The sequence below is a fragment of the Eubalaena glacialis genome, chromosome 19, assembly GCF_028564815.1.
Source record: "Eubalaena glacialis isolate mEubGla1 chromosome 19, mEubGla1.1.hap2.+ XY, whole genome shotgun sequence".
Classification (NCBI taxonomy): domain Eukaryota; kingdom Metazoa; phylum Chordata; class Mammalia; order Artiodactyla; family Balaenidae; genus Eubalaena; species Eubalaena glacialis.
In genome coordinates this window covers 41116863-41258206 of record NC_083734.1, presented here as the reverse complement: position 1 = coordinate 41258206, position 141344 = coordinate 41116863, and the positions used below count along the sequence as shown (strand labels likewise).

The 141344-nt window shown below is 46.7% G+C and overlaps 5 protein-coding genes and 1 non-coding gene across 8 annotated transcripts; 5 read left to right on the top strand and 1 right to left on the bottom strand.

Moving 5' to 3' along the window:
- The first annotated feature begins 39444 nt into the window (after positions 1 to 39444).
- On the top strand, positions 39445 to 54055 carry MEIOC (meiosis specific with coiled-coil domain). Its single transcript, XM_061175289.1, has 8 exons — positions 39445 to 39510; positions 40078 to 40212; positions 43236 to 43393; positions 45410 to 45514; positions 47992 to 49861; positions 50352 to 50486; positions 53210 to 53390; positions 53826 to 54055. The coding sequence occupies exons 1-8, from the start codon at positions 39445 to 39447 to the stop codon at positions 54053 to 54055; spliced, it is 2880 nt and encodes a 959-aa protein (XP_061031272.1).
- LOC133081005 (small nucleolar RNA SNORA11) lies at positions 45727 to 45856 on the top strand. Its single transcript, XR_009698682.1, has one exon. It is a non-coding gene; the product is annotated as a small nucleolar RNA SNORA11 (small nucleolar RNA).
- Positions 54056 to 57138: 3083 nt separating the features above from the next.
- Positions 57139 to 67576, bottom strand: CCDC43 (coiled-coil domain containing 43). The gene is made up of 5 exons (XM_061175290.1): positions 67320 to 67576; positions 63323 to 63410; positions 61678 to 61813; positions 59892 to 59950; positions 57139 to 58737 (listed from the first exon to the last, which is right to left on the bottom strand). The coding sequence occupies exons 1-5, from the start codon at positions 67521 to 67523 to the stop codon at positions 58550 to 58552; spliced, it is 675 nt and encodes a 224-aa protein (XP_061031273.1). The 5' UTR covers positions 67524 to 67576; the 3' UTR covers positions 57139 to 58549.
- An 11052-nt stretch (positions 67577 to 78628) lies between these two features.
- LOC133079971 (protein tyrosine phosphatase type IVA 1-like) lies at positions 78629 to 79479 on the top strand. Of its 3 annotated transcripts, XM_061175740.1 has the most exons (3): positions 78629 to 78748; positions 79063 to 79293; positions 79351 to 79479. In XM_061175740.1, exons 1-3 carry the CDS (start codon positions 78629 to 78631, stop codon positions 79477 to 79479), a joined length of 480 nt encoding a protein of 159 aa, XP_061031723.1. The 3 variants fall into 3 exon arrangements, with proteins under 3 accessions (XP_061031723.1, XP_061031722.1, XP_061031724.1); XM_061175739.1 differs by having other exon boundaries at positions 79063 to 79479; XM_061175741.1 differs by having other exon boundaries at positions 78638 to 78733; positions 79156 to 79479.
- A 3818-nt stretch (positions 79480 to 83297) lies between these two features.
- DBF4B (DBF4B-CDC7 kinase regulatory subunit) lies at positions 83298 to 113481 on the top strand. The gene is made up of 13 exons (XM_061176918.1): positions 83298 to 83340; positions 83431 to 83493; positions 95527 to 95669; positions 98823 to 99008; positions 99631 to 99681; positions 100467 to 100554; positions 101733 to 101806; positions 103808 to 103841; positions 105328 to 105373; positions 107684 to 107800; positions 111050 to 111158; positions 111317 to 111441; positions 112275 to 113481. The coding sequence occupies exons 1-13, from the start codon at positions 83298 to 83300 to the stop codon at positions 113224 to 113226; spliced, it is 2031 nt and encodes a 676-aa protein (XP_061032901.1). The 3' UTR covers positions 113227 to 113481.
- A 7020-nt stretch (positions 113482 to 120501) lies between these two features.
- Positions 120502 to 137530, top strand: ADAM11 (ADAM metallopeptidase domain 11). Its single transcript, XM_061177104.1, has 26 exons — positions 120502 to 120568; positions 121029 to 121204; positions 129269 to 129345; positions 129514 to 129580; positions 130574 to 130659; positions 130741 to 130816; positions 131203 to 131269; positions 131339 to 131406; positions 131748 to 131822; positions 131903 to 131974; positions 132180 to 132346; positions 132885 to 132969; positions 133093 to 133183; positions 133300 to 133351; positions 133860 to 133959; positions 134042 to 134113; positions 134224 to 134316; positions 134689 to 134769; positions 135314 to 135364; positions 135468 to 135531; positions 135758 to 135857; positions 136066 to 136185; positions 136277 to 136445; positions 136535 to 136649; positions 136737 to 136827; positions 137482 to 137530. The coding sequence occupies exons 1-26, from the start codon at positions 120502 to 120504 to the stop codon at positions 137528 to 137530; spliced, it is 2331 nt and encodes a 776-aa protein (XP_061033087.1).
- The last annotated feature ends 3814 nt before the right edge of the window (positions 137531 to 141344 follow it).

Genomic DNA, 141344 nt, shown 5'->3' with positions numbered 1-141344 from the left:
ACACATGAAAAGTGTCTCAGACTGCCATCTGACCCTTCCTGCAGAGCCCCAGCTCCAGGGAGTTTGTCTGACATGCAGTCACACACGTGGACACATGCACATATCCTGGCACATGGCACCCACATACACCCAGGGAGCCCAGGGTAAGTCTGGAAGTTGTGTGACCACAAATGTGTATGCACAAAGGCACCCCCTCGCATATAAGATGCAATGCACATAAACCCAAATCGTATCCCCCGCATGGGTGCCTGGTACCTGTGTTTGCATGCTCAGCACATCCTCTCGCTTGTTCACACCTAAAACGTTATTCCAGACACCCTGAGTGTGCCCATTTCCACTCTTTGCTGTACTACTGGGGCAAGAAGGGTCAGAGTGATGGACACGTGGTGTGGCTGGTGGTGGGAGTGGCTGGTGTGGCACAGAGCCAGCTGCAGCTTCTCCCTTAATCAGAGGAGGAGCTGGCCCAGGAGACCACCCACGGCGCTGCAGTGGGTCCTCCCCCTGCCTGTGGGTGGGAAGTGGGATGTCTGTGTCCTCAGGGCTCCCTGACTTCAGGCTCTTTTAGAGTCCTCACGCCATCTGTACTTCCACAGAGGGTCCCTGGGAATTGGAAGGGAGTTCTCTCCGACACACACACACACACACACACACACACACACACTGCACACACACACACACACACACACACTGGCTTGCTGACTCCGCCTAGCCTCATTGTCCCCACTAGCCCACTCCACTGGGCCAAGGGCTCCGGCCCTCTTGAGAAGAGCCTTGTCGGGAAGTGGAAAGCTCAGGGATTGCTCTGCCCCCTACCAGTTATGGGACTGTTCAAAAATAATATTCTCAGCATCTACTACATACCTCTTCCCACGTATTTCATGCACCATATCTTACTTAATACTTCCAACAAGCCTGTGAAGAGCCTTATACCCTTCCTTTAGGGATGGGGAAACTGAGTCTTTGGGGGATAAAAATCTTGCCCCATTCATAGAGCTCATGAAGCCGAGAGCTGGGATTTGGTCCCAGGTCTGTCTGCTGCCTAAGTCCATGGTCTTGAACCCTGTGCCATACTACGTCCAACTTTGCTCGCCTCACCTTGTCTTCGGCTGTAAAAATACCTATTTCAAAAGCTTTCCAGGAAGGAATTGAGATGACTTTTGTAAAATGGCCTAGCACAATGCCTGGCACATAGGGTGCATTTGAAGACTTTCAGTTTTCTTTCTCCTTTGGGTTCCTGTATGGAGAAAACGCTCCCCTGACCTGTGGGGGGGCTTTAGCAGCAAGGAGTGAAGTGGGCAGGGTAAGCAAAGAGACAAATTAGAAGCAAAGCCCTCCCACCCACCCTCTGACCTCCAGAACCGGGCCCTTGTGGGAAACCAAAGAAACCAGTGGTCATCATTCCGTGCCCGCCCACCCGCCATGGAAGGGACATGGCTGGAGAGGACAGGGAACCTCCCAACCCACAGCTTGTCCACCTTCTCTCTGACACCCCCAGGGAAAAGGAGGCACTCCCAGACTCCCAGACAGAAGGATGAAGGGGAAGGACTGCGGGGGAGGGGAGGAGGGGCCACCACACACTGAAGCCTTTGTGGGATTCCCAAGCATAGAGGTGGAAACACTTCATATATCAAGTGTGTTTGTCCCTCCCTGGGGAAGGTGGAGGCAAGAGGGAGGGAGGAGGGGTTGGAGGCCAGGCGATCCGGCTGGGGCTTAGGGCCTGAAATAGGAAACACCAGTGTGTAACCCGAGTCGGGGGAAAGGGGTCCGCCCAGAACATTTCTTGAGGAAAGGACCTGTTCTTGGCTCCTGGGATCCCCATTCGAGGCTTTCACTCCCTTTCTCCAGGCCTCTAATCACTGTGCAGAAACACACACACCCGTCACTCCTTCCAGATCCTGTCCTCTCCCCACCAGGCTCCGTAGCTCCCTTCCCTGCATCTCACTCTGGCTAACTCCCTGGCCTGCCCATTGGTCCTCCCAGAACTAGCTCTTTCCTCCCCTCCCCATCCGCCACCCTAAGCCTGGGTCCCCTCCCTCTTCCTCCATCGTCCAAACCCAGCTCTGGTTGAGCCTCTGAGACCCCTGGTCTCCATCTCACCTGGATCTCCTCCTGGACCTCACACTCTCTTCAACCACAGCCTCGCCTCCTTCTGTCCCCCAACCGGTCCAGGATCCTCGCTCAGTCTCCTCTCTAAGTCTTGACACATTCCCTGCCTCTGTCCTCTGACTGATGGCCTTGACCCAGGTGACAACCACGTGCTGATAACAGGGGTGCCGGGGCTGCACTGTGAGTCACTGTCCCAGGAACCTTGTAATGGACATGACTGTGATTGATTTTGGAAGTCAGTGCTATCCATTTGCTTACTCAAGAAGTATTTATTGAGCACCTACTATATGCCAGATCCTCTGCTAGATGTTGGATGCCTCGTGGAGCTCACAGATAGTATGCATCACCCTTAGGCTCTAAAAAAGAGGGTCCTCTGTTCTGGGAGCCTCCCATTGCTCTCTACCCCATAGAACAAAGAGTCCATGGGATGCGTCTACCCAGAGCCTGCAGGGCCCCCTCTACGCTCCCTTCTAGATCATGCTCTGGGTTCCTGGCCAAGCCCTGTGTGGAACTATATTGAAGTCTGAATCAAAAAAAAAAAAAAAAAATCAGTAATACCGATCCCATCTTTATTAAAAATTTTGATATTTTGTTTATTATGGGTCTTTTACATTAATTTTGATTTTTAAAATATCGCATTCACGTATTATTTATCGTTATTACTGAGTTTCTTGGCATCCCTTAAATTTTGTACCTGAGCTGAGGGCCTCACTGATCCCCAGAATTTCCTATCTAAGTGACCCCAGACTGTTTCCAAGGCCTGCAGAGCTCCTTCCCCATCCATCCTTCCCACCAAGGGCAGACCAAATACAAGTGTGGATACCCTCAGGGTTGATGGTGGTCAAGGGCAGGCTGGCTATGGGGGTGGGTGGGGCTTGCACACGTGGGCTGGGGAGGTGTCCTCACCTGAGCAGAGCAGAAAGGAACTGCTGGTGGGAAGAGAAAGTAGGTAGGTGGGGCAGCGCCGCCACATTCCAGCACTAAACTCCAAAGTGATTTTGAAAGTAGATTTGTCAAGGTAAGAGATAGGTCTTACTTAACATTTGATTTATAACTTGTATTTTTAAAAATTTTTATTTTATATTGGATTAGAGTTGATTAACAATGTTGTATTAGTTTTAGGTGTACAGCAAAGTGATTCAGTTATACATATACATATATCTATTCTTTTTCAAATTCTTTTCCCATTTAGGTTATTACAGAATATTGAGCAGAGTTCCCTGTGTTATGCAGCAGGTCCTTGTTATAACTTTTATTTTGTTTTCTTTTTATTTATTTATTTATTTTTTGGCTGTGTTGGGTCTTCGTTGCTGCGCACGGGCTTTCTCTCTAGTTGCGGCGAGTAGGGACTACTCTTCGTTGCGGTGCGCTGGCTTCTCATTGCAGTGGCTTCTCTTGTTGCGGAGAACGGGCTCTAGACGCACAACTACTGAGCCCGCGTGCTGCGCAGTAGTTGAAGCATGCAGGCTCAGTAGTTGCGGCACGCGGGCCCTAGAGTGTGCCGGCTTTAGTAGTTTTGGCACGCGGACTCAGTAGTTGTGGCACACGGGCTTAGTTGCTCCGCGGCATGTGGGATCTTCCCAGACCAGGGATCGAACCCAGGTCCCCCGCACTGGCAGGAGGATTCTTAACCACTGTGCCATCAGGGAAGTCCCATAACTTTTAAATATTTAGAAATGTTGTTTGCAGCTTTTTATTGGTACTCTTGCCCCAAGATCCGCAGATGTTAAGGGCAGGCCTGCTTACAGGGATGGTGAGTGGGTGGACAGAAGTTATCAGGATGGAGTAGACAAGTCTGATCTCCTCACTGCCACTGAATTCCCACCTGTGTACCTTTGCTCCTGTCCTTCCCACCACAGCTCTTACCCACCTGTTAAATCCCTCTCCTCCCTCTGCAAAGTCTTCAGCCATCCCTGCTGTCCTTGGTGGCTTCTCCCTCCTCCAAACTGTGACATTTACTGCCAGTACCACACCCTGAGCACTCCTTGCATGTAGTGCCTGGCATCAGCCCTCCAAAAGCTATTTTGTGCTGTCACCTAACTTTTAGTGTGTATGTGTGTGTGTGTGTGTGTGGTATCCGGGGTTATCAGTGTTTTAATGGCGTTGACGCTATATTATTTTATTCTTTTTTTTTTTAAATTTTATTATTTATTTATTTATTTTTGGCTGTGTTGGGTCGTTTCTTTTTTTCTTTTTTTTTTTTAATTTTATTTATTTATTTATCTATTTTTGGCTGTGTTGGGTCTTCGTTTCTGTGCGAGGGCTTTCTCTAGTTGCAGCAAGCGGGGGCCACTCTTCATCGCGGTGTGTGGGCCTCTCACTATCGTGGCCTCTCTTGTTGCGGAGCACAGGCTCCAGACGCGCAGGCTCAGTAGTTGTGGCTCACGGGCCTAGTCGCTCCGCGGCATGTGGGATCTTCCCAGACCAGGGCTCGAACCCGTGTCCCCTGCATCAGCAGGCAGATTCTCAACCACTGAGCCACCAGGGAAGCCCCTATTTTATTCTTTAAGTTCCCTACAGTGTTAGACTTTGGGAAGAATGGGTTTGAAGTTAACCAGAGACCTAGGGTTGATGCTGGTCCTACCCCTTATTAGCTCTATAACCTTGAGCAAGTTAACCTCCCTAAGTCTCAGATTTCTCCATATAAAACAGGATAATAAGGCTTGCTTGGCAGGGTGTTATGAACACAAGAGGTAATCTATATAAAGAGCCTGACAAAGTAGGCAGTCAATAAAATGTTAACCATAATGATTATATTATTACACGTAATATATTACTATATAGTTTATATTTATTATGTGCCTGCTATTATACTGTTCATAGGACAATTATAATTGTGTACTATTAAAGGCATTACATAAACTAGATGATTGAATGGGACGATCGGCAGGCCCAAGAAACCTAAGGGAATGGAAATAGGGCCCTTTTGACTTGAGGCTTTCCTGACTGGGAGAGACTGAGGACATCTCCTGAACTGGGCTGCTTTGGTAAGGGGATCCTTGGAACCCATGGTTCCTCTCTGGGCATCAGGCATAGGAGTGAGCAATACAGGGCTCAGAATTAATCCTTCCACGTGGCTAAGGCCTCTTGACCCCGGGGCACTTCATTCAGCTACACCAGCCACACCCTTGGCACAATCCTGTCCCTGCCCTGTTAGCAGAGGCAGCTGTGTACCAGGCACCACCTCCATCTGCTGCGGAGTTGGCCAGTCTTCCCAAGTGAGTCCCCTGCCCCAATGCACCCCAGAGTGCCTGCCTAGGAGAAACCATGGGAACCGAGGGCTGGGGGAGCAGGAGACATTGGATCCCAGCTCCCAGGACCACCCACCCTGACCTCCTCCCCTATGATTATTAAAAACATATTTCCAAAGGATTAGCAACTATGCCAGGGATGTTGATCGCTAACCCTCAGTCCAACCAACGGTTTTAATCACTAGCTGCAGCCACATTAACATTACTAACTAATGAGAGTCTGCAAGGCGGGGGGGGGGCATAGAGTGGGGTGGGGAGGGAGGCACCTGCTATACGATGGAGCCAAGGGGCCACACTTGGAGAGAGTGGCTCAAAACTGCATCCCCCCAAATCAGAAGACCAGCTCCTTAGAGCATTGAAGACACTGGTTTAGGGATGGGGAGCCTGTGTCTAGGCATTCTGAATTACCACATCTTGGGGGAACCACCAGTTAGGCTCCCTGTGGGACAGTCCACAAAGCAAGGAGGTCACCTGTGCTCAGCCAAGTTCTTAGACTGGAGCCCCTGTAAAGACCTAGCTCTTGGCTCACAAGCGTGTGCAAAATGCAGAGATTCAGACTCAGAGACTTTGCCGTTGTCCCATGGCAGGGATGATGGCTAAGTCCACTCCTAGTCTTACCTCCACCCGTCCCAGCTGGGATCCCATTTTTAGCATGTGATTGAGATGGTAAAGAATTTGTCCAATGGGGGTGGGGGCACTAAAGATGGCCATTGGTGCACTCAAGTTATTTCCCTTTGAGGGGGCAGATGGGAAGTTAAGAAGGCAGGAAAGGCATAGCCCGGGATGATGATAGGAGAAAAAAACAGAGGTAGATGAGGCGGTGGAGGGAGAATAGATAGGTTAAGGAGGGTCTGGAGACCCCTCTGGCTCTTAGGAACACCCTAGGAAGAAGGTAGTTGACCCAGAGAGGACTTTGTCCTTGTAGCTCATGGTTGGAATTTTCTTTTTAATAGTGATAGTTTCTTTTAATTACATTTTTGGCTATGAAAACATCTTACTTCTCTCTCTCTTTTTTTTTCCCGCACTGCACGGCTTGAGGGATGTGGGATATTAGTTCCCCGACCAGGGATTGAACCCGGGCCCTCGGCAATGAGAGCGCGGAGCCCAAACCACTGGGATGCCAGGGAATTCCCCTGGTTGGAAACTTTTCTGTTCAACAACTGGTTACCAAAGACCTGGCCCTGTTACGTCCTCTTCTCTCTCTCTCCCTCTCTCTCTCTCTCACCTTTTGTTCGTGCTCTGGCGAATGGCTAAGGCCTGGAGTTGGCTTCCTCTTCACTCAGTGCAGAGTTTTTCCCAGGGCCAGTCCTAGGAGCTTACCTCCACCCGGGCCACCAACCCTGCATCCTTTGCTATCAGCTTCCCTGAAAGCAGCGCCTCCGGGCTTCCCTGGTGGCACAGTGGTTAAGAATCCGCCTGCCAATGCAGGGGACATGGGTTGGAACCCTGGTCGGGGAAGATCCCACATGCCGCGGAGCAACTATGCCCGTGCGTCACAACTACTGAGACTGTGCTGTAGAGCCCACAAGCCACAACTACTGAGCCGCGCGCCTAGAGCCCGTGCTCTGCAGCAAGAGAAGCACTGCCATGAGAAGCCTACGCGCCGCAAAGAAGAGTAGCCCCCTCTCGCAGCAACTAGAGAAAGCCCGCGCACAGCAAGTAACACACAACACAGGCAAAAATAAAATAAATTAATTTAAAAAAAAAAGAAGAAGCAGCGCCTCCATCCGCTGTCTGGTCGGAGCATCCCTCCTCTCCGTGTGCACACACCATGCCAGGTGCTGGAGAACGGGCCATAGGAGGGAGGGGTCCTGCTCGAACCTACCTGCAGGAACTCAGAAGTAAGAAAGGTGCAGATTCCAGAGCCTAACGGAGCCAAGCCTTTGTCAAATAGCTGAGTACACATTCGGCCAATCAGATTAAAAGAAAAGCCGTAGAGACTTAAAGAAGAAGAGGAGGTGTCGAAGGAGCTGGGGTCCAGGCCCAGGTGCGGAGGGGCTGAGATGGTGGGTGTAGAGTGGAGCGCTGTTTGCTTGGAGTGAGTCCGTGGATTCTGAGGTGAGGGTTGGTATGGGGGTTGTGCGGAGGTGGTGTAGACTTGACCCCTGGAAGCCCAGACTGAAATGTCTGGCATAAATTTGAACAGAATGGAGGCTCCTCTGCGGGGCCCTGGGCAGGTGAGAAGGCAGCTACCCTTTGTGCTCTCCCCAGGCAGAGGCAGGCGTGGGGGAGACAGTGTCCTGGGGACAGGTGCCCTGGACAATGTCTGGTAGCCCTCCACCCAGGCCAACCCGATGTCTCTGAAATCAAGGGCCCCAGCAGCCCCTCCTGTCCCACCCCGCACAGCCAGCGACAGCAGAACCATCTCTGAAATAAACACCATATAAGAACAACAACCCCCAGAAACTCCAAAGGGGCTTTGATGTTGGGGCCAAAGGTTTTGACTAAACAAACTGGAAGCGATTTAAGCCAGAGAATGCTGGCGGCGGCTCTGAAGCGGCTGCACTAGAGAATTGAGTCAGGTCGCCAGGAGCTAGTAGGGGACTCTAGCCTCCCCACCCCCAATTAGCCACCCTGGGACCTCAGAGACGAGTCCAGAGAGGCGAGAGTGTGTGCATTTCCCCTGCTTCCCTCCTTCCTCCTTCCAGAGGGGCTGGACCATCTAAGGACAACATATCCACCCAGCGAATGCTGGGCTGTGAAGCGGACCAGTTGGAAGTCTCCCCCTCCTCCCCCTCCAGCCCCAGCGCACACAGCCACTGCCCTCCACTTCCCCCACGTCTTCTCTTCCCCAGCCAGTCCTTATCTCAAATGTCCTTATAAGGAACAACTAATTCTAGGAGCAAATCTTGCCCCAGTCCAAAAAATCCCTGACTCTGTAACAGCCACGTTGCTCTGGCGCAGAGCGGGATCAGTCCCAAATAGAGAGTGAGGAGTTCAATCCTTGGAGCGTCACTGACTCCCTCCCTAGAGGGTGGTCTCCAGGAGGGCAGAAACTGCATCTGGTTCATCTGTGTCCCCCTCATGATACCTAGCATCATAGTTAAGGGAGACAGGTGTTCAGTACCTGTTTGTTGAATGAACAAATGGATTATCACTTGGGGGGAATCATGGAAGGTTAAAGTCCTGGTTCTGGGAATTCCCTGGGGGTCCAGTGGTTAGGACTCTGAGCCTCCAATGCCGGGGGCCAGGTTCGATCCCTGGTTGGGGAACTAAGATCCCACAAGCTGCGCGGCGCGTTTGGAAAAAGAAAAAAGTCCTGGTTCTATCATAAGCCTCAGTTTCCTCTGCCAAGAGGTATTACCCAGCTCATAAGTGGTTTTATGAAATCATACATGCATACACAGACATACATATACATACATACGTATATATACATACTGTTGATACAAAAAGTATGTCAAGTGTGCAGCCCAGGGTCCAACATGTAGCAGGTACACAATGACTGGGTGTAAGTGTTATGATTTAGGCTACTTCCCAACTGGTCCGTATCTCATCTGTAGCCAAAAGAAGCTACATTGGTGAATGTGCACAGACGGGCTTAGAAGAAAGTGGCTGATAATCCTTCCAGGGTGGCGATTCGGGCAGGAAGGCACTAGCAGCTCCCTCCCCTGCCCAACCATGGAAGTGTGGAGAAAGCTGAACCTCTCTGGAAGTGCGTGGTGCCTTTCTCTATTAGAGAGGTTGGGGGAGGGGCTGGGGTTTTATCTGTACCCCTTAAAAGAGACCCTCTGCTCTCCCTTCTGACTCTACTCTGGCTGTTTCTATCCCTCATACCCTCTCCCTGAAGGCCATCTGCCTTCCTGCCTTTTATTTTTTTATCTTAATTATTGTTTTACATTTAATCACCAAGTCTTGAGTAATAGGATCCTAAAGAGCTAGTGAGATCTCCCCAGGCTGAACTGACTCTCACAAAGGAACAAAACAAAACAAGGGAGCCACTCACAGAGAGCCAGACACGTGCTTACACACTTTCTTCCACACACACACACACACACACGCACAGAGTCCTATACACGAACAAAGAAGTACAAGGAACATGGGTGTGCCACACAAACACTCAGGCACATGCACTTAGACGCATACACATGCTGTCTCAAACACAGATGTCTACACACACACATACATTCACTACTAACAAAGAAACTCCAACAAAGCAGCGCGCGCGCACACACACACGGACTTACAGGAGGCCGGATGACTGTACTTCAAGCTTCACCTCCCCAACCCAAGCCCAAAAATCTGTCTCCAATTATCTGGCCCGTGTTGGGAGCAGCAGGAAATCCAGAGCTGCCTCTGTCTTCTGGGGCAGATGCCGGGATTTCAGCCATTTCTCCATCTTTGGAAAACAAAAGCCTTCTGGTCTTGCCTCCTTCTCCCTGCTTCCAAGGCAGCTGGGGCTAGCAGGGTGTGGGGTGGAGGGGAGTGTAAAACCGAGCCTAAGAACCTCTTGGGAAAGAACAGCCTGGGAAAGCGGCCAGGGGTCTCTGAGCCCTGAATATGAGCCATTCCAGCTTCCTCCCAAACACTGAACAGGGCAGTTGTTTGGGTCAAGGATAGGGGCCTACAGTGGAGACCTCGGAATCAGCAATGACCCTAGGCACCAGCCTCGTGGGGTGACAAGGCACAATAATGCCACAACCACCAGACTTCCTATCAGAAGACCTGGGCTCGTGTCCCAAATCTGCAGTGAGGCAGCTGACAGTGACTTCACTTCTCAGAACCTCACTTAGAAAATGGGGGTAAGAACACGCCTTACGGGGTGGTTGTGAGCAGGCAGTGAGCTGGTCCAAGTGCTTGTGTAGCTCTTGGCTATGAGATGGTGTCCCAACATGTGTTAAGTGGCCGATCTCCTCCCCAAATAGGAAGCTCTTCTTTGTCTCCCCCAGATACACTTGGCTATTCCCATAGAAGAGAAAATACTGTTTCAAGAAACCTGAATCGGCTTCTTCCTCCCTCTCCCCTTATTAGGTGGAGCAAGTCTTCCCATCTTGCAGCTTTCCTAGTTGACCGCACAGCCCATCTCCCACCACGTCCACTCCCAGGTTTCCTCACATGATCTGAAGACAACGGAAGTGGCTTGGGGCCGGGGAAAGACCACTGGATTTGGGGATCTTGTTCTTAAAGACACCTAACCCAGGGACAGCTTCCCCAGTGCAGCCCAGAGTTAATTTCCCTGGATAATGGACACTCTACCTGGCTTTGCTTAGGGAGGGTTAGAAATTGTGACCGCATACATGGGATGGTTCCCACGAGGGCTTTAAGGAAGGAACTTTTGAAGGACTCTTGCCACCATCCCAACCACTCTCTGGAGCTTCAGTGCTTTGTAAGCTTTGCAGCTGGGAACATACTGCTCTGGGAAATAGTATTTCACTGTTTTCATCTAAGTTCCTCCACCGGACAGGGACTTCTGGGTCACCCTTTCAACACTCCAGTCCGCTCCTGGCCCAAGCACGCAGGGAGAGTGGACTTGTGATGTGCTAGAATTGCAGAGGGAAATGATTCAGCAGCCCGTCCCCAGGCCCCTGAGGTGGGACCATCTTTTTGGAGATCCAGACTTCAATGGATGCTCAAAACAGAGGGAATCCTAAACCAATAGAGTAAGATAGACACGGAAGGCATTCCCCCCCCATTATTATTTTTTTGTCCATTAAATGCAACTGCAAACACATTAGAATTATGATTTATTGTTTTCCACTTTTTTTATTGGGGTATAGTTGTTTTCCCCCTCTCTTCTTTATATTGTGAAAGATCTGATGGGCTGATGTAGTGGTTGGGAAACAGTAGGATGATGGGGAGGAGGAGAGAGAAGAAGAAAGGCATGTGAGTGCCACAGGTCAAGGAATAATCTTGAACATGGGGAAGAAAATAGTGAAAGAGTGCCTTGTGAGGGCGCAGGAGGCGGTCTGCTTGATTCTCACTAACTCCAGAGCTGGAGTTTGGGTCCCCACAGCCAGTCAGCAGAGCCCAAATCTTTTGGGGAGGAAGGTCAGGAGCTCAGATAGGTCCCCCTCCTCTATTGAAAAGCACAAAGAGGACACCTTTCCTTGCCCCTTTCAGCCTCCCAACACATGACCTTTGAACATGTGGGGTCAAGGGCCGTGAAATAGTCCAGCTCGGGAATGAAGAGATCCCAACTCTGCCAGCGCAACCTGGCCCTCAAAGGCTGACTCAGGGGGTCCACCCACAGTCCAAGCGGCCCTCCATTGAAGGCCAGGCTGAGAGGTTCAGCTTTCCAGACTGCACTGCGGCCGGCAGCGGCGGTGGGAGTGAGTCACGGTCTAACAATGTGATCTGTCAAGTGCTGCAGCTCTCTGGGCTGCTCGTACCCACAGCCTCCCACCGCCTGGATCCTCACTGGGCGTTTCTCAGTCTCACAAAACTCCGAGATCATGCCTTGGCTTTTCTGTGCCCTCCGCACCATCCCCAGGTCCAGTTATTACTTTCGGGAGAGCCCATCTAACATGGACACCCAGCCAAAGAGATGGGTCAGAGGTAGAAAATCCTGGAAATATGGGGCAACTTTTCCGAATTTGAGTCCAGACTCTTATGACTGGTTCCTTCAGAAGTTTTTTTTTTTTTTTTAATTTATTTATTTAATTTTTGGCTGTGTTGGGTCTTCGTTTCTGTGCGAGGGCTTTCTCTAGTTGTGGCGTGCGGGGGCCACTCTTCATCGCGGTGCGCGGGCCTCTCACTGTCGCGGCCTCTCTTGTTGCGGAGCACAGGCTCCAGACGCGCAGGCTCAGTAGTTGTGGCTCACGGGCCTAGTCGCTCCGCGGCATGTGGGATCTTCCTGGACCAGGGCTTGAACCCGTGTCCCCTGCATTGGCAGGCAGGTTCTCAACCACTGCGCCACCAGGGAAGCCCCCCTTCAGAAGTATTAGGGTCAGGGGAGAGCAAAGGAAAAGGAAGCGAGTTGGTCTGGGTGGCAAAGACGTCCTGATTAGTCTGTTGCTCGTTACAAGAGGTTAAGAGGGTCTGTATACGAAAGCCCACTGAATGGTACACTTGAAAAGGGTGAACTTAAGGTATGTATATTACACATGTCAATAGAGCTGGTTTATTGTTGTTGTTTTAAATGAGTGTCTAAGTGGGAGGCAGGTGGGTCTGTCCCCAGAGGGGGGTAATGCTGGTTGCGCAGGGTGGTGGGGGTGGATAAGATTGTTAGAAGGACCTGGCTGCCTCCAGGTTCAGGTGGATCTGGGCTGGACTAAAGCAGTAGCATCTATGCAGAGGGTGAAGTTGGGACCAGTCCTTGCCCATGGAGATCCGGGGCCCATCCAGAATGTGTCAGCCCTGTTGTGAGCTTTCAGTCTCCATGCTGGACACCCTGAAACACCACCACCCAAGTAACCCCTTCCACAAGATTCAGCAACCTTGAGATCCACCTGTAGCAAACAAGGGATGCATTTAACCTCATTTTGGGCTCATTATGTTCTCACTCTTTTTTACCTCTGCTAATCACACTTTTAATTTATGCTAGTTTATGTCTTCTGTATCTTTCAAGCCTCTTGGAAATCCATTGCCCCAAATAAGGCAGGGCATAAATAACATTTTAAAAAATACAACTTGCAAAACACTCCTGGGTACATTTCCTCTTTTGGTGCTGAGAATAGCCTATGTGGAAGGTAGAGAAGGTGAAGCTCTTTCTATTTTTAGGCTAAGAGAGATGAAGGCACTTGGTCAAGGTTATCTGGCTATTGGATGTGGAGTAAGAATTAAAACTGGGGTCTTGGAACTCCAAGGTACCACTCTTTCCTCTGTGGAAAGCACCAGAAGAAAACCCTGGGGAAGGCCCAGGTTGTCTTCCTCCAGCCTGGCCAGGGCACACACCACCTCCCAAGGATGCAGATGGGACTTTTAACAGACAAGTGCCCCAGCCCATCTGCTTAGTGGGGGAGACCAGGGCCGCAGGGGAAGGGGAGATGACTTTCCATTTCCTTTTCCTGGCCTCGTCCCTTCCACGGACTGGAAGCGAAAAAACGCTCCTCCTTCCAGTCAGTTAGACATGTAACCACGATAACTTCCCTCAGGAAGAGGGCAGACAGGACAGTTTTCTCCCAAGCCCCAGGCACAGGTGCCCAGTGTCCTCTGTAGGGCTTGTGTCAGGAGATAATGGGGTGACATTATCTCATGACACTAGTGGGGCAGCTCTGAGCCAAGAGGAAACCCCTCTTAGAGGAGGGTCTGAAGGGATGGTTGCGAAGGTCATGGTGACAGGTCCCAAACTCTTCCCATTTCTCATACTCAAAGTGGGAAAGAGGGAATTCCCTGGCGGTCCAGTGGTTAGGACTCTGTGATTCCACTGTGGGGCGTGTGTGTGGGGGTTCGATCCCTGGTCGGGGAACTAAGATCCCACATGCCACGCAGCTCGGCCAAAAAAAAAAAAAAAAGGAACAAATGTACACAGCTGCACACAGATGGGGCAAGATAGAGCTTCATGAGAGACGCATAGACAGCAGTCTGACTGGGGAGCTAAGGGGTGGGGGTAGATGATATCCTGCTGGTGGATCGATCTGAACGGGAGTCTTTGGGGGCAATTACATTTGAGAAAGACCTGGAGAACTCCCTGGAGGTCCAGTGGTTTGGACTCCATGAGTCCACTGCAGGGGGCAGGGGTTCGATCCCTGGTTGGGGAAATAAGATCCCGCATGCCACACAGAGTGGCCAAAAAAATTAAAAGAAAAAATTAAAAAGAGGACCTGGATGGTTATGTAAAATTTATTTTCTTTCATCTTTTTAAAAACCGATGACTCTTACTTTTTGTTTGTTTGTTCATTTAAGTTTTAAAATATTCTTCCTTTTTCTTTTATTGAGGTAAACTTGATATATAACATTACATAAGTTTCATATGTACCACATTATAATTTGACATCTGCATACACTAGAAAGCAATCAACACTAAAGGTCTAGTTACCCTCTATTGACATACAGTTGATCCCCTTCACCCATTTCGCCCATCCCCAACTCCTTTTCCCTCTGGAAACCACCAATCTATTTTCCATATCTACAAGTTTGTTTTTTTGTTTTTTGTTCACTTGTGGGGTTTCTTTGTTTTTTGTTTTTTTTTGTTTTGGCCACACCGAAGCATGTGGGATCTTAGTTCCCCGACCAGTGGGCTCTTAGTTCCCCGAACCTGTGCCCCCTGCAGTGGAATCTTGGAGTCTTAACCACTGGACCACCAGGGAACTCCCTGTTCATTTGTTTTGTTTTGTTTTCTCAGATTCCACATGGGAGTGAAATCATACAGTGTTTGTCTTTCTTGGTCTGACTTACCTCACTTAACATAATACCCTCAAGGTCCATCCATGTTGTCACAAGTGGCAAGATTTCATTCTTTTTTATGGCTGAGTAGTATTCCATTGTGTGTATGTCACAACTTCTTTATCTATTCATCCATCCATGGACACTTAGGTTGTTTCCATATTTTGGCTGTTGTAAATAGTGCTGTAATGAACATAGGAGTGCACATGTCTTTTCGAATTGGTGGTTTTTTGCTCTTTGGATAAATACCCAGAAGTGGAATACTGGATCATTCAGTAGTTCTATTCTTTTTTTTTTTTAATTAATGAATTTATTTATCTATTTTGGCTGCATTGGGTCTTCATTGCTGCGCGCAGGCTTTCTCTAGTTGAGGCAAGCAGGGGCTACTCTTCATTGTGGTGCGCTGGCTTCTCATTGCAGTGGCTTCTCTTGTTGTGGAGCATGGGCTCTAGGTGTGCGGGGTTCAGTAGTTGTGGCTCATGGGCTCTAGAGCTCAGGCTCAGTAGTTGTGGCTCACGGGCTTAGTTGCTCCGCGTCATGTGGGATCTTCCCTGACCAGGGCTCAAACCCGCGTCCCCTGCATTAACAGGCGGATTCTTAACCACTGCGCCACCAGGGAAGTCCCCACTTATGTTTTCTTCTAGGAATTTTATGGTTTCAGGTCTTACATTCAAGTCTTTAATCCATTTTGAGTTGATTTTTGTGTATGGTGTAAGACAGTGGTCTAGTTTCATTTTTTTGCATATGTCTGTCCAGTTTTCCCAACATCATTTATTGAAGAGGCTGTCCTTTCTCCATTGTATTTTCTTGGCTGCTTTGTTATAAATTCATTGATCATATATGCATGGGTTTCTTTTGGGGCTCTCTATTCTTTTCCATTGATCTGTGTGTCTGTTTTTAATGCCAGCACCATACCATTTTGATGACTGTAGCTTTGTAGTATAGTTTGAAATAAGGAAGTGTGATACCTCCCGTTTTGTTCTTCTTTCTCAAGATTGCTTTGGCTATTTTGGATCCTTCATGGTTCCATACAAATTTGAGAATTATTTGTTCTAGTTCTGTGAAAAATGCCATTGGAATTTTGATAGTGATTACTCTTACTTTTTAAACAAAGGGTGGGGTGGGGAGAGAGACAGAAGAGGGCATCAGTGATGGAAGGCAAACAAAGAGGAAAGCGTTCCAGGCAGAGGAGGGCTGGCAAGGGCACAGGCATGGGGGTGGAATGTGGGCACACTTAAGAAGCATTGAGTAATTCCTCTTGATTGGAGCATGAGGTAGTGGAAAAAAGGACTGGAAAGGTAGACTGGAGCCATATCACCACAGAGGCCCTTAAATTCCAGGCTAAGGAATATGTGTTTCATTTAGTAGGCCACAGGGAACCCCCACAAGTGACTGGCTTAGCGTGTGCTTTGGGAAGAAAACTCTGGCAGCAAACATGGGATGAACTGGAGGTCCCTCTAGTTAAGCTATTAGAGAATGGTGCAGGCCTTCGCGAGGATGCTATCCTTCAGAACCGGAAGGCAGGAAGATATTCATTCAAAATTCCCATGTGTTGATTCTGCCTTTATTCTGAGGAGAGATACAAAGATGAACAAAGACACAGACTCTAGTTGATTTCTAGCCTTGCGGAGAAGGCCGGCAAAGGAACAGTTACCCTACGATGAGGTCAAGTGTGCTGGGACCCCAACAAAAGGAGCATTTGGGAAACAGTTCAGAGGTTTCTCTCCAAGAAGAGAACAATGATCCTAACATCTTGTCTTCCTCGCTTTAATCTAAATAGTCCTGCTCTTAACCATATTTTACATTTAGGAGGCGCCTAATCTGAGGATTTCAACCAGCCAGTCATGAAGCAAATAATATCCACTGAATACAGGCAAGTGTCCAGGTACCTGCTCTTTGTTTTCCTTTCTAACACCCCAGAGTGTTAGGCATTGACTGACCCATTGGACTGGGTGCGTCTGAGAAGCCCAAGGACTCAGGGCTAACTCTGACCTCAAGACACATGTCCCCCACCTCTCAGCTTTGCTTAATTGGGTTACAGGAATTAGTCTCTAGAAACAGAGAAACTACATTCTCCTCACTCCTAAGCCTCTAAAGAAGAGGTCAAGCGAGGTCGCCCCTGCTTGACCTGCTGAGGATAGCCAAGCAAGGAAAATAGCTTCTTGGAGGATATGATAGGGCAGGCCAGTGCAGGGCAGACAGGAAAAGACAATAGAAGTCAGATCTGGGACAGCTGGAGGAGGATGCCCCCAAACGGTGCCTGGCACATAGGAGGCACCTGCTAATTATTTACGGATTGCATCAATGAATCTCAGAGGTTGGGGGCGGGGACTCATTTTCAGAGAAATGCAATTAAAACTGCAGTCAGAAACCATCTCTCACCTACGGGATAGGCAAAGATCAGAAAGCTTGAGAAGATTTTGTGTTAGTGAGGGTGTAGGAAATAAACCTTTGCATGCCCTGCTGAGGCAGCAATAAATGGGTAGCTTCTGTGCAAGGCAATCTAGCAACATCGATCAACATTATAAATGTGTGTAATTTGCAGGCAAGCAATTTCACTTCTGGGGATTTATCCTGCAGGTACACATGTGTGCAAAGTGGCCTGTGTACAGTTGCTTATAATTGTAGAAGATAAAAAATAACAAGGAACTGGCAAAATTGATGATGGTTTATCCATCCAATTAAATATCATGAATTATAGTATGGACTGATCTGCAAGATAAATTACTTCAAAAAACTAGAGAAAGAATAGCTGGTGTAGTATGGTACCATTTGTGTGAACAATAAAAAACAGTGTGTGCATGTTTGTATGCTATCATTTGTGTGGGAAGAAAAATACATATTTGCTTATATAACATAGAATATCTGGAGAAGGAAACAGGAGAAAACTTCCTCGGTTTGCCTCCAGGAGGGCGATCTGGGTAGTTGCGGAGCAGGTACATTGTATGCATGCTCATTTGTTCCTTTAAAATTTTACACTATGTACAAGTAGTACTTACGAAAACATTTTTAATATAAACAAATTTAAAAGAAGAGAGAGAGACTCATGGCTGTTTCCTCCAACAGGGGTTCCCGGGGCAGCACGGTCCCTGCGAACTGGTCTACAGCGCCCCCTGCTGCTGTTTGTGAGTAAGTACTGACAAGTGGGTGTAGGGGGGTGACCCGCAGGGGATTCAAGGGAACCGTGAGGCCTCTTGGGGGAAAAACAAAGAAAGAATAGTGTACGCTGTTGGAGCTGCGGGAGGTGAGAAAGGAAGGACAGGGTGTGCCCTTTGGCATCTGAGGTATAGCAGGAGGGGCACCGGAAATGAGCAGTCCTAGGTTCAAGTCCTGATTCTGCCCTCGCTGGCTGTGTGCCCTCGGACACACGACCCTCTTAATAAGTCTCAGCTCTTGCCCCGTAAATAAGGCTAATAATTTCTACCCCTAGGGTTGTTGTGAAGATCAAATAGGGTACAGAATGTGAACAGTGGTTTAGAATTGGAAAAGTGCTATAAAAATGCTAAGGGATTATTTTAAATTAGCCCCCCTCATTTTATGAGAAAATAAGAGGTAGTATAGGGCAGTGGTTAAGACGAGGACTCTGGAGCCAGAACTGCCTGAGTTGTAAGCCCAGCTCCACCGCCCACTGGCTGGAACCATCTAGGGTAAATTACTTGCTTTGAAGACCTCCGTTTTTCCATCTGTGAAATTGGGTTAACAACATTTCCAAAGGATTGTTGTGAGGATTGAGTGAATACGAATATGTAAAGCGTTTGGAATCGTGTCTGGCGCACATTAAGTGCTAGGTAAGCATCTGCTATTACTGATTTCTTATAATGTATGCAGTGCTTATGTGCTTTATGTAGGTACTTGATAAATGTTAGCTAATCTTACCATTTTATATGTGAAGAAATTGAGGCTTGGAGAGGGGATGTGACTTGCCCAAGCCACCCAACTAATGAATAGTAATAATTCCAGAACCTTCTGGACATGAGTGCTCTAGTTTAGAGGGCATTTCCAGGTGGGGCTGTGTTTAATCCTGGCAACCTGAATTAGAACTGGAGTGGATGGGGGATGGAGGAAGGGGGGACCATGAGGAAGATGGTCTGGGAGGAAGATGTGGAGAGGAAGAGGGCTTGTGGGGAGACCCAGGGGCACGCTGTGGCAGGGTCTGTGAGAATTTAGCAAAGAGATGTAACACTAATAGGAAGCTGAGTGGGAATTAGGAGTCCAGGACACTGGAAGGACTTTAGGGGAGAGGATCAAGGAAGGGGGATTTTCAGCCAATTTCCTGGTGGGGTGTGGGTAGGAATGGACAACATGATGATAATTATCATCCTCACTATGAATAAATATTTCCTGAGAAAGGCAATATGGCGTAGTGGAAAAAACACTAACAAGTATTTTGTTCATCATCTACTCTGTGCCAGGCTGTCAACCAGAGAGTTAAGAGACTGCTATTTGCTAACTGGGTGCCCTGAGGCAGATTACTAAACCTTCTGAGCCTCTGTTTTCACAACAGGCATCGTGATACTTACCTGGCAGGATTCTCATGAAAAATGAAATTAGGCGGTAATGAACGTGAAAGCCACGCACAGTGCCTGGTAGGCTGTGGAGCTCACAGGTGTTAGCTGAATTTGAGTTGAGCATCTATATGTAGGGGACTGAGCCAGGTGCCATGAGGGATACAGAAAGGGCTTAGAGTCCAGTTGGAGAAACAGGACAGATGCATAAAATATTTAAACACAAAAAGTAAAAACAGTCACTGTCGTACATTTCAAGGACTGGAAATGAGCAGCATCTACCAAGGGCGGGGCCACTGAAGGGGGCTCCCCGAAGACGTGTAAGGGAGACCTTGAGGGACCTAGTCAAGTGGAGAAGGCGGTACAGCCCAGGTGGAGGAGAGCAGAGGGAAGGTGCAGAACGGTCGAGCAGGGAGCAGGAACAAGTGTTTCCTGAGCATCGGCTCTGTGTCAGTCACCACACCAGGGGCTTTCCCAGATCTAATCTTGCTGGATCCTCACAGCAACTTGTGAGGTACTCATCTCTCTCCTCATTTCATAAACGAGAAATGCTGAGACTCAACAATAACAACACTTGCTAATGGTCACCTTTAGTAAATGAAGAACCAAAACTCAAAGCCAGAACTCTGACCACACAATCCACATACAGAGATAAAAGTTAGAAATATCAGGCTAAGGGAATCTGTGTTGTACTCACACTCATTCGTTCATCAATTAATATTTATTGAGTGTTTACTATGCTCTAGGCATCGTGCTGTGTGCTGGCTGGGCTACCGTGAACAAAACAGATCCCCGCCTTAATGGGGCTTTATGGCTTGGAAGATCGGGCAGATTTTAAATAAATCCACAGCCAAATAAATGCTAGTTTTCTGTGTCCTGGGCCTTGGAATGGTTTAAATGGAAATGGAATATCTTTCCTGAATGGCTCCTTTGAAATTTCGATGTCAGGGAATGATATGAAAGGTAGGCATTTACATTCTTTTAACAAGTGTACGTGGAATGTTCTCCTTATGTCCTACTAGTGCTGGGGCTATGGCCATGAATAACATAGATCAAGCCTTGGCCTCATGAACCGTGAGTTGTAAAGGACACAGACAACAAACAAATGAATAAGTATATAAGATAATAACAGATTGTAATTTTTGTTATCTTCCATTCATGGCTAGTGACATAAGTTTTCCTCTTTAAAGAACTATGTTAACATTTAAAAAGTGAATTAATTTCAAATAAAATAGATTAAGTAAATAATTTTTTTAAAAAAAAGAGAGAGAGAGGGTGCTATGCAAGAGAATAACGCAAGACCTAAGGAAGAAACTAAAGATCACGTGAGGGAGCCTTGGGAAGGCAAGAGGGTGCCAAGGTGAGGCTGGAGAAGCGGCACAGCCCTGCCATGCACACCCTCGTACACCACACACACGTTCAGAACTTTGGGCTTGATCCTAACTCAAGGAGAAACCAATGAAGGGTTTTAAGCAGGGGAGTGACGTGATCCAGCTGATGTCTGAGAAAGCTCATTCTGGGATGCTATAGGCAATAGGGTTGAAGTGGCCGAGGATGGAGGTGGCAGCAAATTGCAGTTGTCTTAGAAGGCTGGTGACTTGGACTGGGGTGGAAGTATAGCTTAGGAGTAGCAGTGTGAGGTAGGTCTTGATGACGAATTGGCTATGAGAAGGGTAAGGAGAGTGTGTTGTCAAGGTTGACAGGAAATGCCATTTCTGGGATGGGAAAGACTGGAAGGAGAGCAGATTAGGGGCAACAGGGGGTAGATCAGGGGTTTACAGCAATGTGGGCCAAGAGAAAATTTACTTTGAGAATATTCAATCCTGTTACAAAAGATAAGTAAGTGTGTAGTTTGTAAAACATGAGTGAAATATTTTAAGATGTTTTAAGTAGAGATAAGTAGCTAGTAAGCAAAATGTTAGATGTATGCAGAAGTCATTGTTAGCACATAGTTAAATAGTTAGCAAGTAGAGCGTGTGTATGTGTGTGTGTGTGTGTGTCTGTGTTATATGTAGATAGGAATCAGTTCATGTTGGTTTATTCTTTTTTTTTTTTTTAATTTATTTTTGGCTGCGTTGGGTCTTTGTTGTTGTGCACAGGCTTTCTGCAGTTGTGGTGAGCGGGGGCTCCTCTTTGTTGCGGTGAGCGGGCTTCTCATTGCGGTGGCTTCTCTTGTTGCGGAACACGGGGTCTAGGTGCGCAGGCTCAGTAGTTGTGGCGCGCAGGCTTAGCTGCTCCTCAGCATGTGGGATCTTCCCGGACCAGGGATCGAACCCGTGTCCCCTGAATTGGCAGGTGGATTCTTAACCACTGCGCCACCAAGGAAGTCCCCGTGTTCAGTTATTCTTTTACTGAATCACTAGACTATAAGAATCTGAGGGCAGAATCAATGTCCCTCTAGAGTAGCAGTTTTTAGACTTTAAAAAATCATAACCCATAGCAAGAAATATATTTTACATATGTCCCAGATCACATATACTTATAAAAATATATAAGTGAAACAAAAGTTTCTCAAGACAGTACTTACAGGCTTCCCTGGTGGCGCAGCGGTTAAGAATCCGCCTGCCAATGCAGGGGACACGGGTTCGACCCCTGGTCCAGGAAGATCCCACATGTCGCGAAGCAGCTAAGCCCATGCGCCACAGCTACTGAGCCTGCACTCTAGAGCCAGCGAGCCACAACTACTGAAGCCTGCATGCCTAGAGCCTGTGCTCCACAACAAGAGAAGCCACCGCAATGAGAAGCCCGCGCACTGCAACGAAGACCCAATGCAGCCAAAAATAAATTAAAAAAAAAAAAAAGAAGACAATACTTACTCTTCCTACCAGCCATGCACTCTGATCTTTCCTATTTGATTCTCTATTTTCTTTTTAAATGCCGGTTACATCTCACTAATTGATTTTACAACTCACTAATGTATTGTAACTTGCACTTTGAGAAACTGTTAACAAGCGTGTGGAAAGGTATAAGAACAAAAAGCTGGGTTTGAGCCCCACTTCAGCCATTAGCTGTGTGGCCGCAGGCAAATTACTTTGTCTCTCTGGGCTTCATTTTTCTTATCTGGAAAATGAGGAAATTAGACCTAATGATTCCTTAACTTCCTTCCAGCATTAAGGTCTTTTAGCTCATCAATACCCCCAGTGCTCCACATACGCCCTCACCCCCCAAATACACTCAAACATAGCCCCCAAGATTGGGTTCCTGTTATCATTGATGGAATGAATATGTCACCTAGGAGGCCAGTCCGATAAAGTGTCATCTAATAAAAATAGTTATTGAAGTTAGTGCTTATCTAACATCCGCTTGGAGGAAAAGTCTTATAGCCATTTTACAAATTGTCAGTGCATTTGACCAAATTTGGTCATTATCATTACTTATTACCTCTCCGAAGTCTTTATCATGCAGTTAAATGATGATAATGGCTTGATAATTTACAGCAAACTGTAACCATGATGTTACAAAAAACTTACAAGCAGGTAAGAAAGATGCTATCATTATAACCCCCCCTTTTTTTAACAGATGAGGAAACGTACTAGGACCAAGTGTCTTGTCTGGTCACAAAGGTCACACGAGCTGCTAAGTGGCATTGCTGCATTATGAGCCCATGCTTTCTGCTTCCACATCTGGGGCCTCTGTCCCTGAGAACACAGATCCAGGACCACACCATCCCAGAGGTGGCCTGTCTTTCTGCACCTGTGAGGGGGAGGCGAGGCTGTGTGATTAGGATTTGCTGATGTACCCCAACCCTGCCATGCCGTACTCTGAAGCCCGTCTGATCTGTGTCCCATTTATTTTCCTTTCCACTTTAAAATGTGAGTCTCTTCTGAGGGAAAGCCAATCCACGTGTTTCTGAATTGTTTACACTTAATTTCTTCAAATAGCATTCTCTGACATCCCTGAGCTTCACACAGTTTCTAGAAGACAGGACATTGGGAGATGCTGTGTGAGCAGATCGAGAAGAGATGGCACTCCCAAACACCCCCTTAGGAGAATTATGTCTCCCTTTCTTACAGTGGAGGCTGCACCTGGCTTCAACTCCAGACACCAGCTCCAGCTCTAGCCAAGGAGACAGTTAAAACAGCTGGGCCAGCCAGCATGGAACTCCATCCAGAATATAGATTATAATGGAGCAAGGAATGACGTTGGTCCTTGATAGCTTGGTCAGGGCATGAAATAAGGTCCTGTGTGAGAGAAGAGGTGATTCTTTGGTGCTTATTGGCTATCCTAATCATATACTTCAGCAGGAGGGCTTAGATGTTTCCTCTAAGCAAACCTGACTATAACAATAGAAGTGAACTGGGATAACATGATGGGTAGCCCTTGATGGAGGGAATATATGGAGACAACACAGCACTCTAGAAAGTGCTGTGTAGTCAGGCAGACTTGACTTCAAAGCTTGTATCTGACATTAAGCCCAGGCACTTTAGGTAAGTTGCTTAACCTCTGTGAATATATAGCATCAGTAAACCACCACTCCAGACTGTTGTAAGAATTAAATGGTATGACAAGACAGTTAATAGACACTTAATAAATGACAGCTAATGGTTTCATATTATCTGAAAGTAAAAGACTGTGTGTTGAATTCCCTCTTAATTCTCATTTAAATCATGCTACAGGCAGTCTCTGAGACACCCTGCTGAGTCCAATATGGAAATTTTGATAACCATCAATCAACAATAATTTAATGAGAACGTGACAGTGTAAATCCAGAGCCAGATGCTCTGAGGGGGGACTGGAGAAGAGAAAAAAAAGTAGCAGGTCTACAAGGCTGTTGAGGAGACGTAACACAAGTCGCAGATGCTTGAGAAAAATCACAAAGCAATTTAGCAGATTAACAGAATGCAAGTTGAGTTTGGGCTACTGGGGATACGGAAGCAAGCTTGGAGGATGCAGAAGCTAGCTTGGGGGATGCAGAGGCATGCTGGAGTAAGGCCTTAATCAGGAAAGTCTTCTCTATGATTCTGAACTTGGGCTTGAATTTTAAGCTTCCTTAATACACGGTAGACATGAAACCTGAGGTTTTATAATAAAAGCTCAATTTTTTGTGTTAAAAATTTATGGATGGGGAAAGGAGGAAAAACTGTTTAGTGGGATAGGGTTTCCTTTTAAGGTGATGAAAATGTTTGGGAACCAGATAGAAGTGGTGGTTACTCAACAACGTGAATGTAGTAAGTGCCACTGATTTTTCACTTTAAATTGGTTAACTTTAAGTTACATGAATTTCACTTCAATTTAAAAACTTGTGGAGTAATAACCTAAATGAGAAAATAATTTGAAAGAGAACAGATATATGTATATGTATAATTGAATCACTCTACTGTACACAAAATTGTTAATCAACTATACTCCAATATAAAATAAAAAATTTTTTTAAAACTTGTGGAAATAAAAACTAATATTTTTAAAGGAGTAGCCCTACCAGATATTAGAATTTTATTTATTTATTTATTGGCCACACCACACGGCTTGCAGGATCTTAGTTCTCCTACCAGGGATCCAACCTAGGCCCCCGGCAGTGGAAGTGCAGAGTCCTAATCATTGGACCGCCAGAGAATTCCCTAGAAAATATTTTTAAGCTACAGAAATTAAAACAATGTGTTATTGACACAGGAATAGAAATAGATAGATCAAGGGAACAGAGTAGAGTCCAAAAGTAGACTCAAATGTATTTGGGAAATTAGTATTCACTAAATTAGACAGTTAAAATTAGTGCAGAAAAGACGGACTGTTCAATTGTTCAATAAATGCTGTTGGAACAATTGTTAACTATTTGGGAAAAAATGAAAGCTAGACCCATACCTCACAGTTTATACCAAAATGAATTCCAGATGGATTAAAGGATTAAATGCAGGAGAAGGGAAGCATGAGAGTTCTAGAAGGAAAATATGGTAGCACTTTGTATAATCCTGGGGTGAGGGGTTTTTTTTGTTGTTTTTTTAATAGGCTTGACATGAAGCCCTGGAACCAAAAAAAAAAAAAAAAAAATTGATCAATTTGACCACACACAAAAAACACAGAAATGAAAGCACATTCTGTATGGCAAAAATTAATATAAATAAGTTTGAAAGACAAATGACAAATTGGGAGAACATTTGCAACTCTTATGATAGATAACTAATTTCTCCAATATACAAAGACTTTTATGAGTTAATAAGAGAAAGCCAATCGTTTCTATTGAAATGAGCAAAAGAATGGATAATTTTTAAAAGAAAACCTGAAAGGTCACTAGATATTGAGAATATGTTTAACCTTATTAGTAATCAAAGAATTATAAATAAAATCAAAAAGGAAAGTGTATTTATTCCTTACCAAATTGATGAAGAAAAAAAATTTATTCCCAGACAATAGATCCTCTCTGCACTTTTGGTAAACGTATGAAATAGTACATAGAACTTTCCTGGAGGGCATTTTGGCTTGTGTATCAACATATTAAACGAACTTACTCTTCAACTCAGAAATTCCACTATTATGACTTTATCATTAAGAGTTAATAAGACAAGTGAACAAAAATAAAAGGTGAAAATTGGGGGGGAAAAAACCTAAATGTTAAATCAGGGCTTCCCTGGTGGCGCAGTGGTTAAGAATCTGCCTGCCAATGCACGGGACACCAGTTCGAGCCCTGGTCCATGAAGATCCCACATGCCGCGGAGCAACTAAGCCCGTGCCCCACAACTACTGAGCCCGCGCTCTAGAGCCTGCGAGCCACAACTACTGAGCCCGTGTGCCACAGTTACTGAAGCCCACGTGCCTAGAGCCCATGCTCCGCAACAAGAGAAGCCACCGCAATGAGAAGCCTGCGCACCACAAGGAATAGTAGCCCTGCTCATCGCAACTAGAGAAAGCCCGCACCCAGCAATGAAGACCCAACCCAGCCAAAAATAAATAAAATTTATTTTAAAAAATCAATCAATCAATCGAGGGCTGACCCATATTACTGGGATACTATGCAGTCATTAAAAAAACTATATACTGTGATATAAGTACCATGATATTGGTTGAAAAAAGTAAGTTGCAGAATCATCTTACACCATACTGTGACCTCATTTTTGTAAAAAAAAAATTTAAAAACTGTATATTGCTTACTTTTGTTTTGTATCAAAAGTAAAAATGTCTGGCAAGATACATACCAAATTATTAACAGTAGATACTCTTAGAAGGGAGTGGGGAAGATGGGCGGAAGAAACTTATATTTTACCTTGTGTATTTCTGTAGTGTCTCAAAATGTTTTAAGGAAAGCATGTATTACTATTATGATCAAATAATACAACTGTGAGGATTAATTATAAATTATAGAACATTTGTATAAGGGAATATTTCAAAGGACTATAGACAGATAGATAAATAGATAGATAGATAGACAGATAGATAGACAGATAGGTATCCTTCTAAGTCTATAGATAGAAAGATCTCCATAAAATATTGTCTGGTGAAAATGGGGTACACATCACAATGTGTCCCCATCGCTTTATAACATTTTCCAAAGAAACAATGTAGTAACTAAAAGCCCCAAAGGGAGGGGGATTTTTTTTTTTAATTCTAAATCTAATGAAACACACATACACAAAGATGTACATGAGTGTGATAGCATATGAACTCACCTACATAAATTGTGAATTGTAATTTCACAATTGTCAGAACAGAAACTAAAAATAAAAATAATCTTTGAGTACCATCTCATGGAGATATTTACCACTACCATGTTCAATTATGCCCAGTATTTCTGTTTGTGATATGTGGAGGAAAATTAGTATGACATGATATGTACTTTCTATTATGGGTGTGTGTGTCTGTGTTTGTGGGTGTGTGTGTACACATATACATGGAAGAGAGGGATTGAAGGCTTTGACAGTATGGTGGGATTTCTGGGCATATTTTTCTTTTTTCTTTAACCTATTTGTCTAACCTCTCTACAACAAGCAGTGTTACCTTTGTAAACTGAAAATAAACATTTTTAAGAAAGAAGTGAAAATTAAGGTAAAATGTATATATATCTTTCAGTTTTTTAGTAACTGCTCCCAGCGTGGGCAATTCCTGAAAATGTTTTCTAATAGAGCACTGGTCAAAGAATACATCAAGGTCATGATCCATGCAACCCCCTCTTCCCCGCCCAATGTTTGACATTTTCCTAGAGCCAAAAAGAAAGCTCAAACAACAAAAATAAATAATCAAGATGGGGGGTGTGTGAGACTGGGAGTACTGGGTAAACAAAAGCAGTTGAACTCTCCAGGCGAGGTTTGATCTTAATACCCAGTGGGGTGACCTGCAAACAACATCACCACAATCCCCTTAACTCCCTTTGAAGATCATTTAGCAGCTCTCACTAGTACAGAAAATAGCTTCCCACCAGGGCTAATCACATGGAGTCCTTCTTTCTCCTAAATTAGAACCGATAACCAGACAAAACCACATCGCACGTGGGCAAGTCCCATCCAAGTACTGCTTATTTGAGGATTTTATCTGTACAACACCAAAACTGCTCCATAATTGGTGGAATTTACTCCACTCACAAAAATGAAGTTAGTTAGGTACATCAATAAAATATCAACATGGGCTTCCCTGGTGGCGCAATGGTTAAGAATCCGCCTGCCAATGCAGGGGACACGGGTTCATTCCCTGGTCCGGGAAGATCCCACATGCTGCAGAGCAACTAAGCCCGTGCGCCACAACTACTAAGCTTGTGCTCCAGAGCCTGAGAGCCACAACTACTGAGCCCGTGTGCCACAGTTACTGAAGCCCACGTGCCTAGAGCCCGTGCTCCGCAACAAGAGAAGCCACCGCAATGAGAAGCCCGCGCACCGCAGTGAAGAGTGGCCCCCACTTGCCGCAACTAGAGAAAGCCCGTGCGCAGCAACAAAGACCCAATACAGCCAAAAATAAATAAATAAATCAACATGACCCATTAAAAAGTGGGAAAATTTCAGGGACAATGGAGAGGGAAAGAGAGAATGTTCTTGGTTTTTTGGTTTTTTTTTTTAAAGGTGGAAATTTTTTATACCAGTGTCTTGAGTTACTCTACATAATACTAAATAACTGACTTTGATTTTCAGTTCAAGAGATCATTATTTTGGGGGAATTCCCTGGCGGTCCAGTGGTTAAGACTCTGTGCTTTCACTGTCGAGGGCTCAGGTTCAATCCCTGGTCAGGGAACTGAGATCCCGCAAGCCATGTGGTGTGGCCAAAACAAAAAAAAGAGAGATCATTATTTTTTTTCTTCTAGTAAATATAACTAGGCTTCCTAAATCAAACAGTTGTTTGTATATTGTATGCACATAAATTTAGTGGGCCAAAAAAAAAAACCCCAAAAAGCGTAGTTTGTAGGAAAAACTGTTGTTTCAGAGTCATACTCGTGGCTTAGCGCTTTCAACTGGTTCTTGAGTGAGCATTGGTGTAAGGTTCCCACCATTGGTCCATACCACATTAAAAAGTACGATCCAGCAAATCTTTAAAAAAAAAAAAAAGGTGGGAGACTTCACTCTTAACCACATTGTCTCCACATATGAATTCTTTACTTTCCATTCCTCTTCCACCCAATTCCATTCAGCCTCAGAGCTATGCCATCTCTTTTCAGGAGTGAAAAAATTGCAGAGAGGGCTGCTAAAACATTTATTTCATAACACAGTTATTATGAGTTAGTTCGATTTCTGGTTATGTAGTTATTACCATGACTGCTGTGACAATGGCCATGATCCCTCCCTCTTACTTGAAAGGTTGCAGGAAGCCAGGCTTGTCTGTCTTTAAGATACAGAAGATGATAGGCAGGAGTTTAAGAAGTATGGGGTTTTGTTTACAACTAGGAATCTTGCAAAATTGAAGTGAATCTACGGGACCAAAGTCATTATTACCTCAACTAGTAGATGAGCAAGTTCTATCAGGATATTCCCTAGTTTTTCATACTTAGACCAGAAGAGGTAAAATTACATAATAGTTTGCCTTTTGAATATGATGATAATATTTAGTACAATAGACACTTGTTTTCTAAAAGTGTAGACAGACCTGCAATGCTATATCCACACTCTCTCATCTACTCACACTTTGACCATGTTTGAAAAACAGCTGGCTGGCATTACGAGGACACATTGTGGTGACATTAGTGGAAAGTTCTAATCCTCTCAGCCAAATGACCACTGAAGAATACCCATTGTTTGAAATCAGGTAGACATTTGCTGGGAAATTTTTCTGAAAGCAAAGAGGGAAACAGTCACTAGCAAACAATGTTAATTTCATTGTCATGGAAAGCACTGGGAGGCTGGAGGTCAAGGTTCTGGCCCTGTTAACAGCTATGTGATCACAGACAAGCCAAATCATCTCTCTGAGCCTTGGCGTAAGAGGGGAATAATACCTTTTCTGCACAAAGACAGGGCTGGACCCAATCATCTCAAACTTCCCTGACCAAAGCTTTGGGAACCCCTGTCTCAGCTGAGTTAGTGTTTACTGTGATAATGGGATGGTGAAATTGTTCTTGATCTGGCTTACAGGGAGAAAAATAACAGCAATCAAATGCATCACAATCTGTGGAGAAAAGGGAACTCTCCTACACTGTTGGTGGGAATGTAAGTTGGTGCAGCCACTATGGAAAACAGCATGGAGGTTCCTCAGATAACTAAAAGTAGAATTACCATATGACCCAGCAATCCAACTCCTGGGCATATATCTGGACAAAGCTATAATTCAAAAAGATACATGCACCCCTATGTTCATAGCAGCACTATTCACAATAGCCAAGACATGGAAACAACCTAAGTGTTCATCGACAGATGAATGGATAAAGAAGATGTGGTAGGGCTTCCCTGGTGGCGCAGTGGTTGAGAATCCGCCTGCCAATGCAGGGGACACGGGTTCGAGCCCTGGTCTAGGGAAGATCCCACATGCCGCGGAGCAGCTGGGCCCGTGAGCCACAGTTACTGAGCTTGCGCATCTGGAGCCTGTGCTCTGCAACAAGAGAGTCCGCGATAGTGAGAGGCCCGCACACCGCGATGAAGAGTGGCCCCCGCTCGCCGCAACTAGAGAAAGCCCTAGCACAGAAACGAAGACCCAACACAGCCATAAATAAATAAATAAATAAATAAATAAAATTTAAAAAAAAACCAAAAAACAGTACTAATGTAGTCCCATCTGCCCCACATTTTACTGATGATTTCCAAAAGATAGCAGCATTATCCTGCATAGTAGGAAATTATCTCAATGATTGATGATTATGATGATGATTACATGAATAGATAATTATGAGATTATTAAGATGCTTTACTACAGACTGAGAATGAAAAACAAAGTGACTGTGATCTTATAAACGTCCCTTTCTCCAGAAGGCAATCTTTGCAGGAAACATGAGCTCTAGAGTCAGCTCTGGCACCACCAGCTCTGTGATTTGGACTTCTCATCCATACATTTGAGGATTGGGTGAAATGATCGTCAAGAGCCCTTACAGATCTAAAATTCTGTATTTCTATGGTTCTAGTATAGTAAGTCCCCTACATACGAACAAGTTCTGTTCCGAGAGCACGTTCGTAAGTCCAACAAAGTTAGCCTAGGTACCCAACTATCGGCTATATAGTACTGTACTGTAATAGGTTTATAATATTTTCACACAAATAATACATAAAAAACAAACACAAAAAATAAAGAAAACATTTTTGATCTTACAGTACAGTACCTTGAAAAGTACAGTAGTACAGCACAACAGCTGGCCTACAGGGGCTGGCATCAAATGAACAGGCAAGAAGAGTTACTGACTGGAGGAGGGAGAGGAGGTGGGAGATGGTAGAGCTGAAGGATCGTCAGCAATAGGAGACAGAGGGCAAGCTGCAATTTCACTCACACCTGACGTTGATGGCACAGGTTCTAGCTCCTTGCTGGATTCAATTCTATCTACCTTCTTGAAAAAACGATCCAGTGATGTCTGGGGAGAACTGTACCGGCTATATCACCACTGCTTTTACTCTTGCTTCCAGACATCCTGGGCTTGAAATAAAGATCCTGTACTATATACTCTATACAGTACTGTACCATAAAGTACACAAAAGCACAAACACTTGCAGAGGATGCACGCACGTGACAATATATGCCAGACACCTGAACTAATTTACGTGATTGGATATGTGAACACACGTTTGCATCTTTGAAAGTTTGAAACTTGAAGGTTCGTATGTGGGGGACTTATTGTAACTTCAATTGTTTTATATTCTAATTTTGTGAGAAAGAAAAATTACAAACAAAGCTTTCAAGAAACAATTTTAGGTATATATTATTAACTCACCCCAATCTTATCTATAGCTCCAGTGCTGTACAATGGTTATAAGAGTTCAGGCTCTATTCTGAAGGCATTATAAGAGGATAAACCAAAAATTTTATGTAACGGTTATCATAATACTGTTGTTGGGATTTCTGTTCTAATTGCATAAATATTTGCTAATGCATATATGGTATATAACAACTTTCATTTAACTACCATACGGAATAAACTGTAATACTCCGTTACCTGCTCTTTCTGATTAAGAGGGAGTTCAGTGAATCTCTCTGTCTTCTGGGGAGCTCAACAAGTTTTTATTTCTGGCAGTTCATTAACATTACTCAATCTTTGGATGACAAGGATAGAGATTATTGTCTCTAGGTTATAGATGGGGATGTGGAATCAGAAAAACTTAGAGCTATAAGGAACTTTAAAGCTTGACTAATTGGACCCTTTATTTTACAAATGAGAAAAGAGAAACCAAGAGAAGGTAAAAGACAGAAATTTGGAGATCGTCTGGACAAGAGCTGGAATAAAACACTAGGTCACTTGATCCCCCAGCTTATTTCCCAACAGAAACCCCTGATAGATTTCCCTCTTGCTGCCCAATATTTAAGATGAGCTAGATAAGAAAAGCCAGGTTTGTTTAGGGTTTACCCATGTGAAAGGATTCCTGCCTCTTCCCATCCCCAGTCTAGGGTCTAATTTCAACTCAACTATAGAATCTAAGACACTTGCCCAAAGCGAGAGTTCTTTTTTTTTTAAATTAATTTTTTTGGAGTATAGTTGCTTTACAATGTTGTGTTAGTTTCTGCTGTACAGCAAAGTGAATCAGCTGTATGTATGTGTGTATGTATATATATATGTATATATATATGTGTGTATATATATATATATATATCTCCCCTCTTTTTTGGATTTCCTTCCCATTTAGGTCACCACACAACATTGAGTAGTGTTCACTCTGATTAGTTATCTATTTTATACATAGTAGTGTGTATATGTCAATCCCAATCTCCCAACTCATCCCCTCTTCCCCCCTTGGCATCCATATGTTTGGTAGACGTAGAGTGAGAGTTCTTAAATGAACAGAGATGCAAGACCCCTTCTTAACTTTGACAATGAAGTGTGGTTGAAATGAGGGGCAACATCTCTCAGCAGGGCCCCTTTTAGTCATTGATACTTCATAATACTGTTCAGGGAGTTTGCTTACAAACTAGCTCATATTAGAAAGTTAAACAGCCCTAGGTGTAATCCATAGAGCAAGGAAAAAAGGAATGAAGGTGCGTGTGTGTGTGTGTGTGTGTGTGTGTGTGAGAGAGAGAGAGAGGAGAGAGAGAAACTCCAGACTGGTGCCAATCTACTAAGGAATGATGTTATTATTATGGGTGGAAGGAGCAGGTTAAGGAAGGAAAGTCAGAAAGAACATGGTTGCCAAGGACTGTTATCAATTAACATTCTGGAAACCACAGCCGTACTTTTCTTTGGGGAGACTATAAAATGAGACCATAAAGATTCATTGAGCCAACAAGGCTTTGCTTGCATATTGGTGCGGGCGGTAGGGAATAAGGATCAAGAGGCTCACAAAGGGATCCAGACGTCTGCTTTATTGGAGTGGAAAAACCATCATAGCAATTTCCACAATATATCTGGCAGGACAAGGTGTCATGGAAGCCAACTAAACTGGCTGAGAGTAGCCATAAGCTTCATAAAGAGAGAGAGAGTTTTAACTCAAGAGGTGTTGCTGAGTTGTGAAAGAAGCAGGCCAGCCCTAAATCATAGGCTCACACCTCAGTCTGATGGAAGTGTCAATCCTGGGTTCTCTTGTTTTCTGAGAAAGAAGGCCCCACCTTTGGAGAAACAAGCTATTGAACATCTCCCTGTTCCTTTTTGCTGGTTCCATAAATTCTTTGTGCCGCTCTAGAAGGCAAGAACATTTTTGGCCTGCCTCTTTGTGGCCTAAATAATGCATAGGTTAAATCTTGTAACCCCAAAATACTACTGAGATTTGGGCATAATGGTCAAGGAGTTGGGCCTAAAAGCTTAGCAAATGTTGGGAACAAAGAACAGGGTCAAGTTAAAAGCAGGGCCTTCTCCCAGGGAGTAAGCGGAAGCTGACAGTCTAGACTAGGGGCCAGCAAATTTTTTCTGTAAAGCATCAGGTAGTAAATATTTTAGACTTGCAAGCCATAGAGTCCTAGTCATAGCTACTCTTTTGCCATTGTAGAGCAAAGGCAACCATAGACAATACATAAATAAATGAGTGTGCCCATGTTCCAATAAAACTTTATGGGCAGCGAAACTTGAATTTCATATAATTTTCATACCATTCTTTTGTAAAATTTATTTCCAACCATTTAAAAATTTAAAACCATTCTTAGCTCATGGGCCATACAAAAATAGACAACAGATTTGGTCCACAGGCTATAGTTGCAAACTCATCTAATGTGGTCCAATAGATGTATGATGAGGGCCATGTATGTAACTTAAAATTTTCTAGTAACCCCATGTTAAAACTAGAAAGAAACAGGTAAAATTAATTTTAATAATATATTTTATTTAACCCAATATATCCAAAATATTATCATTTCAATGTTATCAATATAAACATTACCAATGAGATATTTTACTTCCCCTTTTTTCATACTAAGTTTCCAAAATCTGGGGTGTATTCTACACTTATAGCACGTCTCGATTCATTCTAGCTATATTCTAAGAGCTCAATAGCTACATATGGCTGGAGGCTACCATGTTGGACAGTGCATGTCTTGAACAGTGTTTTCAAACTTTAGCTTGTATCAGAATCACCTGGACAGCTGTTAAAATACAGATTTCTGGGCCCCATCCCCAGAGCTTCTCATTTAGTAGATTTGGGGAAGGCCCCAAAACTTGAATTTCTAACAAGTTGCTAGGTGGTGTTGATGTTGTTGGTCTGGGGACCACACTTTGAGAACAAATTGTCTAGAAGCTGAGCAGTAGGAGATAGTAGAGAAGCATTAGGAGCCAGGTATATGTAAAAGCAAGAGGTAAAAAATGAACACTAAACAACAATGAGGTACCACTACACACTAAAATGGCCAGAATTCAAAACACTGACAACACCAAATGCTGGCAAGGATGTGGAGCAACAGGAACTTACATTCATTGCTATTGGGAATGCAAAATGATGCAGCCATTTTGGAAGACAGTTTGGCAGTTTCTTACAAAACTAAATATACTTTTACTATGCAATCCAGCAGTCATGCTCCTTGGTATTTAATTTTGTAGGTGTCCTAGGAAAGGACAGGCTGGAGAACTCTGCCTAATTAGGGGTCAGCTCAGAACCCGAGCAGGTTTTAAAGCTTTTGCAATGGAACAACTATTTCCAGGCTCTAATATAGAAATTCGGCTGCTGAAAGATTGGAAAACGGAGGTGGGCTGTGTGTTTTCAGGAAGATTCTATAAATCCAGAATCTACTTCCCACCTTAAGGGTACAAAATCATTCAATTTGAAAACCAAATCTTTTGAGGAATGTCCTTTATTTTTTTACCTTTTAGAGGGAAGCTTGCTTGCAGCAGTATATCACAACACAAAGCTTTAATGGAACTTTAAAAATGGACCTCTCCTAAGTTCTCAAACTCTGTGGTCTAAATTAAAACTCTGGATCTTAATCAAAAAAAAAAAAAAAAAAGAAGAAGAAGCAGCAGCTGTTTTCCAGTCCCTTGGTGTCAAAAGACCTTTCATTCGATAGCCAGGGGATCCCTCAAATTCAAGAGAATTTTTAAGGCCTAAAGGAAATTTATAAAGACATCTTTTTAAAAATGTCTTTTTCTGGTGGCACTCGTTTATGAATCTTTTCTAACCTCCGGTTCCAATCAAACACTGAGAAATAGCAACTCAGTTTTGGAGAGCCATGTAACAGAGGTATTCAGAACATTTCAATTTACAATGAAAACCCTAGTTCCATGCCTAATTCATAGCTTAAATATCAAATATACCCACATTAGAATCCATCCAAGAAGTAAATGTGATACTTAGAAAAAGATCAGAATATTAAAAGATGAAAGAGAATGTTAATTCTGACCTTTGAAGGGATAAGAGAAGTATCTGCCATATGAAATGCACATTAATGTTATCTTTGATAAATATCAACTCAGGTAACTCCCCCCACTCCTAGTAGAAACATTTACTCAGCAAAGGTAAATGCATGAATTTTTCAGGGTCTCATCTCAAACTGAGTAGAAACCTACAAGTTTCCTGGAGCACAGATTAAGAGAGAATGACCTAGAACCCCATCTAACCGGAAGGGGAAAAGCAGAAACAAGCTTACTACCTACCAAGGAAGAAGCTCTAAAAATAATGCTAGAGATCCAGAAAAACACTAATTTGAGTATACAAAAAAGGAAAAGTAGTTTTAAATAGCTCTAATAAAGAGCATTTTGTAAGCCTCCCAACAAGCTATTAGAGGTTGAGAAATAGTATCTGGCAGCCCAGTTAACTTCAAAAGGTATAATTTAAGGAGTTTAGTCCCTCAAATCAGAGAAGCCTGTGAAGAATTGCATGGTCGAAATCACAGCAGGTTTGCAGCCCATTTGAATCGTTGGACCAAGGGTCCATTGAGAAGCTGGAAAATTCATTTAATACAGATGTGAGCATATATAACAATTCTGCAGCGATTTAATTATATACTGATTTGAAATTATATGACGACTTTCTATGGAGGATTAATTCAGAGTTCTCTCTTTGGCACTGAGGTTGTGCCACTAATACACCCTGAACTTTCAAAACTAAGCACTTGGGGACTTCCCTGGTGGTCCAGTGGTTAAGAATCTGCCTTCCAATGCAGGGGATGAGGGTTTGATCCCTGGTCGGGGAACTAAGATCCCACATGCCGTGGGGTAACTAAGCCCACGCGCCCCAAGGAAAGATCCTGCACCAGCACAACTAAGACCTGATGCAGCCAAAAATAAATAAATAAATAAATTTTGTAAGAATAAGTGCTTGATTTGAACTGAAAGTTTTTCTCGGGAGAATAATGAAATACTATTTATTACTCAAAACATTTCTACAGGGCAGGCTGATTTTTTTTTTAATGAAACCAGCAATTTATTTTTGTTACAAAACAGGTTTAAATATTTGTAAAAGTATAAAAAGGGCTTCACTAATGTAACTGAAGGGTACCACATTGTACATTGTCTTCCAGAGTTGCAAGAAGAAGAAGAAGGAGAAGGAGAAGGAGAAGGAGGAGAAGGAGAAGGAGAAGGAGAAGGAGAAGGAGAAGGAGAAGGAGAAGGAGAAGGAGAAGAAATTAACCTTTAAATATATTTTGGAGGAGAAAGTCTGCATTCTGCAATAAATTTTCAGGATGGAATATGTTTAAATTGTTCTTAAAGAATGTTCTTAAATATCTTTTTTTAAAAAAAAACCAATCATAAATTCAGATTCACTTACTTATCCCAAAAATACCAAGAAAAAAATGAATTTATTACTTGAGGGCACCATAATTCTGAGCTGGATCAAAGTTACTGAAATGTGGTCATCTTATGTAAAGATATTCCCTGGTTGCTCCTATATAGGAACATTCAATAGAGACAGGTCACCATTTCCCCCAAAACTTTAAATTCAGATGAAGGCAGAGAACACATAAAACAATTATTTGAGTATTTCTAACCCCTTCTCATTTTAGTCTGAGGTTTGTATATATCTTTAGGTAATATTGTGAAACCAATCCCATCTACCTCTCAACATACCCATTCAGAATGAGATCTTCCAAAAAACAAGTACAAGAGCTGAAAGAAAGAACTAACTACACACTGAATACTTGTTCTGCTCCATAACCAAAATGTTCCCTTTACTAATGTATTCACTTGAGTTCAATGGAGTGTTACATTTTCCTGTAATATTCATTTTCAAAACAAACCATATCAATACTAAACAAGACAGTACAATCTCAAAAATGAGCAAAGGACTTAAATAGATATTTTTCCAAAGAACATACACAAATGGTCAAGAAGCATGTGAAAAGATGCTTAACATCATTAGTCATAAGGGAAATGCAAATCAAAACCACAATAAGATACATTACACCTTCTAGAATGGCTATTTAAAAAAAAAAAAGGAAAATAACAAGTGTTGGTGAGAATGTGCTAAATTGGGATACTGGTGCATTGTTGTGGGAATGTAAAATAGTTCAGCTGCTGTGGGAAAATTTCGTGTGGAAAATGTTAAACAGAATTACCATATGACCCAACAATTCCACTCTCAGGTATATGTATATCCAAAAGAATTGAAAAAGGGAATCAAATAGATATTTGTACACTAATGTTCATAACAGCATTATTCATAACAATGAAAAGGTGAAAACAGTCCAAGTGTCCATCAGCTGATGAATGGACAAAATGTGGTATACACATAAAATGGAATACTATTCAGCCATAAAATGGAGTGAAGTTCTGACACGTACAACAACATGGATGAACCTTGACATTATGTTAATAAGACAGTCACAAAAGGACAAATATTGTATGATTCCACTTATATGAGGTACCTAGAATAGGCAAGTTCATAATGACGGAAAGTAGAATAAAGGTTCCCAGAGAGTGGAGGGAAGGGGAAATAGGAGTTATTTTTTTATTGGGTACAAAGTTTCTGTTTGGGATAACGAAAAATTTCTGGAAATGGATAGTGATGATGGTTGTACAACATTGTGAGTGTACTTAATGCCACTGAATTTTACACTCGAAGGTGGTTAAAATGCTAAATCCTATGTATATCTTATTACAATAAAAAAGATACATAAGAGGATTAACAGCTTTTCAAAATCATTCTGGGTGTTATGGGAGAGAAAGAAAAGACAGTACGCTATGAATGGCAGGGTGGAATATGCTCCACGTCAGCAACTTTAAGGGTGAGGTAGGGAAAGAAATGTAATTGGTACAGCCACGTCACCTAAACAGCTTTCTTAACTCAAAGCTGAGTAGAGAATCCGAAATAACTCTCAGAATAATATGGGCCAATAAAACGTGTCCCCCTATCCTATTTCCATTTGTGCCGGAGTTAAAAAGAACATCTTCCACTTAATTGAGCGCTTCTCAAATTTTAATTTTAAACATACGTGCCCTAAAGGTGGCTACTGTGTTTACTTTGATCGTCTTCAGTATTTCAACGCACACGAAATTGTTTAGCATTGTCTGGGGACAAAACCTTGAGATATCACATCCCCAAATGGGACCGCCGATGTGAACGGCCTGTCTGGTACGGGTCAGAGTAAACTTTGTTCAGGAGTTCCATTAGCACCAAGATGCCTTCACCCCCACCGAAGTGTGGGGCCTAGGACAGAGAAAAGCTCTCTTCCCCCTGGGAAGGGGCTCTCCCAACAACACCCAACTCCATAACTGCTTCCTCACGCTCCGTAAGCGGGCCCAAGTCTATCACTCTCCGGGCGGCTCCAAAGGATTCTGGGAGTTAGGGGCGGGACCGGGGGCAAAAATGAAATGTTGGCCCAAGGTGAGCAGCCGATAGGTTCAGGATTATCGGCTGGTTGCTGAGCGATTTCTCAAATCTTCCGACCACCTCCATCACTTCTTCCACCGGGTAGGCCCGCGCTCCTTCTCCTCCTTCCACGCTCCGCCCCCTCGGCTGCCCTATTAGCCAATCATCGGGTGGGTGCTTGACGGGCCGGGCCAATCCCGAACACGTTTACTTTGAGCGGGAAAGTCTCAGAAGCTCCGGGAGAGCGAAGTCGCCTAACTGCCGGTTCTTGGCCTTGTCTCTGGGGGGGAGAGTGGTAACAGGCCCGGGAGGCGGCCGCCCATTGGCTGGGCAGCAGGCCAATGAGGGGTGCGAAGAGGGGGGCGGCCCTGCCATAGGGGGCGGGGCGACGCGGGCCGGTGCCGGGTCGCGTGCGGGTCACGAGCCCTGTGTAGGCAATGTAACGGCCTTTCCCCCGCCCCTCCCTCCGTGCTCCGGTCCACGCAACCACAGACCGGCTCCAGGCAGCGCTGGGGGCGGAGGCGGTGGCGGGGTGCGGGCTGAGGGAGCCGGGCCTCGACGCTCCCCCTCACCCCCGTACCCCAGGAGCTGTGCCTAGACCAGGAGGGGCTGGGGGGCACCATGGAGGTGAGCGGCGGAGACGCCCATCCGCCCTCTTACCCCTCAGGCCTGAGGGAGGGTCCTGAGGTAACCGGCGGGGACGGTCCGGGTCCGGGTGTTGGCCGGGCTTGGAGGACGGCGACGGTGAGGAGAGACTGAGGAGCGGGCGCATCCCTGGATGCGGGTCTCTTGAGGCGGCCGGGCCGGGCGGGAGAGGCCGGGTCACCAGCTAGGAGCCCCGACGTGGCGCCCGGGCCGCGCCGCGGGGGTGAGCGGGGGTCGCGGCGGTCGGTCGGGCCGGGGCCTGGGGGCGCGGTGCGGGCTGACAGGACGGGCGGCCGGGCTGGGACAGGAGGTGACGGCCCGCGACGCCCGGGCTGACGCCGCCGCCTCCACGTTGGGCCGCGGTGGCGCTGAGGCGGAGGCCGGCGGCGATGGCCCGTCGGGCGGGCGAGGGCCGCGCCTCAGGGTCGGGCTGGAAGGTGGAGAGGGAACCCGGGGGACGGAAGCTCGGGGCCCCAAATGAGTGTCCTGGGAACTGATTTCGGGTGGAGCTGGGCGCACAGCCGACGTGGAGCCGTCGTCCGGCCGTTTCGGTCCTGGCTCTAACCTGCGTGATGTCTCTCTCCCGTTTCCTATCGCCGTTTCGTGCAGCCGAAAGTCGCGTTACGTGGAGGTGCGAATCGCTGCAGGAACCTTGGTGCCGACTCCAGCAGTCGGCTAACAGATGTCTTCAACAGCGTGATGTTGACTGGCTCCTCTTCCTTCTATGATTGCTACAAATCGCAGGTCAGTTACTCGGCTCTGCCTTTGTTAGAGGATTTTTTCTCCATCAAATCCAGCACCACCCCCACCCCCACCCCCACCCCCCAGGCCATTCACATAGGTGTTTAAATTGCTCCATGTTTAGGACCAGACACCCGGTAACTATTTTTTTTTAATAAATTTATTTGTTTATTTATTTTTGGCTGCGTTGGGTCTTAGTTGCTGCGCGCGGGCTTTCTCTTGCGGCAGTGGGGTCTATTCTTCGTTGCGGTGGCTTCTCTCGTTGCCGAGCACGGGCTCTAGACCCGCAGGCTTCAGTAGTTGTGACACACAGGCTCAGTAGTTGTGGTGCACGGGCTTAGTTGCTCCGCGGCACGTGGGATCTTCCCGGACGAGGGCTTGAACCGGTGTGCCCTGCATTGGCAGGTGGTTTCTTAACCACTGCGCCACCGGGGAAGTCCCCGGTAACAGCATTTTAAATACAGAGTCTGCAGAATACACACTGGTTTCGAAAACAAGTTAAGGAATAAGATTTTTCGTTGATTCTTATTTTTGTCTTGTCCTCAGCATGACGTGATGCCAGAAATGTAAGAAAAATCTGTATTTACTAAGACCATAAAATATTTCTTCCTTCCGGCGTTTATTCCAAGTCGGTGCAAACATACGTTTTATAATTTAAATTTTTCTTTACTCTTTTATTCTCTGGCTCTAACAATGTCTTTGATGACATGCTGCCTTTTACCTCACGTAAAACATTTAGTTTTGTTGTTAATCCTGTTAAATTAGGCTTAGGTTAATGTAAGTCATTTTCATTTGAAATTATTTAACCAGGACATCACTGTTGATAGTGTTATACTTTGAATTATAACAATATCCTGAAATAAATAATTTGATTTAATTCACACTACAACCTTGTATAGTATTATACCCACTGTACAGATGGAGAAACTGAGGCTCAGAGAGTTTGACTTGTGCCCTAAGTGACAAAGCCCAAGTGGAACCCAGCTCTTTTTCACTGCCAAGACCAGCATTCCACTGCTCTCTGTAATGTTTACATGACTACTAAAATTTACTTAGATTTAATTTAAGTTGATTAAGCATAGCAAGGATAAAGTGATACATTTTGCAGTTATCTAGACTAATTAATGTGCTAACCCTAAGCATTTGCATATTTAATTTCCAGAAATATTTTGACTGAAAAGGATCCAGATATTTAAAGTATAATTGTTTGAATCCACCACATTACTTTAGTTTCTTGTTTTATCCTAGCATATTACATTTAAATCAATCTTTTAAAAGGACTTAATTTTTCTAATACTCAAATCTTATTTTAAAATATAAAATATACTTGAAATAATACTCCCAAAATACATTTAGTTTCAAATACTGTTTACTTCATTTAATATTATATAATCTGAAAATGCTTATTTTGTTTAAGCAACTCTTTCAAAAAATGAACAATTATTTATGTCACTTTGGATACTTCAAACCTAAAAGAGAGTTAAGGGGGTCTGTGATAAAAACTGCAGAACTAAAGGAATAAAATTATGAAAGGTTGTAACAATAAAATCCTTTATAAAAGTTACTGCTAATGAACAGAAATTTTGGAAAGGCAGTTTTTAGTGGCACTCTTAGCAAAATCCCTTCTGTGCCTCAGTTTTTCCAGCTTCAGAACAGTCAACAAAATACAAGCTATAAACGAGAAAATTATAATGTGTAGGTTTCAAATAGTAATCATAACTGGAATTTAAACAAATGGCTGTAAAATATTTGAGATTCTTGAAGGTGTGTGATTAGAAGGTATTAATTTTCATATATTATTGGTATAAACTCAGTGAATGTTTAAAGTGTTGTTTTTCAATTATCATGTCTATGAAGAACAAAAATTTAGGAATGTTTTGATCTAAACATGTTTTATCTCTTTTTACATAAATTTCGATTAAGAGAATGAAAGCAATTAGAAAATATTTTTAACCAGGATTATATACCTTCTATATTTATAAGAAAATACTATTTCTACTGTGTTTATGCCTGGATATTTATAGTTATTACATCTCACGTTTTACTAGCTCCTTATTTGGAGAGTTAAAAATTGTGAATCTATACTTTCAGACTATTTTAAGTATTTAAAATTTGAGGGGCAGTATTTTCACTGTACCTCAATCCCTTTGGGAAGGAGGCAGGACTTTAAATAATTCATTAAAATCATAAAACTCAAACTTTTTATCTTATTTACTCAAAATTCATTATAGAAGTGTTAAGAAAAAAGAAAATGAGCTCGTTTTTTCTTCTAATTGTAATATCTTTAAAATTTCTTAAGATATAACATTTTATGTCTTGTCTCATTTTACACTTTTTCTTGGAAATAGAAACCAGGCTGAAAATTAAAGATATTGTTTTAAAAGGCCCTAGTGTAGGAGTAAGAAGGCCTTGAGATTGGGTTTTAGTTTTGTCACCTCTTAGCTCAGTAACTTGTAGCCTCCATTTCCTCATTTTTAAAATATAGAGAGTATCCATGTCATAAGGTTGACTGGATACAATAATGTTTGTGGAATTTCTTTGAAAATTCTATGTAAATGTACATTCACTTTTTTTTTCACAGATTGGGGGCAGTAAGACTGAGTTTTGTAAATGATTTATTAAAAATAATACTGCTATAGTCCACATAATGCTCATCTGTTCAAAAAATTAAAAGTGCAATAACTGTAGGTGTTTTATACCAGTGATAAGCAACAGGTACTGAACAGGGGCCAAAATTTTATTGGAATAACCACGCCCACTTGTTTACATACTGTCTATAGTTGCTTTGGTGCTAGGACAGCAGAGTTGAGGAGTTTCAACAGAGACCTTAACACAGCAAACCCTAAAATATTTATTATCTGGCCCTTTACAGAAAAAAATCGCCAACCCCTACTGTAAAGTAAGCTTAAGTGGCTAAGTCTAGATTTGTCTCCCAACTCCTCAAATTTCCTATTATTTGGCTAATATTCTGTAATAAATGCAGTTTTGATTGTGTCTGGTATACAAACATGTCTTTAAAATTTCAGAGTGAAGACAGTGTTGGCCTAAGGCAGACCTATGCTCCACTTTCTTCATCAACAGAATATGCAAGTTCTGTAGATTCTTCACTTTTCTATGCACCATGGTCTACGTATGGAGATGATATTAAACAGCCCTCTAATTCTCAGATCAATGTAAAGAACAGGTAAATTAATAAATTAGATTTCTCAGGCTAAATGAAGTGTTTTTAAGTTTGATTACATGGGAACCTAGTTGTATTAGCTCTTTGTTCCCTATATCAGCATTTTTATGTTATGGCATTATAATTTTGTTTATCAAACTTTTAGGAAATCTTATATGGGATAGTTACATGTGTATAATTTTTTATTACTTTTTTTTCATTCATTAGAGGCAACCCTGAGTAAATCTTAAGTTCCTCTTTCTAGAGATAACTTATATAAATGAGTTACAGTTTTTCAATCTATTTTTTTAATCCAATTCTAAATTTTCAGTAATTTTTCCTTCACAAGTATACAACAAACAGGATTTTATCAAACATAAGATACTTCCGTTATCTTTCTGTTCAATTCCAGTAATAATAAGGGCCTACTCTATGTCAGATTCTCTCCTACTGGGGATATTAGAATTAACATGGCAAAAATTATCCCTGCCTTTATAGATCTTACAGTAATGATGATGATGACGACGACAACTTGTCAGGCACTGCAAGTATAGTGAGGTTTAAAAGAAGTAGTATAGAATATTATGGGAGCTTACTGCCAAGAGAAGCTTAAGGGAGTGACACTACCTTTATGTTAATTATAATAAGGGAGCAGTTAATAGAGGCCGATGCATCTTTAGTTTAACCAGGACATAATTATTTTTAAAATCTACTAATTAATTAAATAATTGTTAAAAAAATTTTTAAATTTGGTAAGTTCTCTAAAATAGTGATTTTATTAGAAGGACTGTATAACATATAATTCCACAAAAAACAAAAATATTTTTTAAGTTGATACATGTTCATTGAAAAACTTCACACTTTACAGAAATATATAAAGGCAAGCAGAAGTTTACCATAACCTTGCCTCTCCACCTCCCAGTAACAATTATTAACAGTATGGTATATATTACATAGAATATTTTTCTAGATATATAGTAACACATTATTAAACAAAAAAACTTTATATTGAATCTTTTTGAAATAACAAGATGTAGTGGAAAAAGCATTAGACTTGTAGGCAGACCATTTATTCAGCAGGTGTATAGTAAAGCATGGCAAATCATACGCCCTTGCAAAATTCAAGTTTCTTAATATCACACATGATCGTTTATTCAACAGCTTAACGATTACTAATATCTGCCCTTCCTATGTTATGAAGATCAATGAAATTTTGAATGTTATGCATATATAAGGTATTTTTATTTATTTCTAAAATGTCCTAACACTATGAAATGATAGACATAAAATATGAAAAAACAAGAAGTTACAATTTAAAACAACATATTCTAGGAACAAATTACCCAAAATCCATAAGCAGTAAAAAGGCACCAATTTTCCACCTCCTTGTGGCTTTTACATTTTGTATTATTTAGATAGTTTTAGTCACTAGGTAGGATTTCAGGTACATGGAGTACCAGTCACTTCTTCGGTAGAGATTTAGGGGTAGCCTCCAAATCTTTTACATTTAAGGGACAACTGCAATGTTGCTGTGATATCTAGGATGACCATATCACATTTCACTTTTTAATCCAACGTTTAGTATAAAGAGTCACAAAATAGAGCAACAGGTTCATATGGTTTTCAAATCACAAATGGAAAAATGAGCAAGTGTTGTTGATGTAATGATGTATACTAGGACTAGACATGATTTCAGGAGCAGCCATGGTACCAACCGTGTCTGCAACATCATGGATCAGAGATTTGTATCTTGGTCACCTAAAACGAATAGCATGTGTTTTGGAGAAATAAGAGGTAAGCATACATTGTGCACTAGACATAGGATTTGGAATGAAGGAGAAATACTTATGTAACATAAACACTATGCTAAAGTGGAAAATATTCTGAGTTCCTGTTCCCTTTTTATTTGAAATGATGGTATAGAGTCAATCCAAATATTTTATCAAAAAATAATGGCAGAATAAGTCTGGAAATGGAAATCAATATATTGTATTTCAATATGAGCAAAAGTATTTACATGTGATATTTGTTTTTCTTTAGGATTCAAACAGAAAGAAATGACTATGGTAGTGAAACAGACTTATATGGACTTGTGTCTAACATTTTGGAAGAGCAAGATAAATCACAGCCATATTTCACTGAGGGGTTAGTATATTATATAAGCTATACAGTGTGTAGTAAACTTTTAAATTCCCAAGTACTAGATTACCCTATTTATTAACTTATTTTTAGTTAATAGAGGATCATCTGACAGTAGACATCTTAATTCAGATACTTGTTTCGAGAAGCCTTGATTTTGCTGTCGTGCTTGCCATACAATTGAAAGTTTAATTTGCTATTAAGAACTTTCATTTGTTGGGGTGTGCTTAGAGCAGGGGGTCTGAAGAAATGGCTCGCCTGTTTACAACACACCCGACAGGAATCTGGGTTCATTGTGACAAGGGGCACAAAACTTGTGGCCTTCCTATGAACAAATACCCAACACGTATCCCCCTGCACCTCCATGTGGTTGCTGGGCAGGACCAGTGGGACAGGGCTCAGTACTGGAAGGAAAGCTACGGTATTTTTATTTAGTGGGGGAGTTTGCCACCTGGAGCCTGTCCAGTCCACGTGTGGGTGGGCCATGAGTGGTCTTATAGGCATAAAGGCTTTGAACCCCTCTCTTCAAGGAAAACAGAAAAATAGATTCCAACTATATGCCATTCTGGAAAAGGCAAAACAATGGAGACAATAAAAAGATCAATGGTTGTCAGGAGTTTGGGGGGAGAGGGGAGATGAATACATAGAGTACAGAAGTTTTTATGAGCGGTGAAAATACTTTGTATGACATTATAATGATTTTATGTCATCATACTTTTGTCCAAACCCATAGAACATGAAACACTATTCACTTCGTAAAGTGAACCCCCTAAGATGAACTAGGGACGTTGGTGATTATTATGTGTCAATGCAGTTCAGCCTTGGTTAAAAAAAAAGTCTTAAAAAGAATTAACACTCAGGGTAGACATTTTTGGCAAAACTTTTGTTTCACTTTTATATATGTATACACATTATATATGTGTGTGTTTGTTGGATTGTGATGTAAAATGTGCTTTTTAGATTAAAAAAGTTTGCAGGCTACTGTAGTTATACTGGCAAATAAAAGACAAATTAATCTAAAAAAAAAAAAGAACTTTCATTGGAAACTTGCATAATTATTCTTGCATAATTCAGAGCTATTTCCCTTGAGTTCATGAGCTAATATTTGGCTTAAAGAATATAAATTCCAAGGACTTTTATACTTATACCTCCAAAAATAAAACTATCATTACTGCTGTGCAGAAATATGTATGGATTTTATTCATACGGTAAAAATTTTTAAAGTATGCTTTACCGTTTTATTTGGGTGTGGAAGCCATGTTATGCGGCATGTGGGATCTTTAGTTGCAGCATGCGGGATCTTTGGTTGCGGCCTGTGAACTCTTAGTTGCGGCATGTGGGATCTAGTTCCCTGACCAGGGATCGAACCCGGGCCCTCTGCATTGGGAGCACGGAGTCTTAGCCGCTGGACCACCAGGGAAATCCCAGCACATCTTTTTTATTTTAAAAAAATTGAGATCAACAACACTTTTTTTTTTTTTTTTAACTTTTGGGTTTTATTTATTTATTCATTTATTTATTTATGGCTGTGTTGGGTCTTTGTTTCTGTGCAAGGGCTTTCTCTAGTTGCGGCAAGTGGGGGCCGCTCTTCATCGCGGTGCGCAGGCCTCTCATTATCGCGGCCTCTCTTGTTGTGGAGCACAGGCTCCAGACGCGCAGGCTCAGTAATTGTGGCTCACGGGCCTAGTTGCTCCGCGGCATGTGGGATCTTCCCAGACCAGGGCTCGAACCCGTGTCCCCTGCATTGTCAGGCAGATTCTCAGGGAAGCTCCTCAACAACACTTTTGTATTATATAATAACTTAATTAAAAGAAAAACTTATTTTGGTTTTTACTTACTATATATAAATAATTCATGTGGGGACTTCCCTGGTGGTCCAGTGGTAAAGAATCTGCCTTCCAATGCAGGGGACACAGGTTCGAGCCCTGGTCGGGGAACTAAGATCCCACATGCTGCAGGCAGCTGAGCTTATGCGCCTCAGTGAGAGAGCCCGCGTGCCGCAAACTACAGCGCCCACGCGCTCTGGAGCCCGTGCACGCCACAACTAGAGAGAGAGAACCCACCCCACAACTAGAGAGAAGCCCGCGGGCTGCAACAAAAAAGAGCCCCCATGCCTCAACAAAGATCCCACGTGCCGCAACTAAGACCTGACACAGATAAAAAAGAAAGAAAGAAAAATAAATTAAAAAACAAAACAATTCATGTAAGACCATGTAGTCACCAGCCTCAGGCCTTAGTATATGTCTCTTGGGAGAGTATAGTGAAGACATAAAGATTAAAATGCATATTTATGTAGCATATAGCACATTTCAAGTGATAGTTATTTGGATGTAATGGCAGCTTATAAGGCAGAGTTGGAAAGGATTAGAGAATGGTGAGGTGGGGCAATACAAATGTTTTTGAAAGCCTTTCCTACCTTCTCCACTAAGGAAATAAAGACTTTTAAAACCTAAATTGTAATTAAATATATTTACTTGTTCTAGGACCTGCTCCTCCAATTTAAAGTCAGTTTGGCCAGTGAACACAAGCAGATTTGCAGATCACCATGACCTCTTAACAGAAACCAAAAGGCCAATAGATACAGCCATCTCTCAGCAAGCTTTTTATACTGGTGAATCTGTGTCAGCAGTGGAAAAGCAGTACCTGCGTAATAGTAATCTGATACCACAACAAAAAATAGATGAACTTTATCATGGATTTACTGGTTTAGACCTTGAAGAACAATGGATGTACCCCTCACGAAGTGATCATTCTAACTGTTACAGTATTCAGACAAATGATACAGCTAAGATGACATTTCAAGAATATCTATCTATCAAAAAATGTTTTACACCATACACTGGTCTGTCTGACATCATGAAAGAATCAGGAGTTGATACTTATTCTTATGGAAGAGAGAAAATATGTGCTAAAGGTCTTGAAGCACCATTACAGCAGAAGAGGGCAGAGATGTTTCTTTCCCAATTTAATAGATACAATGAAAATGCAGATTATTGTAGATACCCAGAATATGCTCATCCTAATAAGGCTAAGCTGAATAAGTGTTCAAATTTTAGTGTCCAAGATAGTAAAAAATTAGCCAGTGGCACACCTGAAACACCAACTGTAGAAGCAGACACCTACACAAAGTTATTTCAGGTTAAACCAGCAAATCAGAAAAAAATGGAGGAGACAATACCTGACCAGCAGAATTTCACATTTCCAAAAACTATACCACATCTGACAGAAAAACAGTTTTCAAAGGAAGCATTTACTGCTGATTTTGGCTTAAAATCAGAATATGGACTAAAACCTCACACAGCTTGTCCAGCTAATAATGATTTTGCTAATGTCACAGAAAAGCAACAGTTTACTAAACCTGACCCCCCAAATTCTGAGTATTTTAGGTCAATGAATTTACTAGCAAACTCAGCAGCATCTTCAGGCAGTATCAACTTAAACAGACCAACTTGGATGAATGTCCAAACAAAAAATAACACTCGTATTCCTTATCGAAATCAAGGTAACTTGATGAAATTAAATACTCATTTAAGTGCAGCTTCAAAAGGTTTTAACCATTCTTCAGATTTCCCGCAACTATCATCTACAAATTTAACAGCAAATAGCAATTTATTTCAGAAGTATTGCCAAGAAAACCCTTCAGCATTTTCTAGTTGTGATTTTGGTTACAATGGTAAAGAAAGAATTCAATCTGTCAGTCACATGGAAGGACTGACAAAGACTGGAGAAGAAAATCTCTTTGAATCTGTTACTGATAAAAAAATAAAGCAGCCAAATGGATTTTGTGATAACTATTCAGCTCAGCAGTATGGGATCATTGAAAATGTAAACAAACATAATTTTCAAGCTACGCCCCAGAGTGGCCATTATGACCCTGAGGAAGGGCCAAAGCATTTAGATAGCTTATCTCAAAATACATATCAAGATCTGTTGGAGTCACAGGGTCATTTTAATAGCCACAGACAGGGAAGTGGAGACAACAATATTAATAGCCGTGTGAATCACACACAGGTGTCATGCTTTTCTAATAATTATATGATGGGAGATTTAAGGCATAATCAGAGTTTTCAACAACTTGGTTCAAATGGGTTTCCCCTAAGATCCACGCATCCGTTTGGCCATTCAGTTGTTCCACTGTTGGATTCCTATGATTTGTGTTCTTATGATGACTTAAGCCATTTATACCCGTATTTTAATGATATGATGTATGGTGATAATTCCTTTTCTGGTTTCGTGCCAACTTTTGGATTTCAAAGACCAATTAAAACCCGTAGTGGACCAGCCAGTGAACTTCATATTCGTCTAGAAGGGTGCTATGAACAATGGAGAGCATTAGAAAAGGAGAGAAAAAAGGTAACACAAAACTATCCATTTAGGTGTAACTTAGTATATCGCCTTTGCCTATCTTCATTTTATTTACCTTAGTGTAGTTTAAGAAAGAGTATTTGCCTTATTTTTAAGTTGAATTCTTCTATAATGTGTAGTATTAAGTTCATGACTATAGAGAATTAGGTAATTTAGAGACTAAAAATGCTTGGGGTTTAAAAAAATTTGTTATTTTAAAGTTTATTTTGCCTATTAGGTAGACTTTTTCCTTAATGGGTTAAAAGTTTATTTCTTTGAATTTTCTAAGTATTAAACTATTGGAGTGTTTAGGTATTTTATGCATTAAGTGTGACAGAAAAGTACTGTGGTACTGTGGTTTGTTGCCTTTTGATACCAAAACAATTTTTATCTAAAGGAGTAATTTTCAGTTTACTTCTTAGGCTTATGAGAAATATTATTCATGATTGAATCGTGTTTAGAAAATTTAGCATCTAAAAGTTATATAATTTTTTTACAGACTGAATTGGCCCTTACCAAAAATTATCCAGGGAAAAAGGTATCGAGTACTAATAATACTCCAATACCAAGGCTGACCTCCAACCCATCTAGAGTTGATCGCTTAATTGTGGATGAACTTCGAGAACAAGCCAGAGTAAGCTGTGAAAATATCCAATAGCAGATTTTTTAAACTGATAAAATTTTAAAATGCTTCAGCAAGTTAGAATTCTGAAGGATTTAAAAATCACGTTTATGTGTAACTCTCTGAAATGTATTCTTTTCCATGTTTGGACCTAGAACTATTAGTTATTTAGGAAAGGGAAAATAGCCCCACTCAGTCATTGAAATAGTAGGTTTAATAGTCTAAGTGGTTCCTCTTCAAGAAACCCAAATTAGCAATGGAACTAATCCTCAACAGAAAGAAATTTTTTTTTAAGCAAAAATCATTTTGCGTCTTATTTACAGGGAAAGTCCCATTTCTTAGTCACAAACATTTGTTTCCTAGCTTCATGAGCAAGCTGTGCTTGCATTCTACAAGATAGTAAATTAACAGGAAATTACCATATTTCATTTTCTTAACCCTGTACTCTTACTTATTTATTTTTCGCTGCGTTGGGTCTTCGTTGCTGTGCATGGGCTTTCTCCAGTTGTGGCCAGCGGGGGCTACTCTTTGTTGCAGTGCACGGTCTTCCCATTGCGGTGGCTTCTCTTGTTGTGGAGCGCAGGCTCTAGGAGCACGGGCTTCAGTAGTTGTGGCCCACGGACTCTAGAGTGCAGGCTCAGTAGTTGTGGCAGACAGGCTTAGCTGCTCCACGGCATGTGGGATCTTCCCAGACCAGGGCTGGAACCTGTGTCCCCTGAATTGGCAGGCGGATTCTTAACCACTGTGCCACCAGGGAAGCCCACAGAGTCTTATTTTATTGAACGTTAGTTTCTTGTACCATGCTGTCTTTAAAATACAGATATGAACTACTTCAATGGAAAAAGATTGATTTTACCTAGCTTTCAGCCTCATTCAGTTGTAATTTTTAATCAAATTTGTAAATTTGTACAATGGAATTTATCAGTGGTATAGTCAGATACTGACATGGGTTATAGCCAAACGTTATAAAAACTTAGGTCTTCTGTTTTTTTCTTAAAACTGTTGCAAGTTAAGATTCCTTTTTCTCAGTAATACATTTCTAGGCAATAAATCAAAGGATTGCTAACTGTGGATATTAAGAAATATACTTTTTCCAGCCTTACTTAGGCTTCACCCTAATTTAGAAGGTTATGTTTATAGCTGTTATAATAATTTTGTTTATCTATATTTAGCAACATTAGATCAGTAATACACAAAGGGCAAAAATATTTTTATGTGTACTACTTTCTAGTTTGCTGGTTTTGTGGAATTCTGAAAAAAATCTTTTAAAAGTTTATTAAAAATCACCTGTGTAAATTTCTTTCTTTACACTTAATCATTCAAAATGATTGTCTTATTTTAAAAATATATGATTTGTAGTTCACTGGAGTTTTTTCTATGGTATTTTCTTTTGTTGTCTTATTTTCCCCTCAAGAATCTGGCTGGTTGTACAGTTGGGAGGAAAGTATTTAATACCTGTACACTTGTGTTTTCTCCATGGGCTTAAACTGGGATAGTTTCCAAAGAAACTTGATAGGAGTGTGAGGTTAGAGGCATCATTCAGGTGCTTATTAATTGAGAGGTATTTTTCTACTCTCTCCAATCACTGAACACCAAGTTCTTAATGTGAATTTTAAATCATTTAGCTCCCAAAGGCAATTTTTTTTTAAATTATTTATTTATTTATTTATTTGTTTTTTTTTTTTAATTTTTGGCTGTGTTGGGTCTTTGTTTCTGTGCGAGGGCTTTCTCTAGTTGCGGCAAGCGGGGGCCACTCTTCATCGCGGTGCGCGGGCCTCTCACTATCGCAGCCTCTCTTGTTGCGGAGCACAGGCTCCAGACGCACAGGCTCAGTAGTTGTGGCTCACGGGCCTAGTTGCTCCGCAGCATGTGGGATCCTCCCAGACCAGGGCTCGAACCCGTGTCCCCTGCATTGGCAGGCAGACTCTCAACCACTGCACCACCAGGGAAGCCCTCCAAAGGCAATTTTTGTATTTATTTGATGTCCAAATCCTACTTACTCAAAAACTGCTCTTTCCTTACACCTTCCAAGTTTAGAATTTGAAACAAGTTAGGCATATACAACTATGAAACGTACTACCCTTACTGACGTACAGTGCTCTTCTTTAAGCTTAATTAACCAGAAGATTGAGACTTCCTAATTTTCCTTAGCAGTTTTGACAGTTATAGGATTTATTTTGTATTAGTTCAGCGTAAATTTAAATTGGTATTTTCTGGATTATGGATTCCTTAAAACTACCGCTAGCCAGTATTATTTCTGATTTCCAAAAGGAGAACTTTGGAGGCCCAGAAAGGAATTGCTGAGGTCAAGATTAATCAATCTAGGATTTCTCCTTTTTAGCTCAATTTTTTTCCCTTTTAATTACAGTAACTCCTAATAATGCTCTATTTGCAGGCTATTCTTTTATTTGCCAAAAAGAATGTCATATCTTATATTTGCACTTACTGTTAATAACATGGAAATATTTGAATGTTTGACTTTTTCATTGTTGCTTATTCCCAGTAACTGACTACCCTTAAACCTTTTAGAATTAACATACACAAATAGGTACAAAAGACTGACTTTCCATCTTTGTTTCCCCCAGCATGGTGTCAGGACATAGTAAGCATTCACTTATTTATTGATTGAATATTACTGCTCTCATCTCTATTCTGCTTCATTGAAGATTTGTTTTAAGTTAATGACAGGGCAATGTGGTTACATGCCGCATCAAAATTTAAAATGTTTCCCTCAGGTTGTGACTTTACTGGGCAAAATGGAACGGCTTCGAAGCTCTCCCCTTCATGCCAGTATCTCTACAGCTCTTGATAGACACTTGGAGTCCATTCACATTGTACAGTCACGTAGAAAGGACGAAATTGTTAATGCTTCAAATCGGCAAAGGCAAGGTGTTCCTAGATGCCAAGATGACAGAGGTACAAACATTAATGCATATTCTTTTGATAAGGCACTGAGATAATTTGAATGTTAATAAAATCAGACTCTGAAGTTAAAAGGTTGAATTTCTAACATTTATACTTATCTAAAGAATAAATTGTTAAATGGTGCCCACATAATTTACTCCAGAAGTACTTTGATCTATTTTGCTAATATTACCCATTTAATTATAATAACTCTATTAAAGTCTGTGTTCTACCTAAAGCATAGTCATGGTTATACAAGTCAGAAATAAATACAAGTATCAACACTTTTAAATATTAAGTCAGATACTTTGGTTAGCTCAGTCAATAGCCATCCTTCTGTTATAAAAATAATGTTTGATCATTTAGTAGCACAGCACGGGGTTTTATGAGTTAAGGGGTACTTAAATGGCATCTGATATGAACTGACCCCAAATATTTCTTTTACAGATGTTTTTGCCCTTGCTTCAGCAATTAAAGAGATGTGTGTGGCTACTCGGAAAGCACGCACTACCCTGTGGTGTGCACTGCAGATGACCTTGCCAAAACCAGCCGGTACAGCTGGCCAAACAGATGTGGAAAAGGCTTTACAAGATATAGTAAACTGTGAAGATAAAGTCCATGAAAGCCTAAATAGTAGCAATCCAATGAACCGGAGAGGTGAGGCAAACAAACATTAAGGAAATGCCAGCAGAAAGAAGAATAAAAAGCTGATAAGTAAATGTATCAAGACATGCTAAAAAATGTTAATGAACTTGTCAAACTTGAAAATTTCATTACATTAATTTTCTTTCAGATCTAAAGGTAATACCTTAATGAAGTCTAACTTCTATTTAAAAATCTTCTATTTGGAATGCATCAGATGTAGTTTAAAGTGAACTCAAAGGTAAAGTTGACTACTCTAGGGGTTCCTGGGTAGTCAAAGATAACAAGTTTAAGTAAATTAAATATTTCCTAACAGCTAAAATATTGCTGAAACCCATTCTGCAGTGCAGGTAAATGCAAATGTGAAATTCTTCTAGAAGATAAGTTTCATTTAGGTCTGCCTTAGTAAATATAATTACAAATAATGAATCTAAGTGACTGTAACCCAATTATGGCTACAGTCTAGTAACCAAGACATAGTTTTGATTGTGATATAAAAGTGTTTTCCTTATAAAACTGGATAATACCTAGGGAACAAAGGAAAACAAGGATGAACCCAATATTCATGTAAATTTTAATATTTAAAATACTACCATATTTATAAATTTGAAATCTTAGTACCCAAGTATATGGAAGAAAATGCATCTGATTCTCCTAAAGTAGGGATAAAAGTGCCAGTGTAAAAACCATGCAAGTTACTGAATATAAAACCTGTTCAAATCATTTGTGTATATTCTTTAAAATTTAATTATACTATCAATTATTAAATATTTCCAGTTTTAAAAGTATTTTAATTGAATCAAAAACAAAACATTTCCTTTATCTGGATCTTTTAAACTTGATGCACAGTAACTAAAATAATGATTATTGTTTTAATACCCTTAGTTTGCTGCCTTTTATGAGGGTATCACGAAGTTCTAAAATGTATTTTTTTAAGGTTAATCTTTAACTAGTTTAGTTTGCAGTTGGTTAGTGTATATTTTGTGTAGTTCTGTTCATTAGTTTGCTTCTGTATTTTTTTAAAAGCGTTCTTGAAAGCTTGGCTTTTTCTGTTTCTCATCACTTAATATCTTTGTATGGAACCCGAGTAATTTATTCATTAATATGAAATGTTGGTATTATGTGACTCAGAAGATCTTGGGTTTTAACATTTCTAGCATGAGTTAAACTATAATATAATGTACTGATGAAATTTAATTGAACTATCCTTGACTAGAAACACTAATGTTTTAAATGTTGGTGTTTTTCCTAGTTTTAGAAATCCTGGTATTAAAAAAAAAAAAAAGTGTAATCACACCACATAAATTTTCTTTAGATGATGTTCAGAAGAAACTGATTGAGAATGCAGGAGTAACTGTAGGGAGAAACACTTTGATCACTGAAATGCCTTAGAACTACCCAAATGAGTTACATTGAGGGTAGTCAAATAAAATAGATCATCTCACCACAGTCACTGCATAGAAAGTGGTTAAGTTTGATGTAAGACATGTTGGGTGTTACGAAAACAAATATTGAACTGAATTTAATCTCTCAGGAAAAATAAATAAATAAATAAATTACTTTGTTGAAAATATTTAGTTTCATTTTTTTACATGTTTGTATTAGTTTTTTTTTTAATATTTATTTATTTTCTTTTATTCTTTTTTGGCTGCGTTGGGTCTTAGTTGCGGCATGCGGGATCTTTCCTTGTAGCGCGCCGGCTCTTTGTTGCGGCGTGTGGGCTTCTCTCTAGTTGTGGCTTGCGAGTTTTACTCTCTAGTTGTGGCACACAGGCTGTCCAGGGCGCGTGGGCTCTGTAGTTTGCAGCGCACGGGCTCTCTCGTTGAGGCGCGCGAGCTCAGTAGTTGTGGGCGCCGGCTTAGTTGCCCTGCGGCATGTGGGATCTTAGTTCCCCGACCAGGGGTCGAACCGGCGTCCCCTTCATTGCAAGTCGGATTCTTTACCACTGGACCACCAAGAAAGTCCCTGTATTAGTTTCTAACATTGAGTCACTTATGCCAGAAAACCAATTAAATTTCATTTAACTGATAAGAACTGGTGGTAAGTTTTAAATTTCATTATTAACACATAAATAATAGTGTTGGTAGATAATAAACCAATGCCATTCAGATATCCTTAGATCTAACCTGACCTCCTTCAAATAAATTTTTGTTCTGCCTTTGTGCTAATCCCGGCAAACCAGAATAAAAATTCTGGGGAAACTTTTACATGACAGTGGTCAGAAATTAAACACTAGTCCATTAACAAAAAACAAACACAAAAATTCTTTGAAATTCTGTTAATCAAGTCATGCTTTGGATAACTCTCAAGTTAGTAGGTTGTTCCTTTCTATTGTATGGATGGATGTAATGTAATGGATGGTTCTTAAGCATTGTACTTCTGAATTACAACCTATGAATAATCTGGTACTATAATGTTTTAGAGGGTTGGGAATTAATGTTATGACTGAAATTCCAAATTTGGCCTAAAATGTCAATCATAACACAGAAAACATGGTTGTTTAAAATTTGCCTTTTGCGGTATTGAATATTTTAGACATAAAGGATTTATTGGCACCTAAGTGGATAACCTTACTCAAAGCCTAATGAGCTGATCCTTTTTTTCTGTTTAAGCATTAGTTCAAGTGTACACTAACTATAACCTATGTAATAGAGTCTCAGAAGAAAGAATTGCCTACTGTTATAACAGATTGAAACTAGAACCCTTCAGGGGTCTATGGATATAACCTGACTCTGCTTCAGAGACCAAAATCAAGGTGAGAACCAACCAAAAATCCAAAATATGGGTTATTAAATTAAAATAGGCTCTCTCATATGCTATCTGTAGCCACAGCCACATATGAAACTAAGACTCCAGCAGTACTTAAGAGACTTCAAAGCCAATCTACTGACTGTCCAAAAAAGAAGGTAATCTTTCTGATCTCCTAATATCCAACTCATAGAAAGGAAAACTGAGGCAGAGAATTTATGGATTCCAGGAAGAGGTTCTACTAGCAGAAGAGATAACTGGGCTAATCAAAACATAAGTAAAATTCAAACCCACTCCTAAGTGACTATCCACACAGAACTCACTTCCAGGTGGAAGGAATCAGAATAAATCAGAAGACAGTGATTTAAATAGTTTATTTTTTTTAAAGGTGGTTATTTAAAAAAAAATTTTGCAATGCCACGGTTATAGGAGTGTATAGAGGTGACACATCGTTTCCTTAACCATGCGTTTTACCTTCCGCAGAAAGGTAAAAATATTTGTTAATCTCCTAGTTAATGGTATAAAACAGAGGTCAGCAAACATTTTCTCCGAAGGGCCAGGTAGTAAATATTTTAGGCTTTAAAGGTCACATAAGGTCTCTGTCACATATTCTTTCTTTTACAACCCTTTAAGATGTAAAATCCATTGTTAGCTTGCACCATACAAAAACAGACTGGGCAAAATTTGGTTGCTGGCAGTTGTTTGCCCACCCCTGGTATAAAATATCTACTTTCTGTCTTGACAGAGGAATTGCTGTCTTCAGGCTTCTTGACAGTCTACTGCCTGAAGTAGGGAAAGGCCTATTTACAACCGAATGTGGCTTGTGACAAAAGTAGACATGGAGGAGAGTTCCTACTCACTTTTGACTCTCCCAGTTTTTCCATTCACTCACTCATTCAATAAATTTGTTGCACCTACTATGTACACTCTTAAATATCTTTGTGTTAGCAGAGATTTCCAGTGTTTCTTCCTTAAAAGGGTTTCTCTAAACTTGTAATTATCAGGTCCTTATATGTCTTAGGGCAGATCAGGATTAAAATCTCTACTAGCACTCAAGAGGATTCATGATTATAAAAAATGAATCTAGCTAACAATGATATCCTTGCACTCAATACTGACACATCCTTCTTAAAATCACAGCCCAGATGAGGAAAAATATATAACTATCTCTTATTAAAAGACACTTTGTTTCCTACCATAGGCTGAAACTTTTAAAAAATCTCAAATGTAGAACATCCACCAAATAACTTCTTCTCATTTTTCAGTTTGTTGCCATGTAACAAAAGTCTGGATTCAGGTAGGGCTCTTCATCAGCTTCCTATTTCAGCCATAAAACAATACATTTAGGGGTGAATACTACTTCTGAAGCAATTGACACTGCTACATTTCATCTCAGGGAAGGAGTGGTCATGATTCTGCTCCTTCAGGACAAAAACTGTCAGCTTTCTGAATATTCCTGCTCTTTACCCCAGGTGAGGGAAGACTTTTTAAAGTGGCCAAAAGGAGTACAGGACTTCAGTATTAAAATATAAAGGTTGCCCCCATTCCAGATCTTTGGTACAGACATCAACTACAATAATCTGTTTACCCACACCACAGACACATAGCACATTTTGTAATTTGAAGTGTTTGTGATTTTCCTTTTGACCATGTAAACAAAAGGGGAAATGCCTTGGGAAACCACTTTTGCAATGTTTTCTCATTTCTCTTAAATACACAAGTGCACAACCAGTTCTCCCTTTGACCAAGTTCATGAGGAGAAAGAATAGAGTGGACCAAGGTTATCGCTTTCGCTCTCCTCTTTGAGTCCTTTTCTTTTCCTTTTCCTTGCGCTCCTGCTTGGCTAGCTTGTCCCTCTCCCTCTGCAGCTTGTCCTGTTCCTTCTTCCTTTGGGACTCATCCCGAAGAGAGTCTCGCTCCAGTTTTCGGGCATTGAGGACATCTTCCACGTTGGTGTTTCGAAACAGAGCTACAGGTGAGTTAAGGGATGAGGGTCCAGGTCACACAGGTCTCAACTACTGCTCTCTCCTCATTCTTGCTGTCGTCTCTCTACATGCTGAGTCTTCAATACTCTCTACCTATCCCTAGTCTTAAAAAAAAAACCCTTACGTTTATCTTTGGTCTAATGGGAAATCCTAAAACTACCATTAGTAAAAAATTAGAATAAAAATCTCATTCAGACTTATCTGAGTGTTAAATATTTCATGAAAATGAAATTTCATTCTAGAATAAGTACTTATATCATTCACTGATGGAATTATTGTATAGTATCCAGGCTAGTTTCAGTAACTAGAGTATTAAAGTAACTGGCAAAATTTTTATGTACTTGGCATTATTAAAATGTTTGAAAAGAGTTGTTATTTAACCTAACTAAACTTTATCAGGTTGCTTTTTTCCCTAGACCACTAAAGCTTAAGTGAAAATCATGTTCTAAGGAAATAAGTTTAACCAGTTAGAAAATACCTAGCCAAAAACTTTACTCTTCATTTCTTACAACTTTAAAACATAACCTGTTACTACCAGACAAGCTCCTCTTTACTCTTAAAACATAATTTTTTTCTGCTTTAGTGTTTTAAAATGAGTAAGTCTCCCTGAAATAACCCCCCTTCTCAGATAATCCACCATACTCCTCACCTTTAAGGTGGATTTCTAAATCCACCTTCTCTAGGAAGCTGCTCATAAGTGATTCTGTTGGTAGGGATTTTCCTCAGCACGTATGTTTCAATCTGTCCGTATTTTAACTTAAAGTCTTCAGTGTTTGTAGTCTCTTTCCACTGAATTATAAGGTCTTTGAGGACAAAGACCAAAACTGCAGTATTGTTCTATTTGCTTCCACATTGCTCGGAAACCCAGCGCTATACGCAAGGAATATAGATTCTCATTTTCCCTTAGAAATCCTTTCTCTAAACTAACCCCTTCACAGTTCATGTTAACATATTTTCTTTGGGGAAAATTCTTGCTAAATTGACTATCTAGTACTGTCCTAGGACTGGGGCTCACAATGCTGGCCTGACCTGTGTCCTTGGAGGTAAATGGAGCCCCCAGCAAGGACAGTAAAATAAAAACTGACCCACAAGAATATTCTATGGAGAAACACATGGGGATGGACACAGAGAAGGATACATTTCTCAGAACCAGTGCTCATCATGGTGGCACCTGAATCATCCTTCTCATCTGCTTCAGTGAGTGACGTTAAGGAAAGTCGGATGGAAAACAAAGGTTAGCACATCCCAACCCAACATCAGAAAATAGTGACTTGGGCTTCTCTGGTGGCACAGTGGTTAAGAACCTGCCTGCCAATGCAGGGGACACGGGTTCAAGCCCTAGTCCAGGAAGATCCCACATGCCGCGGAGCAACTAAGCCCATGCGCCACAACTACTGAGCCTGTGCTCTAGAGCCTGTGAGCCACAACTACTGAGCCCACATGCCACAACTACTGAAGCCTGCACACCTAGAGCCCGTGCTCCGCAACAAGAGAAGCCACTGCAATGAGAAGCCCGTGCACCGCAACGAAGAGTAGCCCCCACTCACTGCAACTAGAGAAAGCCCGTGCGCAGCAACGAAGACCCAACGCAGCCAAAAATAAATAAATAAATAAAAATTAAAAAAAAAAAAAAGAAAATAGTGACTAAGGTGATGGGTAGCAAAAGCACGCTGAATGGAAGGACTCTGTCAGGGATATGACGGTAGACCCAGGAGAGTCATCTCTGGAAGTCTCAACTTGGGGGAGATTGCTCAGAGCTTCTGTAAAATCCTTATCTGTCAGAGGCTGAAAAGAAACTGAAGCTGGTCTGGGTGGACTGCCACATTACCTGGGAGCCAGGGGATGGCAAGATAACCTCAGAAACAGTGGTTCTCAAAGTGTGGTTCCCAGAACTCCCCGAGAACTTGTGAGAAATACACATTCTTGGGCCCCACTCTGGATCTACTAAATCCAAAACTGTGGGGGATAAGGCCCAGCAATCTGTTTTAACAAGTCCTCCAGGAGAACCACTGCTTAAAACATTCTTTTCTAGCCCATGAAATGAGATTTTGTAGTTGGAACCTCAGCTCTGCCAAACCTGGCAAGAAAAATCATGAGGGAAAACTAGAAGAGGAGTTGGCCCCAAAGAGCCTAAGAATTCTTTCCTAACCTAGTGACGTTTCTGGTACGATGTCCACTCCATTCAAGCAGGCTCAGTAAGCTAAGCATTCCCTAAACAAATTTCAAATTCACAGGGAACCAAATCTGCCCCTACCAGCAACACTTTCTTTTTACACAGTCCCCACTCAAATTCCAGGTTTATTCTGGTGTTGCTTTGGGGGGTTCAGTCTCACTTTGGGGGTTCAGTCTCACTTTTATTAATTATGTGGTCACTGGAATATTTAAAAAAAAAAAAAAAAGATTCAAATGAAACTGCTCCAAATTTGGGAATCCAAATTCAAATCCAGGTTCTAGCCTTGGTTTTGCTATTAATTCTCTGAATGTCTCTGATCACCCATTCATCTCTTAGTGCCTCAGTTTCCTTATCAACTGTGAAAAAATATAAAGATGGATTATACATGTAACACTGTACTTCATAGAAAGGTATTATACAAATATAAAGAATCATAAGTGTAAATCAACTATAAAGAATCATAGCTAGAGCATATTTTCTGAAAACACAATAACAGTGGTCCATTCAGGCATTATTTGTTTCACACTGAAGTTTTCAGGAACGTATAGACTGTGTCTTAAAAAATGTAAGTCCAGTATCAACCATTCCAACATCATTCCTCACGCCCACCAAGGGCTATAGATCACTGCCATTTTAGAGGAGAAAATTAAGCTATAGAGGGGGATTGGCAGCTTCCCAGAGCTCACTGTAAACCAGCAAAGGCTTTTGGCTCAAGCCTCAGGGAATGGCGCTGGGACTCCAGAAAGGATATTCCTCTTCGTCTGTCACGTCAGCATACTGCGCCAGGAGCGCAGCTTTCCTCTGCTTCTCCTCTTCTGACACCATCCTGGGCTTCACCACAATCTGCGCCTGCTTCTCAATGAGGGTGGCAATGGCCTGGACCTCATCTGGGAGGTGGTGGGAGGGAAGGGAGGGACAACAAGGTTGTATGTGAAAGGAAACACGCTCACCGAACCACTAGTCCACCCTGGCAGTGCTTGGAGTAAAGGCAAGGGCATCTGCTGACTCCTTAGAGCTCTGGGGTGCAAAGGAGGTGCCTCGGGGGCCAATGAGAAAGGCAAGGAAAGGCCATGCAGGCCAGGCTTTAGGTCTCGTGTCCGTCTTCAATCAGAGCAGCCCTGCTTTTACTTGTTTTATATATTGAAGTTCTGCTGCTTAAAAAAAAAAAAAAAAAAAAGGTTGAAAAGCACTGCATTAGAACCATAGACAATCAAGCCTCCAAACATGAAATTTTCTCTCTTCTCAACTCAGAAACCAAAGAAGGAATCTAGCACCAACTTAAGCTGGTCTATTTCATGTTGATAATTATGCTACGTGAAATTCTTAGATTATTTTAAAATAAAATCATCTGTTAACTTCTCCATTCTCAAAGAAAGGAGGCAATGGTGTCAAGCAGTGGTTCTCACGCCTAGCTGCATATTAGAATCATCTGGGGGAGCTTCTAAAAAGATAGCAATGCCTGGGTCCCCACCCCAAAGATGTTTATATAATTGGTCCATGGTGCGGCCCAGGCACGGGCACTTTTATTTTTATTTATTTATTTTAAAAATTTATTTATTTTATTTTATTTTTGGCTGTGTTGGGGCTTCATTGCTGCGCGTGGGCTTTCTCTAGTTGTGGCGAGAGGGGGCTACTCTTCACTGTGGTGGGCGGGCTTCTCATTGCGGTGGCTTCTCTTGTTGCAGAGCACGGACTCTAGGCACATGGGCTCAGTAGCTGTGGCATGCAGGCTCAGTAGTTGTGGCGCATGGGCTTAGTTGCTCCGCGGCATGTGGGATCTTCCCGGACCAGGGATTGAACCCGTGTCCCCTGCATTGGCAGGCGATTCTTAACTACTGTGCCACCAGGGAAGTCTTGGCACTGGCACTTTTAAACGTACAGCAAGCAATTCTAGTGTACAGCCACAACTGAGAACCAACATATAGATAGCTTAGAATAGATTCTATTCAAGTTTGGATTTATGATTTGAGCTTTCTGCAGCTGATTTGTCATCCTAATGGTAATATCTCTTTCATTTTAAAGGGTGGAGGGTTTAGCTGAATAAAGCAAAAGACCAATCATAATTTGTGTTAAGAAATGAGAATATGAAAAAGGTGGGAAAATATAGTTGACCCTATACCTGCAGAGCAAATCTACAAGGGGGAGTGGGAAGAGGAGTGAAAACGAAAAAAGAAAAAACCACAATGAAGAGAGCCATGGTCAGCTGAAGCGGAAAAATGTAAAAGGAAAAAAGAAAACCAATGTTCAGTTAAAAAGTTAAAGCAAGCTGCTCTGTGTTTGCCAGTTTAACTTATTTTAGGGCAAATGAGCATCCACTGGAGAAAACTAAAAACTCTTTCTCTAACAGCTGTAGAGTAAAGGTTGTTGGAGATTGGACGTAAAAACTCCAACTCTACCTTCTTTTTTCACTTTGGTGACAACATTCTGAGTTTCCGACCATCGTTCCACAATCTCCTTGCAGATGTTAAGAAGGGAATCTTCTTCCTGGTTGGAAAAGTAGACCAATTAATTTCCTGAGAGCCCTCAACCTGAACAAAGTCTATGCAGAGGGCAGAGCTCCCCCTGCTGGTGATGAGAAGAAATCACAGGGAGGGTTTGGGAGCCACAGAATAGAGATTATGTTTCTCTTCTGAGGCTCCAAACACAGAGGTAATCCTGTGTGTGAGTCCCAGAAGCCACACCTGCTAGGTCAAGAGCACCCACCCCATCCTGCCAAGCTCCAAAGGAAAGGATTCTCACCAACTCAGGGCAGTCCTTCTCCTTTTGGGGCAAAAACCTGTTGCTTGAGTCAAAACTCTATGAAATCTTCCTTGGCCAATTTACTCAACTCAGAACACTCTCCAAAGTTTATCAACTTTCTTGCTGGAACATATCCACGAGCTTGCTGATCCATAATAAAGAGAAGTTAAGTGAGTAGATGGTCTCCTATACAACCATCCCTCTGTCCATTTTTCATAAGCAGATATATTCTGCACACCAACCAATCTTCCTCCTTAGCATGGTATGACAAAAAGGATGTTGGCTTTGGTGTCAGACTTACTTAAATTCAAATCCCAGATCTATGAGCAAGTTTCTTAACTTTTCCAAGCTTCACATCTTCCCAGGATTTTAGAGAGGATGAATGTGTATAAAGGGCCTACAGTCCTAACCGCTGGTGGTCCAGCGGTTAGGACTCCGTGCTTTCACTGCCGTGGGCCAGGATTCAATCCCTGGTCACGGAACTAAGATCCCACATGCTGTGCACCGCCAAAAAAAAAAGGCCTACACCACTGGGCAAAGAACAGGCATTTCAACAAAGATGGGTATTTCCCTCCACCTTCATTATGGCTGCCTTCACCATCTTCATCTTCTACCCCTCAGCATGAGCTGTGAGTGTTCACATTTCCTAACGTGTCAGGCACTGTTCAAATACATAAGAACTCTCAGAGTTCTTAGAACAATCTCAAGAAGCACTCTCAATTTAGAGATGAGGAAACCAAGGCACAGAGGTTAAGTAACTTGCCCAAGGTGATACAAGTAATAAGTGGATTAAACAGGATTTGAACCCAAGCAGTCTGGCTTTGAGCCCACGTTCTCAACCACTATATTACACCATCTCTCAGAGAAAAGTAAGGAGAGGCAGAACACAGACTTACTGTGGATATCCTTATTTTGTACCCAACAAAGGATTCCATCCTCTACCCTGCATCCTTTTAGCATGCATGCCAGACATATTGAACTTCTTTGGTCCAGAGTTCCTGTCTTGCAAGGATCCCCAGCAGGAAAAGCGAAGGGAGAGGAAAAGAAAAAAGGGTAGGAAAAGGAATGGAGAGGCAAAAGAGAAAGGGCACTCTTGGGAGGACGAGGTGGTTTATTCCCCCAATCTCCTCATCCAAACCAAAGAAGTTCATTCCTCCATTCGTTCATTTATTCATCCAGATGGTTCCTGCCATATTCAAGGCACTAAGATGAATGCTAAGAGATGAATGAGAAACAGTCACTAGCCTCATAACACTTACAATTTAGAAGGCTGGTATATAAACAGCTGCGATGAAATGTAGTATCCTGTTTACTCAACTCATTGTGATAATCATTTCATGATGTATGTAAGTCAAATTGTTATACCGTACACCTTAAACTTATGTAGTGCTGTATGTCAATTATATCTCAATACAACTGGAAGAAAAAAATGTAACGTCCTACTTAATGCTATGACCCTACTTAAAATTGCTCACCCCTCCATTCCACTCCTGATCCTCTTACAATGCTCCTTTTTTCCTAGCACTAATCATTTTCTAACATACTATATAATTTACTGATTATGTCTTTCCTTACCGGAATATAACCCTTTGAGGGCAGGGATTTCTGTCTGTGTTGTTCCCTAAAGTACCCCAAGCACTTAGGGCAGTGCCTGGCAGAGAGTAATCCATCAATAAAAATCTGATTAATCAGTCTATAAAAATTTGATTAATCAGTCTATCAAATTAATCAGTCTATCAGCGTGGGACTTCCCTGGCAGTCCAGTGGTTAAGACTTCATCTTCCAATGCAGGAGGTGCGGGTTAGCTCCCTGGTGGGGGAGCTAAGATTCCACATGCCTCACGGCCAAAAAACCAAAACATAAAACAGAAGCAATATTGTAACAAATTCAATAAAAGACTTAAAAAAAAAAATCAATCAGCGCCAAGTGCAATCAGAAGGAATAAAGGGAAGGATGACAGAAGTTTTTGTTTACTGTCATTTGCTCCCAATTATATATACTATTCTTGAATCTTACCTCAAATTGTTGCTGACAAACTTCTAAATTCCTAATATTGAATCTAGCCCAATATGGTGATTGATTTGGCTATGCCTTTTGTTTTTCCTAGAATGGGATTTGGTACAATAGTCGGGAGCTTTTATATGCAGCCCAACTGACTGACAGACAATAAGCGTGCTATGAGTGATGTGTTTGGTCTATACCATGCTGCCCTGTAAAGTTGCTCCTCAGTTTTCATGGACAGGACCCCTGCCTCCCCATATCATTCCTGGCCAATTCTTCCCAAAGTCATTTTCTACATAGAAGGGGTTGGGAAAACTGTGAGAAAATTAAGCATGGTGTGTGAATTGGGCAGAGGGAGGGAAGCCACCTTAAAAATGAGTTTGTCTTCTGCAGTTTATGCAAACAAGAGGGAGATACAAAGAGCCAAATCTGGTCTAGATAACTCTTCTACCAAGAGACTGTTAAGAGTCTAAGGCAAATTCATGCCTGCCTTTATCAGCAGACATACAGTTCTAAGTAATGATACAATGTAAAGAACAGGTCAAGGAGCTGGTACCAATGAGTACCCAAATTACTTCAACTTCTTTTTCATGGAGTCTTTAGAAACTTCCCAGTGGGAAATCTTTTAAAAAGTAACTTAAATTGCTTGCCTCCTACTCTTTCCCTCTACGACCTGCAATGTAATGGTTCAAGAAAACAATTTATTCCACTGTGTTGTATCTCCACTGAACTTATGAGTTGCATCACAAGCTGTGTTAAGACTTTCCTATTTATAGGTCAATCTCACCAGAGCAGGCTCTGGAACTAAAAGGGGGCCCTTGCCAGGAGGCCCTGGGACAGCTGCACTAGTGTTATGTTTTAACCGCGTGACCAATGAACTGCACTTTCACCAAGTAAGTGTACGTAGAGATGAGGGCAGGAGAAATGATCAGGTTGGAAAAGTGAACATCTTGGTGACTTACTACATAAATACAGTTTAAAGCACACATTTCTGAATTCTTGAATCTGCTTCTAAAAGGCTAAGTATCAAGTTTAATCTCTCTTCTTTAAAACTCTGATCTCTCTTACTCCCCAACCTACTCCCCCCAATGATGACTGCATTTCTAAATACAGTAAAGGATCAAGCACAAAATTTGTTTCCGTTCTGCCTAGGCGTGAAAAGACCTCTACCGCCTAAACTGACCTTTTTTGGACTCCTACCTCCAAAACAGGAAACCGAGAGGGTACCTCCTGCAGGCTTTTGTCAGGGGCACTGCCTCTTAAAGGGCACAGACATCTCAGAGCACTTAATTCCCCCCTCTGAACACTGTCAGCGGATGGGAGTGAAATTGGTTGTTAGACGTTTATGATAAAACTCATTTAGACATTTCAACGCCTTTGGAAGGATACTCACCCAGCTCATCCACAGGCATCTGAGAGGGCCTTGTCCTCAAGAATAAGGGAAAGCCTTTCCTCTCTATGCACCTGCAACCTTCCGGCTCCCAAAACCCTGGATGGGGAGCAACTCCCTTCCCCCGAGGCCCAGGGCTCAGAAGAGTATTCCTCTCCCAGGTGAGACCACTAATCCCCTGGGACACCAAGTAGGGGAAAGGGGATACGAAGTACTGACAGGGGCCGGCAGAGAGGCTAAAGGAATGTGTCCGGGGTTCTCACCAGGAAAGCAGAGAGGATACCCTGCAGAGCGTCCAGCTTCTCCTCTTCCTCCTCCTCCTGAAGGACACCCAGGATGTAGGCACCGTAAACGGCTCGGTCCACTCCCAGCGCCTCCAACCGTCCGTCTAGCCACGATTCAAAGCCGCTGCCCCCTCCATCGCTCTCGCCAGAGGTAGCAGCAGCCACTGCGCTGGGCGCCGCCATCTTGGGGCCAGGGTCCTGCCAGCCCCCAGGGCGCCTGCCGCAGCGCCTGACGGGCCGCGCCACGGGCTCACTGCGCATGCTCAGAAACGAAATCCACGCCCCGGCGCGCGGGGCGTAGAACCTAGTTGACCCGTAGTGACCTGCCGGGGCGTTTTGTACCTTCTAAGTAGAGCGCATCTTGGCTTACGCACGGTCACGTGGTCTCTCAGGAATCCTGGCTGGTGAGTAGTCTTAACCGACTCTTTTTTTACAGTTGGGGAAGTTCGGAGGGGTTCAGTGACTTGGCCAAAGTCACGCGGCTAATAACTAAACGGGACTGGAACTCACCTTCGATTCTAGCGCCTCGACCGGCCTCACCAAGCCGCGCTTTCACGCCACTCGTGGGAAGCTAAGCCACCCACTCCCACACAGCTTTCAAGGAGGAAACAGCTGGCTCTGTCCGGAACGCCCACTGTCTCTATCAACTGCTACCACCTGCGCCTTTCCATGCTCCTCCCGTATGAAAACTCAAGCTCCAGAAAACCTTCCCTGATTCCCTGCAATCTGTGTTAAGACCACGCCAGTGTGCTGCGGTTGCTTCTCTGCATTTACATGCTGTGCTTAACGCGCTACCGGACACATAGTGGGTGCTCAATAAATGAACAGGCAACCTCGAGTCATTTCTTTCATTCACTCACTCAACACTTACACAGAAATAACTCTGAGGAGCCTTCTTTACCCATTGTCAAGCATTATCTAAGACCTTTTGATACATTATCTTTTTAATCCTCCCAACAACCGTGTGAGGAGATGCTCTTATTGTCCTCATAGTAAAGATAAGGAAAATGAAACACAGAGTCACACAGTTACAGGGAGCCTAACCGGAGGCAAGTGTTCCTGCACAGCAGGCGGAGCCTCAGATGGCTCTCAAAACACCAGGCTCTGGGCTGAAATGAATTACCCAAGAACCCGGGTTGGCTTTCCCTGAACTGCAGAGGAGACTGGCAGGTCACTGGCCTGACTTTTTCATTCACTAAATATTTATTGGCATTGCTGCTAGGCACTGAAATATAAAGATAAATGTCACAAAAGCTCTCCCTTCAAAGGGTCTTCAGTGGAAACAGACATGTTTAATCATGACAATACAGTGAGATAAGTGTTTCAATGTCTAATGGAGATTGCAGTAGGTTGCCTGGAAGAAGATTAGGTTAACATTGCCTGTTGGATTGGAGTTGGAAACTGGAGATGGGAGATCTAGGAAGGCTTCTGGTGGAGGTGATACTTTCACTTTTTTGAAGAACAAGTGAGAGTTCTTTAGGCAGAAAGACTAGAAGAGAAAGGGAGCAGGCCCGGATGCACGGCACTGTGTGGGCCCTCCAGAGAATCATGGATGGCTTGAGCAGCAGAGTTCAGATAGAAGATTTTCAAGGGATGACAACAAAAGGAAAGGAAGGGTCTTATATACCTTGCAGAGCACCTCCTGAGAGAATCCTCTACCCTTATTATCGTTGGGATAATGTAAATGAATGAACATGGAACATTGTAAAGCTCAGTAGAAATACAGGATACTGTGACTATTAGCCCCATGGCTTCTGTGTGCTCCCTGAGTTAGAATGTGACAATAATGGAGTCAGAGGCCAGAGTCAGCCCCCAAAGACTTGCCCCTATTTCAGATGCTCAGATGTACTTTCTAACCCAGTGGCTGTCTTGCAGGTGGGGTTTGTTGGTTAACAGACTTGGGAGCCATCATGACTCAAGGATCATAGTTTGAGGTCAGAGCCCCCACGATCAGAAAAGGAGCACAGGGGACTTCCCTGGTGGCGCGGTGGATAAGACTCCAAGCTCCCAATGCAGGGGGCCGGGGTTCGATCCCTGGTCAGGGAACTAGATCCCACATGCATGCTGCAACTAAGACCAGGTGCAACCAAATAAATAAATAAATAAATATTAAAAAAAGAAAAAGGAGCACAAAATTTTGTTCCTTTTTAAGTTTTCACTTTGAAATAATTACAGACTCACAGGGAGTTGCAAAAGTAGTACATAGAGACCTGTGCACCTTCACTCAGTTTCCCCCAATGGTAACATCTTACATAGCTATAGTATAATATCAAAATCAGGAAATCGATATTGGTACAGTGCACAAAGGCTTTTTGAAGACATCCTAGAAACTTCTTACAAAACTGAGTGAAGGTTCTACAGACCCTGCATTTTAAAAAATCCTCATTGGCTATTTTATTACAAAAGTTATAGCTTATAGTTCAAAAAACCAATTCATACCACTGGACAAATGACAGAAAGCTTACAGAAAAAATCAAGATGGCTTTTTACACTGTAAAACAAATAGTGTCATTTATAATTTTTAAAATATGCAAATTAAACTTGCAATGAGATAACAGGTTTTCTTCTCAGATTTGAAAGTCTGATAATACTGTGTTAATCTGACATTGGGTAACAGGCACTGGAAAATGTTTCTGCAGAAAGTAAATTGGTACAATCTTGTTGGAGGGCAACTTGAAAAGACCCAGCATTTATCCTTCTGGGAATTTATTATAATACATGCATGTATTATACATGCATGTACATGCATGTACATGCAGAATGACATATTTATAAGGATATTCGTTGCAGTGACGCTAATTGTGGTGAAAAGACAGGAATAGTCTACATTCTATCTATAGGAGACTGACTCAAAAAAGCCACCGAAGGAAGTATTGTGCAGCCATAAAAGTGGAAGAAGCTCTTTATGTAGTGACATGTAACAAAATTCAAGATACATTATTAAAGAAAAAAGCGAGGCTCAGAACAGTATGTAATGTTTGCTACCATTTGTGTTTAAATAGTTGGAGGGATGGGGAGAAATACACACACATATCTGACCTGGCATGTGCATAAAATATCTCTGGAAAGATAGACAAGGGAATGTGAAGATGGTCGTCACTGAGGAGGAGAACTCAGGGAGACTAGTTTTAAAACATCTTGTTTTAAAAGTATGAGCTATTTGTTATATTAATTTACCTTGCATCTTTTTAAAATATTTATTTTACTTTTGGCTGCATTGGGTCTTTGTTGCTGCGTGCGGGCTTTCTCTAGTTGCGGCGAGTGGGGGCTACTCTGTTGCAGTGCGCGGGCTTCTCATTGCGGTGGCTCCTCTTGTTGCGGAGCATGGGCTCTAGGCCTGAGGGCTTCAGTAGTTGTGGCTCGCGAGTTCTAGAGGGCAGGCTTAGTAGTTGGGGCGCACGGGTTTAGCTGCTCCGCGGCATGTGGGATCTTCCCGGACCAGGGATTGAACCTCTGTCCCCTGCATTGGCAGGCGGATTCTTAACCACTGCGCCACCAGGGAAGCCCCATCTTTTTATTTTAAAGAAATAATGCCTCCAATCTCCTTTGCTTCCTTCCCTACCAAGAGGTAACCTCTATTCCTGAATTTGGTATTTGTCCTCCTCTTGAATGTTTTTAAACATAGTACATATTACTACATATGTAATACATATTATAATGTATGTGTGTATGTATCCATGTGTATGTATCCATAAACAATATATCACATTGTTTTGCATGTTAGACTTTTCATTCTGCAGTATGCTTTTTTCACTTAAGATCTTGAAAATATTTACCCATGTTGATACATGTAGCTCTTATCCATTCATTTAAAGCACTGTATAGTATTCCACTGCTTGAATATAGCCCAGCTGATCCATTCCTCCGCTGATGGATGTTTAGATTATTTCCCAGTTCTTCAAACAGTGCTTCAAGTCACATTCTTTTTTATGTCTCCTTGCCCACCTGTGGAAAAGTTTCTCTAGGCCAGTGAGCATCAAACATATTTTTGCCATATCCTCTTAGCAGTAAAAATATTTTTGCTGTGCACCCCAAAATATGAATATGTATTTATTTATGAATTACATATGTGAACCACTATTCCAAATTAGTATGACCATCATAAGATATACAAAAAGATAACTGTAAAAAGGGCAATTGAAAAGAGAAGGAAATAATATATTACAAATATTTATTTATTTGTAGTACAAAAATCATTAGTGAGGGACTTCCCTGGTGGTCCAGTGGCTAAGACTCCGCACTCCCAATACAGGGGGCCCGGGTTCGATCCCTGGTCAGGGAACTAGATCCCACACGCCGCAACTAAGACCCGGTGCAGCCAAATAATAAATATTTTTTTTAAAAAATCATTAGTGAAAATAGTGTGGCTGAATATGCTTCATTACTTTCCCACCTTATTATTTATTATTTTTTAAAAATTTTAATTGTGGTAAAATGCCCATAATATAAAATTTACCATCTGAACCACTTTTATGAATTCAGTAGTGTTAAGGATTCATTACTGGCAAGAGTTTCTCTTGAACTTCAGCGATTTTCTCACCCATTGACCAGCTGACTCTCTCATTGAACCTGAGAGTTTGTACTCACACTTGTGTGTGAGTCATTAGGATTATTTGTAATCTTAATCTTGCTTCTTTGGAGGAATCTTGTTAAGCCTCTTGTTCACTTTTGGGGGCTAGGAAAATCCAGATAGCATAATCTGTAATTCCATTTATCTGGGGATATGTAAACTGTGGAGAACAGTGAAAAACACGCCACCAAACCCTGAAAAGAAAACACAGACAACCCCTCCAAATATGAAGCTCCCTTACCCTTTACCCAGATAACTCATTTGCTTTACTTCCTAACCCAGGATCTCTGACAAGAGCACAGGGAGGGCACCAGCATCAGTCTGTTTCCTAAAGATTAGTAAAACTTACTTGTTTTTCTTTTGGATAAAAAAAATATATTTAAATACTAACGCTTCCTTTTGGCACCTCTGTGATTATCTTGTGTCTGAGTGGTGCACACCTCTCTTTGGAGACCAGCATATACCTAGAAACAGAATTGCTGAGTGGAAGGGCATAAACCTTGTGGATATCACCATATTGCTCTCCCAAGGGCTTGTCCCAGTTTGCATTCCCAGCCCTGCCTTCACATTTTTACTAAAACTTGCTTTTAATATACTTTAATTTTTGCCAGTCAAAGGGGTGTGAAAGAGCATCTAATTTAATTTGCATTACTAGTTTAATTTGCATTTAACTGCTAGTGAGTCTGAGCACTTTTAATACATTTATTAGCCATTAAAATTTCCTCATCTTTGATCAGCTTGATGTTTTGTGACAATCTAGAGGGGTGGGAGGGAGGCTCAAGAGGGAGGGGATATAGGGATGTATATATACATAGAGCTGATTTACTTTGTTTTTTTGTTTGTTTGTTAATTTTTATTTATTTATTTATGCCTGTGTTGGGTCTTCATTGCTGTGCACAGGGTTTTTCTAGTTGCGGCGGGCGGGGGCTACTCTTCCTTGCGGTGCATGGGCTTCTCACTGCGGTGGCTTCTCTTGTTGTGGACTACAGGCTCTAGGCGCTCAGGCTTCAGTAGTTGTGGCCCACGGGCTCAGTAGTTGTGGCCCACGGGCTTAGTTGCTCTGCGGCATGTGGGGTCTTCCCGGACCAGGGATCAAACCCATGTCCCCCGCATTGGCAGGCGTATTCTTAACCACTGCGCCACGAGGGAAGTCCCAGCTGATTTACATTGTTGTACAGCAGAAACTAACACGACATTGTAAAGCAGTTATACTCCAATAAAGATATAAAAAAAAAAAGAAAATGAGCAAAAGACATGAAGATATTTTACCAAATAAGATACACAAGTGGCATATAAGCACATAACAAGGTGTTCAACGTCATTAGCCATAAAAGAAATGCAAATAAAAACCACTCTGAGTGAAAAAAGTCAAAAAAAAAAATTTCCTCATCTTTGAATTGCCTGTTTATATCCCTTTTGGGTTTTTCTGTTGGATCATTTGTCTTTGCCATGCTAATTTGTAGGAGTCTACTTTTTCTTTCCTTTTTTCTTTCTTTTCTTAATTTTTTCATTAATTTCATTAATTTTTCTTAATTTCATTAATTTCTATCCTTTATTATTTCTGACCATCTGTAATCTTTGGGTGTACTCTTCATTTTCTGACCTCCCAAGGTGAACACTTAGCTGATTCATTTTCAGTCTGTCTTATTTTCTAATATAGCATATACATTTAAGGTCATATATTTCTCTCTGGTTACTTAGCTGAATTTTACAACTTTTTAAAAGGAATCTCACAGCTTTTGATATATCGTTTTTCCTTGTTGCAGTTCTAGATATATTACAATTTCCATTGTAATTGTTTTATTCTCCTATCATGAATTATTTAGAAATGTGGTTTTTTAAATTCCAGAGTAATGCATTTTGTTTTATCCTTTAACAAAACAAAAAAAAACTTACCTTTTTGTTTTTGATTTCTAACTTCATCATATTGTGGTCATAGGATGTGTTCTGTATGGTGTTGATTTTTTGGTATCGGTTGATACTTTAGTAGCATAGTATGTCAATTTTTATAATGTTCCATGTGTACTTGAACATATTTTCTAATATTTATATATTAATGTTTGTTAGTTATATAATTGAATCTTTTATATGTTGCTAATGTCGTTTTATTTTTGTTTCAGCTATCATCTTTTTTGGAGAAAAATATCTTAAAATGTCCAGTATATTTGTAGATTTTACAGTCTTCCCTTGTATTTCTGGCTTAAATATTTTGATGTTGTTAGAGTCATATAAGTACTAGGTTATTTCTTCCCTGGCAAATTGTTTATCGTCAAGGAATGACACCTGTATTCCTAATAATCCTTTATCTCTTGAAATCTATCCTGTCAGATTTTAATATCACCATATCAGTTTTCCATTTTGCCCTACACTGAGAGGCAGCAGAGAGCAATGTTAAGAGCATGGACTCTGAAGTCAGGCTGCTGGGGTTCAAATTCCAGCACTGACACCTTCTAGCTGTGTGACCTCAAGCAGGTTTTAACCTCAGTGTTCCCATGTATAAAATGGGCGCAGTTACTACCTACCTCAAAGGATTATTATGAGGATTAAACTAATTACTATTTTTAAAGCACTTTGAACATCATAGTAAGCACTCCATAGGTATTTGTAAAATTAAATAATTAAATATATATGTGCAGCCCTTTTCTGTGTCATTATTTTATAGATATTTGTCTGACAAACACCATATAGCTGCTAGATACTGTAATGCTGCAGTAGATACCTTTATTACATAAGTCATATCCCATATGTCTGAGTGTATCTCTAGAATAACTCCTAGAAATGGGATTGCTGGGTGGAAAGATATGTGCATTTGTAATTTTCCTAGATAATGCCAAATTGCCTTACATAGGAGTCTGGTGCAACCCCAATGTAAGGCAATTTGGCACTATCTAGCAAAATTGATCTTTGCCAGGCTGTTAAGTGAAAAATGGTATTTCAGTATAGATGTAATTTGCATTTCTCTTATTTTAAGTGAGGTTGAGCATATTTGAATGCTCTTTGTATTTCCTTTTCTGTGAATGTTCCTTTACCCATTTTCAATTCGGTGGTTGATCTTTCCTGGATCTATTTGTTCAAGTTTTTTAGATATTGGGAAATCAGTCCTTGTTCTATGATATAAGCTGATTTTTTTTTTTTTCTAAGCACTTCCTCTCAGGAATCAAGAAAAACAATGAGAGAGAACAACTTGAACTATTATCTCAAAATATTTTTGCCAAGTGGTAAAAGCTACCTTTTTCTGTTCACAGACTTTGTGCTAAACACATCTTTAATCTTTAAAACCTCACTTCCTGGTAGATAATATTATCCTCACTTTACAAATGAAAAAACTGAAGATCAGAGAGATTCATTTTTTTTTCACTCATTCAACAAATATTCATTAAGAACCTACTAAATTCTTGGGGCTTCCCTGGTGGCGCAGTGGTTAAGAATCTGCTCTGCCAATGCAGGGGACACGGGTTTGAGCCCTGGTATGGGAAGATCCCACATGCCGCGGAGCAACTAAGCCCGTGCGCCACAACTACTGAGCCTGTGCTCTAGAGCCCGTGAGCCACAACTACTGAGTCCGTGTGCCACAACTACTGAAACCCGCGCACCTAGAGCCCATGCTCCGCAACAAGAGAAGCCACTGCAATGAGAAGCCTGTGCACCGCAGCAAAGAGTAGCCCCTGCTCGCTGCAGCTAGAGATATCCCACGCGCAGCAAAGAGGACCCAATGCAGCCAAAAATAAAATAAATAAATTTTTTAAAAAAGAACCTACTAAATTCTTTACTTAGGGGATATAGCAGTGAGTAAAACAGAAAAGGTCCTTGTTCTACGGACTTACATTCTAGGGCGGAAATATAGACCACAAACAAGAAAGCAAATAAGATACTTTCCGATAGTGGTAAGTGCTGTGAAGAAAATAAACCAAAATGGTGTAACTGGCAAGGAATGGGGGCACTACTGTTAGGTTGGGTGGTCTCAGAAGTCCTAGCTGGAAAAAAAATGAGATTTGATCTGATGCCTAAAAGGAAAGTTCCATTTTCCTTTTGGAACTGTTAGTGCAAAGGCCCTAAGGCAGGAACGAGCTAGGCTTGTTCAAGACTCAGAGAGGTTTGGTCTGAGGAGCAAACTGGGAAAGCCGCTCGGAGTTTTTGAAAAGGAGGGTAATATGATGTGATTTTATCAGTGAGGATAAGGTAGGTTCTGGTTTTAGGCCCTTTTCCATTTTTTAAAATGGAGAATGCCAAACAGCTTTTTTGTTTATGTGTGTATTTGTTATCTATTGCTGTGTAACAAATCACCCCAAAATTTAATGACTTAAAACAACACTAATCATTTATTTTCTCTGGGTTTCTGCGGGCCTGCAATTTGGGAGCAGCTTGGCTGGGATTTTATGACTTGGGATCTCTTGTGAGGTTGCAGTCATCTGAAAGCTAGACTAAGGCTGAAGGATCTGCTTGCCAGATGGCTCAATCACAGGATGGATAAGTTGGGGCCAGCTATTAGCAGGAAACCTCCCTTCCTCTCCACGCGAGCCTCTCCACAGGCATACTTGTGTGTCCTCATGTCATGGCTGCTGGCTTCCCCCATATCAGGTGATCTAAGAAACAGCACTACAGATATTGAAATGTCTTTTATGACCTAGCCTCAGAAGCCACACATTATTATTTCCTCAATACTCTATTGGTACATAGCCCTGTTGGATGTGGGCATGCTATCAGGAGTCGAGGATAGTCAATGCAGGCCATCTTGGAGACCGGCCACCACAATGTGGGTATCTTTAAATTTATACTAATAAATATATTTTATGTATTTGTGTGTGTATATATATTCTTATAAAATCATATTTGATATTTACCATCTTAGGAATTAAACCAAAATTTTACAATACTGATTTGTTCATTTAAAAATAAGCCCTCTGGGATGGGATAGGGAGGGTGGGAGGGAGGCCCAAGAGGGAGGGGATATACATATAGCTGATTCACTTTGTTGTACAGCAGAAACTAACACAATATTGTAAAGCAATTATACTCCAATAAAGATGTGAAAAAAAATAAAAATTAAAAATAGGGACTTCCGTGGTGGCACAGTGGTTAAGAATCCGCCTGCCGGGCTTCCCTGGTGGCGCAGTGGTTGAGAATCTGCCTGCCAATGCAGGGGACACGGGTTCGAGCCCTGGTCTGGGAGGATCCCACATGCCGCAGAGCGACTAGGCCCGTGAGCCACAATTGCTGAGCCTGCGCGTCTGGAGCCGGTGCTCCGCACCGAGAGAGGCCACGATAGTGAGAGGCCCGCGCACCGCGATGAAGAGTGGCCCCCACTTGCCGCAACTAGAGAAAGCCCTCGCACAGAAACGAAGACCCCACACAGCCATAAATAAAATAAATAAATAAAAAAATAAACAGGAAAAAAAAATAATAAAATAAACAGGAGCTGTTGTTAAAAAAAAAAAAAAAAAAAAAAAGAATCCGCCTGCCAATGCAGGGGACACGGGTTCGAGCCCTGGTCCAGGAAGATCCCACATGCCGCGGAGCTACTAAGCCCATGTGCCACAACTACTGAACCTGCGCCCCAGAGCCCTCGAGCCACAACTACTGAAGCCCGCACACCTAGAGCCCATGCTCCGCAACAAGAGAAGCCACTGCAATGAAAAGGCCGCGCAGCACAACGAAGAGTAGCCCCCGCTCGCCGCAACTAGAGAAAGCCCACGCACAGCAACGAAGACCCAATGCAGCCAAAAATATAAATAAATAAATAAATTTTTAAAAATAAAATTAAGCCCTCTGAGGGACTTCCCTGGTAGCACAGTGGTTAAGAATCTGCCTGCCAGTGCAGGGGACATGGGTTCGATCCCTGGTCCAGGAAGATCCCACATGCCACAGAGCAACTAAGCCCATGCGCCACAACTACTGATCCTGTGTGCCACAGCTACTGAAGCCCGCGCGCCTAGAGCCCGTGCTCCACAACAAGAGAAGCCTCCGCAATGAGAAGCCCGCGTGGAGCAACGAAGACCCAACAGAGCCAAAAATAAATAAATAAATAAATATTTAAATAAATAAAAATAAGCCCTCTGTGTGTTAACATAAATGATGCATTTTTAATGGAAATAGAATTAGAAGAATGGCATTATTGTACATTTCTGCAAATCTCTTTAATACCTGATTTAACAGAAGAGTGTTGGATTCTCATTTTTGCCTCTGCATACTCCACTGAACATTCATGAGAGAAAGAGAGCAAAAATGGGTAATGAGCATTCGGTGCCCTGAGAGTGAAGCTACAGGAGTGGACCTTTCTTGGGATAACCAAACCTACGCCAAGAGAACAGGCTGGAAACAGGTTCTGTGGTGTTCTTGGTCACCCATTTATGGAATTTCAGAAGGGCAGTGGAGATTACTGCCAGTCACAGCATGACCTCTGTGCAGACAAGTGAACTGTAGAAATTCATTACTACTCCACCAAGAAGCCCCCATAAAAGTGGTTAACCTGGACACAGAAGTGTTGAACTGAAATCCTCAGAGCATTTTATTCTACTGCCTCAGTATTACTGGATTGAAGAATTGCTGCTTCTTGTTAGGAGGTTCATTTCATTTCCCATTACTCCCAACTTCATACTCAAAAGCACTGAGAATTTCAAGTGGAGTATATTGAAGTATACTCAGTTTCTTTGCATCATTTCTGTATTCAGTTTTTAAAATTCTTTCATAACCCTATTGAGTGTTTTTTAACTAAATTAACATGGCTCAAATGATCCACGCAGCTCCTGTGGAAGTCACTTACAAGAACATGAGATTTCTTATTACACACAATCCAACAAATGTGACCTTAAACAAATTTATAGAGGACCGGGCTTCCCTGGTGGCGCAGTGGTTGAGAATCTGCCTGCCAATGCAGGGGACACGGGTTCGAGCCCTGGTCTGGGAAGATCCCACATGCCGCGGAGCAACTAGGCCCGTGAGCCACAATTACTGAGCCTGCGCGTCTGGAGCCTGTGCTCCACAACAAGAGAGGCCGCGATAGTGAGAGGCCCGCGCACTGCAATGAAGAGTGGCCCCCGCTTGCCGCAACTGGAGAAAGCCCTAGCACAGAAACGAAGACCCAACACAGCCATAAATAAATAAAGAAAGAAAGAATCCTCCCCAATCTATCAAAAAAAAAAAAAATTTATAGAGGACCTTAAGAAGCATGGAGTTACCACAATAGTAAGAGTATGTGAAGCAACTTATGACACTACTCTCGTGGAGAAAGAAGGCATCCATGTTCTCGACTGGCCTTTTGATGATGGCACACCACCATCTAACCAGATTGTTGATGATTGGTTAAGTCTTGTGAAAATTAAGTTCCTTGAAGACCCTGGTTGTTGTATTGCCGTTCATTGTGTTGCAGGCCTTGGGAGAGCTCCAGTGCTTGTTGCCCTAGCATTAATTGAAGGTGGAATGAAATGTGAAGATGCAGTACAGTTCATAAGACAAAAGCGGCTTGGAGCTTTGAAGAGCAAGCAACTTTTGTATTTGGAGAAGTATCGTCCTAAAATGTGGCTGTGCTTCAAAGACTCCAGTGGTCATAGAAACAACTGTTGCCTTCAGTAAAACTGGGGTGCCTGATGCCATTGCTTGGAAGTGGAAACTAGACGGGATGGAATTTGTCATACGTGTTAGCCAGCACGTTGGCTTGGTGAAGTCTGATGAAGCTTCCATAGAAGTGTTGAAAAGCAGTTTTACCAGGCCAAAACCTGGCAGAATTGCAACCTCTATGTTTGGGTTATGATCAACCTACTTGGACACTTAGCAAATGATTCTTGCTGTCCAGCATTTAAAATGTGCTTATCATTTGTACCAATTGACCTTTCCTGAAATCATGCAGTATTGAGTCATGTCTTTAAATCTGTTTCCATGCCAGAATCTTATCAATATATAAGAAATTTAGAAAGACTAGGTGCCAAAATACCCAGGACAATACTTGTATATTTTTGGTATCATATAGGACTAAAATCCCAGGAACTATGGACACTCTGGACCTTGTGTAATTTATTCCTTCCATCATTTCAAACATAGAAAGTAGGGCCTATAAGGTTCTTTGCTCACAATTCCCACATTCATACCAGTATACATCAGATTTGCTCCTTTTGTTTTTTTTTTTAATTAACCAAGACTTACAGTGATTATCTAATGTCTTTCTGTACATCTCATTTTGTGCTGTTATAGAAGACCTCCATTTTGAAAATCTACATTGTACAGAAGCACATGTCTTTAATGTCTTCAGACAAAAAAGCCTTACAGTTAATTTTAATGTTTGCACTTTGGGGTGCAACTTACAGGGAGGGCCTGATGAAAGAATGGGAGGGGGCTATTAAGTACTTCTAGTAAAATGTTGCCTTTGTCTTGTGCAGGACATACAGAATATGCCCTTTAACTTAGTAAATAGTTTTTAAAAGGTAGAAATACTTTGTTATTGTAGCTAAAACAATTCTTAATCATAAAATTTCTGAAATTCTTGTAATTATTTTTCAAACTTATCTGAAGTTGTTTACCAACTTAATTTTGTTTGAAGTGTGATTCCCAACCTCTCTTGCAAAAAAAAAAAAAAAAGAAGTGGGTTTACATTTAATACTTTATATGCCTTTTGAGCTGTGTAACTTAATATTTGGATACTTGACAGTTTGTTTTATTATGTAATTGATAAAATGGTGATGTGTATTAACGTTAGCTCAACCATATATTTATACTGCCAGGGAACATGTGGTTATAGTTCTGTGGGAGAAATAGTTTGTCAGTGTTCACCAGCTTGTAAAAATCTAGTGCGAGGGCTTAAACCTTAAGTAAATGATGAAATGCATTTATCGTCATTGAAAAAAAAAATGGATAATGATGTTAGTATCACTGTAAAAAGTTTCGACCTCATGGAACCTGAAAGGTCTGAACCACACTTTGACAATCTTGAGCTAGATTCTGATATGGTAACAAATGATGCCCAAATCTCAGTAGGTTACAACAACAAAGGTTTATTTCTTTTTTTCTTTTTTTTTTTTAAGGTGAATGGCTTTTTTTTTTTTTTTTTGGCTGCATTGAGTCTTCGTTGCTGCGTGCAGGCTTTTCTCTAGTTGCGGCGAGCGGGGGCTACCCTTCCTTGTGGTGCACGGGCTTCTCATTGCGGTGGCTTCTCTTGTTGTGGAGCACAGGCTCTAGGAGCGCGGGCTTCAGTAGTTTTGGCTCGTGGGCTCAGTAGCTGTGGCTTGCGGCTCTAGAGCGCAGGCTCAGTAGTTGTGGCGCACGGGCTTAATTGCTCCGCGGCATGTGGGATCTTCCCGGACCAGGGCTGGAACCCGTGTCCCCAGCGTTGACAGGTGGATTCTTAACCACTGCGCCACCAGGGAAGCCGTATTTCTTGCTCATGCTACACATCCATTATGGCTTGCCCATGGTTATGTTCCAGGTACTCTTCACCAAAGAACCCATGTTGACAGGGCACCCTTTGGCTGGACATCGCTAGATAGGGGAAGAGAGAACTTGGTAAACCTTTTAAAACTTATTCTTGGAAATGATGTGTCACTTTTTTCCTTTTTTCATAGCCAAAGCAAGTCACATGGCCAAGCTGGATTCTTCAGAGCTGAGATGTATAATCTTCTGCAGGGAGAGGCCCCATGGGAAGGGATACCAAGTATATGTGGTATATAAACTTCTACCATGGTGCTTAAAGAATATCACTGGTTGCTCATGGAGAATGGATTATACTGGGAAGAGGTAGGAAGCTATTCAAGAGTAGAAGTATGTTAGGAATTGACTGCAGTACTTTAGGCAAGAAATAACAGTGGGTTGGACTACAGTGGTGGCAGTGGTCTGATTCAAGATGGAATTGGTAGAATTTGTTCTGGGAGTGGGGTGGGGATAAGGGAAAGTACTGAAAGATAACTTCTAGGTTTGAACAACTGAGTGGATGATGTGACATTTACTGAGATGGGATAGGCTGAGAAAAGGATAGGTGAGGCTTTTTGGAGGGGTGGAACAAATGTTAAACATGTTAAGCCTGAGATGCCTATTTTACACCTAAATGGAAATGTCTAGTAGGTACTTGAATATATGGCTGGAGATCTGGGGAGATGTCAGAACTCGGGTTAGCATAGAGCTGAATTGTAAGGCCATGGAGTTGGAAGAGATCTCCTTGGGAGAAAGTGTTAATAGGGAAGAGAAGAGGGCTGAGGGTTAAGGGCTAAAGCCTTGGCCTACGCCAACATTTTTAAATGGAAGTGGCTTTGGATCCAGCAAAGGAGGTTGAGGAGGAGCCATTGAGGTAAGATGAAAATGGGTAGAAATGGAAGCAAAAAGAAGAAAGTGTTTCAAGAAGGAGGGAGTAGTCTGTTTCAATGTTCTGTAAGTCCGATAGGATTGGGGAAAATGCAAGTCACAGTTGATAAGTGGAGGGGTGAGGATCAAACTCTAATTGGGTGAGTTGAAGAAAAAACGGGAAGTGAGGAATGGAGACACCACTTTTGAGAATTTTTTTGGGGGGGGCGGGTGGATAAGTGGAAAAAGGGAGACAAAAGATGTGAAGATGAAATGTGTACGTGAAATCTTTATGTAAACTACAAGCGTTAGGCTTATTTTGTTATTTATTTTTGAACTCCTAGGAATTTCAAACTAGCTCAGTGTGAAGGATCACTAAGATGCTACTGCTAGTCTCCAGCTTGCTGGCTATTAAGGCTCAAAATATCTCCAGCCTATGAAAAGCCGAGGCACGAAGAGACAGAAATAGAGAACAGAGCGGAAAACGAAGGGGAAGCGGGGGAAAGGTTTGCTGAGTTAATATTGTCCTCCCAGGGCCTCCGTAGGGCAGTCTCGCAGCTCTTACGTAATGTTAGAGGCGGAGCCGACAGGAAATTTAAACCGAAGCCGCGGCCCAGGGCGCCTAGAGAATGATGTTATAGTTACAGAGGAACAGCCGGTGCACGGGAGGCTGAAAGAGCTCATGGAACCCGCGAATGTGATACGGCGGCCTTAAAGGAGTACGGAGGCCGAGAAAGAGCCGAGACTTTGAGGAGGGAGCCGGGAAAGGGTACGGATGCCGGGAAGGGGAAGCAGGGGTAAGAAGCAAGGCGAAAAGGGTCCTAAGAGTTAAAGAAGGGTACGGGGTTGGGAAGTGGGCACAGGAATTGGGGAACAGATAGGTCCGGGAGCTGGGGAGAGTAGAGGGACCGGGAAGGGGTCACAGGAATAGAGGGGACAGAGGTCTAAAGGGGGCAGAGGGACTGGGGGGACAAGAGCCTGGAGGGAGGCACGGGAATTGAAATGTAAGGCAAGGGGTGGCCAAGAGGCCACGGGAGTTGAGGGAGCAGAGTGTGAAAGGGGGCGGAGGGACTGAGGGATAAGAGCCTAGAAGGAGGCGCGGGAGTGGAGAGGGGACGTGGGTTGGGATGGAGTTGAGTCTTGGGGTTCCCGGGACCCTCGATGGGAATTGTGCGGGGTTTGGGAGGCGGGAGGAGGGGATGATGGAAGGTCGAAGGCTAGTGAAGGTGGTTCAGCTGCTGTTTTGTCCTTCTTTTTCAGGCAACGATTGCCTTGAACTGGAGAGTTCAATGGCTGAGAGTAGGCTCCGGGCTCCGGACCTAGGTGGGTAACAGGTCAAACCTAGGGATGCGAGGTCACAGTTGCTACTCCCGCCCAGAGTCTCTTGGGAAGAAAAGGCCGAGAAATGTTAGCTCTCTTAGGGTTTTCTAATTACTTTGTGTGGCGGAGGGGGAGGGGGGGAGTGGACTATGTGTTGAGGGATGTCATGGATCATTTAGGAATTCATGATAAAGGTCAAACAAGAGCTTTCAGTCAGATATTATGAATAAGATTAGAAGACTTGCTAATTATTAACTTATAAAACCCGTATTCATGGTTATTTTTACCATAAAATTCTTAAAGTTATCGATAAACTTAAACGGCCCCACCCAATTAGATAAGTATTTTTAGCATGTAGTCACTTCCCTCAGTACTGCCTTCTCCCCTCTTAAGCATTATCTAGTTTGAGTTCTGGATTGTTACAGATATGCCATTTGTTTGTTGCCTTTTAAACAGTGATACACTTCACTAAATTATTTACTCTCCCTTCCCCATGTCTTGTTGCTTTCTTCTGGATCTATTTTTCTTTTTGCTGATGAACTTTCTCCAAGAGTGTTTTCAAAAGGGGGCTTTATGTGATAAACTTTCCGAGGCTTGTATGCCTGAGAACATGTTTATTTCACCCTTGTATTAAAATTCTTGAGTCAAAGTTTTTTTTCCTTCAACACATTGAAAAATGACAGTGGTTTCTTCTTGCAAAAAGTAGGTGCTGTTGAAAATTGATGTCAGTCTGATTCTTGTTCCTTAGTTTGTGACCTGCTTTTCTCTGTAGAAGATTTTAGATTATTCTCTTTATATTTGTTCTTAAAATTCACTATACCATACCATGTGTGAATTTTGGAGGGTTTTAGTTTTCATAAAAATAAAATTATGAGAAATGAAAACAAAAATTACAGTTTTATGCTTACACAGTTTATTTTATTTTTTAAATTTATTTATTTATTATTTATTTTTGGCTGCATTGGGTCTTTCTTGCTGCGCGCAGGCTTTCTCTAGTTGCGGCGAGCGGGGGCTACTCTTCATTGTGGTGCGAGGGCTTCTCATTGCAGTGGCTGCTCTCGTTGCGGAGCACGGGCACTAGGTGCACAGGCTTCAGTGGTTGTGGCTCGCAGGGTCAGTAGTTGTGGCTCGCGGGCTCTGGAGCGCAGGCTCAGTAGTTGTGGCACACGGGCTTAGTTGTGGGATCTTCCCGGACCAGGGCTTGAACCCATGTCCCCTGCATTGGCAGGCGGATTCTTAAGCACTGCACCACCAGGGAAGTCCCTATGCTTGCACAGTTTAAGAGGCCAAGGTATATCTCACACACACACGTACACACACACACACATAAGAATGGGAATTGCTCCTCCTTTCTTAACTCCTGATTCCCACTCCCTAGGGTACAACCATTTATGCTCTTTTAGCTGGTTCTTCTAGTATTTACCTTCTTATTTCTAAATAGCATGCTCATACTGCTTTTGTTGTTTTCAATTTTAAATTATATCTATTGATTTTCTAATATAGAGGATAAAGAGATTTTTCTGGCCCCCTCTCCTCTACGCCACACATAAACACATACACATTTCCCTCCTCTCCTCCCATCCCCCCAATATATATGTAGTAATTTTTGTTGTCATTTTTGTATTTACATTATGATGATATTAGCTGAGCCATATAGCAAACTGAAATAAGCTTTGTTTTCTGTGTATGGATCACTAATTCATGTCCAAACTCTTTGCCAAAAATATAAACCTTCTCTCAATACTTTCAAGCTCATCAGAGAATCCGTTTCTTCTTTGTCTGGGGGACATACCTCCTGAGACCATTTGTCTTAGTACCACAGTCTGGTCCAGCTGTGCACTAGGCCTGTTGCACTGATTCCATCCTAGGATCTCCCTTCATCATTCTGTGGAATTCCCTCTGCCGCTTTCCTCTGTAGGGTTCCCTGTGTTCTAAATTCCGTATTTTCCTCTCTGTTCGTTTACGTCCTCATTTTGGTCGAGTACATCTTCTAGTATAGCTTCCTGAGAAAGGGTATGTGACAAGTAAATTTTTTGAGACCTTGTAGGTATGACAGTTCTTTGTGCCACATAAAGAGTTCTAGGTTGGAAATAGTTTTCTCTCAGAGTTTTGAAGACACATTTCATCTTTTAGCTTTCACTGTGCTGTGGCAAAGTCTGATGTTGTCAGTATTTCCACCCTCCTCCTGAACACTGCAAGGGCCTAGACCCCATGTGCTCTGAACCCCCCCTACCCCATCTAGCATGATTGCTGTATAGCAACAATACTGTTGTTATTATATGTCTCTCCTTTTTACTTCCGAATTAGTCGTCATTATGATTGTTTTACACAGTCAGTGATTGTTTAGATTTATACATATTTTTACCAGTTTGGGGACATTTCAGTCCTTCCTTCTGGGTTCAGTTTCCTTCTTTCCAAAGTACACCTTTTAGAAGTCCTTTAGTAATAATTGGTTGATGATAAACTGTTTGGGCTTTTGTTTAAAAAATGTGTTTAGTTTACCCTCATTCTTTATTTAATCAGATGTAAAATTCAAAGTTGACATTTATTTTCCCCCAGCATTGTAAATACTTATTTTAATAAAATTAAAGTATTTAATGATTTAAATACTTATTTTATAGTCTGTGTCTGATCATTCTGTTCGAAGCTCTTGGGGATCCAATCTTGCTGTCTTTAATTTCTGCTGATTCTTATCCATGATGGTTTGTTTTCTTTGTGTGTTTTTTAATGTTGGAGTGTAAGCTAATGTTTGATGATGCTTTATCTGAGGAAATTCAGGGAACTCTGGACTGAGCTATGGACCTCTAGAGTTGTTTTGCTTTTGATTATTTGAGGTGTGGCCAAGGTGTTACTAGCTGGGATTACTTTTTACGTTAATCTCTCTGTTTGGTGGTGGTGGTAGTGGGTTCTTAGACCACGTGACTAGTATGAATTTGAATTCCAGACTCTTGGGAAGCCTGTGGTTTTGGATTCTCAGTTAAGACTTTCCTTTCATGTGGAGCCCAGGCTAAGGTAGATGGTGTTCCTTTTTGTCTCTTCTGGTGGATGAATTATTTTCTGGCTTCCCTTTTCTCCTAGATTCATGCAGGAGTTCTCAATCCTCACTCCCCACTTTAGACTGGCACAAGACCTCATCTCCAGGGCTCCATCGGGCTCTTCGATCCTAAGCCCTTTGCTTTTAAGCCCATGGACTTCCTCAGGGCAGTCAGCATTCACTTTCACCACTGTGGTTGTCAGTTTTCTCAAAATTTGGGGCACTTCTGTTGTCCTCTTACTTATCAGTGGACTTATCAGTTAGATGGGATTTGAATTTATATTTCAGCTGGTATTTTGAGGTATTTTGTATTAGGAGGGCTTTTAGATAACCTGGTCTCCAGTATTGCCTGAAATGAAACCAAAATCCTCTCTTTCTCCTCAGTGTCCTGAAATTTCATGACCCATTTTATTTCATGGAGCTAGGTGGAAACTTTCAATCTGGAAGCTTATATTCTTTAGTTCTGGAAGTTGTTGGCATTATTTCTGTAGTAGCCATCTCCTCCATTTTCTTTCTCTTCTGTTTCTGACACTCTGTGTTGTTCAGATATTGGATCTCATGGGCTGGTCTTCCATCTTTCATCTATTTGTCTTGCCTTCTCTGGAAATTTTCTTCAACTTAATCTTAAATCTTTATGTTGAATTTATTTCCATAGCATATTTATACATTTCTAAGAGCTTTTTCTTCTCTGCATGTTTCCTTTCTTATAGTCTTCTCTGTGTTTAATGGGTGCATCGTACATATTCCTTTACCTCTCTGAGGATACTAATGGTATTGTTTTTGTTTGTTTTCAGTTTTCTTCTGCTTCCTGCATTGTCTCTATTTCCTCTAAGTTCTTTTTTCTGTTTGTTAGCCTAATTTCTCGTTCAAAGCTTTCTTTAAATGTCTGGTGATCTTTGATTACACATTCATATTTAAGAGTGAGGCAATCAAATGCTAATTGGAAGTTCATGAGAGGGAGCTTTTGAGCTGGCAGACTTTGTTGTAGGTAATCTGGCTGGTACCTGGCAGTTGGGAAGATGTCTTAGTTCACGCTGTTTTAACAAAATTCTATAGACTGGGTGCCTTAAACAACAGACATTTATTTCTGATAGTACTGGGGGCTGGGACATCCAAGATCAAGGTGCCAGCAGAATCAGTTCTTGGTAAAGGCCCTCTTCCTGCCTTGCAGATGGTGCCATCTTGTTGTGTATTCATATGTCCTCTTTTTTTAATGCACTCAACGGAGAGAGTGAGCTGTGGTCCCTCTTCCTCTTCTTATAAGGACACCAGTCCCATTATGGAGGCTCCACCTTGTAATCTGTTCTAAACCTAATTACCTTCCAAAGGCTACACCTCCTAATATCATTATAGTGGAAGTTAGGGCTTCAACATAGGAATTTAGGGAGGCACAGATATTCAGTGCATGACAAGGGGAACCCCAAATGTAACTATTTGTATGTTTTTGTCTTGAACCAGTAAGTTCCCTACAGAGGAATTCCTCTGATCCTCTGTCTGGCAAGTGTAAGTGTGGTTGTCAGCATTCTGGTAGCTCAGTGGGGGAATTGGTCTGCGTGTCTCACTGTTCAGTATATAGACATTCTCTTAATCTATATTTTCTTTTCTTTTTTAAAAAAATTTTTTTAAATTGCAATATAATTGATGTCCAATATTATATAAGCTTCAGGTGTACAACATAGTGATTCACAATTTTTAAAGGTTATACTCCATTTATAGTTATTATAAAATATTGGCTGGGAATTCCCTGGCTGTCCAGTGGTTAAGACTCCGTGCTTCCACTGCAGGGGACACGGGTTCGATCCCAGGTCGGGAAACTAGGATCCCGCATGCTGTGCGGCGCAGCCAGAAAAAAAAAAATTGGCCGTATTCCCTGTGCTGTACAATATATCCTTGTAGCTTATTTATTTTACACGTAGTAGTTTGTACTTCTTAATCCCCTACCCCTATCTTGCCTCTCCCCCAGTCTTCTGTATTTTCGTTGGGGCTTAATCCCTGTTCTCAGCAGGTTTTCTCAATGTCAGTACTATTGACATTTTGAGCCAGATAATTCTTTGTTGTAGGGGGTTGTCCTGTGTTTTGTAAGACATTAAGCAGCATGCCTGGCTTCTACCCACTAGATGCCAGGAGCACACCCCACTCCCAGTTGTGACAACCAAAAATGTTTCCAAACATTGCCAGATTTCCCCTGAGGGGGCAAAATCTCCCCCAGTTAAGAACCACAGCTCTAGTCTTCTGCTGGGGTGGGAGAGGGTTCTGGGAGTCTAGCTGTTCCTTTTAAAGGCTTTCAGATAATCTTTTTCAGCCCCATTTTACTCTGGCATTCTCCTACATCTGCTCCCTCCAGTTTTGGGGCCTTTTGAACTCCAGATTGCTTCTTCTTGGCTTCAGATTCGGCTTTCCCTTGTCTCCTGTCTGTTTTTCACTCATCCATCTGCTTCCAGCTTCCAAAATTTTATGGCATCTCTTACCTGGTATCATATTCTTGCCAGTGTCTTTGTTCACTTTTACTCCTTCTCTTGTCATTTTAGTGGGATTTGGGGAGAGAACAAAAGTTCTCCACATTTATTCAGAAGCCTGGACCATTATTTCTTCAAATATTTTCTTCACCCCATTATTTTTTTTTCCCCTTTGCAACTCCTCTGATGTTCTTAACACTTCTTTCCCTATCCTTTGCGTTTCTTCATTTCCCTGATGTCCAGTTCTTTATCTCTTCCTGATACCTTCTGATTTCAACCTGATATACCAGCTTACACTATGTTATGATATTCAATTTATCTGTTGAGGTTTTATTTTTCTTTTCATTCTTCATTTTGAAATAATTTCAGACTTACAGAAACTTTTCAAAAATAGTGAAGGGGCTCTTGTATACTCTTTACCCAGCTTCTCCCAAATAGTAACATCTTATGTAACCATAGTACAGATAGCAAATGAGGAAACTAATGTAAAATATTAACTAATCTACAGATCTTACTCAGATTACCAGTCGTCCCCAATGTCCATTTTCTGGCTTAAGATCCAACCCAGAATCACTTGTTGCTTTTAGTTGTCATATCTCCTGAGCCTCCTCTCCTCCTGTTTGGGAGTAGGTTCTCATTCTTTCTTTGTTGTTCATGCCCTTGATACTTTTGAGGGACAGACTGTCCCTCAATTTGAGTTTGCTTGCTTTGTCCCCACGATCAAATTCAGGTTGACACAGAAGTGATGTTGTGCCCTTCTTAGTGTATGGTGTCAGGTGGCACGTGATGAAGATAAGGCTCATCACTGGTCACATTAACTTTGAGCCCTTGATTAAAGTGGTGTCTGCTGGATTTCTCCAATATAAAGTCACTCTTTTACCTTTTGTAATTAATAATTTATCTTATGGGAAGACACTTCGAGATACGGAAATATTGAAGTTTAAAAATTGTTTCTGGGAATTCCCTGGCGGTCCAGTGGTTAGGACTGGAGCTGGGGGCCAGTGAGCCCGGGTTTGATCTCTGGTCAGAGAACTAAGATCCCGCAAGCCGCGCAGCGTGGCCAAAAATTTAAAAAAAAAAAAAAAGAAAAGTTTTTTTATTGAAGTATAGCTGATTTACAATATTATATTAGTTTCAAGTGTACAGCATAGTGATTCAGTATTTTTACAGATTATACTTCATTAAAAGTTATTACAGGGGGGCTTCCTTGGTGGCACAGTGGTTAAGAACCTGCCTGCCAGTGCAGGGGACACAGGTTCGAGCCCTTGTCCGGGAAGATCCCACATGCCGCGGAGCAACTAAGCCCGTGCGCCACAACTACTGAGCCTGCACTCTAGGGCCCGCGAGCCACAACTGCTGAGCCCATGTGCCACAACTACTGAAGCCCACACACCTAGAGCCTGTTCTCCACAACAAGAGAAGCCACTGCAATGAGAAGGCTGCACACAGCAACGAAGAGCAGCCGCTGCTCGCTGCAACTAGAGAAAGCCCACGCACAGCAACAAAGACCCAATGCAACCAAAAATAAATAATAAATAAATAAATAAATTTTTTTTAAAAAGTTATTACAGGGAGTTCCCTGGTGGCCTAGTGGTTAGGATTCCAGGCTTTCACTGCCGTGACCCAGGTTCAATCCCTGCCTGGTTGGGGAACTGAGATCCTGCAAGCCACACAGCGCAGCCAAAAAAAAAAAAAAAAAGTTATTGTACAATAATGGCTATAATTCCCTGTGCTATACAGTATATCCTTGTTGCTTTAAAAAAAGATTTAACAACAGTTTTATTGAGATATAATTCACACACCATACAGTTTATCCTTGTAAAGTGTACAGTTCAGTGACTTTTAGTATTGTATATTCACAGAGTTGTGCAACCATCACTATAATCAGTTTTAGAACTTTCATCACCCCAAAGGAGAACCCCACACCTATTGACAGTCACTCTCAATTTTCTCCTAAGCCCCGAGCTGTAGACAGCCACTGATCTACTTTCTAACTATAGATTTGCCTATTCTGAACATTTCATATAATTGGAGTCCTAACAATATGTAGCTCTTGTGATTCATTCCTTTCACTTAGCATGATGTTTTCACAGTTCATCCGTGTAGTAGCATGAATCAGTGCATCATTCCCTTTTTTTTAATTAAAAAACTTTTTATTGAGGTACAGTTGACATACAACATTCCTTTTTATTGTTGATTATTATTCTGTTGTGTGGATTACCACATTTTATCCATTCAACAGTTGATGGACATGAGTTTCCACTTTCTGGCTATTATGAATAATACTGCTGTAAACATTTGTTTCCAGGTTATCATGTGGACATATATTTTTTTCCTTGAGTGTACACCTAAGAGTCATATTTCTGGGTCATATGGTAACTCTCTGTGTAACCTTTTGAAGAACTGACAGACTTTTCCAATTGGCTGCACCATTTTACATTCCCACCAGCAAAGAATGAGGGTTCCAATTTCTCTGCGTTCTCACCGACACTTGTTATTATCTGTCTTTTTTTGTTAAAGCCATCCTAGTGGGTATAAAGTGGTATCTCTTTGTGGTTTCAGTTTGCATTTTCCTAATGGCTAATGACCTTGTGCATCTTTTCATATGCTTATTGGCCATTTGTATATCTTTGGAGAAATGTCTATTCATTGCCCATTTTTAAATTGGATTTTTTTTTTTAATATTTGAGGGTTTTTTTAACTATTGTATTTTTTACGTCCATTATCTCCAATTAATTCTTTTCTTTACCTGCTGTTCCTATTTTATGTTTCTAGTATGCTCCTTGCCTTCTTGAGGATATTTATTATGCTTTAAAATTCTTTTTTCTGTCTGGTCCATTACTTACAAGAGAAAGACAACCTATACCAGAGAAAGCATCTTTTATAGTACTTGCTTTCTTCAGTTGCCTCATATTTTCTTAGAAGCTACTGTTCTCTTGAGACTGTTAGCCACTCTGATTGGTAATGTGCTCCTGGAAGAAGATGCAAAAGCTTAGGTTCCCATGTTATGCCCCTCCTTTGAGTTTAGGGGTTGGGGGTTGGATAGAAGAGGAAAACCACCCCAAGGTGGGGAGCCCCTGGTTCCAGTGTGGGCTCAGTCACCCCCCCATTTGCAGCAGCATTCTGAGCCCCCCAGTATACACACATTGCTTTGTACTACTCATTTGCAAGAACTGTTTCCTTGAGTTGTAATTACCAAACTAACCAAATGGATGGGGCAAGGGAGGGAGGCTCATTCGTGCCAGCTTGACCTCTTGTTAACTGTTTCCCTTTCTCACACACACACAAGCATATTCACCCCAAGGTAGGCTCCACCACTGCCCTGATGTTACCCTACTGTCTCTGGTTGGTGCTGGGCTGCTTATCTGGCACTGGCAGTGACCCACTGAGCACAACTAGAAGGCATTCTCCAGTCTCACCCTCCTGCGAGTCCTGGCATTCCGCTCCAGGCTTGCTGTTCACCCAGCCCCCTGTTTCTGACTCTGGCATCCATCTAATTCCCTCTTCAGTGGCTTTCCTAGGATTAGGTCCTGTGGAGAATGTCACAGGCCTCGTGTGAAAGTCAAAAGGGCTTATTCTGAGAAAGCCTTCTATACAAATATTGAATCCTTATGTTGTATCACCTGGAACTAATATAATGTTGTATGTCAGTTATACCTCAATAAAAAGAAAAAGAAGGACTTCCCTGGTGGCACAATGGTTAAGAATCTGCCTGCCAGTGCAGGGGACACAGGTTCGAGCCCTGGTCCGGGAAGATCCCACATGCCGTGGAGCAACTAAGCCCGTGCGCCACAACTACTGAGCCTGCACTCTAGAGCCCGAGAACCACAACTACTGAAGCCTGCATGCCTAGAGCCCATGCTTCGCAAAAAGAGAAGCCACCACAGTGAGAAGCCCACGCACCGCAGCGAAGAGTAGCCCCGCTCGCCACAACTAGAGAGCCCCCGCGCAGCAACAAAGACCCAATGCAGCCATAAATAAATTAATTAATTAATTTTTTTTAAAAAAAAGCAAAGAAAAAGAAAGCCTTCTGGAGAAGGTGGCCTTGGGGAGGGAACCAAAATGGCTACAGTTATAATAATTCCCCTGGCTGACATTCAGCGCATGCTCCTGGTATGGCTGTATCAGATGTTTCTGGCCAGTCTCCATTCTGAATGGTTGGTGCCTGTTAAGTATTTGAATAGCTCCTCAGTGAGGGTGGGTATTTATCATTATCACTAGTTCAGAAGTGAGGAAATAGGGTTTCATAGACACTAAGTGAGATTATTGTGACTTACCCAGGGTTACACAGCTAGTAAGAGGGTGAGGCAGGACTCAGAACAAAGGCCTTTTCTGTAAAATGCCAAGCTGACTTTCCAGTATTTTCTGTCTCTATATACCTAGGACTTTCAGGAAAAGGGAGGTTTATGGGACCAGAAGGTAAGTGCTTGAGGGTCAAGTGCCAGCTGAGGATGGGAGAGCAGGATCTGGTTTAAGCATTATGGGAATGATAATGATGTGTAAGTCAGAGGTCTTTTCCCAAAATGGTTCCCAGTCTACTGGGGAGGTCAGAGGTGGACCTGAAGGAGTGAGTAAACAAGAATATGAAGCTGAAAATACTAAGAGGACAGACAATAAGTAATATGGAACTCAGAGAAAGAATAACAGTATCTCATCAGGGCAAGCAGGGTTTAACTGAGGAGGTCCAATCAAAAGTCTGACTGGGTGGTAGATAGGAAAAATGCAGGAATTCATGGAATCGAAGAGTTTTAGAAGATTTTAAAAAATACCAGGTCCATGGAACTTCCCTGGTGGTCCAGTAGCTAAGACTCTGCGCTCCCAATGCAGCGGGCTCGGGTTCGATCCCTGGCCAGGGAACTAGATCCCACATGCCTCAACTAAAAGATCCCACACACGGCAGCGAAGATCCCGCGTGCCGCAACTAAGACCCAGCGCAGCCAAATAAATAAATATTAAAAAAAAATAAAATCAGGTCCAAACCCCTCATTTAAAGTCTAGCAGTTTTACTAACTATATCTTGATATCAGCTATTCTGGGTCAATTTTATAAGTATGTGTCATGCTCTTTCAATATGTTAGTTTCAAATATGTATTTTTATTTCAGGAAAGTTTTTAGTGTTCTGGGTGTTTTTGTTTGTTTGTTTTAGTTTTTGTCTTCAGAGACTCTGATTATCTGTATATTAGAACTTCTGTGCTTATCTTCAGTATTTGCCACTTTCTCTTGAATCCTTTTTATCTCTTCAAATGTTAACATTTTGTTGTGGAAGTTTTCAAACCTGCAACAAAGTCGAAAGTAACAGTGAGCACAGACACACAACTTAGATTTTATCATTGACATTTGTTGTGTGTGTGTGTGTGTGTTTTGGGTTTTTGTTTGTTTTGTTTTGTTGTTATTTTGGCCGCACCATGCGGGTTTTGGGATCTTAGTTCCCTGACCAGGGAATGAACCTGGGCCCTGGCAGTGAAAGCACTGAGTCCTAACCACTGGGAATTCCCTATCATTGACATTTTAATACATTTGTTCTATCACATATCTATCCATCTTATTTTTGATGCACTTCAAGTAATTTGTAGACATTATAATAATTCAGCATGCATTTCATTGACCAGAATTCCATATTTGTTTGTAGTTTTTTTCCTTTTAATGTAAAATGTGTATACAATGAAATGCACAATTCTCAAAGGTATGTTCATTGAGGTGGGGTTTTTTTAGCTTTATTGAGTTATAATTTACATACTGTAAAATTCATTTTTTGTAAATGTACACTTGCAATGCTTTTTAGGTAATTTACAGAGTTGTGCAATTAACACAACAATCTAATTGCAGAACATTTCCATCACCCCAAAAAGAACTTCATGCCAGTTTGCAAACACTCCTCATCCCCACCCCCAGCCCTAAGCAGCCACTAATCTAATTTCTGTCTCTATATATTTTCCTTTTCTGAACATTTCATAAAAGTGTAATTTACAGTATGTGGTCTTTTGTGTCAGGCTTTTCTCACTCAGCATATTTCTGAGGTTCAGAACTGTAGCCTGTTGCTGTAGCCTGTGTCCATAGTTCATTCGTTTGTATTGTCAAATAGTATTCCATCGTATGGATAGACCACATTTTGCTTACCATTTTATTTACATTTGAATTGTTTCCATTTTGGGGCCAAAATGAATAATGCTGCTGTAAACATTCTTGCACAAGTTTTATTTGGAAGTATGTTTTCATTTCTCGTGGGGGAATGCCTAGGAGTGGAATTGCTGGGTTTCGTGTTAACTCTATATTTAACCTTTTGAGAAACTGCCACACTGTTTTCTAAAGTGGCTGCACCATTTTACATTCCCACCATCCACGTATGAGGGTTGGGTTTCTCCGCATCTGGGCTTCCCGAGGACAGGAACACGAGTCTCGCGTCCTCCTTGGTGGACGGGTGCCCGGGGCCTGGCCAGGTGCCATACAGGGGCTGTTGGCGAGGGCTGATTGACCTGCAGGACTCTCTCTTACCTCAGGCTTCTCACTTTGCTCCCCTTTGTTGTTGTTTTCTAGGGGCTCAGCTAGGAGTTTCCAGTTGTCTGGGAAAATGCCAGAAGAGCTCACCAGATGCTGGGAGGCAGCCCTTTTCTGGAAAGTCCTTTTACTTGGATCTGCCCGCTGGCAAGAACCTCCAGTTTTTGACGGGGGCCATCCAGCAGCTGGGTGGGGTATGTAACCTGCTTCTCTCCTGTGGTACCATGTGCCTTTGCGCGTTGTAGGCCAGGAGCTGGAGAGGGATTATATCTGTGACCTCCAGGTATTTTCAGGGGTATCACTACATTTTCCAAAGCAATTTAAGTATAAACCATTTTTTAAAAATAAAGTTAAATTTGTTCCCTAATTGGAAAAGTAATATCTGTTCATTCTAGAGGCTTTGGAGAACATGGAACTGTTCAAGTAACAACCATCATTGTGATATATTTATTTTCTTGTGGATTCTTTTCTTCTTTCCCTTCCCTTCCCTTCCCTTCCTCTTTCTTTCTCTCTCTCTTGGGGCTTTATTGAGATATAATTCACATACCATACAATTCACCCATTTAAAATATACAGTTCAATGGTTCTTAGTATATTCACAGAGATGCGCAAATTGTGTGATTACACAGTCAATTCTAGAACATTTTCATCACACCCCCCCCAAAAAAAACCCATACCTATCATCAGTCACTCCCCATTTCCCTCAACACTCCCAACCCTGTATAACCACTCATCTACTTTTTTTAATTTAATGCTTATTTTCTGTGTAGCTATGATCATGAATACATTTTTGATTGCCAACTTTTTGCCCATAACCTTAAAGCATTAGCACTTTCCTATCATTCTTATCCCTCGTGGACATTCTTTGTAATGAGTATATAATATCCTTTTGAGTGGATTATTAATTTATTTAACAGTCAACCTATGGGCATTTAGATTATTTCTAAATTTTAGCTCTTATAAATAGTACTGTGGTGAACAACTTTGGGGAAAAAGAATTTGCTGTATCTGAGTCCATTACAATATTTTCTAGAGCGCATCATACAGTACTTTTAGTAAGGGGTTGACAGGGGTATTTCTGTGTTTAGAAAATAGGACGATAACACTTGGCCCAAAAGAGGCAGGTAACTGGGGAAATTGCATGAATAGGATCAGAATGCAGAGGCTCTTTGCCATCAAACAAATGGAAACTCAGGGATGTAGAAACTCAGCAGTGGGGATGGACAGAATGAGGATTATACACCCAAACCGGCCCAAAATTACATGTCGAACTTTCAGTCTGTTCTTTCATTTAGACTTTGCTGTGTAAAAAACCACCACAGAACTTGGGCTTAAAACAATTTATTGTTTCTCACTGTTCTGTGTACTGGCTGAGCGGTTTCTCTGCTGGTTTCATAAGGGCCCACACCTGCAGCTGCATTCAGCTGCAGGGTCAGCTGGGCTGGAAGGACCAAAGATGACCTCACTCACACAGCTGGCAGTTGGTGCTGGCTGCCTCTATGTGACTTCTCATATATTGTATGAGAAGTGTCTTACATACATCATATGTATATACACCATCATATGTACATACAGTGAGCTAGACCAGCTAATTTACAAGGTGGTCTTAGGGCAGCTTTCCCAGAAGATGAAGGGAGAAGCTACAAGGTCTCTTGAGGCCTAGGCTGTAGAACTCACACGTATTACTTTCACCACATTCTGTTGGTCAAAAGGAGTCCAATTCAAGGGAGTGGACACATAGGCTCCATCTCCTGATAGGAGGAACAACAAAGTCAAAGGAGTGGGTTTGTTGGGATGGGAGGAACGTGTGGCCCTGAAATCATCTGTCTTTTTGCCATATTACAGAAGATAGACACACTCCTTCAAGCCATAGCTTTAAAGATTTTTTAAAATTGTGATAAAATGTATATGACACAAAATATGCCTTTTTAACCATTTATAAATTCATTCCTTTAAGTTCATTGGCATTAATTACATTCATCCTGTTGTATAAGCATCACTATCTGTTTCCAAAACTTTTTTCACCCCAAACAGAAACTCTGTAACCTTTAAGCAGTAACTTCCCATTTCACCTCCCCCAGCCCCCGTAATGCAGATCTACATTATGTTTCTGAATTTGCCCATTCTAGATACCTCATATCAGTGGAATCACTGATGCTTGTCCTTTTGTGTCTGGCTTATTACACTTTAGCATAAAGTTTTCAAGGTTCACCCATGTTGTAGAATAGATCAGAGCTTCATTTCTTTCTCATGGCTGAATAGTGCTCCATTGTATGGATAGACCACATTTTGCTTATCCATTCATCCATTGATGGACACTCGGGTTGTTTCTGCTTTTTAGCTATTATGAATAATGCTGCAGTGAACATTGGTGAACAAGCATCCATTCGAGTCCCTGTTTTCAATTCTGTTGTGTGTATACCTCGGAGCGGAATTGCCGGGTCATGTGGTAATCCATGTTTAGCTTTTTGAGGAACCTAAACTTTTTTTTCTTAAACCTAAGTGTCAGGTTTCTCATCCAGTCACACTTCAGAGAGATCATCCATCCTTACTTTCACAGGTGTGCTGGAGCTGGCAGCTACCGGCTCACGAGAACCAATTGTTACCATCTCTTTCCAGTTCCACATTCATTGATGTCATCTGGCTAGCTTGAAATCAGCCACAGTAGTATTTTACCCCACAGAAATTGGCAAATGCTACAAAGCAGGTTTTTTCACCCGGAGAGTTGGTCATTAAGCATTTGCCAGCTCACTACTGCTTATTTCCATCTTTTCTTCTTCCCACAGACATGAGTTTTGTCATTGTGTTTCCGGCACTGTGTTGGGTTCTTGGGATGCAAGATGAGTCAGACCCTCTCAGTGCCGTGACAGGCTCACAGGTAGGATGAGCAGATATTTAGGCAGCTGAGTCATAGCCAAAACCCATTTTTGTTTCAGGCTCCTTTTGGTAAGGTGGTCAAGATTACCGATGCAGCGTCTGGATGTCCCAGTGTATCTTCACAGCAAAATCATGGCTTAGCCAAGCTCTAATCTTCTCCGATCACTTCGGTGTGCTCTGACTGCATGCAAACTCAAACTAGTCAAATACTCAGAGCCTCCGGGCTTCTGCTGCTGGGTCAGGAGGAGCTGCAGTTCTGGAGACAAGAACCTGTGTTATGTATATATATAAACCCTGTTGTATTTCAGGATGATGTCTTCTTGGGGACCTGGCACTGAACTGCATTTGGTCTATTTAAAGACATTGATTCTAGAACTTCTGGCGGCCAAGATTTCCTTCCCCTACCTCTTGATATTGATGATTCTACTTCTGCCTTTTGGGTTTTAGCCACCTCTGTGATCTGGTTTCAGGTAATTGAGGGTTTTCTGAGCAAAGAAGTAAGTTACATCGTGTCCAGCCGCAGGGAGGCGAAGACCGAGAGCAGTGGGACAAGGCACAGAGGCTCCCCCAGCCCCAGCGAGGTCACAGTGGAAACACTGTCCATAGCCAACCCAAAAGGCAGCCGTGCCAGGCCCGCACAGAAAGCTGTGGACTCGGTAAGAACCTCGTGGGGCAGGAAGTGTGTGTCCGATAAACGAAGGAAGTAGGCCTCGGTGAGCCCGCTTCGGCAGCTTCTGGTTTTAGTTTCATCTGGTTTATTTTAATCTCACATTTGAATTCAGGGGCTGAAACTATCTTATCATAGCTCTGGATCCACACACCTCAGCGACATGCTATTCCCACGCCCTCCCTTCTGTGATAACTGTTCACTTTTTCTGGGACTTCAGAGTCTGAGGGTCAGAAACAGTAGGAGAGTCCTCTGTAAACCAGAGAGGGCTTGTTGGATTGGCCAAAGCTTGTCTGCTGGGGAGTGCGGGCTCTTCAAGAGAGGTCTCAGAACATTTGTAACGCTTGATCTTGGGTGAATTCAGAATGCCCTTCACCAGGCTCCAAGCTGCCTGGGCTGCAGCTCCCTGTGGGTGACCTGAACTTGAGTGTAGCTTTACCTTTACATCTGAAAGGGTCTCCGGGCTCTCACTTCTGCCACTCGTCAGCTGTCACTGCTCCCAGCTTTCCGAGGGACGTGACTCCCAGACGTCCTTGCCAGCCCCCGTGGAAACATCTGTTTGTGCACAGGTGGTCTCCACAGCTGCCCCCATTGCTCCTCTCTTCCGCCAGGTGCCTCTGAGCAGAGGGAAGGAGCTCCTGCAGAAGGCCATCAGAAACCAGGTGAGCTGAGGGGGACGGGCTGGAGGCCGGTGTCTCTGGCACAGGGACGGAGTTAGCCTTGCCTCCGGAGGTTCTTCTGAAGCACTAACACAAAAGGCACACCCGGGCAGACGTGTAGAATTGTCGAGATTTCCTCCTTACAGACGAGGAAGTGGGGCTCAGAGAAGTTAAATGATCTGCCCAGAGTCACCAAGGGTGGAGGTGGTAGAGCCAGGATTTGACTCCATGATCTTTCCAACTCCAGGACCTCCCAAGAGAACTTGGGAGAAATGCTGTGGGGAGTGTCAGACTTTGTACGGCTTTCACAAGTAGCTGTTTATCCTTTTTGTGAGAATCCAGGGCCATTACAGTTAAGTGGCAGGAGGAGGAGTTAAGGTGATCTTGCAAAGGAGTCGTTCAGGTGCCATCAATGGGTGCCTTGGCTGTGGCTGTGACGCGGGAGGGTGGTGTCGCCGGACTCGGACAGCCAGCGTAGTTTCCTGCTCGATGATGGTGACTGTCACCAGTGTTTATTGTGTCCTTCTGGTCCCAAGGTGGCCGGAGCAGAGCCTATAGGCAGATCAGCAGTCCGTGCCCTCCCGATGTGGCCAGCCCGTGCGGAGGACAGGGTCTTCCTGGGGGTTGGGGTCAACTGTCCAGGCTCTGTGCTCTCGCCGCTGTCCGCCCTCACCCAACAACCCCACACATGGATGACCTGGAGCTCCCAGAAGCCAGGCCAGCCTGTCCCCTGGTGGTCAGGCCTTGGGGGGTCTCATGCTCCTGCCTGACTTGGCTTGTCTTTCCAGGGCAGCAGCGGCGGAGGCGGTGGCGGGCGCGGCAGCGGCCTCCTGAGCAACGCCCGCTCCTGGGGGGTGCGGATTCTCCACGTGGATGGTACCCTTCCTGCCCGGGGCCTGCGGGGGGGAGGGTTGCCGGCTTTGTCTGGGAACCTCGGCTGTGATAGAGACCAGAGTCGTGTACTAGTTGAAGCCAGATGTACTCACTTACTTACCGTGTTGCTCTGCTAAGGTGGGGGGGCGTGGAGAGCAGCACTAGCAATAGCAGAGCGCAGGTGCTGGGAGATGCTGCTTTGTTTAACCCACGCGACAGCTCTCCTCAGCTGGTGTGACGATCCTGTTTTACAAATAAGAAACAAATCCTAATATCCATGACCCCTTATCAGGTATTACGCTGTGCTAGGAATCGCCTTATTTAATCCTCACCGCAGTCTTCTGCCCATTGTACAGATGAGGAAATTGAGCCTCAGAGAATGGATTAAGTAAATTATCCATAGTCTCACCAGGAATGAATAGTGTGGCTCACATTCCCACCTATATTGGCTCCACTAAATTTCATGTTCTTTCTTTCCTCTAGGGTTGCCTCACACTATAACCACCTGTTTGCAGGTTATAATAAATTTACATGAGAATGGCTGTCTTGAATCGGCTGGCAGTGGCGGGCCCTCACACCCAGCTCCACTTTGAGTCTGGGGTTTTTTCTCTGACCCGTTGAAGGGGGATGGTCCAGATCCAGCCCTAGATCTGTGGTCGGTGGGGGGGGTGCGGGTGGTAGGGAACTGTGCGGGGGAAGGTCGTGGTCTGGGATGCTGGGAGGTTCCATCGTCACTGGAAAACCAGCCATTTCTGACTTGATCTAATTTCCTGCCTTCCCTGTGTTAGAGAAGCTGCAGCATGTGTAGCCCCTGCTGGGTCTGCCACCTAAGGGTGCATCTGAGTAACTGCCATGGCTTGGTCTCCCCCACAGAAGCCGCTCTTCAGTAGTACCTTAAAGCCCTTTATGGGTCATAAGGCACCTCCTGTTCAAGACTTGTATTCAGTGCTCCAGAGGAGCATGAAGCCAGCTTAGGTATTTTTCCAGGGATAGAGGACCCAGCCCTCTTTTATTATCAGCAGGTGCAGAGATGACATGTAGCCAGAAGGTGGCAGGCAAGGCTGGTGTGATCCAGTGAGCCAGGCCGGGTGAGAAGTTTAGTCCCCCAGCCCCAAGATGGGGCTGTGCTGGGGAAACGAGGAGAGGAAGGCTTTGGCCGCAGCCCTCTGTTTCCTCCACAGAAATGATGATGCATGTGCAGCAGCTGTATCTTGATGTGCCATGTGTGAAGAAACAAGGGCCAAAGAAGCCAGAGGTAGGTCATTCCCCTGAACTGAAGGGCAACAGTAAAGTCTGTGACAACGCTGGTAAATCCATGACCCACTCCAGCCACCTCCTTCTGGCCTTGACTGAGAGGAGCTCGGCCTCTCGGTCAGCTCGTCCCTGGTGCTCACAGCCCTGCGTTGCCCTGTCTTCTCTCCTCCCTGTGCTACCTGCACATCCCCCATGCTACACTGAGGCGTTCATTGCGGCCTGGGCTGTGGACTGCCTGCGGGTAGTCCTGGCCTGGATAAAACATAAACACTCATGGCCTGCTGGCCAGGCTGCCCTTCTGGGGATGGCTCTTGGCCCGGGAATGAGCCTACAGATTGCATGGGTGGTGGCAGCGGGGTGATGGTGTTGGAAATAGCTGCCATGTTCCAAATTCTTGTTTGGCTTTTCCTTCCTTTGCTGGAGTTAGAAATTGATGTGTACCACATCAAGAGAGCCGGGCTGATTTAAAGCCACAGGGTATTCACCCAGCCTGAATCCGAGGAAAAATTAAGCCCTACAGGTCCATCCAGGGCCTGATACCCAGGAGCAGAACCACATCCAAACCAGATGGCGTGCTCGACACCCCTCGCCCCACCCCCTCTGGTTTGGGCATCTTTAGGGTTTTGCTGCTACTGCTAAATAGATTTACATTGCTCGCATTTGGGAAAAGTATACAATGAAAGTCTCGTTCCCCTCCAACTCCTGCTTCCCAGCCACCGAGCTCCCTCCCTGAGGTCAACAATGTGAACAGTTTTTCAAGTGTCCTTCCAGGATTCCAAGCATCTACAAGCAGATACGTCAAAATTCCCCCCTTTTACGCGAATACACAGTATTTTTACTTTGCTTTGTTTGCTTAATAATCTCTTTTGTAGTCACTTGGGACCCTTTCGGAGCAAGTTCTGGGTGCAATCTGCTAATAGGTGAGGGCAGGTGGAAGGCTTCTTCGGGCTGCGTTTGCCCTGGCGGTGTGGCCTGGAGGAGAATCTGGAACCTCCTCGGGCCCAGAGGCACAGACAATCATGGAGCCGTTGGATCTCTCATCCTATCCACACCCTCCCAACTCTTTAACTGATTTTTAAAAATTTGTTCCATTTGGTTTTTAATATTAGCTTTGTTTGACCTTGGCCTAAAAGTTGGTTTTTTGTTGTTTTTTTTTTTAAATTTATTTTATTTATTTATTTTTGGCTGCGTGGGTCTTCGTTGCTGCATGCGGGCTTTCTCTAGTTGCAGCAAACGGGGGCTACTCTTCGTGGTGGCGCACAGGCTTCTCATCGCAGTGGCTTCTCTTGTTGTGGAGCGCGGGCTCGAGGCACACGGGCTTCAGTAGTTGTGGCACGTGGGCTCAGTAGTTGTGGCTTGCGGGCTCTAGAGCGCAAGCTCAGTGGTTGTGGTGCACGGGCTTAGCTGCTCCTCAGCATGTGGGATCTTCCCGGACCAGGGCTCAAACCTGTGTCCCCTGCATCGGCAGGCGGATTCCTAACCACTGCGCCACCACGGAAGTCCCCTAAAACTTGGTTTTGACAAACACAGTCAGGGTATGCAAGATAGGGCACCGTAAGCAAAAGGCGTTGTCTTCACCCTTTTCCTATCAGCTGCCCTGAAATGGCAGCCGTGCCTAGAAAATACAGGCTGCCGTTAGCAAGCACCTACTCTGCGTCAAGTCTGTTACCTGCTGGAATTTCATCTGTGCCACATCCAAAGAGTTTAGTGGGAACTCCGCACATCGGCCCCCTAGCCCTTGCTCTTTGCTCTGCCCTGCATTCCCTGCACAAAGTCAGCTGCCGTTGAGATTCACGCACAGAGTTCACCACGCTTCAAGTCCCTGGGGAGGTGGAGGGAGCCGTGGTGCTCAGGTCTGCTCCAGCTCACGGTCCAGCCGTCAGCAGGAAGCTAAGTGGGGCAGACTGGTGGCAACTCGGCTCCCTGGGCCCAGTTCCTCGACACCCCCCCGCCCCCGCCCCGGCTCCCTCACATCCTTAACCTATTTTCCCTTTCCATTTAGGGAACATGTCCAGCAGAGTCAAGAACACGGCAAGGTCAGTGTGATAGCTCTTCCTCATTTAATTGCCATCCCTCCCTCCCTAAATGCTTCCCCGCGACTCCCTCTGTGGCAGCATCTGCTCACTTTTCTGCGGCAGGAAGCAAGTCCAGGTTGTATTGCCCCATCGTGTTTCCAGGGCCTGAGCTTCGGAGAGGAGAGTGGTGGGAGAGAGGCCTCCACGAGCAAGTCCCGGGCTGCTGGGCCGGGCCTTCTCTTTAGAGCCAAGACCTCATGCGGTCGCTCTGGCTCCTGCATCCTCTGGCTGTTCCTGGTCATTGATCGAAGTTCAGCATCCTTTTTCTTCTGATTCAGGAGCAGTTTGGGGTGGGCACTTTGACAGCTGCCTACCACTTTCAGAAATGCCAGACTCTCTGAAATTGACAAACAGGCAGATTGATAGGCCCGGCTCCCGGCTCCTCTTGGACAGCAGGAGAGCTTCTCCCCCTGGATGTTTCTCCCAAAGATGCTCTTTAAGTGGCATTTATTCGTGCACAAACAGGAGCTAAGAAAAGTCACTTGGCACCTCTCACGTTTGAAATTCAAGGAAATCTGTAGGGGAATTGATTTTAATCACTGTCTCAGTTAATTAGAAAGATGAGAAGTCGCCCCAAAAAGTAATTAATGGGAGCTGCTGCTGCGCAAGGAGAAAGGCTGCTTCTGTTCGGGCACTGGCGGCCTGGAGCGGGTCTGGGAGCTGAGAGGGGGCAGCCTCTTATGGGATTTGGTGGCTGCTAGTTCTGCCCAGGCTTCCAGTGCCTTGGCTGCCCCTTTGACAGGACTTCTGGTCATTGTGGGAGCGTGGAAGTGGTTTGTAATGCCTAAGAGAGTCTGTAAACTGTGCAGATAGCCAGCTAGTAGGGGATGAATCTCTTGATTAATTGACTCCAAATTTGTCTTCTCAGCACCCCTTTGCCCTGTTTTTTCAGGAACCAGATTTCACTTTTGATATTTTTTTACTGTCCTTCTGCCAAGACCTCGAAACACTCTTTAGCTCCCTTCCTCACTGCTCCTCCCCTCAAAACACCCAGGATCCTCATGGAGAATTCTGTCTAGGAGCTGTTCTCAGGCCCCTTGGGATTCTGAGACACCAGGAGTAAAGGTCTGGGAAGGAGCTGAGGCTTTTAGCAGAAACCAACAGGGGCTAGGTTTCTCCCACGCAGCCAAGTTTCTGACGGTCGAGGTTGACAGCCTCCAGCACCCACACGCAGGAGGCTGAGGGCGGGCACACCTAGGACCCCAGGCACCCTGCAGCCTCTCCCCCCAAGAGTTGCTGCCTCTCTCCCAGGGTAGAGGCTGGAGGAATTGGGAGTGGGTGCCTCGCTCTGCAAATGGAAAGGCGCACCTCGGGGCGGCGAGTGTTCCAGCTCTGAGAGCCTTTTAGGCTTCGGCAGAGCCTCGCCTCCCTGAGCATTTCCTGCATGTAGAGCTCAGGCCCCGCACCGGAGCAGACAGATGGCTAACGGGCGCACTCTTCCTTCCAGTGGCCAGACTGAAGGCACCGTTCCTCAAAGTCGAAGATGAGAGCAGGTGAGTGGGCCACCAGACGCACATGGAGGAGAGGTACTCGGGGGCCCCAAGCTGCCATGGGGACGTGGAGCCCCTCAGCCCTGCACTTTTGTCTTCCCCGGAAGCCACTTTGTCCCCTCTGTCATGGAAAAGTCTCACACGGTGCCTCTCAGGAGGCACCGTGCCCAGCTGGCACTCCTCTTGGTCATGAGTCAGAGGTTAATGATCCTGTGTGTGAATTCCCTCCTTTTAATGCTCTGCTTTTATGAGTCCATGGTGTCCCATCCAGGCTCAGTTTTGCTCCTCGTTTCCCCCCACATGTACACTGACACTTAATACCGAATCGTTGCTGGTATTAGTGCTAGTACAGTCTTGGATGAAGTGAAGATCTCTGGGGTGATATTGGGGTTCCCTTGTCAGACCACCCTGTACTTGATGAAGCCTTTCTGTTTGGCTGTGTAAAACCCTTTCCTGGCACATGTTACCCTGTGACAGCCCTGGGTAAAACTGGCATGAGGAGAGTCCATCCTCTTCCCAGTGGGGAAACTGAGGTCAGAGAAATTAAGGGACATGAACACGGCCACTTTCCTAATGAGTCTTAGCCCAAAGCTAGAATCCACATCCAGCCTGGCGCCCTCTCCCCTCTGCCCTGTCTGTCCCCCATGAGGGCCCCTTCTTACCTAGAGCAGGAAGGCCACATCGATGATAACCTGACGAGCTGTTAGCCACCTGGGTCACCACGCACTCGTCCATAGAAACTAGATCAGGAGTCTGTGAGAATCCAGAATTAACCCGAAAAGTTCTTTAAAAGAGAAAAAGCCCACATGTACCCAGCAGCGACTCCTGGACCAGAATTGTCTGTGTCCCTCAGCTCAAGTGGGCCAGCTAAAGACCCAGCCCCAGGAGCCTGGCCTGCCTGCCCATCCTCCAGATGGCACCGGCACACAGTACAGAGTTGGCTCTGGCAGCTCGAAAGCCAGTAGAAAGAACACAGGGATGGAAGGAGGCCCTCTCGTCTGCTGTTCCAGTGGGCCAGGAGACACATCCTTCACAGTCACCCCCTTCACGACCAGCTAAGTCAAGTAGTCATGACTCCAACGCAGTGGCTGAGACACCGCCAGGGCCTCAGTATCTCTGCACACGGCATGCACAGGCCGTGTCACTGTTACCGGAGCAGGGTGCATGGGTTTGTGTGCCCCTGGCATCGTAGGCAAGATCCAAGTGGAGCTGAGCTTTCTCACGATCCTTTTTCACATGTGGTTCTAAAGCAGGCGGTCTTCAAAGCCCAACATAGCCACACCAACCTCAACTTTCCAGGCTCCTAAGCAGGAACAAAGAAACATGGAGGAGGCGAAAGGCGGGTACCAGGGCTGTGAAGGGCTCCGCCTTCTCCTTCAGGGTCCAAGAAGACTTTTTTTTTGGCTGTGCCGCACGGCTTGCGGGATCTTAGTTCCCCGACCAGGGCTCGAACCCGAGCCCCCTGCAGTGGAAGCGCCGAGTCTTAACCACTGGACCGCCAGGGAAGTCCCCGAGAAGACTCATTTGTTAATTCACTCCTGAGGCCACGGGGCTCTTACTGTGCCACCCAGGAACCCAGGGCCTGCTCTCCTCTGGAGCACCGGCCACTGCAACCCAATACGGTGTGCCCAGGGTTTGCTGAGTATCCACAGATCACAAGATCTGGCTCTGAAAGTCTCCTGAATGTGAGCAACTTGAAGCAAACCCCCCAAACCACTCAGTATAGGTCTGACTATCCAGAACCTTCACTGTGCCTCTCTTTTCCTTTCAGAGCACCACCCCTCAGATAGTACAAAGGACCAGCCCAGAGCAAAGATGTTCCTCTTCATGGAACAGGAAGATCACTGTTCTGGTTTAAACATCCTTGCATTTAGATTCTGCCAGGCTAGAGTCCTCAGAGGTCGCTTGAAGATCGAGAAACAAAATGGAAAGGTGGGAGGAACTAGATCAGGAGTTGGGAGATGTGACTTCCCATCTGGACTTGGCCACTTACAGGTCGTGAGCCCTTGGGCAAGTCACAAAACCTTTTGGGCTTCGTTTCCTCTGGTGTAAAACAGGGTAACACCGTTGTTCCGCTCAGCTCAGAGGTTACAGGATTCAGGGGAGGCAGTAAGTGTAAACAGTCTTGGAAAGTAGACAGGAAGAGTGTTAATTTAAAATACTAATCTAACCTAGTAAGGCAGATGAGAGCGTTGTTCTAGAATTTAAAAGTTGGGCAGGTGAGAGTGGAATTCTCGGGAGTTGGGCCAGCCCCCCTTCCTCACCCTTTCCACTTCCCCACTGTAGTCAAAGTGGAAGTTTTCTGTGTTTCAGGAAGTTTCGTCCTTTCCACCATCAGTTTAAATCCTTTCCTGAAATTTCTTTTCTGGGACCCAAAGACGCAAGTCCCTTTGAGGCCCCGACGACTCCGGGCAGCTCGCACCATACCAGGTGGGTCTTTCTGGTTCCTGAGTACCAAGAGCTGGTTCCAGGCCGAAGTCCTCCCCGTCAGGCGCCTGCTGGTCAGATTTGAGAATGGCCATGTGTTAGCTCCTTAGGCGAGGTCTATTCCGGGAACTTAGCCCAGAGAAGAGAGACACCAGGAGTGTTCATCCGTTTTATTTGGTGTTCTCCATCCATACTGAAGAATTTGACTTGTGTCCAGAGGGCAAGAGGCCGGTTTCTGAAACTTGGATTATAGACCACCTTCATCAGAGTCCCCTGGGGTCCCTTTAAAAATGCAGGGTCCTGGACTCCACACTCATAGAATCACAGTCTCTGGTGATGGAGCCCCGAAACCTGCATGCATGTTCATGGGCTCCCCATGTGATTTCAGTGCACATCAAAGTTCGAGGCCTTTTGGGCTAAACATGGGGGCAGGGGATCTGGGGGACCTGCCACACCATGTGGTCCAGAGTGGCTTGTAGGCTGGTCAGTACTCCTACTCTGCAGATGGGTGAGAGTTTGAACCTTCACTGACCAAATCACAGAAGGAAGGCGGTTCGGGTGATGGCCTGGACACCTTCTCAGCCCCTTTCTAACTTGTGGGCCGCAGGGTTAGTTTACAGACCAGGAGAATAGAAGGCAGATGTTCAGCCCGAGGGTCCCCAGGGCCAAGGAGGACCTGTGGCTTCCACCAGCAGACAAGGGCCATGTGGTCAGGAAACAGTGCTAATGGTAAGAAAAACAGAAAGGGAATGTGGCAGTAGATGGAAAGCAGAGGAAGGCAAGAACAGGCTGGGGTGAAGTCCAGGTGCCCTTCATCCCTTTCCCAGAAGGTGCGAGGGACAGCAGAGAGGAAGTCATGAGGCCGCCTGGGCTGGGCCTGGGCGGGGTGCTCGGCCTGGGATGGCCTGGGGATGGCAGAGGAGCCGACAGGTTGTAAAGGGAAGACAATGAAGCAGTGAAGCTTTGGTGACCAGATGTGAGGAACGGAGAGGGGGTGGCCCAGCGTTCTGGGGGTGTGCATAGAAAATCTGTGGGAGGAAATGTTTAATTTTTTTTAATTTTAAAATTGTTATATTTTGGTTCAAAATTCAAGAGTTACAAAGGGTTTAAAGTGAAAAACCTGTATTCTACACCCATCCCCCAATCTCCAGCCTGTGAGTCTCTCTCCAGAGAGGGTTTATGCACAGAAGTACATTGTGTACCCTTTGTTCCCTCTTCTCACAATATTCTTCCCTGTGCAGGAGCTTGCTTTTCCACTTACTATATCTTAGATTAATTTCTATTAGTACCTAAAAAGCATCTTCATTCCCTTTAATGGCTGCAGGGTATCCCATGGTATGGATTTACCGTGTTTTATTTAACAGACACGTGGATGATTCCCAGTCTTTGGCTATCATAAACAGTGCTGCAGTGAGTAGTCTTGTTCAGAGTAAATTTATGACTGTTCAAGTATATTTGCAGGATAAATTCCTATAAGTGGAAATCCCAGGTCAAAGGGTGCTTACATTTATAATTTTGAGAAACGCGGCCAAATTGCTTTCCATGGAGGTGATGCCAGGGTACGCTGTCACCCGCACTGGACCAGAGCCCATTTCCCCATCCCCTTGGCTAATACTGTGAGCTGTCAGACCTGTTGACTTCGGCCAATCTTATAGATTAAAAACCGTATCTCAGTGTAATTGTAATTTTAATTTTTTTTTCTTTTTATGAATGAGCTTAAGTATGTTTTCCTATGTTTGATCATTTGAATTTCTTTTTGTGTAAACCTTTTTCGTATCCTTTGCCCATTTTTCTATTCAGTTATTGATCACTTACTGATTTGTAAGGAGCCCTTTGTGTTTCAGGGAAATGAGCCCTTTGCTATGTCCTCCCCAGTTTATGGTTTGTGTTTTAACTTTGCTTATGTTTTCTGCCATGCATATATATTTTTTAATTGCATGTAGTTGAATTTTTCAGCTTTTTTCTGTTTTCTGGGTTTTGTGTCATACTTAGAAAGTCCTTAGGGGAATATTTTGGACCCGTTGAGTTTGCTGGGACAGCCAAATACCATTACCCTACAGACTGTTAAAAATGCAGGACTGACTACAGATAATAAATGCTGGAGAGGGTGTGGAGGAAAGGGAACCCTCCTACACTGTTGGTGGGAATGTAAATTGTTATAGCCACTATGGAAAACAGTATGGAGTTTCCTTAAAAAACTAAAAATAGAGTTTTAGTTTTGATGCCATATGATCCATTAGTCCCAAGACATGGAAGCAACCTAAATGTCCATCGACAGATGAATGGCTAAAGAAGATGTGGTGTATACACACACACACACACACACACACACACACACACACACACACACACACACACACTGGAATACAGCTCAGCCATGAAAGACACTGAAATAATGCCATTTGCAGCAACATAGGTGGACCTAGAGATTATCATACAAGTGAAGTAAATCAGGTAGAGAAAGACAAATACCATATGATAGCACTTATATGTTGAGTCTAAAAAATAATACAAATGAATTTATTTACAAAATAGAAACAGACTCACAGACATAGAAAACAAACTTATGGTTACCAAAGGGGAAAGGGGGTGGAGGAGGGATAATTTAGGAGTTTGGGATTAACAGATACAAACTACTGTATATAAAATAGATAAACAAGAAGGTCCTACTGTATAGCACAGGCAACTATATTCACTATCCTATAATAAACCATAATGGAAAAGAGTATGAGAAAGAAAAAATACACACATATATATATATAAACTGAATCACTTTGCTATATAGCAGAAACCAACACAACATTGCAAATGAACTATACTTCAATTAAAAAAAAAAACTCAAAAAAAAAAAAAATACAGAACTGAAATCCAGAGGAGAGGTCAGGTTCGAGAAAGATGTGAAAGTCCTCAGTGAAGGTGCAGCTGTGCGGATCAAATGAACATGGGTTTGGGTGTGCGCGTAGAGCTGGAATGTCCTCAGGGATTCTTGCTGCCACTCATCAGCCGTCCTCACCTGTGGTTTGAGATGTGTGGGCAGGGACAGGACAGAGCTAAGAAAGGGTATTCATGGGGAGGCCTCGCCTTCCTTGCTGCCTCTCCTGAGGCCAAGTGTAGGCAGGCCAGCCTGTGCCTGCCCGGCTCTGGCCATTTTGGTCCATCCCCGCCCTGGTCTGGGCTCCAGGCCCTGGAGCAGCAGTTCCCGCTCTGAGGGCCCCAGCAGTGACCGCTTTCCCCCACCTGTCCCCTCCCCAGAGAAGCCAAGGACCAGGAGCCAAGCCGGCGATCGGCCCCCTGCACGGTGCCCAGGAAGAAGAAGGGGTACTGCGAGTGCTGCCAAGAGGCCTTCGAGGAGCTGCGCGGGGTGAGCTCCTTCCCCACCACACGCAGCAGCTCCCAGCCTGTCCTGAGGCCGCCTGCCCCACCCGGTCTCTCCCGCCTGGTCCGCTTGTCTCCCACCTGGTCCGCTTGTCTCCCGCCCTGGTCTGGTCTAATGCCCCTGCCTCCTCTCACCCTGGGCAGCATCTTCAGAGCCCCCAGCACCGGGGCTTTGCCCTGGAAGCCCGCCCGTACGCCGAAGTGGATCGGATCATCGCCCAGCTAAGCCACAGCTTTGCGGACATCCCCTTCCAGGCCAGCCTCCCCGGGTGAGCGCCACTGTGCCGCCCTGCCGCGGGTGGCGGGCACGACCGCCCTGGGGTGGGAAGGACCCTCAGGTTGGCGGCAGCAGGGACCAGGCTGTGGCGTTCCTTCCCTTTCTTTCCCGCCATCTTCGGTCCTGTTTGTTCGGGGGCGTTGGGGTGGGGGAAGACCTCCATTTGTGGCTTCAGCTGATCAGATCAGGATGGGCCCTGATCAGACTGTGGCTCCCTTTTTAACGCCCAGGCATCGCCACAGTTGGGGGCGCAAGAGGAGCAGTTCAGCTGCTGTTTCCTGGCATGTGCCTGGTCGTGTGCCTTTCTGGCCTTCTAGAAGTGGGGAGGGGGATTCCTGGGTCCTTCCCAGGTGGGTGAAGAGGAGGATCTTTCTGCTTCTCTAGACATTTACCCCCAGAAAGGATTGCAGGGGATTCAGCAGAATCCCAGGGCCCTCTGAGCCCCAGCTTCCCGCTGCTGCCCACCAAGGAGCTGTGGCTTCACCTCCCACCCCAAGTCTCCACCCCGGGCAGCCTCCCTGGGCTCAGGTTGGACAGCCAGGACCTGTGCTGCTTTCTCTAGCCACCAAAGGGCACAGCCTCCTGTGTGAAGTTAATAAATGGAACAGCCTCTAACCTGTTCCTCTGGCCAGCCCCGAGCACAGGCCGCAGAGCCAAGAATGGGCCTCTCACAGGGACCCAGAATGGCCAGCTGTCTTCAGCACAACCAAAACACAGAAGGCCCCCACTCTGCCCTCAGCCCCAGCCTCAGCCCGGGAGGACCCCAACTTGCCACCTGCTCTGGAGTTGAACGCTATGTCCCTCTGGGTGCTTTTATCCCCACAGGCAGCCAGGCTCCTTGGCCTCCGATTGTGACCCTCTGTGTCCTGAGACTCCGCCTCCCAGCCAGCCCTCCTATCTCAGGGCAGCATCTCCCAGGAGGAGGAAAGAAGATGATCACCAGGCCCCAGGTGCCTCAGAGCACGATGGGACAGTGGGCGGCCTGAGAGCACCAGCTGAACCTGTGGAGGCCGGCAAGATACCTGGACCAATAGCAAGCCACCAGGAGCCGGGGGTGTCGGCTGATGTCTTTATGGACCCCCGAGAGACACCAGTGTCCAGGAGCCCTGCTTACCAGTGCCTGCTGACCAGCTCTGGATTTGCTGAACTCTCCCCTGGCCCAGACCTGGCACTTGTTGGCCACAAGCGGAAGGTTCAGTTCCCCAGTGGCAATGCCGAGAAGAGGCCAGGGGTGTCCTGGCCACAGGCCTCATTCTTCGTCCCGAGAGCCCCCAGCCCCTGTGGCACCAGGACAACCAGTGGCAAGCATCTTCTCTCCCTTCCCCTTCCAGGCCATGAGCCCGGGCCTCTGGCCTCCCTCCAGCCCGTTTGCCACCAGCAGACCTGCCCCTCCCTCCCGGGCCCCTTTCCCGGGCAGCCCACAGACAGGCCAGCAGAGTTCTGGGCCACACAGGCCCCCTGGCCTGGGGGAGGATGGCCCCCAGGATCTAAGGATTCTGAGTGCGCAGCCTCTGCCCCTGTCTCCCAGCAGGCTGAGCAGCTCCCCAGCGGCCCCGCAGCTCCAGGCCAGCTGCCAGGCCAGCTGCCAGCCCACCTGCACTCAGCTGCGGGCACACAGACCCCAGGAGGACCTGCAGAGAGCCAGGCTACCTCTCTGCCCCCGCCCCTTCCAGCCAGCGGGGGGGCCAGCCGCTCCCGATGGTTCTGGACCCCCCAGCCTCTCCCTGTCTCCCAGTCCCAACCCCAGCCCAGTGCCAGCAGAGAACTACTCCTATGAGTCCCTCCAGGCACGCAGCTCTGGGGCCAGACAGCTCCCGACTCAGGGCAAGTTACACCTCTGCTGAGTGCTGCACACCCAGCCCGGGCTGACCAGGCACACAGGGAGGACCTGCGCCTGGGGCCTGGCCCTTGAAGTCCACGTGAACAGCTGTGGTCATGGCCAAGCTCTGTGGGGTTGACGGGGCCAGTCCTCCCACCCGCCAGGTCTTCAGGTGGGACCAAGAGGGTCTGGGCTGGGGGCTGCCCTCTCCCCTTCCTCCAGCCGTGGCTTGTGCAGCCATGGCCAGCTGCCCAGGCCAGGAGGCAGAGGCAAGGTTGGCGTAGGGAGGGCCCACAGAGAAGCTAGAGCAGCAGGCGCCCTGGCCTGGCTTACCGTCCCTCTGCGGGCACTTGCTGTGCAGAGCCGAGAGGGTTAGTTGTCGGTGTTCCCCCCCCACCAGCCTCCTTTCCCACAAGCATGTGGCTCTCCTGCTTTCTGAGATGCCTGCGTGTTGTCCCCTCCCCCAACCCCCCACGCTGGTGCACACAGATCCTCAGAAACATATGAAGCAGAGGAGGGGCTCGGCTGCGCCACTTCCAGAGCTCCCTCCCTGCTGCACTTAGTGGGGGCCCAGCACTGACCTCTCCCCTGAGCCCAGGATGTAGCCAGAGCCCCCTCTGGGGACCCCTCTCAGTTCTTCCCTGCCGCTCAGCTCTGGCTGCCCACCCAGAGTTCGGTTCCAGGGTCAGTGGCTCACCTGCCAACTTCTGCAATCACCCTCCTCCCTCTCTCCTTCCCCAAGGACCTCCCCCCATTTCTTTCAGCCAAGCCATTAATCTGGAGACAGAGATGAGTTTGCTATCGATTCTTTGGCCACTTTTTTTTTTTTTTTTTTTTACATTTTGTACTGTGGTTCTTCTCACCCTTCTCTGCCTCTGTGTGTTTGTCTCTTTAAATGTGGAAGCTACCAGAAGCCTGGTGCTATTCTGTATCTCATTTTGGAGGAGGAAAGGGGGGCCTACCTGCGAGTGAGGACCTGAGTTGTTAGTTTGGAAATAGAGCAACTATGTGTACAACCCTCATAGAGGTCATGTTTGTCCTTTTTATGCCATCCTGTTAAATGTCACAATTAATCTTGGTTCAGGAGATGTAAAATAAATTTGTTAATAACAAATATCAAAGAGAGGGGGGCTGGAGTATGTGTGTTGGGCCTTGATCTCCCCTCCAGGGACCTGAGCAGGCTGACAGCCCAGCAGATACAGACAGAACAGCTGGTAACAGGACGGGTGCCTCCTGCAAGTGGGAGAGCATGTGTGGGTGCCACCACCCTCCTGAGGGCTGTGGGGAGGTGGGGCCGTGCCTGTCCAGTCTCCTCAGGTCACTCACTGGCCCTGCTGCCCACTGAGTGGTCGCCTGCCGAGGGCATGCTCGCCGCCCACTCCCAAAGAAACTCCTTTGCCCTAATGAGCGTTCTGCTCCAGGCCCTCTCCCCTTCCCTGGGGCCCAGACAGTAGCTTCCTTCTGAGCTCCCTGATAGGTGCATCCCTTTCCTTTTGTGACACATGGGCATGCCTCGTCCCCCACTGCCTTTCCCATGATGCTGCCACTCTGGGTGGGGAGCTCCCCCGCCCCTTTCTGAGACCTCTGATAGCCTCACGTGCTATTCACTCCAAGACCGATGCACCAGGTCCTAATGCCCTCATCACCATCTGCCTAGGACCTCACATCCAACTGTATGGAATTCCCCTCCCATTTCAACAACTTCATGTGACCTTGGACATCACATCTCTGCCAGGTCAAGCCCCAAGGTTACATCTCTCCACAGCCATGTCTCTGTTCTGGCCTCCAGGATATAAGTTGAGAGGAACCCAGGACGTCTGGGATCTGAGACAGGACAGGTAGGTGCTGCTTGACATAAATTAGCCCCCTTGGTGGCTCCTCCACACGGGGACTGTTCAAACCTCCACTCCCTCCCTCTCAGCAGATGACCTTGGCCCAGACTCAGCAGGCACTGCCTCGTCCTGCTCAGCATCCCCCTTCAACATCTGACTCTCGAAGGATGCAGTGTCCTTCCTCCCCGCGCTCTCCAGCCCACCTCGCCAGCCTTGGCAGTTTCCTCCAGCTCTCCAGCTCTCCTCTCTGCCCAAAAATTCCAGCCTGGAAAACACTTGCATTGATTCAGCAGCTGAAAGAAAGTTCCCTCCTGTTCTCTGGCTACTTCCTGCGGTCTACAGCCACGGCCTACATGCCTGAACCTCCTTCCCTAGCCAACCTCTGTGTTGCCTCTGCCTGATGCACTCCACTGGGATCTTCCGTTCCAAGGTCACCGGATAACCTGATAATGACCAAAGTCAGGTTCCTTCTCTCTTTTTCCACCTTGTTGAAACCGGGCTCCCCCGCTCCTGCTGACCCCACTTTAGCCTGGATCCCCTCCCTCCCCAGCCTCTGCCCTCTCTACCATGTGCACCGGTTCCCCGAGCAGCACAAGTCTCCAGCCCTCACTGCCTCCCCAGATGTGAGCCTGGGACCTTGTCCTTGCCTCTGAGCTCTGGTTCTTTCGGGCGAATTGGTAGCTCCACCCCTGACTCGCTTCTGAGTTCCAGTCTTCACCTGTGCTGGGTGGGAAGGCAGGAGATTTAGCCGCACTCAACACAAGTCCCTTTACTACTCTGGGCCTCGGTTTCCTCATCTTTAAGTGAGGGGGCTTGTTTGAGATGATTTCAAGGGTCCTTCCTCTGGTAATAAAATACCATAACCTCCTAGGAATCCCTGCGTCCCTCCTGTCCTGCTGCCACCACAGAGGGACTCTGGTCCGAGCCTGGATCCCCTGCCCACTTCGTCATACGTCCCTCCTGTTTCCTCTGCCAGCCCCAAGGCCCTCCTGTGCGCTCTCCCTGCTGACAGTCCTCCCCTTAACCCACCCTGCCTCCCTGTCCTCTCTGCCCCCTCCTTCTCAGACCCCGTCCAGCCAGACCATCGCGGGCAGTCCAGCCCCGCGTCCTCACTCTTGGGCCCTGACCTAGAATGACCCTCCAAAACAGCCGGAATGCCCACTCTTCAAGGCACAGCTTCCATATTTTCCACGAACCCTGTAGCCTTCAGGCCACGCAGGCCTGAGTTTAAATCCAGATCCTGCCACTTTGTGACCTTGGGCAAACTCCTGAAAGTCAGTTTTCTTAATCTGAAAAATGGAAGTAATTGTCATTGCCACGTCACCAGGAAGTAAGAATTAAATCTTATGTCAGCGAGGTGCTTGGCACGTTGTAAACACTCAGCAAACTCACTTATTATTACATCCCCCCAGCAACACACACCTGCGAGGCCTCCCTTCTAGACATTTCAACAGAGATGAATTTCACTCCTCTCCCACCTCATGATGGCTCTCTGACCCATAGCCCCATCTCCAGTGTAAATTTGTGGATGAAGCTGCTAAGGGGCTCTGTGAGATACCCCATCCCTGGGCGCCCCACTTTCCAACAGCCGGTTCCCCAGAACTCCAGGAGGATCCCTTGCATGGGACAGGAGGGGCAGTGGGGCGGGCGTACTGTTGGCCCCCTGGGGGCACGACTGCATTTGTGCACTGTGAACCTCTCCAAGGATGGGTGTCCCCAGGATTCTGGCACCCCAGGCACCTCCAACTCCTCCCTGAGGCGAGGCCTCAGAGCTGCAGAGATTAAAGGAGGGGGCCACCCAGACAACTAAGAGGGAGGAGCATGAGGCTTCCCTCGGAGGGATATTCGGATGACAAGAACCGTCCTCTCCTGGTGGAAAGGACAGGGCACTGGGTGGGACCTGGGAGGAAGCAGAATGAACTTCTTATTCCACCCCCCCACCCCTCAATATCATGTCATCAGGCACAGTCTCCCCACGTGCTGGGTAGAGAGGCCCCCGAGGCCCCCAAGCCGTAAAGGAGTCCTTTGGGTCCTGGACAACGGCCAGGAGCTGGTTTCCTCCTTGGCACCGTAAGGGCAACATGAACAGTGTGAGCCCAGGGTGAGTGAGCCCTTCTGTCATCAGGCACTGCTCTGAGCACCTGAGGCTCATCCACTCATTTATCTCCCCCGCAACACTGCAGGGAAGACTTTTTAACCCCCATTTCACAGATGAGGAAACCGAGGCTCAGAGAGGTTGCGAGACTTGCTCAAGGTCACACAGCGGTTAACCAGGATTGGGACCCCAGTGGGTTGCCTGGAGCCCTGAGTCCTACTCTTACCCACCTCACCACCCTGCCCCCTTGCCTGGCGTGGTCTCTGCTGCAGGCCTCACAGACTAGGCAGGGGGCCTAGACTGCCTCTGTTGGCAGGAATCCCCGCCCACCATGCCACCCCAGGGCGGGGGCAGCAGACACCCCTCCCTTACCTGCAGCTGCTGCTGGGACTAGGTCTTGGTCCCACATAAGCCCAGCTTTGCCCCTGTGCAGGAAAATTTGAGGGGAAAATTGGCTGAAGGGTAGGAAGAATGTACAGGGAAGGAGGCCCCAGCCTCCTGATGGTAGGGGGGCTCCTGAGAGAGGGCTGGGGGTGGGGACCAGAGCCTAACAGCTCCCCCAGAGGGTGGCCCGAGGATGGCATCAAGACAGCAGTGGCCACCAACCTCTGATTTCTTCCATGTGGGGAAACAAGTGATGGGCAGAGGGTCCAAAGGAGCCCACCATAGCTGTGGGGTTAGGGTGGGCATTCCCCCAGGGAAACCAACCCCTGTTTGAGGGGGAGACACAGGCCCTGCCCTTAGGGGCCCCCATCTAAGGAGAAAGCCATCCTTGCTATCAGGGGCCAAGTAGGATGGGGTGGCAATCCCTACTCTTGTGAAGTCCCAGTCTGAGGAGAGGCTGTCTACAGCCGCCCCCACCGATGTCAGGCGAGAGGTTGCGTGAGGGAATTGAAGCAAGCCTCCTGCTTGGGAGTGGCATGCAGCTTGTAGCAGAGCTGCCACTGAGGACAAGATGGGGAGGAGGGGCCTTGGGCGGGGAGTGGAGTATGGTCAAGGGAAGGTCAAGCTGTCCAGCTGGGTCTGCTCAAAGCTGGGAACCCAGAGAGATAAGGGGCTGTTGGAGGCCAGTGGGCCCTACAATTGAGCTCCAGGGGAGCTGGCCCAGAAAGCCACGGGAGACGTGTCACTCAGGGCCAGCAAGATCTCCCCACCAGGAAGCCCAAGGAACCAGGGCCACAGAAGTTGTAGGAATGTGCTTCAGCCTAGGAGGTCCGGGCCACAGATTGGGGTCTCTGTGTGGTCTTGGGCCTGTTGCAGGAGGGGATCCAGACTCCCACAGGCCCAAAGCCCTCCATGGTGAAATGAAGCCCCACCTATCCTGGGAGGCCCTGTAACATGGCGAGGGTAAGGTAGGACAGACTCACACTGGTGGTGTCTGGGGTGCCAACCAAAGGGGTAGAGGGTGAGATAGATGGACCAGATGGGCCAGTCCCTTCTAGGTCCCAGACAGAAGGCAAAGGTGGGGATAGGGGTGGCCAGGGAGGAGGGGGACCCTGGAATATGGGATGTACCTCTCACCGACCAGCTGTTTGACTTTGGGAGGCTCGCGTAGCCTCTCGGAGCCTTAGTTTCCCCACCTGTAAAATGAGAAACACAGTCTCCCCCTCCTGGATAATTGTGGGTTTCCAGGGAATATCACACAGTAGGTCCTAATTCCTCAGAGCCCCTACACCCTGGAGGACGTTTCCAAGATGTCTCCAGGATGAAGGAACAATTGATTCAGACTTGCTGAGCATCTGGGTCTGGAATGGCAGGTGGTTGGATGGGGGGGATGGGGAGTCACCCTGTTCCCAGCATTGATGTCAGTGCCTCCTGGGAAATCACCTTCTCACCTCTCCTGGGCCTAAAATAGAGCTGGGGGGGCCTGTCACGAGCCAGAGGCAGCTCCCTCCCTGGCAGAGGCCCTCGGTCCCCGGGGAAGCAGAGGACCCAGCAAGGGGATCCCTGCCTCCACTCCAGCTCCTCAGTGATCTGTGGTCTCCCAGTGTGGGTGCGAGGATGCTCTGGCTTGGGGCACAAAGTCAGGGTGAGGCCTCACCAGCGGTGCTCACGTCTTACCACACCTTAACCCATCACTGACTCTTAGGATCCCTAGCAGGGGTCAGAGATCCCAAGCCCCCAGTGTGGGCACCCACCTTGCCCAGGAACCTGGGAGCTGAGCTGAGGGCACAGCTGGGGAGGTAGGTTGGGAGGCCAGATGGTCTATAGACAGGGCAACCTAGTTTGGCAAGAGAGGGGAGGCTGGGGCTGCAGAGGTATCTTCTGCTCCTCAAAGATGTGGGCTGGCAAGGGAGGGACAGAAATTGGACATGCTAACCTCATGTAAATTACCTGGCTAGCTTACATATTTAGGGGAAGGGGAAAGAATTGGGGTGCCCTGTGTGAGGGACTCAGCCCAGTGAGGGGAGGCCCCCCTGGTGACAGCAATGCCTGAAGCCCTCCTGGAGGCAAGGGCATCATTCGCCCAGAGAAGGAGGCTGCTGGATGGAAAGGGGTCTGGCCCAAGCGTTTGAGAGGACCCAGCAGTGCCCTGCTCCACCGGGAGAGATCCCAGAGGCACCGAGTCGGGTTGGCCACAAGAGCCCCTGCCCTTCGCTTCCATCCCTGGGGCCTCAGCCTTCCCAGCTCCAATAGCCTTCAGTGGAGCAGGGCTCTGGGGGCTGGGTCCAGGGAAGCCCTCTCCCGGGTACGAAGCCAGAGGGGTGACCCCAGGCGGAGCAGCCACGCCCCCGCACCTGGATCGCGCGGGTCCCCAGAAGGGCCGTCACCAGATCAGAGCCCGGGGGTCCCTCTGTACCCTGCCTCCCTCCCCCTATGAATCGACGGGTCCTCGGAGCTCCCCAAGCAAGGGCAGCCGAGGAGGGGATCGCGAGGTGGACACCGCGTGCGCCCAGCCCTGCACCTGCCGAGGGGGCCGAGGAGGGGCGGGAAGGCTGGTCCCGGGCGGCGCCTCTTTTGTCCTCCCGTCGCGGCGGCCCCGGCCCTGCCTGGCTGGGGGTGGGGGGGGGTGGGGGGGTCGCGGGGGGCGGGGGCGGGCCCTCGGCTCACGTGCTCGCCGCTCGGCTCTTAACCCGGCCCGCCGCCCCGCTGGGATGGCCGCGGCCGGAGCGCGCTGAGCCGGGCGTCCTCCCTGCCGCCGCCGCCGCCGCCGCCGGCCCGCGCCCCCCGCCCGCCCCTCTCCCGACTGCCCGGCGCCCCCGCCCGCGGCTCCCGCAGCCCGCGCCTCCCCGCCCGCCCTTCCTCCCGCCCGCGCCGCGCAGCTCGCCGCCGCAGCCCCCGGACCCGGAGGATTATGAGCGAGCCATGAGGCGGCTGCGGCGCTGGGCGTTCGCGGCGCTGCTGCTGCTGCTGCCGCTGCTCCTGCCGCCCGGTGAGTGACCCCCGCCCGGCCCGGCCTCGGCGCCCCCTCCCTGCCCCCGCCCCGGATTTTGCGGCGGTTTCTCCTGCAGCCACGTTTTCCTGCAGTGCTCGGGGTGACAGCCGGTCCAGAGCGCGGGAGGGCGTAGTGGGGGGGAGGGAGGGAGGGTGCGTGCACCCACCTGTCCACATCTGCCCCCCACCGCGGCCAGCCCCCTGCCGCCGGCCGGCGGACTCTGCAGGTCTCTGAGGCTTTGGTGGGGGGGCAGTCGTGACGGTCGGGCTGGAGTGCAGCTCCTGGCCCCCTCCCCATCGGGTTCTTCCCTCTGCAGGGCAGCAGATCCTCCCACCCAGATCCCCCCAGGGTTCCAGGGGCCACATCAGAGTGGGGGATGGGCGTGCCGTACCCACCCCATTCCCGTTTCTTGCCCCACGGTGGGCATCTGTCTGCAGCTATGGCCTTTTCTCCCCAGGTGTGGGGACCCGGGGTCCCGCCGGAGCTCTGCGCTGGAGGGTCTCTCCCCCGTTGGGGGGCCCGGAAGCCCCGGAGGTCACAGAGCCCAGCCGTCTGGTGGGGGAGAGCTCCGGGGGAGAGGTCCGAAAGCAGCAGTTGGACACCAGGGTCCGCCAGGAGCCTCCTGGTGGCCCGGTGAGTGGGGCTGGCAGTGAGGCCAGGGGGCTGGAGCAGGCCTTAGAGCCCAGGGGAGACCACGGGGCAGCCAGGGCTTGGGTGCCTGCCTCCCCAGCAGCCGGCTCCTGCAGCTTCCCCTTCTGTACAATGGGCTACCAGGGTGGTGCTGGAGCCCACTAGTGGGAGCACCCACCTGCCCCGCTCCAGGCCCCCTCCCATCAGGGTGGGGATCCCCTGCCCTCAGCAGACCCAGAAGGCCCAGGGCTCAGTCCAGCCTTGGTCAGCTTTCCGCCAGCCCCCTCTCCTGCCAAAGTAAGCCGTCCTACACCAGATGGGGCTTGGGGAGGGCAGTGAGAGGCAGGAAGAAGCAGCTAAGAGGCCAGTCAGGGGTTAGGGCTCCTGGGTGCCCGCCACAGCCACCCTCAGTGGTTTTCTTTGGGGACCAGCTTAGTGCTTGCTTCTGCCTCAGTTTCCCCCTGTGCCCTGATCAAATTGTTGTTCTCCTTTCCGTTCTCGCTGTGGGTGGGGCCTTGGGAAAATGTTCGAGGCCCCAAGCTCACTCACAAATGCCAACTCCACTCACCCACTGTCCCTTTCAGCTGCCAGGCCCCTCCTGCCTCCCTGAGGAAGGTTGGGAATGGAGATTAATTGCAATTAATAATTAATTAATATCATGTGAATAATAATCACCCAGATGGAATATTCATTCAGCATGCCTAGGATCTCCAGGAGCTCGAAGCTGAACGTTAGCCAGGCCAAGGGGGTCAGCGAGGGCGGGACGGCAAAGGCCTGGCAGAAATAGGAGGAGGAGAGAGACTCAGAGGAGGGGTACAACCAAGGTCTGGGAAGTTTTGGCAGCTGGGAGTGGTGGGAGGTAAATTGGGCTGGGCAGAGGGAGGAAGCAGGGAAACGGAGGCTAACATTGCGGACATCTGTCAGACTGGCATCTGGCCCTGCCTAATGTACTTGGTTAAAAGCCCTTAGGGGGGGGTGGAGGGGGCTGTGGAGGTGCGGGGTGGGGGGGCGGGGGTACTCGGGGAAATGGAATGGAGCAGGAAGGCGGCATGCATAATAGATGGACCATCACTCAGGGCAGTGCGGAGAGGGGGAGGGGGTGGTTAATGGTCCTGAGCCGGCAGGCCCGGTGAAGATGGGGAGGGGCGGGGGGGGGGGGGGAGGTGGGCTGGGAGGGAGGAGAAGGGGGTGGAGGCTGCCTTTGGGGCCTGCCCAGGCTCCCTGGCAGGTGGCAGATGGGCAGTAGGGATGGTCCCAGGGCCAGGGATAGGGTGTCCTGGCTGGGTTTGGCCCTTAGTCTGACTTTCTTCCTTGGTGGCCCCCTGCCTGTGAACTGTGCACCCCAAGCCTGTGTTGGCTGGGAGTTGACTGCGTTCCTGGCTGCTGGGACTCTGACTGGTGTTTTAGGGGATGTCCAGATTGGAGGATGGGGTGCTGCCACAGTGGGGTCAGAGGACAGGGATGAGGGAAAGCTGGGGGGCCAGGGAAGGATGAAGAGTGGGTGCTCCTTCAGCTTAGTCCTTCCTGAAGAGAGAGAGTGGGGGCAGGAGTCTGAGGTATGGTGGTGCCTGTGACAGTGGGGAGATGGGGATGGGTGCGCTTGGACTGGATGGGTTGAGTATGCAGAGGATGGGGGAGTCTCTCTGGGTGTGGCTCTGCTGGGTGAGTGGGTGGCATGTGTGCATGTGTTACATGTGTGAGTGACCAAGTCTGAATAAGCCCAACCGGGTGTCTGGAGGGTGGGAGTGGAGCTTCTGTGGAGCTGTGGGGCAGTGGTCACGGTCGATTCCAGTGGGGATCTCTCTGGGACTGAGCCTTCTCTGGGACCTCCCTGCAGCCTCCCAATGAGACTCACTCATTGTCCTGACTTGTCTGTACCCTAGTTTCCCCTGGGGTGGAATTCTCACAACTCCGTAAGGTGGGTAACTTTTGTCTGCCCGTTTTGCAGATGAGCAAACTGCGGCTCAGAGAGATTAAGTGACTTGCCCAGAGTCAATGAGATCTTAATCAGTGGGGTGATTTTCTCCAAGAGCAGGGCTCTTCCCACAGTGCCGTTCTGCCTCTAGGCACTCTCTGGGTTTTGGCACAGGGGGGGCATTTCCCAACCCCCCCTGCGCCCGCAGCACAAGGTGGAGGAAGACCAAGGGAGAAAGAAAGACACGTCCAGAATATTCTCACCTGACCGGAAGGAGGCCCCTCTAGCTCCCACTTGGCATTTCTCCCTGGAGCACTTCTGGCCTCAGAACCCCGGGGGCCAATGGTGGAGCCCGTGCAACGTTGAGCCCAATGTCCCAACAGGAAGTGTCCCACCCTGCCGCTGTGTGGTTTTGTCTGAAGTTCTTGCACCCATTTGGGATCTCAAGCCAAACAAGGTCTTGGGTCAGCAGCAAGATCTCCATTTGCTGTGGGTCATGTGACAAGTTTGGGGGCACATGCTGGCCGGCAGGGCTGGGATGGTGGGACCCAGGGTGCTCACCTGCTCTGGCCTTGGGCCAGCACCTTTCTGAGCCCGGATCCCTCAAATCAGGATGACGAGAACATTGATCTCAGACCCACCCACTGCCAGGAGGTAGTGATGGGGAAAGACTCCTGGCTTTTGTGAGGGGGGACCAGGGAGAGGGAAGCTGTCCAGGAAGGAGTTCAAAGCTAGAGAAATTACAATTTACTGGGCCGTCAATGAGGCAGGTGCTGTTCTACCTTTCTATGTTATTAATTTATTTCATCCGCATCACAACTCCAGGAGGTGGGGCTATTATTATTCCCATTTCACAGATGGGGAAACAGACACAGAGAGGTGAAGTAACTACCCCAGGTCACTCAGCACTTAAGCAGCATGGTCAAGATTGATTTCCAGGGCAGCCCTCTCAGCCAGTGCATGCCGGCCCCTCGCTCAAGGGTACAGCAAAGAGAGGCCCAGGGGACTCTGCCCTCTTTGCCACGGCTCTCAACATCTCACTTCTGTCCAGTTTGGAAACAGGCTAGGCCTGAGGCCGAAAGGTCGGGGAGCTTCTGGAAGTGTAGAAACCTGGGATCACAGGGAGCCTGCAGCTGGGTGTGAGGCGGAAGAACAAGCAGGGCCACAGTGTACAGTTGGGATGGTTGTTCACTGCACAAGGGTGCCCGGGCCAGTGGGCTGAATGAATGGGAGGGCTCATGAGGCTGCATGTGTTCTGAAGGGACCATTTTTCTAATCCACACAAAGCGGCTGTGCAGGTTGTGCCTCCCCCTGAAAACCCCAGCCTCCTTCGGAACCGAGGATTGGGCAGGATGTGAGTTAGTGAACCGGGGGATGGAGGGTCCCAGGCCCAGGAGTCAGCTGGCAGAGGGGACCTCAGTCACTGGGTTGAGCTCCTGTGAGAGCTGCCCAGACCAGCATTTGCCACCTGGAAGCCCTTAACCGAGGGCGTGTGCTGTGGTGTTCGTGTTTTCTTGCTGCGGAGGAGTCGGGGGCAGTTAGGCAAGGCTCAGTCCCCAGCCCCTTGCAAGATGGCAGTCACGGGCAGGAAGCCACAGGGTCTGTGCCTGGAGCCCTAGTACCCGACCTGGGCCAAGGTCACAGCTCTGCCCTGCCATGAGGTTGGGCAGAGGGAGAGTTCATGCAGGAAGCTCAGCTTCCGTTTGAAATGCTGTACCTGTGGCTTTGGGGTGGGACAACCTCAGTGGGTCCCGGCTCCCCTGCTTCTGACTGAGTGACCTGGGCAAGCCTTCTGAACCCCACCTTCCCCATCCGTGAGATGGGGGTAACAGTAGTTTCCACTTCGTCCAGGCTGCTGCGAGGATTAGAGGAGATGATGGGTGTCAGGTGTCCTGCCTGGGATCCGGCAAGAGCAGATGTTCAACATCTGGCCTCCTGAGTGTCCGGGGCCAGGTGTGGCATGAGGGCTGGGTGTCAGGAACAGGAGCCAGGGCATTTGGGGTTACCTGTCAGACTCCGCGCAGGGTTGGGGGAGGGGCAACGTGGCAGGAGTCTTGAGTCCTCCCCAGTCAGACTCTAGCCTGTGGGCTTGGCCTCACCAAAGCACCCCTCCTGGCTGCCTGGAGGGACCCAGCTGCCCAGAGTCTGTCCCCAGAGAGACTAATGACCCTGTAAGGAGTCACTCTGTCCTCAAGCATTTAGGTCAAATCCCATTATCGGAAGTTGGTCCAACTGTTCTCACTATCTGGGACTCCCGCTGTCCTGCCGAAAAGTGGAGGCTCAGCGCATCTTGGGGGACCAGGGCTGGGAAGGCGGGGATTTCTCCCAGGTGGGGCTCCTGCCTCTCTGGCTCCTCCCCCTCTGCCACCACCGACCCACGCGGTTTCTCCAGTGCCTCAAAGCACTGTTCAGCTGGAACATTTACACTTCCTTTTTCATTTATTATTATTATTACTAATCCTTGTGAGAATAACACATTAAAAAGGGCTTTCATTTAGTCCTCATGACAACATCATTTTACCAATGGGGAAACTGAGGCCCAGAGAGGGTACGCAGCTCACTCGTGCCTTCTGATGCCTTTCCTTCAACATAAGTGTTGAGCCCCTGGGCAAGGAAAAAGGTGGGTGTAGCCCGAACCCCAGGGGACTAAAGGCCACCCCTGTGAAAAGTTGAATCAGTGACCAAAGAAATCGATGTGCCTGAGGTCCCAGGGATAGAGAGGGGCCAAAGCCCCATCAGGTGGGGTGGGTGGGTGCATGCTCTGTGGTCACAGACGAGCGTGAGGAGGAGAAGGTCCTGGGAGGAGATGGAGGCTCGGGAGGAGGGAATTCAGGGTAACTTTGAGGGGTAGCGCCTGGATGTTCGGACTTTCTGGGGTGTTTGGGAACCCGAAAGATCTTTAGGCTTCCCCTTCCCGAGACTGTGATTCTGTAGGTCTGGGGTGGAGTCCTGGCATCTGTATCTGTGATTCTGGGACTTCAGCGGGGATTTTGCCTCCTTGCCTCCACACCCATATCTGGTGGGGGGCAAGCAGGTGCCTGGAGAGTGGACCAGCTGGCGACAGGGGAGGGTGAGGTCACCGCAGCCAGGTGGTCACAGCGGCCATGAGAGACAGGAACTCCAGCCCGAGGGTGAGCCTTGACCCAGCTCCTCCCCAGCGTGGCCCTGGGCCAGTCACCTCCAAGTGTCCCTCCCTGGCGTTTATAAAATGAGCACCAGACTGCCCGGGCAGGTTGAGATCAAATGAGCCTGAGCACGTGAGAGCCGGTGGCCGGGGAGCAAGAGGCAAGCACGGGGCACAGGGTGGAGGCCCGGTCGGCCGGTCACCAGCAGCGCTGAGCTGGGCGCAAAGGAGGGCAGCAGTCGGGGACAGAAGGGGCTCCCGAGGGAGGGACTGAGGGATAACGAGAGAGGTCAGGGACAGGTCCGGCAGGAAGCAGGCCAGGAGCAGTTTGGCTTTGATAGAACATGGGCTGAAAGCTTGGCTGGGAGTGTGAGTTGGGGGGGGAGGTTAAGACTCTGGTGCCAGCAGGAACTCCCTACCCAGGCGCCTGGGGTACAGAGGTCCTGGGGACTGAGGTGGCTTTGCCTGATCTTTCTCTTCCTGCAGACAGAGGGTGTCCCCCCCCAGTCCCCCTGCATTGGGCCAGGTTAGGCAAACGTGCCCCATTATCTACTTTCCCTCCTCTTCTTCCCATAGCCTTTGGTGGCTCCCCCAACCCCTCCTGGGCTTGTCTCCCAGTCCCAGCAGCTGCCCTTGCATTGCCCCAGGATCCTACCTGGCCTGAACCCTGTGTCCTGCTGGGGAAGAGGGCCTCCCAGCCCCACAGTTAGGCCTTGCCAGGTAAGGGGAGGGATGAGGCCTCGGCAGGCTGCAGGAAGTGGTGGGGACAAAGGCCACCTGGTGTCTGCTCCCGCATCGGTCCTGGCTTTACCCTGAGTTGGGGTCAGCTTGGTCTGCACAGAGAGTGGGGAGGCCAGATGGGTTAGCTCACTGACTTTCTGAGTGGGGGAGACTCTGCAAGCACCAGGGCCAACTCTTCCAGAATCCTCCAGGCCCAGGACAACGTCTACCACACAAGGCAACCTTGCAGCCTTGCATCTGGGCTCGTCTTACCATTTTCAGTGGGAAAATCTGAGGCTCAGAGAGGTTGCTGGATTATCCCTGAGGCTACCAACTTTAGAGAGCGGGATCAAGGCAAGGGGCCTGGACAGGCTGCTCTCCTGGGTGGCCAGCATAGGGGCCGGGATAGAGGCTTGTTGGTGGGGGCCAGAAAGAACAAGCAGGAGCAGACCTGAGGGCAAGAGAGGGCAGAGGTGGTCCAGACAGGGATGGGTGGGGAAGGCAGAGTTAGTCCAAGTCCAGGAGGGGAGAGGGAGGGCAGGGATGGTCCAGACCAAGGAGTTAGGGTATTGGGGACAGAGCTGGTCGAGGCCCAGGGGCAGGGGGAGGGCAGAGATGGTCCAGGCCAAGGTGGGGAGAGGGAAGCAGTGACTCCTTGTCCTTGACTTTCTATTTCAAATCCGGTTGACGCTCTAGGGGCTCAGGATGGAGCTTGGAGCCTCGGTCAGCCTGGGGTGGGGTGAGTCAGTGTCCTTGGGGCTCAGAGGGCTGCCTACCTCACCCTGACTCCCAGGGCCTCTCATGGACACTGGGCCGTTTCCATCTTACCTCACCTTTGAGGGGAGAAGGCCCTAGAAGCTGATTCCCTAGGCTTGAATCCCAGTTCTGCCACTTCTTAGCCTTACGACCATGGGCACGTTAGTTAGCCTCTCTGTGCCTCAGTTTCCCCATATGTCAGATGAGGATAACATTAGCATCTATCCCACTGGGTTGTAGTGAAGATCAAATACGATGATACCTGTGAAGTATTTAGAACAGTGCCTGGCACATACAAGCGCTCATGAAGATTAGAAATCTAGGTGGCTGATCAGGAAGCCGACTAGCACCAGGCTCTGGAATTTTGTGACATCGGGGCTCCCCTCCACCTTGTAACCTGCTCCCCCCGAAAGAAAGGCAGCCAACAAACTTCCTCACATCTGTACAGCCCAGTGGTGGGCCCCTCATCTGGGGATCTGGATTTCAGTCTTCTTAAACGGACGGGGTGAGAAGAAGGCCCAGCCCCTCTCAGGCCCTTCCCGTGCTTTGAGATCTTTTGTAAGACCTGAGGCTTGGGGTGGGGACGTGGGGGCCGAGAAGGCTGACTTCTCCTCAGCCCAGACCCTCCTGCCCCTTCTTCTCTTGGGGTCACTTTCCCTCCAGGAACACTAGCGTCAGGTCTGGAATCCCCACCCACTACAGTAGCTGGGCACCCAGGCCTGGGAGGGCAGCCATCTTGCTCTGGCCTGGTACGTTGCCATGACAACCTGGAGCCTCCCAGCCCCACTGCAAAGGCCCCTCTGAAAAATTTATCAGGAAAACTTCCGTGTTTAAAAATTAACCATGGGATTGAAATATCAAAGATGAGCTTCTTTGGGTGAGGAAGAGGGCAATGGACTCGGGGGTAGAGGAGCCAAGTTCTTTCCTCCTGACAGGATGGCATTTGCCCATCATCCCAGCTTCCAGGGGCCCTGCAATCAATTCTAACCCATTCCACCCCTGTCTGCAGCGTACGAGGCCTCCTCCATAAGTTGAGGCTAGGGCCAAGGTAGGGGGACAGGAAGGGAGGGGCCTGCTTCAGCAGGGCCCTGGGGTCACACTGCACCCCATCTCCTGTTTGCCTCTTTCCCGTGATACTTCTCGGGGCCTCCCTTTAGTTCACCTGTGGGTGAGCGTGGCCCTGCCAGCAGCAGGGAGGGCCTGGCGTGAGGCAGTGGGCAGGCTGAGCTGCCCCTGCCCATCCCTACCGTAGACTGGCCCCAGGGAGGCACCTACACCAGAGAGGGTGGGCTGGCACCCAGAGAGCCAGGAGGCCTGTGCCCCGGGATGCGCGCTCCTGCCTCTCCCCCCAGGAAAGGAACAGGGTCTTGGAGGAAGATGAGCTTGGAGGAAAGCATCTTCCCCCTAGATCAATGGTACCCACAGCTGCTGGGCCTGGGCCATCCCCTCCCCAGGGCTACTCCCCTTACTGGGGTTTCCCCAGTCCCCCCAGTTCCCACCTTCAGGCCTCCCCAGGTTGACTCCCCTTCTGCCTTCCCCCCTTTTCTCCCAGCCTGTCCACCTGGCCCAGGTGAGTTTCGTCATCCCAGCCTTCAACTCAAACTTCACTCTGGACCTGGAGCTGAACCAGTGAGTGTGGCCTTGAGTCTGAGGGAAGGGCAGCAGGCGGGCGGGCAAGGCATGGCCTGGGCTTGGCTGGCTGGGGCAGGGCACCTGGATCTGAGCTGTGGTGGGACCCAAACAGGACCCAGCCCCACTGTGACCTGCTCCTTCCTCCTGCCACTCTGTCTGTTACAGTCACCTCCTCTCTTCGCAATATGTGGAGCGCCACTTCAGCCGGGAGGGGCCAACCCAGCACAGCACCGTGAGTGCCTTTGGAAGGGGATGGGGAGCTGGAATGAAGGTGGCCGGTGGAGATGGGGTCTGGGGTATATTCTACACTCGGGATGGGCCTGGCCCCTCCAGGATTGGAGTCGGGGTGGCCTGTCGAATGGCATGGTGCCCTCAGCTCCCCTCGCCCAGCTCCAGAGGGCTGACCCCCAGCCAGCCTGTCTGCCAGCATGGAGACATTCCAGGACCCCCACTGCTCCATGCCCAGAATCTTCTGGCAGGGGGCGGTTGGGGGAATGCCCCTCTTGCTCAGCACCAAGGCCCTGGGAATTCTGGGCTGCCTGGGACCCCAGGGTCCCAGCCCTGAAGGCCCAGGGGTGCAAGCAAAGATGAATGAGTGTCTATAAATAGCCTCGGCCCTCCCCCTCCAGACTGTTCAGTAACTGGAGCACAAGTAATTCTGCAGGAAGCAGAGGGGAGGGGGTGTTCGTCCCCTCTGACCTGTGAGCCTGGCCAGGAGGACACACGCTGCTCACATTTCCTCAGCCACAGACCATGCGTCCAGGGGTGGTCCACAGAGGCTGTGGCGTCTGTGAACACACCGTGTGTGAAATGGTGTGTGTGTGTTGGGGGTGAGTCCATAGCTTTCATCTGATTAAGTGAGCTGATCCCTGGTAAGTGCTTAGAACGGTGCCCGGCACACAGTAGGTGCTATATGAACGTCAGCTATTCTTGTCAAATGAGTCTGTGATCCCTGTACCAGCCCCAACTCATGGTTAAGAGCCACTGATGTGCCCCAAAGTCCTCACGTTGTAGGTGAGGTAAAGCAGGCCCAGAGAGGGCTAGGAACTTGCCCAGGGTGAAAGAGCAAATTAGGAGCATAGCCAGAGCAGAGCCCCGCTCCAAATCCCCAGGTGTATCCAGGGACCGCAGCCCTGCACACGGGGCAGCTTCAGCGGCCCTCACCCGTCCTCCTGCCTTCATGCGGGGAAGGGAGCATGTCCACTCACGCTCTCTGCTCCCCCAGGGGGCTGGAGACCACTGCTACTACCAGGGGAGGCTCCGAGGGAACCCGCACTCCTTTGCTGCCCTCTCCACCTGCCAGGGTCTGCAGTGAGTATGGGGAGGGGCAGGGCGGCCGGGATGAGCCTCCAGCCCTGGGGACGGTGGGGAGCTGCGTCTCTCTCGCTGCAGTGGGGTCTTCTCTGACGGGAACTTCACCTACATCATGGAGCCCTACGAGGTGGCCAGGCCTCGGGAAACCCTCCAGGTGAGCCCCTCCCTGGCCCCTCTGACAGCCCTGCCACGCTCGTCCCAATGGCTGTCACCGCAGTGGCTGTTGCTGCCTCCTCATCCTCCTGCCTTGGTAACCTCAGCCTCACTGCCCTCCCCCGTGCCCCCAGCTCCAATGTCCCCTCTGTCCCCCAAGTAACCTCCCATCAGGCTCCAGTGTCCTTTGCCCCTATCTCTAAGGGTGCCCCCAGGTCTTGACCCCGGAATCTGAGCATCTGGGAGATCAGATCCGACATGGGAGCTCTGGCCAGTTCTGGGTCACTCTGGGGTGGGGTGGGGGGAAGGGCTGGAGATGTTCCCCCGCAACTGGGCTCAGAGCAGATCTGGTCGGCCTCCCCAAGAACTAATTTCCCCTCATTGCAGGGACCCCTTCCCCACCTCATTTACCGGACCCCTCTCCTCCCAGCCCCCCTCAGATGCAGGGAACCAGGTAAGGGAGGGAAAATGGGGCTAGGGAGGGGGCCGACTGTGCCCCGCCTCACCGGCACCCTCCCCCCAGGCTGCCTGTTTGCTGCCCCTGCCCATTCTGCTTCTCCGAACCGACCACGGCTGAGAAGGAAAAGGCAGGTACGGGGGCCCGCACAGACCTCCTGCTGCAGAGACCTCGGGCTGTGGCCCGGAGCAGGAGGACACCCCCATCCATAGCCGGGGCAAAGGAGGGCTCAGACTGATGTGGCTGGAAGCCAGGGAACCACCTCTGGCAGGAAGCGCCCACCCTAGGCCCTACCACTAGTGTCTAGGCAAACCGAGGCTGCCTGCCCTGGTACCAAGGCTGGATGGGACCCGCACCAGTGGGAAGCTGACACTGTCTCTGGCTGGAGTCCAGCCCCCCCTTGAGTCTGTCTGTGGCTTGGCCACGATGCCAGGCATGGAGGGGACTGATTCCAAGTGCCCACCTCCCCCCCCAGGTCCGCCGGGGCCACCCTACAGTGCACAGTGAGACCAAGTATGTGGAGCTGATTGTGATCAACGACCACCAGCTGGTACAGTCCCAGGCTGGGAGCGACTTTGGGAGGAGGGGCTGGAAGCAGACTCGCCCTCCGCCCACTCTCTTCTCTCCCAGTTTGAGCAGATGCGACAGTCGGTGGTCCTCACCAGCAACTTTGCCAAGTCCGTGGTGAACCTGGCAGATGTGGTGAGCAGCCCTCCCTTCCCTTCCCTTCCCTCTCCTCCCACCCCCCACGCCACCGCACGCATCCTCGGGGTGAGCTCTCAAGGACACTGTCAGCCTCTGACCCCCACTTCCTGGAGGGACAGATTGAGACCTTCCTCCAGCCCTGTTCCCCCACACCCACTCCCACCCTCCAGCCCCCTCCTCATCTTCTCCCCTCCTGGCCCAGATGTACAAGGAACAGCTCAATACCCGCATCGTGCTGGTTGCCATGGAAACGTGGGCAGATGGGGACAAGATCCAGGTGCAGGATGACCTCCTGGAGACCCTGGCCCGTCTCATGGTCTACCGGCGGGAGGGCCTGCCTGAGCCCAGTGATGCCACCCACCTCTTCTCGTGAGTCCCCCACCCCATGAACCCTGCCAGCCTCTGCTGGTGGCTGCGGTGCACAGGGTTACTGAACATGGCTCTAGGCCAGGCGCGCTTGCAGGGTGTGGGGACTGGGCTCCCCTTGTACCTACTCTCAGCCATTTGCAGCAGTGGCTGGGCATCTTCCCCTGCATCTTAGGCTCAGGCCCCTTTTCCCTACCACCGGTGGTCTTCCTCTGCCCATAACCTCCCCTTCGTCCCCTCTTCCCCTTTCAAATGGTCCCAGCATCCCTTCCTCAGGGCATCCCTTCCAATGCCCTGGTAGGGGAAAAAAATCTGATAAAAGGTCCTTGCAGTTAGAGATGATCTATTAGGAATCCCTCATTTGGCTTAAGGGCAAATGAACCCAAAGAAGGGAAGGGGATTGCCTGAGGTCACACAGACTGACATGAAGGGCAGAACTCACCTCCTCATGGAGGGGGGGCTCACCTGTCTCCCCATCAGAGCCCAGGGGAGCCACCACGGGGAAGGCAGTGGGTTCTCCTGACAAGCCTCTCCCTTCCAGGGGCAGAACTTTCCAGAGCACCAGCAGTGGCGCTGCCTACGTGGGGGGCATCTGCTCGCTGTCCAGGGGTGGGGGTGTGAACGAGGTGAGCAGTGTGGGGGGCGTGGCTGGGGTGCGGGGTGGGAAGGAGAGGGGCTGCGAAGGGCATGAGCCCTGTGCCTTTGGGAGGGATGTAGACATCTTTGTGCTCCATCTTCCTCACCCCAAGTATGACAACATGGGGGCCATGGCGGTGACCTTGGCCCAGACGCTGGGGCAGAACCTGGGCATGATGTGGAATAAACACCGGAGCTCGGCAGGTATCAGTGAAGACCCTCACACCCCGCCCAGACCCACACTCTAGAGGTGAAGAGGGTGTCCACGGGAGGGGGGCGGTTCTTCACCCTCCCTTATATTCACCTGGCTCACCTCTCAGGGGACTGCAAATGTCCGGACAACTGGCTGGGTTGCATCATGGAGGACACTGGGTGAGTTCTTGGGGACAAAATGGGGGAGGATCTTGGGCAAAGGGAGTCTCAGAGCGAGCACTGGGTGACATTCTGGACCTGGTGGCCTCAAGAGACCGAGTTATCTCTCGGGACCACTCAGAATTCCAGGAAGCGCAGCTGTCTGTGGACACTGCATAGGGAGACGCATATTCCCCAGCAGGACGCCCAAATTGTTCAGGCTTGTAGTGCGCACTGTCGCCACTGGGCGCCGCCAAAGCCTCATTTGGAGGCACCTTCCCTCCTTGGCGCACAAACCTCCGACTCCCGGAGTCCTGAGGTTTCGGGGAGAAACCAGGAGCGGCGTCCCCTGCCCACTCCCCCTTGATGGGCAGGCAGGAGGATTCTCATGCAGTGTCCAGGCACATAGATCTTCAGCCTCCTCGAGATGGTGACCGAGTCCGCCGGTGCACCCCATCCCAATCTTGAGAAGGGGCGAGACAGTGGGCTGGCGGGGACTTAGCGGCACGGTCCCCTCATCCCTACCCAGGTTCTACCTACCCCGCAAGTTCTCGCGCTGTAGCATCGACGAGTATAACCAGTTTCTGCAGGAGGGCGGCGGGAGCTGCCTCTTCAACAAGCCCCTCAAGGTACCAGCCCCAGGGCTGGGAACGTGGGAGCGGGGCTTGGGCAGGGTCCCGGCCAGACTCCCGACACCCCTTCCCCGTCCAGCTCCTGGACCCGCCTGAGTGCGGGAACGGCTTCGTGGAGGCGGGGGAGGAGTGCGACTGCGGCTCGGTGCAGGTGCGAGACTGGTGCTGGTGCCAGGTGGGGGGCGGGGAACACAGGGGTGAGTGCGAGGGAGGGTCTGGGTGGGGAGGGTCAGGGCTCGCCCTTCTCCCTGCGTCCCTCAGGAGTGCAGCCGCGCGGGCGGGAACTGTTGCAAGAAATGCACCCTGACTCACGACGCCATGTGCAGCGACGGGCTCTGCTGTCGCCGCTGCAAGGTGAGGGGGACCCGCCGCTGGGACGGGAAGGAGCGGGGACCGGGAGGGACTGGGCTGCGGACGTCCAGATAGGGGGCGGGACTTGAGGAGGAGGAGCCGCTGGAGGCAAATCTGTAGGGGCGGGGCTTGACGCGAAGAAAGCGCCAATGGGGAGGGAGGAGCTGGGCGTGCGGCCCTCTCCGTTCTGTTGAAGGCGGAGCTACGGGGAGTGGGGCGGAGCATCTGCTGAGAAGTAGCGGGGTGGGCGGAGCCGTGAACGGACCTGGGGGCGGTGCTGAGTGGGCAGGGAGCGGGCAGGGACCGGGCCGAGGAGGCGGGAAGACGAGGGGTCAGTGGTTCTTGCTTGAGCCCCGCAATGCATCCCTTCCCTAGTACGAGCCGCGGGGTGTGTCCTGTCGAGAGGCCGTGAACGAATGCGACGTCGCGGAGACCTGCACCGGGGACTCGAGCCAGGTCCGTCCGTCCCGGCCGCCCTGCGGAGTCCCGAGCGAGGCAACCACTATCCCTATCCGTTTGGCTCTGCTGGGTGACTGTTCTGCGCGCCCCTCCTCTCCGCTGCTGTAGTCGCCGCCGCTGATCAGCCTCAGTTTCTCATCTGAGAAAGGAGTTCTTCATGCCTTCTGGCTTTGCTCCTCCAATCGTTGAACCAGTATTTATAGTTTGGCTGGTGTTCCCAGTGCCTGGCGCAGTGCCTGGTGTCTACTAGGGATCACAGTGGATAATAATATTATTTAACCTCTAAGTACTTATTACATACCAGGCATTTAGTCTTCCCAGCCCTGTGAAGGAGGTGCAGGAAACTGAGGGAGACTGGAGAAGCTATGGGACCTGCCAATCCATGTGGTCTGAGTTCCCTCCTCTTGTCCTTGACCTGGAGGAGCCCTGTGACCTGAGCCCCCACCTGGTGGGCCTTTGGCACCCCTTTATTCTTCCCTGGGGCCGACCTCAGCTCCCAGTCCTGGGTCAGCTCTACTCAGTCCAGCCCCTTTCTCCGCAGTGTCCCCCCAACCTGCACAAGCTGGATGGTTACTACTGTGATCACGAACAGGTATGATGGGGTGGAGGTTCCGCCCCCTCTGGGTCTCTGGCTCAGTGCAGTCTCTTGTCTTGTCCTCAGTGTCTGTGTCCCTTGTCTCCTGTCTGTCCCTCAGGGCCGCTGCTACGGAGGTCGCTGCAAAACCCGGGACCGGCAGTGCCAGGCCCTTTGGGGCCATGGTGAGTCTTTGGCTGGAGATGGGAGAGGGGACTGTGGAGTACCTGGAATTGAGAGGCTGGAGCGGGGGCAGGCTCTGGCTGAAATGCCTTCCACCAGATGTGCGGCTCCCCAGGATCTCAGGGACCCAGCTGGACTTGGGGTCAGGCCAGTGTTGGAGGTGCAGGCCTGAGGTCCCAGGTGGGTTCTGGAGTGGGTGGGGTGATGCCTGACATCATCTCCCTACAGCGGCTGCTGATCGCTTCTGTTACGAGAAGCTGAACGTGGAGGGGACAGAACGTGGGAACTGTGGGCGCAAGGGGTCAGGCTGGGTCCAGTGCAATAAACAGTGAGTAGTCAAAGCTCCTGGTTGGGCTTCCCCAGTTTTGGGGCTGGGGCTCTGGGGCTGGGCAGGGTTTTTTCAGAGATGGGGCGGGCTATGAGTCCCAGTGGGAGACTATGTGAAAAATCAGGGGATGGGGAGAGGGCAGATACGAGGTCAGTTGTTGGGTCTGAGGTCAGACTTGGGGCCCACTGTCTCCACACTACCCCAACAGGGATGTGCTCTGTGGCTTCCTCCTCTGTGTCAACATTTCTGGAGCTCCTCGGCTGGGGGACTTAGGGGGAGACATCAGCAGCGTCACCTTCTACCACCAGGGCAAGGAGCTGGACTGCAGGTGTGGGCTGGGACCATGGCTGGGGAAGGGGAGGTTGCAGCCGTGATGGGGTCGGGGGCAAGGGCAGAGGTCAGCTGTGATGTTTCCCCAGGGGTGGCCATGTGCAGCTGGCCGATGGTTCAGACCTGAGCTACGTAGAGGACGGCACAGCCTGCGGGCCCAACATGCTGTGCCTGGACCATCGCTGCCTGCCAGCCTCTGCCTTCAACTTCAGCACCTGCCCTGGCAGCGGGGAGCACCAGATCTGCTCCCACCACGGGGTGGGTGCCTGGAGGTCAGGGATCAGGGGAAGGGCTTACAAGTGGGGACAGGGCCCTGCTCACCTCTACTGGCCCCACCCCACCTCTAGGTCTGCAGCAATGAAGGGAAATGCATCTGTCAGCCAGACTGGACGGGCAAGGACTGCAGTATCCACAACCCCCTGCCCACGTCTCTGCCCACAGGGGAGACGGAGAGATATAAGGGTGAGGCTGGAGCTGGCCAGGGTGGGGCTCCATCCTTCCTGTCCTCCATGACTGTCCCTGCCAACTGAGCCCTGCCCTCCTCCCTAGGTCCCAGCGGCACCAACATCATCATCGGCTCCATCGCCGGGGCTGTCCTGGTTGCAGCCATCGTCCTGGGCGGCACGGGCTGGGGATTTAAGTAAGATACACACACGGCCCCTGCCCCACCCCCGGCATCCTCTGGGGTTATCAGAACCCCAGGCTGTTGGAGTTGAGGGGGCCTCCCTGAGAGGTTAGCCAAACTGGAGCTCGCCTATCACAATCCAAGCCAGCCCACAGTGTCTTGTCTTAACATTTAAAAAAATTGGTTGCTCACATTTAAAAAATCAGGAGATTTTACATTAAGAATCCTGATTTCCAGCTTCTCTTGAAACATGAGAAGATGGGGGCTCCCTATGCTTCAGTGCATCCCAGCCTGGCCACAGAGTGGAGCTGAGCAGGGGGCTGCCTGAGTCCTCAGTCCCCAGGCCCCACCCAGCCTACGGTGCTCTGTGGGCACCCGTGTCCGGGGCCCTCGAGCTGGTCTAACCCCTGAGTGTACAGAGGAGGACCTGAGGCCCAGGGTCATGCGGTGAGTTAGTTGCAGTCAGGACTCAAACCCAGGACCCAAGTTCAGTAGGTATTCCTGGTAGCTCTCCCTGGGCCTGTCATTAGCGTCTAGGTCCCGGGACCCCTGGCCCATCTCTGGGGCAAAGAGTCTCCCGGGAGCCAGAAGGCCCCTCCCTGGGAGAAGGAGAAGGTCACAGATGGCTCCTTTTCCTTTCTCTGCCTGTCCTCTCCTTGGCTCCTGAAGAAACATCCGCCGAGGAAGGTATGACCCGACCCAGCAGGGGGCAGTGTGACGCCGGCCACGTCATCCCTCCCGCTGTCCCTGTCTCCTCCATCTCATTCGTCACCTCGCATTCTGTGGCTGGGGAGCTGGGGCTGGTTCCTCCACCCTTGCTGTCACTGCCGTCACTACGGGGGTGGGAGAACCCCACCCGCTCCAGGAAGAGTCCTCAACTTGCCCCTTGCCCCCTCCTCCAGTCCACCCACCCCCTCAGGCCTTGGTCGTTTAACTCCTGCCCTTACTACGGCCAGACCACCTCTGGCCCCGTGGACCCTGGAGCTGTGCCCCCGCCCACACAGGCCCCAACCCCTGGGAAGGGAGCCTACCTCTGCGTCCCATCTGTTTTGTCTTTCATGTCACCGCTGTCTGACCTCCCGCCAGATCCCCTCCCTGGCCAGCCTGTGACTTGCCGCCTCCAGGGCCCAGCACTGACCTCCCGGGGCCCAGCTCGAGGGCTCTCCTTCTGGGCCCTGCCTTATATCCTCCCCTGATGCCCCCTCTCCATTCCAGGTCTGGAGGGGCCTAAGTGCCCTCCCCCTCCCTCCGAGCCTGGCGTCCACCATCTCGGCCCTGAACCAGGAGGCTGCCCCCGCCCAGCCACGGAGGGAGGCATCGTGCAAATGTCTTCCGGGCTCAGCCCTTCAACTCCTGGCCCTACAGGGGCTTGGGGCCGGGTTGTGGCCCTGCCCTCACACCACCAGCGTGGACCAGGCCTGGAGGGCATTTCCCCCATGGTCCCCCACCCCACCTCATGCAGCTTTGGCCTTGCACACCAACTCTCCCTGTGTGAATGTACCTTCCATCATCACAGATTGCCACAGCTCAAGTTGGGCGGGGGGAGGGCTAGAGGGGTGCCCCAGTGGGGCAGGCAGCCACCAGTGGGCGTGGCCTGGGATGGCCCCTCCTCAAAACCAGGCAGCTGGGACCAGGCAGGGTTTAAGCTCTCTGGGACCTAGGGGGAGAGGGCTGACATCTACATTTTTTTTTTTTTTTTTTAACTGAATCTCAACTGATGAATGTAACTTTGGGGGTGCTGGGGCCAGGGCAGTTGTGGGGATGTTTTGACATTTTCAGGAAGGACTGGAGGAGCTGAGGTCTGACTATCCCCCCCATCCCTCCCCCGGGATGGTCACACCTGGAATCTTCTCACTGAACACAGACGTCGTCCCCAAGCCAGGCAGGGGCCTGGCATCCCTGCTTGCCCCCTCCGCCCAGCCCTGCTGAGCTTGGAGAGAAGTACGAGTGCTGATTCAAACCAAAGCTGCCTGTTCCGTGCCCAAGGCCTAGGTTATGGGTACGGCAACCACATGTCCCAGATTGTCTTCAATTCCAAAACAACCGTCCTGCTGTCCCTGCCAGGACACATGTATTGGGGGGACGGTCCTAGAAAATACAGTCCCTAAAATAACATGGCACCTTCCCCCTTTCAAGAAGGGTGATTCTGACTCAGGGTTTAGGTGCCCCCTGGCGTGGCCTGGAGGTTCCAGGCTGGGCCATCTTCCCAGGGAGCACTCTCCCAAGGCGGGAAGGCCAGGGGTGGCCCAGTGCCTGGAGGGTTAGGGGCTCTGCCTGTGATGTGCAAGAGGAAGTAGGAAAAGGCAAGTCTCATGTTTGATCCTCAGCTTCTAGAAAAGTCCTCAAGTCCCCGTCAAACCCATTCTGCTCCCTAACCCCACTCCAGCGCAGAGTAGTAAGTTTACAGTCGGTTTCCCCATTAGTCCTGTGATCCCCACTGCAGCTGAGCCCGAGACCGAGGCTGGCAGAATTCCTCAGTCCCCCCACAAACACAGTCCTGCCCAGGGCCTTTCCTCATGACCCTCGCTTGGGACAGAGGAGCGGGCTCCTTAACTGCTGAAAACCAGCCGGCAGGGGCAAGCTGGGGGGCAAGCTACCTTCTGGAGGAAAGCCACAAATGAACGGAGCCCCTCTTCCCAGGGATACCCCCATCCAGACCAGCAGGGGTTTCTGAACACCCCAGGACCTTTGAGCTGCCTCCCCCTGAGGCATCTTTGAGGAGGAATCATGGAAGAAATGGCTCCCTGTTTATTTGCACCACCCCTCAGGGCAAACTGGGGACTGAGGCCCACTGACACCCTTTAAGGTGGCCGGATGCAGCTGCAGTGGGGTCCTTGATACTGAGCTCCAGCTGGCACTGCCCAAGTGAGGGGGGTGGATGGGGTACCCCTCTGGCCAGTACTGCCCCACCAGCCATACAAACTGAGGCAGGGGCAGGAGGCTAAGGGCCGGGTTTTGCACTATTGCTGCGGTACCTTAAGGCATCCTCCGGTGGTACGCACGTGCACACAGGTGGCGATGCATCTGGCACAAGCATTTGGATCCACATCTCCACACAAGTCTGAATACCTCTGCACACACAGGCATGTCTGTGTGTGCGTGCACATGGGGGTGGGGGTGGGCATGTGGAGAACACAAGACTTCCTGTGACCAGTCCACCTGGCTCCCAGCTGTCTGCATCCTCCTGCCCCACCCTGGCAGTGCCCACCCTGGCAGCGCCCAGGGAGGAGTGGAGGCTGCACTGACCTGGGCCTGGAACTGGCTCCATACAGCATCCTGTAAATATGTCATCTGGGGCTCGGGGTGGGGAGGCAGGGACAGGAACATCAATTAAAGATCATGTCCGGGGGCTTCCATGGAGCTCACACCGACTTGTGTCTCTCCTTTCTGTAAATGACCGCACGGTGGCCCAGGACCCTTCCCTGTCCTCTCTGGCCCAGGAGGGAGTGTGAAGACTGGGCACTGAAGGTGGGAAGGGAGCACCCAGGACTGGGCTCTGGGAGGCTGGGAGGAAAGGGCGTAGTTTTCCATTCCCAGACAGGAAGTAGGCATCGACTGGGTGGAGGGCCTGGCGCTTCCGCTTCCTTGCTCTCCTGACAAAGATAACTGCCGTCTCTGGCTTCAGCAAAGCAGATGGGAGTTGAGTTAGGAAAGCATCTTACCAACAGGCAGAAGACCCAACTTCCCTTTTATGGTTGAAGCCAGAGCAGCCTGTCCTCACCTCCCAAGAGAGTCCAGAAAGCTGGATAAAACCGCTATCTGGTCCCAAGGGCACTGTGCTCTTGAGCCCGCAGAGAATTTTCTCTTTCCTCACTGTGCCTGGGGCAGGAAGGGGCTGAGCAAGGCCAAGGCTGAGAGCTCCTCCCCCACAGGGGGCCCAGTTTGAGCCAAGGACTTCTTCCTCCCGTCCTCCCCTCCAGAGCGTTGTGGGCCTGCAGATATCTTGCTCTGAAAGTCTTGCCTGTTCAGGGGAAAGATAAGATGAGAGAGGTTGGGGCAGGCATGAAGGAAGGGAAGGGTAGAGAAGAGATAAGGGGAGCAAGAAATAGCTGCAGTGGGCAAGGGCCTGGGGAGAGCGAGCAGCTAGAAGCTGCCGCCGGAAGGGCAGGATTCCTAGGACCACCTCCACGTGCAGACAGAGTAGGACTCGGGGCAGTGCTGGCCTAAATTCCTGGTCCCCACCCTGTTCCGGCATCTCAATCCCCCAGCACATCTGGAACCTCTACCCCCAGACTCCCCCACTGCAGAAGGTCAGCTTTTTCCCTTTGGGTTCACGGGTGAGGCAGCCCGGCAAGAATCGCTCTCAAACCTCAGTCATGACCGGAAGTCTAGGTTTGCCCTCTCTTCTCTGTTCTGGGCTGGAAACCCTGCTTTTAACTTCATTGCTCCTGCCTCTCAACTCTGCCGATCCCCGTGCATACCCCTTCTCAGTTCTGGGCCCGTGGTGACCTTCAAACTCGGTCTGATGTGTAGATACAGCTGATACTTCATGGCGGAGGACTCGGGAGGCTCAGCACTTGGCCCTTGTAGGT

Coding starts and splice junctions, on each gene's coding strand:
- MEIOC (XM_061175289.1), top strand. CDS start 39,445: ATGGAGGTGAGCGGCGGAGACGCCCATCCGCCCTCTTACCCCTCAGGC. Junction 45,515..47,991: donor CAGCCATATTTCACTGAGGG/GTTAGTATATTA, acceptor TACTTGTTCTAG/GACCTGCTCCTCCAATTTAA. Junction 50,487..53,209: donor AACTTCGAGAACAAGCCAGA/GTAAGCTGTGAA, acceptor TGTTTCCCTCAG/GTTGTGACTTTACTGGGCAA.
- CCDC43 (XM_061175290.1), bottom strand. CDS start 67,523: ATGGCGGCGCCCAGCGCAGTGGCTGCTGCTACCTCTGGCGAGAGCGAT. Junction 59,951..61,677: donor GACGTGACAGACGAAGAGGA/ATATCCTTTCTG, acceptor AACGTCACTCAC/TGAAGCAGATGAGAAGGATG. Junction 58,738..59,891: donor GAGCACTGGTTCTGAGAAAT/GTATCCTTCTCT, acceptor ACTCACCTGTAG/CTCTGTTTCGAAACACCAAC.
- LOC133079971 (XM_061175739.1), top strand. CDS start 78,629: ATGGCTCAAATGATCCACGCAGCTCCTGTGGAAGTCACTTACAAGAAC. Junction 78,749..79,062: donor TAGAGGACCGGGCTTCCCTG/GTGGCGCAGTGG, acceptor AAATTTATAGAG/GACCTTAAGAAGCATGGAGT.
- DBF4B (XM_061176918.1), top strand. CDS start 83,298: ATGGAGTTGAGTCTTGGGGTTCCCGGGACCCTCGATGGGAATT. Junction 83,494..95,526: donor GCTCCGGGCTCCGGACCTAG/GTGGGTAACAGG, acceptor GGGCTCAGCTAG/GAGTTTCCAGTTGTCTGGGA. Junction 103,842..105,327: donor AGAGTCAAGAACACGGCAAG/GTCAGTGTGATA, acceptor TCTTCCTTCCAG/TGGCCAGACTGAAGGCACCG.
- ADAM11 (XM_061177104.1), top strand. CDS start 120,502: ATGAGGCGGCTGCGGCGCTGGGCGTTCGCGGCGCTGCTGCTGCTGCTG. Junction 131,823..131,902: donor TGATCAACGACCACCAGCTG/GTACAGTCCCAG, acceptor CTTCTCTCCCAG/TTTGAGCAGATGCGACAGTC. Junction 136,446..136,534: donor AGATCTGCTCCCACCACGGG/GTGGGTGCCTGG, acceptor CCCCACCTCTAG/GTCTGCAGCAATGAAGGGAA.